This window comes from Miniopterus schreibersii, assembly GCF_964146895.1.
Source record: "Miniopterus schreibersii genome assembly, chromosome: 4".
NCBI lineage: Eukaryota > Metazoa > Chordata > Mammalia > Chiroptera > Miniopteridae > Miniopterus > Miniopterus schreibersii.
The window spans coordinates 17167602-17308706 of NC_138105.1; the positions used below are offsets into that span (position 1 = coordinate 17167602).

Genomic DNA, 141105 nt, shown 5'->3' on the forward strand with positions numbered 1-141105 from the left:
GAGCAGTGTCTGCTAGTACTTGTGAAACCAATACCTCAGGCCATGTGGGAGCTGCACTAACATCCTGTTGTCTAACTGGGTCAGAGTCTGGGCTTCTGCTGAAACCCTCCCTGGTTCCCCATGAGCCGCAGACTCAGATCCAAGCTCCTCAGAGTGGCATTTAGGGCCTTCCACAACCTGGCCCCTTTCTGACTGTCACACTTGAACCAGCACAGCATTTCCATATAGGTTCCTTGGGACATTCCTTCTGTTACATGAAGCACCAGGCAGGGTTCTGGGTGGAAACCACAGAAACCAACTCTGGCTAACTTAAACAGAAAAGGAATTTGTTGGCTAGAGATTGGGGAGCTTACAAAATTGATGGGAAGGCTAGAGGTTTGGAAAAGGGACAGGGTGGTAAATAAACTAGCCCAGGGGAAGGATAGGGAAGCTGTTGGCTCAGGCTGTTGTAAGTGCCAGGGATACAGCAGTGAACAAATTTCTTCCTTCCTGAAGCTTAAACAAGGAAGGGGGACAGGGAGTGTCTAGACGGGGGTGGGAGTTGCAGTGTTGGATACGGTGGCAGGGAAGGTCTGAGAAAAATTTGAGTAAAGGCCTAAAGAGGTGAGAGGTAGCCATGCAGATGCCTGAAGCAAGAGCACTGCTGGCAAAGGGAATGTGCCAAGGCCCTGAGGTAGAATTGCTTCGAGCCGGGTAAGTAACGAAGAGAGAGCGAGCCAGGGGCCAGGTTCTGTAGAGCCTTTATTGGACTGGTTATTATTCATAGTGAAATGAGAAGTCATTGGTGGGTTGTAGAGTGATCTGATTTGGGTGGGGCTCTTAATCTTTTTATCTTAAAACATTTCAAATATTCAGAAAAGCTGAAAGAATAGTACTATACTATTTACCTCGAATCACCAGTTATTAACATTTTGTCATATTTGCCTTCATCTCCTCTGGCTCATGTTCTGTCTCTACACACACACACACAATTTTTTTTTCTGTATTACTTGAAAGTAAGTTTTAGACGTCCTGACACTTTACCGCTTAAGTCTTTTACCACCTATCTCCTCAGTTAAGGGCATTATATAACCTTAACTTATATAACCACAATACCATTATATCTAAGAAAATGAAAAATCAGTCCACAATATCGTCTAATAAACAGACTATATTAAAAATATTTTCCCTACCCGGCCAGCGTGGCTCAGCAGCTGAGCATCGACCTAGGATCCAGGAGATCGTAGTTCGATTCCCAGTCAGGGCACATGCCTGGGCCGATCCCCAGTCAAGGCTTGCAGGAGGCAGCTGATCAACTACTCTCATCATTGATGTTTCCCTCTCTCCTACCTTTCTCTCTCTGAAATCAACAAAAATACATTTAAAAATATTTTTTTTCCCTAATTCCCACATTTACCTTTCATAACTTAAAAAAATTAACCCAGTGTCTAATCAGGCTTCATGTTGATCTTTAGTCTTTTAGTCTATAGCGGTCCTCCTGCCTTTTTTATGTGTTTTGTGACTGACTTTTTATTTTAATATGTTTTATTGATTTCAGAGAGAGGAAGGGAGAAAGAGAGGTAGAAAAATCAATGATGAGAGGGTCATTGATCAGCTGCCTCCTGCACGCCCCCTACTGGGGATTCCCCTATCGGGAATGGAACTGCGATCTCCTGGATCATAGGTTGATGCTCAACCACTGAGCCTCGCCAGCCGGGCTGGCTGGTTCTTTAATTAAAGACTCAACCTGAGAGTTTGTGCTCCTCAGAGAAGTCTTCCGTGAACCCACAGGCTGGCCTGTGCTTACCCGTCACAGCTGACATCACTGCTTCTTGCCCCCACTCCGAGACAGTGAGCTGTTCCAGGGTGGCTGCTATGCCTCTCGTTCCTCTGTGCCCCCATCACCAGCCCTTCTGCCTCGGCACATAGTAGTTGCTCAGGGCGTGTCATGTTAGTGATTAAGTCTGATGTTCCCTCAAGTAATAATCACAGTCATTTCAATCATCAGAATGCTGCACAATGGGGATTTAGCAATGGACAAAATAGACACAGCTGCGACCCTCTGGAGCTTACAGTCTAGTGGGGAAATAGGCAGTCAACAAGCATGACAGGATGGCAGCATTTGGGTAGGACTTCAGATCTGACTTCTTTGAACAGCCATGACCCTGACTCACTCCCGGGCGCCCTCTGGGCTTCCAGGAGCAGGGCCGGGGAGGGGACACGATCGAAGGGTGTTCTGGCCTCTCTTGTAGGGAGCACCCCACTTTGCTGCTACAAGAAGCTAATTGAGTACTATAAGAATGGAGACCTGTCCTTCAAATACGTGAAGACCTTCAACATGGATGAGTATGTGGGTGAGTCTTTTCCTTTCAATCTTTATCTGATTCCAGAAGAGTCTGTACTCCCCCCCACACACACACACAGGCTCCGCCCTGGAGAGGAATTCGGATGTGTCTGGAAACTAGTGACGTCTGGTGATAGGCTCAGTTACTGATACCTCTGTCTTCCAGGCCTTGGTTCACTCAGCTATAACATGGGGCTAATAAAACTCACCTCATAGGTTGTAAGCATTAAATAATATAACAGATGTGGAAGCCTCTTGTTTAGAGCAAGCACTTAGTATTCGAGTCATTTCTCCTTTGCCTCCTCCCCAACTCTATTTCCTATCTTTTTAGAACAAATGTTTGGAAATGGGATGGTGGTTGGGGTGTGTCCCTGTGTCTGTGTCTGGACATTCTCTGCAGTGTTCATCCCCTAGCCTTCCTTTCTGCCAGTACATTGGGAGGGGAGCTGAGACTGGTGTCCTTTCCACTGCTGAAAAGCTACACCTTGGTCTTGTCACCTCCTTCCACGCCCCATCCCGTAATTTTTAAAGGCTTCACTTTAAACATTTAAAAAAAAATTGTAGCAAAATACACATACATAAAATGTACCGCACTGACCATTTTTATATGCATTCAGTAGCGTTAAGCATAGTCACGTTGTTGTGAGACCAATCTCCACAACTCTTCATTTTGCGAAACTGAAACTCTATACCCATCAAACACCAACTCCTCACTTCCCACTCCCCCGACCCCTGGCTATCACCATTTTACTTTCTCTGAATTTGACTACTCCAGGTACCTGATATAACTGAATCATACAGTATTTTGTCTTTTTGTGACTGGCTTACTTCATTGAACATAATGTCCTTGAGGTTCATCCATGCTGTAGCATGTGTCAGAATTTCCTTCCTTTTTAAGGCTCACTTAAATATTCACTTTAAACATTCTTTTTCTTCTTGGCTGAAAAACATCTCTTTTGGGAAGCCCTGAGATAATTCTCTCTAACCACCTGGTGTTCAGGTTGAGGTTCAGGCTGAGCAGGTATAATGAGGTGAATGGTGGGGTTTGGAGGCACGGGGGGAGGGGTGTGCTTGCTTCCTTTCCCAGGTGGGCCTAGCCTCACCCCCAGGTGCCTAGGCCACCTGCAGAAGCCCAGAGGAACCCTGGCCTCCAGCCTATGTTCATTCCCTTATGAAAGGTCAACATGAGATTCCTCAGGCCTCTGGTGTGTAGCTACTCTGGGACATCAGCTCAGCCTGTCCCGAGGGGGTGAGGGTCAGAGGGCTGGTGCCCAAGGTTCCCTGATTGGCATTCCCCTGAGAGCATCTCTTAGGGCCTGGGGGTATCCTGGCATCCTCCTCGGAAGAGTCTGGCTCAGCCTGGGCATGACTGAGTGTGGCCATGGCCTCTCAGGTCTTCCTCGGGACCACCCAGAGAGCTACCACTCCTTCATGTGGAACAACTTCTTCAAGCACACCGACATCCACCCGGAAAACACCCACATTCTGGACGGGAACGCAGCTGACCTGCAGGCTGAGTGTGACGCCTTTGAAGAGAAGATCAAGGCTGCGGGCGGGATTGAGCTGTTTGTCGGAGGTGAGCGTGACACTGCAGGAGTCTAGGCCAGACCCAGCGTGGTTAGAACACATGCCTGTCTCAAACAGCTTCTTCTCTGTGCTAGTGATGGTGGGAGCCACTGTTGCTCTGAGGAGGCAGGGAAGGCAGAGTGGGGCCCCTCCCCCCTGCCTTGGTTGTGCAGCTCTGTAGCTGTGTGACGTTGGATATCTCCCCTTCCTGCACTTCAATGCCTTGTCCGAAAATTAAGAGGTTTGAATTTGGGCTCTGAGACTCTATTTCCCAATCTTAAAGTTTTGTAGCTCAGTCAAGTAAAATCACAGGCTCATGGAGTTCCAGAAGATTCCACACTCAGCCCCTGCACGCTATAGATAGCCAAGTAAACTCCAGGAAAGTTTTGTGATTTTCCCAAGATTAACTGGCCAGAGTAGTGGAGACAAGGCAGGAGCCTAGGGGCTCCTCTTGGATTTGTGCCCTCGTTCCTACCCTGGGCTGCCCTCTTACATTCCCACGTGTTGCCAGCTCTGGAGTCAGCCACAGGGGTGTGAAGTTGGACTGCCTTTTACTGTTCTAGATTTAACTTTACCAAGATGGGGAGGAAGAAGCCAGGAGTGCTTGTGATCTGAGACTGCATAAACTTGGCAGCCCCTGTCCAGGCCCCGTGTTTTATTCACTGCCACTCTATCCTGGTAGCAGAACCCCTGACTATTGGCAGGGGAGAGAGAGGGGTTACACTTCGATGAACTGGGGAGGCAGAAGCTATTTGGAATACCCCTTACTTAGTTTTTTGAGGATGGTAATAAGTTAACAATGACTGTGTATGCTCCAGAAAGAAATGGGCAGGAGGGGGGAGAGGGGAATATCATATACTTAGCGTACCTGCCCAGGGGTGAATGAGAAGAAACATGGTTTTCAAGGAGTTTTGCAGACCCCAGGTGGGGAAGGAGAGAGTACCCACCCTTGCAGCCTTGGGTCCCTGGCACTGATGGGGCTGCCCTCGCTGTCTCCCCTGGGCAGGCATCGGCCCCGATGGACACATTGCCTTCAATGAGCCGGGCTCAAGTCTGGTGTCCAGGACCCGTGTGAAGACGCTGGCCATGGACACCATCCTGGCCAATGCTAGGTTCTTCGATGGAGATCTGACCAAGGTGCCCACCATGGCCCTGACAGTGGGTGTGGGCACTGTCATGGATGCTAGAGAGGTAAGGGTGCAAGGGCACAGGCCTTCAATGGGGGGGTTGGACTAGTCTTTTTGTTAAAAAATTTTAATTGTCACAGGTACCGCCTGAATACATTTGTATTAAAAATGAAGACATTATAAGTGAGGGTAAAATCCCACTGACCCTATGACTTCCTCCCCCTCTTCGGAGGGAACCCTTGTTCCAAGTGTGAGGTGACTCCTTTGAGCACCGACTGCCCAGGAGACCCCAGGACCCAGGCCTCTGCATGTGTACCTCTTTCGAGCTCCTCACAGGCAGAGGAGCCCAGCACCACTAATGTCTGAATGTGAACTTGCACCTGCCCAGGTACTAAGAGGAACCCTCTGGTTCCTGCAGTTGAGGGGGGCCACTGTTTGAAGGGAGCTTCTGTAACTCCAAGATGTTCATGGTCATAGCCTGTGTTCAGGGATTCCTAAATGTGGAAAAGTGTGATTGAAAATACATGTCCTAAACGGAATTTAGTTTTTCCCTAGAAAGTTGGGTAACATTTGAATTTTTTGTGGTTCCAATTTCCTACTGCCTTTCACTAGAATTTTAGAAACATTTTTTCTTCCTGGGGTATATTTAGTGGGAAGCAGCTACAGACATTTTAGCTTTCAGCTTCTTTGCTGGAGTCTGTAAACAAACATCTGAGTCTAAAGTGACTTTTGTGCAATGCGCAATGGCGCCAGATTTCTGTTGGGCAGCCTGAAATCAGTGCCTAGAGCAGCCACTCCACTGTTCTCAGCCCTAATCTGAGAAAGAGCCTGGGCTGGATGCCAGGAAATTCTCTTCTATAGATCTGGGGTCCTGAACAAAGAGTCATCTTCTCTCCATGCCTCTGTTTTCTCACCTTTTAAGAAAGGAACAGTGCCCGGCCTGGCGTGGCTCAGCGGTTGAGCATCAACCTGGGATCCAGGCGATCGGGGTTCAATTCCCGGTCAGGGCACATGCCCAGGTTGTGGGCTTGATCAATGACTCTCTCTCATCATTGATGTTTCTATCTCTCTCTCCCTCTCCTTTCCTTTCTCTGAAATCAATAAAGATATATTTAAAAAAAAAAAAAAAGGAATAGTAAACCCTGTTCACAACTCCGTGGTGCAAGTGAATTACAGTGAAAGGAAATCCATGGAGCCGTGTTCCTTACGATCACTGTCCAGCACTTGGTATTTTAACTGTTGAAGGAAGTCTGTGCCTTGGCTTTATTTAAACACAAATCATTACCCCAAGTCACATTAGTAGGTCTAATACTCGGAAATGAAAATGAGCAGATTAAGGGGCAGCCTTGTTGGGATTCAGCTTTACCATGCAGATGACTCAGCGTTGCTTCCAAGGTCTCCTGGCAGATTGGGACCCATCTTTTTGCTCATGATTGTGAAAACCCACCCAGCCTAGGACCTTCTAGAACCCAGTATGAGAACTGTTGGGCTAAGAGGCGGGCCTTTGTATGGCCTATCTGTGCACAGGGCGCTTGCACAGTCCCCATCAAAGGTGCCAGGAGGCACTATGGAGTGATGGGTGGTCTAGAACATGCACTTAGGGTCAGAAACGCCCTGGGGCGGGTTACTTAACCCTGGCCCCCAACCCCAGCCCATTTCGTCATAGAACATGGGGGTAGTGATGCTCCCTACTCAGGGAACGTGGGACAGCGCAAGGGGCGCGGAGCAGTGTGTTGCACGCTGAGGACTTGTGGTGGGATATGGAACAGCAGTCCTTACGGCTGTTTGGGGCGGCCTGGACTTGCGGTTTCGCTGTGCCTCCCCCTGTCATGGGCTTGTTCTCTGGTCCCCAGGTGATGATCCTCATCACAGGTGCTCACAAGGCATTTGCTCTGTACAAAGCCATAGAGGAGGGAGTGAACCACATGTGGACCGTGTCTGCCTTCCAGCAGCACCCCCGCACCGTGTTTGTGTGCGATGAGGACGCCACCCTGGAGCTGAAAGTGAAGACCGTGAAGTATTTCAAAGGTGAGGGAGGCGTGGGTCTGGGAGCCGGTGGCCGAGTTCAGGATATGCCAGGAGTGGGAAGTGGGTCCAGCTTTCATGCTCTGGACATTTTAATCATCAACTCTGCTTTTAATAAAAATCAAACCCTGTCTCAGAATACAGTCATTTCTCTTCCATCCACACCTGTGAGGGTCCATTTCTGGAGACCTGTTTGCTCTGAGGCGGAGGGAAGAAAATGAAAAATTGTAGTCCAAGGGCTATGTGGTGATCTTGGCAGGACTGTTGAGCAAACGGTTCTGAGGCTCTTTTGTTATTAAATCTACCTGAAAAGGACACACTGCTTTAAGCAAATTTGTGTGAAAAATCCTCATGTACTGAGCAAATTGGGAATTTGTTCTTTGCTGAAAAGATTAACTCTTTAATGGCCAACTCTCCTAGAGATTGCATTTACAAAAGTCCTGTGGATTCCTGCGTTCTTCGGGAATAACAAATTGTTTTCCTATTCTTGGGGTGTTTTATCAGTTGGAGCCACAGAGACACATGAATATCAGTTCTAGGACAAACCTTGAGGGCTCTTGGACATTACTGTGGACAGTTGTGGAACTCTGCCTCTACCTGCATTAAGTACCTTTTGTTTTTATTTTTATTTTTTGTAGGTTTAATGCTTGTTCATAACAAGTTGGTGGACCCCTTATACAGTATGAAAGAGAAAGAAACAGAGAGAAGCCAGTCTTCTAAGAAGCCGTACAGTGATTAACCTGTGCTGACCCTAGTGTCAAGTACCTCATTGGGACAGGCCAATCTTTCTGGAAATTGTCTGGAGAACAGAATTGTATTTTTTTAATCCAGTATGATTACTCCAGATGAACAGGTGAACTTACTGTTCCTGGCTCTGCAGCATGGAGCCTAGTCGTGGAGTTTAGCTATAGGAGAAATGACTTGTTTGTAACTTAATCAGGAAAAAAAACACTCCGTAATTTTGATGTCTGCTCCACAGATGAGGGGTTTTGGCGCTTTGTTCTGCCTCTGACACTGTTCACATGTATAGCACACTCCAGTCAGGATTTCTATCATTATGTGCAGATTCTCAGTGGGGGAAAGAGGGGCTGTTGTACTGGACAGAGCCTCTTTGGAGAGGCTTGAGAGCCCCTCTTGAGCAGGCCTGCCCCTTATTTGAGAATCACTGTTCCAGATTAAGGGACAAACTCTCAATATGTAAAATCAGCATTAGGAGGCAGTCCCTCTGGTCAGTAACAAGTGCCATGGAAAGAAACCTGCTCCTTACTTTCTTTCCTCCTTTCCCTCTCTCTTTTTTTCTCTCTCTCAGTTGGCCTCTCCATGAACTCTGAGGACTCCTTGGGGAGGATTTGGGAGGGGAGGCTGAAGAGAAGGCTTTGCTGATAAGCTCAGAACCTCAAAGGGCCCAGCAATGTCAAACTCCTCTCCCTCAGGGACCTTCCAGTACCGGCAGGAAGGCAGAAGCCCTTTTCCCACCAGTGCCCTGTGTTTTGTTCCAAGGTCTCACTGGCTCCCCCTTTACATACTTATTAATACGCAGAAGGTCCACTGGGGCAACCAACACTGGCAAAATTTCAATGTGTTCAGCCAAGGTGACAGGGGCTGGGGTAAGCAGCTCAATTATGAGTTTAGTCACAACACCAGTGACATGTTCTCCTGCTTCCCTTAGGAGCTGAGTGCCAAGACTACATACAAATGCTTCTAAAGCCGCCTTTCCCCACCTAAAATACCCTGGCCTTCTCACCCTCTTGGGTTCATGTGGTGAGCTCTGATGTTTCCAGAACATCGGGAAATAGAACCCTTCTGTCCCTGTACCCTTCACCCTGTTCACAAGACGAGTCTATTGCTCTGCCTGCCTTTTACTCTCTTAAGCCTCCTGCTCCCTCTTTGTGCCTGCTTCAAGCTGCTGCCACCTCTATTTCTGATGAAGATCTTTCTGTGCTGTGCTGGGTACCAGCAATTTGTCCAACTTTTATACATGGTTGTGCTGTTATAGGTCAGTGGGCTTGCTTACAATGTGATGTTTTCTATTAAATCCAATATTTTCAAATTTGTCATTTGTGGACTTCACCCCCAATCCCCTAAAAGGTCAGAAGATGGTCTGGGTTCATACATATTTTGGGAATGGCTGGTGAACAAAGCTTTACACTCCTCATACAGCTCTGCAGGAAGTCACAATCATAGCAACTGGATCTTTTGCATTTACTCGGGGGAAAAGAAAATATTTCATAAAACTGAAGCACCTGTGTGGAAAATGGCAGGAATGAATAGTAGAACAATAAATTGTCATGTTCTAACTGTATTTGGGATCCAAACAAGGATATAGCTGTTAAAAAGAACAAGGCAGATCTGTGAACAGGAGGGATACAAAAACTGCATGGTATGGAAAATAGGTTTAGTTTTGTTTTTTAAAGTTAAAAATCAATAATAATGGAACATCTTGGGTCAGTATAACCAACTGAAGTACAAGTAGAAGTTGGAAGAAGGGTTTAATTTTTTACCAGTTATATTGACATATAATTTATGTGCCCATAAATTCACCTATTTTAAATATAAATGCAATGATTTTTATTAAGTTTCTGCATGGAGTTGTGCAGGTTCTCACCACAATCAATTTCTGTCATCCCCAAAAGCTCCCTACTCCTGTCCCATGCCAGGTGACCACTAGTGGGCTTTGTCTACAGGTTTACCTTTTCTGGATGTTTCACATAAATGGAATCATACAGCATGACATCTTTTGGGTCTGGCTTTCACTGAACATGTTTTTGAGGTTCCTGTAACATGCAGCAGTAATCCATTCCTTTTTATTGCTGAAGAGTACTCCATTATATGAGTATGTCCTCTTGTTTATCCAGTAAAAAGGGGTTAATTTTTAAGTAGGTATGTTACAGAAAAAAATTATATTAGAATGAAAGGAAAAAGGACTGTGATGATTGCCAAACTTAAGACATCTGTATGAACTCAGGACCTTACAAAGAGCTGTATTTCCCAGGCCTGTGTTTCCCTGGTGGCTCAACAGCAGTGTCATCTGCTTCAACCAGTTCTTGCGTGGATCCTGGGCCAGGCTGGGCCTCTGACACTATGCAGGGCTTCTTGGACAGAAGCTAATTTCATGGGTTTGAGCAGGGATCATAGTGGGCCTGGAATATCTTGTTGCCAGAAAGCAAAGGTGCTTCTAAAAACGAGGCAGTATTAAGAGGACAAAGCAGCCTGTTAAACAGGGCTCCCAATGACCAGGTTGTGACGATTTGATCAATGAAGAAATATTAAATATAGTTAAGAAAAAGTTGAGTCTGAAACCCCAAGTCTGATCCTCAAAACGGAAAAATATGAAGTATACTTGCAGAGTTGTATTTCAGGAAGAGGGGATAGAATATGTGTAAAGTTCTAAGTGGCAGCATGTTGACATAAATGTGTCACCTCTTCTAGAGATGGACACAGGAGCCTGTCCCACTCTTCCCCCCAGATATATCTATGGCTTACTCCCTAACTTCCTCAGATCTCTGTTCAAATGTTATTTATCAGAGAGATCTTCCCTGTCCAACAAAAAGTAGCAATCTTGATTCCCTCTCCCCCCTGCTCTGTTTTCTCAAATCTTTACCACTTGTAGTGATTTTGTTTCCCACTAAATGTAAACTTCATGAAAGCAGACTCTAAATACTGCTCTATCCTGTCCCTATCAGTGCTTTAATTTCTAGAAGGCACACATTATTTGCTGTAAGCCTGACAGTTACCCCCATGAGTAGTGATCATATACAATAACCAGGAGAAACAATAGCATATTATATGATAATAGATTAGCCAATTGGCCTACTGAGATCTAACTTTGCAAATTTGATGCCTTTCCTGGAAACCGTAACCCTTACTGTGAGGAGATGCATACGTTTCCAATGAGATATTGTGAAAGAATGCTGAGTTATGTAGTAACGGGTAAAACAGAACACAGTAATTTGGACCTCAAGGGTGCACTTAACACCAATCACACCATAGTCCATTCAGTCTTCTTGAATACTAATTCATATGGTCTCCAGCATCCAATCTCTCTTCCCCCAGCTTTTTTCGCAGCTGATGAGCTTGAAAGTAGAAGTAATCAGGAAAGAACAAGCTCCCACCATACCTGCCAGCCCTGCCCTCATACTCTGCCTTCTTCCTGTTACTTGCTTCTTGGCCAGTCCCTCCACCGACACACTAGATCCCATCTTCTCTTGCCTCCTTGAAGGCTCTGCTCCAGCAAGACTCTCCTCCCTCCCGCAGCATCAAATCGTTCTTTCCTGGATCACTCCTATGAGCATACAAAATAAACTTTAAAAACAAAACTATCCTGTTTGCTCCCTCCTGTAACAGCCTCATTCTCTGACCCCTTTTATTGCAAAATTTCTAGAGTTACCAATATTCTGGCTCTCAGCTTTTAAAAAAATTTGAGAAACACTCAAATTTGTTGGCCCACTTATTTATGCATTCACTGGTTGCTTCTTGTGTATCCTGACCTGGGATCAAATCTGAAACCTTGGCATATCAGGATGCTCTAACCAACTGAGCCGGTTGACCAGGGCTGGCTCTAATCTTTTCCCTCCTGTTCTGTCTACCTGGTATTCCCAATATGCATATGCTACACGTTTTGTAATTGTCTCACAGTTCTCGAATATTCTGTAACAACCCCCGCTCCACCCCCCGTCCATTCCTTTTAAAATTTCAGTTTGGGATATTTTATGGACATTTCTTCAGGCTCACTGATTCTTAGTTGTGTTCAGTCTACTGATGAGTCCATCAAAGGCATTCATTCTATTACAATGGGTTGCGGGGTTTTTTTAGCATTTCTTTATGATTCTTAGAGTTTCCATCTTTTGCTTACGTTACTCATCTGGATTTTGCATGTTGGGGTTTTTCCATCAGAGACCTTAGCATATATTTTTTAAATTATGTTTTTATTGATTTCAGAGAGAGGAAGGGAGGGAGGGAAACATCAAGAGATTCATTGATCAGCTGCCTCCTGCACGCCCCCTACTGGGGATGGAGCCTCCAACCCAGGCATGTGCCCTTACTGGGAATTGATGCCCAACCACTGAGCCAAGCCGGCCATCCCTTAGCATATTAATCATAGAAAAATTACCTGTCTGATAACTTAAAATCTCTGCCATATCTGAGTCTGGTTCTGATGCTTGCTTTGACTCTTCAGACTTTTTCCCCTGCCTCTTAGCATCCTTGTAATTTTTTATTGAAAGCTGGACATGACCTACTGGGTGACAGGAACTGAGGTAAACAGGCCTTTAGTGTAAGGCTTTATGTTGATCTGCTAGCAGCTAAACCATGTTTAATGTTTGCTGGAGGCATCAGAGGCTTCAGTTTCCTTCAGTGTCCTTGTTTTTGTCTCCACCGTTGTCTTCAGGTTTCCCTAGAAATTTCTTCTTCAAACAGTCTGTTTTACATATGTCTTAAGAGCTGTAATCCACTGTTACAATCCTGGAGCCCTACTGGTGGTATGGTATTAGGGAGAAGCGGCATTCAATAATCATGATTAAATCTGTTTTGGGGGTTTTGTTTTTGTTTTTAGTGGGCTGGAGTCCCTGGGCTGAGGCTTTGAAAGTCTCTTGGCTTTTTCTTTTATTCTCCCCCTCCTGTGAGCCAGGAAGGCTAGAGGGGGCTCGAGCCATCCAACTGCCCTTCCCTTAGGTCAGAGAAGGCTCAGGCAAAGTACTTTTCCCCGAGGGTAGCCTTCTGCCATAGAAACAAACCTTTAAGGGTATTTCAAAATGGATACAGGAGGATTTTTCTGCCATTTTTACAGTGAGAGCCTGGGGGAACCTCTGGAGGTAAAATGCATTAAAGTGTGGGGGCCCCAGGAATTTTTAACTCTCCAGCTAGTGCATACTCAGCCTCTAGCAAGTCCTGGTTAATGGCTGCAGCAGCTTCAGCTTTAAGTGAGCTGATCTGTATTTTCTGCATTTTCCAATCTCTAGTTTTCATGGTGGTTTGCCATGTGACCTTGGTTCTCTGATGGATCTACAAAAAGTTGATTTTGTTTGTTCAGCTTTTTTCTTGTTGTAAGGATGCCCCCATTGTTTCTCAAACACTCCAGGTTTTCACATCCCCTCCACTGAAAGAGTACTTGTCAAAGTCACCAATGACCTCTGCTTTGATTGCTCAGTCAATTCTTAGAGCTCCTATTATTTGACCTATTTGCAGAACCTGATAGAGCAGACCACTCCTTCCTTCAAACTGGACGTGGCTTCCAGGATATCACACTCTACTGATTTTCCTACCTTACTGTGCACTCTGTCTCTGCTGGTTCCTCCTCATTGCCCTGACCTCTTAGCATGTGGAGTGCCCCAAAACTCAGTCTCTGGACCTCTTCTAAACAACTCACTCCCCTAGTAATTCCATCTAGTCTCATGGCTTTAAATACCACCTGTATGTTGACTTCCACATTTACATCTCCATCCTGAGTCTCTCCCCTTGAACTACAGGATACAATATCCAACTGCCTACCTAACATCTCCATTGAGATAACTACAAGGCATCTCAGACTCATCTGTCCACAGCTGAATTCCTGCTCTTCACCTGCAAACCTATGCTACCTACAGGTCTCTCCATCTCAACTACTCAGACAAAAGGACCTAGAAATCAACTCTGATGCCTCACTTTCTCATGTTATACATCAATCTATCAGCAAGTCCTATTTATTTTACTTTTAAGGCAAGTACACAATCTGACCACTTCTCAAGATTCCAAGTGCTGGCACACTTTTCCAAGCCACCTGTACTTCTCACCTGAGTTACTACAGTAGTCTCCTACCTGGTCTGTTTCACCTCTTGCTCACCCCACTCCCCTAAAATATAAGTCAGACCGTATCACACATCTGCTGAAAGCCCTCCAAAGGCTCCCATCTCAAAGTAGATGCCAAATTTCACACAACACCCCAGGCAGTCTGCACCACCACCCACTCCCCCATCCCACCTCTTACTATTCTCCCTTCCTTGGTCTGCTTCAGCTCTTACAATCATACTGCTTCTGAAACCCTCTAACATGCTCCTACCCCAAGGGCCTCTGGCCTTCCAGTTCCCCCTGCCTAGACTCTCCTCTCTCAGGTGTCCACAGGGTTCATTCCCATGCTGCCGAACTTTTGTTCAAGTGCTATCTGATGAAGTTTTCTCCACTCTTTAACATTACAATACCACTCTGCCTCCCCTAACTCTCTATACCAGGGGTGGGGAACCCTTTTTCTGCCAAGGGCCATTTGAATATAACATCACTCTCAGGCCATACAAAATTATCAACTTAAAAATTAGCCTGCTATATTTGGTCAAATATTTAATTAAATCACCCCTAATATGATGGCTGGAACTGCTTCTCTTTGGTGAGGCCTTGGCAGGGCCAGACCAAATGATTTCATGGGCTTTATACAGCCTGTAGGCCGGACATTCCCCACCCCTGATCTACACCCTCTCCCAACTTCTCTCCAGAGTGCTTGTCTTCTGATGAACCATGTAATTTGCTTAGTGTCTGTGTCCTTCCAACAGAATTTAAGTTCCACAAGGGCAGAGAGAGTTATGTCTGTTTTATTCACTGCCACATTCTCAGTACCTAGATAAATAGTCCGGCTCATTGTGAAGTGCTCAGTAAATACTTGTTAAATTAGACAATACATTCTATACTATGAAACACAATAGGTTGCAAGAGAAGGAATGGGATTGAAAGTAAAACAATCACTTTTAAAATTTATATGCATTTATGTTGTATTAATATTAGTTTTGTTTGTTGACTCAATGAAGGAAAAAGAAAAAGCACCAAGCAAGGAAAAGAAGTAACTGTGCTGACTTTGTACTTAGCAACTTTGGTATCAGAATCTCACCAAGTTTTCAATGTGCACAATCTTCTCCAAAGCATCCTCTAGCTCAGAATACAGGAAACCTTAGAATTGGGAAGACTAGACTCTGGGTGCTGAAAGTTGATAATTATCATAAAATTTGGTAAGAACATCTTCAAAGCCAACTTTCTGACTACAAACCCTCAGGCTGGTACGCTGGCCGACTTTTTAATTGAGCCAAAGCTCAGGGAGCAGACTATTCGGCTACTCTTACCAGAGGGCACCACAATGTCATAATTTCTCCATCCTACTTAGGGGCTTCAGCTATAACTTATTTTCTTCAGTGGCTGCAGACAAGTGCTACTATCAGGAGTGACACCTTCCTACATAACAACTGGATGTCAGCTGTGGTTCAAGTACAGTTTTAGGTGGCCTTACAGTTTTTGGTAATACTCCTGTTCCTGCCTTGCTGCTATCATTAGATGCGATTCTACCCACCAATGTGTATAACAGACTATAATGAAACACAGTAAGGAAAATTAAAATCCCAGACATAAAACTACTTCTGTAGTCTTAACCATTTACTGAACTTTTATAACATGGGAACTGCTGCCACCTGCTGCTGGTGCTGATGGCAAAGTTACTACTTGGGATCTCCAAAATTTCAGCCAATAATTGTAAAATTCCCTTCCAAAGCAGGGAGCCACACGAATGGCTTTATGATTATCATATCTGATTAACTCTAATTCTCTTAACAACAACAAAAAAGTAAGTATATTAATATCTAATGTAAACTAGAACTCTCTACAACTAAAAAATGACCTTGCTATAGGTCTGGGAATACGGCTGCCAAGTCTTCTCTCTACTATTCTTCTCAACAGGAAGGGATATGTATTTTAAGTATATTTACTTTAAGTTAAAAAAATTACTTAAAAAAAATAAATGGGGATTCATCCTAGGCCCTAAAGCCACATGGATACCCTGCCCTAATTTCCTTTTTTGAGACACCACTGAGACTATCAAGGTGATGTTCTCCCTCATTGCAGTAGATCTAATAAACTTCGCTTTGTTGGAGAGAAACAAGATGGCGCGTAGGTAACAGCTGTACCCGCCGCCTCCTGCAACCACAGCAAAATCACAACTAAAATACAGAACCACCAGCACTCAGAGCCTCCTGAGATCCAGCTGAACAGAAGCCCCACAACCAGGGAACTGAAGAAGCACCGAGACCGGGAGGAGGGGCAGAGACGTGGGTGGATCGGGGCTGAATCGCAGAGACGCCGCCGCGGGCCCACACCCGGTGCCACAGGGTAAACCCGGGAGGGAATCTCAGCGGTGGAGGTTTCCTGGAGAGAGGGGTCCCAGCCCCCCAGCAGGCCCCCAGCCCAGGGCTCCAGGGCCGGGAAGAGACGGCCCCACAACTCCGGGCTGTGAAACCAGCGGGGACTGTGGCTGAGGGTTGCGGAGGCTGCGGGAGCCCCAGCAGCTCCTCTAAAGGGCCCGGCACGGACTCACTCGGACGCTCCCTCTGAGCCCAGCGCCGGGCGGCAGCCTGAAAGGACCCGGGACACTCGGGGAGGAACTAACCTGCCTGAGATCCGGGCGAGAGCTGGAGGGGCAGCTTCCTCCCAGGCAGAAGGGCTGGCGGAGGCCTTGGCTCCATTGGCGAGTCCTCCCCACACAGCCGGCAGGCAGGCGCCATATTTCAATCGCCAGCACCTGACTCACACCTTTGGCCCCGCCCCGTGATTCCCGGAGGCCCTGCCCCTCCCCACCTGCAGGCTCATCCAGGCCATTTCCAGGGGCTTTTCTATGCAAGTGGCCTCTTGAACTTCATGCTTAGGACTTTCCTAAAATCTCTCAAACAAGCAGCAGTGGGCCCCATACAGCTAGATAAGCAGCCCCAGGCCTGGCACTAGCGGCAGCCTGCATTGGCTCATAGCTTGGCCTCTCCTGGACACCTCCAAGCCCAGCACAAGTAGCAGCCAACTACGGTTTGCTGTGTAGCTCATGCTGGGTGGCCCTGGGCAAGGCACAGGCAGAGGCTGACTTTACACCTCCCAGGAGGTCCCAGAGACAGTGCACCTGCTGGTCAGACGCGACCACGCTTGATTACAACCCTACCACATTCACAAATGACACACTCAAGGAGCGCACTTGGTGAACACCAAAGCTCCACTGAAGTAAATCCTGCTCCATAGGGGTGTCTCCAGCACAGCAGCTCTTTGGCTGTAGTTGCAGCTGGTCCTCACAGCCGATTGGCCTGGGGGTCAGTTCCTCCCAGTGACACCAACAGCAAGCAAGGCTCAACTACAACAGGACAGTGCACACAGCCCACACAGGGAGCACCTAGAAGGCCCAGCTCAGGTGACTGGGGAGGCTGAGCTGCTGGACCCTACAGGACACCTACTACACAAAGCCACTCTACAAATTCCAGGAGACATAGCAGCTCTGCCTAATACACAGAAACAAACACCTGAAAGCAGCCAAAATGTGGAGGCAAAGAAACATGTCACAAAGGAAAGAACAGAACAAATCTCTAGAAGAGGAACTAAATGAAATAGATCCAAGCAAGCTAACAGATACAGAGTTCAGAATTGTGTTTATAAGGATGTTTAAGCAGACTATTAGGGAAATAACTGAGAAAATCGGTAACATAATAAAGTACCAATTTGAAATGAAGGTTACAGGAACTGAAATGAAGAATAATTTACATGGAATCAACAGTAGAGTAGAGGACGCTGAGAATCAAATCAGCAATTTGGAACATGAGGAAACAAAAAACACCCAACCAGAAGAGCAAAAAGAAAAAAGATCCAGAAATATGAAAATAGTATAAGGAGCCTCTGGGACAACTTCAAGAGCCCAACATTTGTATTACTGGGGTGCCAGAAGGGGAAAAAACAGACCAAGAAATTGAAAACCTATTTGAAAAAATAATTACAGAAAACTTCCCCTGGACTTACAAGTCCAGGAAGCACAGAGGGTCCCAAACAAGAGGAACCCAAAGAGGCCCACACCAAGACACATCATAATTAAAATGCCAAAGGTTAAAGACAGAGAATCTTAAAAGCAGCAAGAGAAAAGCAGTTAGTTACCTACAAGGGAGCACCCATACGACTGTCAGCTGATTTCTCAACAGAAACTTTGCAAGCCAGAAGGGAGTGGCAAGAAATATTCAAAGTTATAAAAAACATGGAACTACAACCAAGATTGCTTTACCCAGCAAAGCTATCATTTAGAATTGAAGGTCAAATAAAGTGCTTCACAGATAAGAAATAGCTAAAGGAGTTCATCACCACCAGACCAGCACTACAGGAAAAGTTGAAGGGTCTTCTTTAAGAAGAAGCTAATGAACAAAAGAATCTGACAAACTAAATAGATCCAGAGACATTGATGCATGCAACAGACGATCATATTTCTGAGTAAAGAGAGAAGGGGGGTGGAGGGTGGGAAGAGATTAACCAAAGAAGTTATATGCATATATGTTTAACCCATGGACACAGTTAATAATGGGGTGAAGGCCTGGGGAGGGGGTGGGAGCGAAGAGGAGGGGGTCGATTGGGGGGAAAAAATGGGACACCTGTAATACTCTCAACAATAAAGATAAAACAACAACAAAAAAAATAAAAAAAAATAAATGGGACAAGATGGATCTCAGTTCACAAAGGCAGGCCCGTTAGTTCAATCACAAGCTTAAAATGTCACAAAATCTCTATTTTGACTTAAAAAGTCATTTAGTAACTTATTTTCATCTACCAGTTCTAGATCCAAACCTTTTACATAAAATCAAGAGAGCACGGCCTCTTCAAACTAGTTTTGGGCAGGATGAACTGGCCATCTGCAAAGTGAACTCTCTCACCAAAAGGACCCATGAGGTTCATGTCAATTTATGGAAAATCTCAGTCCACTTGTAAAACTGGCCTTCATGAAATTAAGTTAGGTACAACACTCTCTGTTCATGTACTTTCTTGATATACCAACCTTTAACAAGATCATTTATTTCTAGGACATTATTCAAAAATAAGACTACAAGTCCTTGGTGACAAAAGACATATCAGCAACTCTGTTCTAATTATAAGACAATTTTTAAATTATTTTTATTTTTAAGATTAAGCATCCTCATTGACAATTCAGAAACAGTCACTGCTGACTCTTTGGATACACACAAATAAAATAATTAAAAGTGATTCCCCAATTTTCAGTGACAAGGTAGGAAGAAAAAAACATTTTCACAGCTGCAGCTGAAATATGCCCTTTTTCAAAAAAATCTTATTTTGCTACCAAACCACTCACTAAACCAAAAGGAAAGACAATTTTTCAAAAAGCCAATAAACCCAGAAATAGGGATCTAAGGAAGCCAAAATCCCCAAAACAGTGCTGTTGCAAAAAAGGTGGGAAACCAAATTCCCAAAGCACATTAGAGAAGAATTATAAAAAGAACTTAGAAAGTGAGGATTGAACTAGAGTAGTGTGGAGTTCAAAAAGCACATAATTAAAGAAAGCTTAGCTTGTTCAGCCTGGGAATATATTAGGCTTTCTCCTATTCCAGCAGAGGAAATAAAACTATGAGCTGATGGAGTTGATATTAAAATTGTCCTTACCAACAGAAGGCTGGGTGAGCGTAAAGGGAGAGAATGCAGGATGAAAGGCATTGTTTTGAATCTAGGCTCTACTGCTCAGGACAGCTGAACAGGGCTGAAGTTTTTCTGAGCCACTGTCATTAAATAACAGATCTGGCTCAAAACCAGTGAACTATGTGCCGCTGACAAATATCAGGTGATCCACATTGTTTGTGGTATTAAAAAATATTCTTAAAATTCTAAATTTTTATTCTGAAAAGCAGTAGACCAAAATGAAACTGGGCCATCCAGTCAGTTATAAAGGGCTCCCTCCAAAAAGAACTTAGCAGAAATTTAGGTTGGAAGGAATGTAACATGGAGTAAGTGAGATCAGGCTCTCGGTACAACTGTAATAAGGCTTCTAACCACCGGTTGATCGTAAGGAGTCGTACTGAGGGGACTCCCACAGAATGTCTTAGAGGGATGCTTCTCAGAGATAAAAAGATTGAGAAGTTGAACTCTTGACCCCTCTCCTTACCTAAAGCTTGGGGAAGAAAATAAATATTTAAATTTTTAATTATTCAGAGCTTTGGGAACATAATATTTAATACTCTCTAGTTTTCATTTTCTGAACCTTTGGCTTACAATTTCCTCAATTATGTTACACTGAAAAACCTATGAACATGCCTTAAGTCAGTAGTGCCACATGAAAATATAAACCTGGCTCTTCCTTATCTTCTACACTGGAAGAGTGAATGGATAGTAACCCTAAATATCCTGCAAAGTTACTTTTTAACTCAACAAAAGATCAGGGTAAACCACTTCACTTCCACATCTTGAGCAGTAGGCATTAACTAGTCTTCAATCTGATCTTCCCAAATATCTCCATTAACATCCACAGCATGGAACAACCTGGAAGCATATAAGGTACAATGTTATAAACTTGGAAGAAACTATAATTCCATTCCTTCTCCCCAAAATACTTTCTTTTTTTTGTTTTTAATCCTCAACCAAGAATATTTTTTCCATTGCTTTTCAGAGAGTATGTGGGAGGAGACATGGATGTGAGACAGACACATTGACTGGTTGCCTCTGGTATGAGCCCTAACCAAGGCCAGGGACTGAGCCTGCAACCAAGGTGTGTGCTTTTGGCTGGAACTGAACCCAGGATGCTTCAGTCCGAGGAGTGATGCTCTAACCACTGAGCCAAAACAGTCAGGGCTCAAAAACACTTTCTGTACTTTTCTGATAACATCTTTCTCTTTTCCTCTTCTTTAATCTTCCACTGATGAGGACTGAAATATGGGTCCCTCTGAACAAGCTGCCTTAAAGACTACTAGACTAGCCCTTTTAGTATCCAGACAAACTCTCTAGGGACAAGATAAATAATGGAAGATGGGTATCACAAAACTGACACTCAGTGTATACAATATGTGGAATATGCCAAGGTTGGGGAAGTCAAGCAATCTAGAAGCAGTTGAACTCTTTCAGGACACTATAACTCTATTTTATGCTAATCACTCCATTTTCTCTACCTTCCTGGTCCCTGCAGTCTCCATTTGTAGAATGTTTTATAGTTGCCAACTTGTCTTTCTTCCCTTATGTTACCTAAAACTTAAGCAATTTTCAACACCAGAGTTCCAATAGTTCAGGAGCAGAGCTTGTTTCTTTAATTTCCTTTATAGCCTGATAGCACCAATGACAGTAAGTACTATACAGATGCCTATTAATAAAGATCATCTGATCAACTGATGCTGAATTTGGAGCTGGTGGAGAACAGGATATTCACATTGGGCCAAGGAATCCCCACAGATCACTTAGAAGTGTTCTTGTAAAAAATGTTAGTGTAAATCTAGTCCAACTTCAGTCTAGATCTAGCTTTCAGTTTATAGAACATAGAGAATAGAGGAGTTAAAAGACACCATGGGGAAACAAAATTCTAGAAGGTAAGATGTTATATAGGACAACTGGTCTGGACTTTTCAAAAAGTCAATGTATCCCTCAACACGTACAAAAAAAAGGTGGGCAAAACTTTTTACATTAAGAGACTGAAGAGACAGAACCAAATAAAATGACTGAACTCGATTAGATCCAATAAAACAACTTTAAAAGATATCTTTAGGGATAACTGGGAGGTTTTAAATGTTTATTAGATGATAATATGAAATTGTCATTAAACTTTTTTTAGAGAGAGGGAGAAAGAGAAACATCGATGTGAGAGCGAAACATCAACCAGTTGCCTCCCGCACACCCCCTACCGGGGATCAGGCCTGCAGCTGTGCTTGAATAAAATATATATATATATATATATATATATATATATATATATATATTTTTTTTTCTTCCCTTCAATCCTTACCCAAGGATATTTTTGCCATTGATTTTTTTAAACAGAGTGGAGGGGAGAGAGAGAAACATTGATTGGTTGCCTCTGGGTCGAGCCCCAACCTGGGCTGGTGATTGAGCCTGCAACCAAGGTATGTGTCCCTAACTGGAATCGAACCCGAGACCCTTCATTCTGCAAGTCACTGATCTAACCCCTGAGCAAACTGGCTAGGGCTCAACTTTTCTGTTTGAAATTTTTCACTATAGCCCAGCCAGGTGTGCCTCAGCAGTTGAGCATCGACCTAGGATCCCAGAGATCCAGGTCAGGGCACATGCCCAGGTTGTGGGCTCCATCCCCAGCTGGGGGTGTGCAGGAGGCAGCCGATCAATGACTCTCTCATCATTGATGTTTCTATCTCTCTCTCCCTCTCCCTTCCTCTCTCTGAAATCAATAAAGATATATTTTAAAAAAGAAAAGAAAAGAAAATTTTCACTATAAAAAGTTGAGAAGGATAAAAAAGGGGAAATTTCCAGATAGTGTATTTTCATCATACAACTCATTTTCAAGAAAATTATATGAAAATTCAGATATGTGGGAAAATGTGTAAGATAATTCTCTAGTAAGTCAAACACTGGATCTGTGGTCTGCAAATCAAGTACCAAAAACTGCTGCTGAGCCCAGGGAATTCTGGGTGTACGTACCGGTTAAAACACGGGGAAGCTGGATCAGTGAAATGTTTATAAGGGTTTGCTCTAGAGAGCGAGCCCATGCAAATCCAGCAGAAGTACTGCATACAGCCCGTACATGTCATCTTGTTACAGCCATCTAATTTCTGGTGAGAAAGACACAAAGAGAAAAATATCACGGCTGTAAAAGCAAAAGAGAAATGCACATGCCAAAAAGATTCAGGACAGCATGCTCCTAGTCCCTTCTCTCAAACTGGGCTGAACTATGCAGTAACACAGTGATAGCTATTTACCGCCTACTCTTTTGCATTACAAGTGAAACAGGAAATATTTAGCAGGTATTCCTACAACTAGATACTTAGCAAGTTCTCTTTTGATAAACTCAGGATACAAACCAAATATGTACTATATTGTATGTGGAACATGTAGTTGGATTAATATTAAAGTGTTTGGATTTAACATGTATGATTTTAAACTTTTTACATAAATCTAAGAAAACATTTGGTATCAAGTTCTCCACTCTATCATAGGGCTGAGACATGTCAGAAGTGGTTAAATTGGTTAGGCAGAATGTCAGTTTCCTTAATGGAATAATAAGGAGAAAACCACCAGGTTCGGCTCAGATATACAGGAGTTCCCCCTTATCTGCAGTTTTGTTACCCACGGTCAACCATGGTCCAAAAATACAGGGTGGGGCAAAAGTAGGTTTACAGTTGTGAGTACATAAAACACAGTTTATCCTTGTATTATTTATTAATTATTGTATTATTTTCCATATAAACAACTGTAAATAAAACCTCTTTTTGCCTCACCCTGCATTATATGAAAAATTCCAGAAATAAAAAATTCATAAGCTTTAAATTGTGCACCATTCTGAGTAGAGAAATGAAATCTTGCACCGCCCCAACAAGGGCGTGAATCTTCCCTTCCCATAAGCCTGTTTTCATATCACGGCACTTGTATTCAAGTAACTCCTATAATGGCCTAACGCTATGCCACAATGCCTATATTAGTCAAGTCACCTCATTTTGTATCATCTCACATCATTTTAAGAAGAGTGAGTACAGTATATTTTGATGGAAAGAGACCACATTCACATAACTTTTATTATAGTATATAATTATTCTATTTTGTTACATAGCATACATAGTATTCAGTACTATTCTCAGGCATCTGCTGGGGGTCTTGGAACATATCACTCATAGATAAGGGAGGATTACTGTAATGGACTGAAACAGTAGAATCAGATACAAAGATATATTTCGATTTTAAAACATACTAAGATTTTTGTCAAAAAGGCAATAGATTTATCTATTTTGGCTCAGATTCGTGGGAAAATGTCTCCATTTCCTAAGCATATACTCGTTAAACAGGTGTGTTAAATTCCAGGATAAATAGTTCTGAGGAGAAGTCAGGCATGATCTTTTTTTTAATGACAAAGATGAATTAGGGTTTATTGTGGATCTAGTATGGCCTCCTCATAACCCATTCAATTTTAAGAGGGCATATAATGTGAGAACAATTGTCACTGTATGAAAGCACTTTGAAAAGGGACGTCTACATACAAGGTTGATAACAATATATATATTTTTTGTTGATCCTCACCCAAGGATATTTTTTCCATTGATTTTTTCTTTTTCTGAGAGGGTGGGAGGGGGCGGGGCAGGAGGGGAGGACATCAATGTGTGAGACACACATTGCTTGGTTGCCTCCTGCATGAGCCCTGACCGGCCGGGGATGGAATCTGCAACCCAGATACATGCCCTTGACGGGAAATCGAACCCAAGACCCTTCGGTGAATTTGCATTGTCCCAGTAAGAAGGTTTAGTAAGTACCAAAATATGTTTTCTTAATTAGTCATAAAATTAATAGTATTCTTGAGACAATGGTAATATGCCTGCAAGTCTGTTTACCTCTATGGGAGTCCCACAACATGGGCAGCTCTTTGAGTTCTTTTCTAGCCACTCTTTACTTTCCATTTCTTCCAGTGCCTTCTGAATCACCCTCTTACCATACCTCTGTTCCATAAATCTTTTAGTGGCCTCATCTGCTTGCAGGTACTCATTCTGTAAGTCTATTAATTTCTCTAGAAAGTGAAATGGAAAATTAACTTTTATACAACTTTGCAATGCTGATGAAAAACTATTAAAAATGGCCTTAGCCTTTGACTACTCAATAATGCTATCCCTGGGACTTTATCATACGGAAATAATCCAAAGTAAAGTTATATGCATGGAAGTGCTCATAACAATGACAAACAAATTAAATGTCCAAGGGAATAATTATGTGTGAAAGAGCCATTTATGACATAATATTCAGTTATTAAAAACTTATCATTAGGATGGCTACAGCTCAATTAAAATGCTCATTATAGAATCCAGAAAAAAGCATATTTAGGTTATAACTAGGTAAATGTTAGACATGCACAAATGACAAAAAGGAATCCTCCAACTAGAAAAGTTGGACTTGCTAAAGGTGGTAGAATAATAGGTTATCTTTTTCCTTTGATTTTTAATGTATTAACGTTGATATATTTGTGCAACTAGTAGTATACAGTTAAAGACTGACTTATCTAGGTGCCTCGTTGCGCAGTAGTTAGCGCGTCAGTCTCATAAAGACTGACTTATCTAAAAAACACAGAGGTTGAAACAGACACTGATTTTCCACTAAGTCAGCATCATTCACCACTTGATAATAACAAGGCCTACCAAATAAACAAAGTGCCTTTGACTTAAGAGCAAAGACTAACTGTCGGTATGTTAAAAATAAGTCAGTGAATAAAATCTGCCACCCACAGCTACTGAAAAAGTCCCTCCTGCCAACTTTCCCCCTTGACATTCTTCAACCTGGTTTCTGTTGTTTTATCACTTAAACAAATAGCCATTCCCAAAGGCTTTACTCATAGACGAAGGCTTTAGTTACAATCCTATTATCTTAATTTTCCAACACAGGGACCAATTAAAGATTCTCAACAACGTTGTAGTTATTTATTAGTTTACTTTCCTCATATTTAGAGCACCATCTCCCTTTTATGCAGTGGCCATCCTCTGGTACAGAATGCTACCGCACTCTTCCTTCACCTGTGAACCCTGCCTCTGCACTGTGCATTCCCACGCTCCATCACCTCTGCTCAGGTGTAGGAAACATGTATCTTTTTATCCTGTCATTTTTATGCCTCTAATAATTAGAAACAGTTTTGTGTTCCTAGACATCTTAAGGACAAAGATTATTGCTCTAATGTTCTCAAAATAATAAACTTGCTAGTGTTTCATATACTTTATGTGGTAATATCTAGCATGTATGTAAATATGATAGAGAGAGAATGACATGCCAAATTTTGCTCAAGCCCCCAAGCCTACCTTCGATTTCTTCCTCAAATGCTGTGAAACATGTGAAATGTACTTTAGCCTCTCAATGCTAAGGTTACAGAAATCTAAGAAATGGCTTATAATCCCGCTGTGGTGAGTGTTCCGTCCCATCTGCCCGGACCCACTACAAGACTATGCTCTAGGGCCTGGAAGAATCTATTCATCCTCCTCCCAGGGTACTTGCTTGGAGATAACAACGCTAACAGTACCAACTAGTACCTAAATAACAATGGCTTTAACAGTTACCATTCTGCATCTCACGTGTATTAGCCCACTGTTCTCAAATTATCTATGGTGAAGACTAGTTTTTCTCCCCACCTCTGACCAATACTTTTGAAAAGTATAATCAAATGAATTATTAGAAAAATAAAAGTAAAAAGACAAAAAATATAAGCCTTAATTTTTATTAGACTTGACTGAGGAAAATTACTGTGACACTGCTATAGAAGTTTCGAATCCTGACTCTCAATTTCTCTATTTACCTTCCCACAGGCCAGTATAACAACTCTGAGAAGCACTACAACAGAGCATCTCTTCCTTACAGCAACCCTAAGAGTGGCTATTATCATCATGCCTGTTAGTCTGAGAAAAACTAAGTCACCAGAGTACAGTTAAACCGCTGTCAGGGGCCTGGTTTCTCAATTCTTATCTAGATCAGGAATGGCAAACAGGTTCCACACCCTGTGCCTACTTCAACAGAGGGTGGCTTTCTGAAGTGCTGTGTTGAGGAAGGTTCTGAGGCCTCCCTGAGATCAATGAGAAAGCACTTGATGAATGATCAGACATATGTGCCATGGAAACAAGAGTGACAGCTATGCATCTGCCAGCCAGGATTAATGCTATTTCATGTTCACAGATAAAAATTACCTTGTCATTGCTTCCCAGGACTGTTCTCCTCTGATATCTGCATGACTTGTTCCCTTAATTCCTTCAAGTCTTTACTCAAATCACTCTGCCAGTGAGGCTTCCCAAAGTAAAATCCCAAGCTCCTTCCTCTTCAGAGCATTTTATATCCTGTCTGATTTATTTTTTTCCTCCTTAGCACTTAGTACCATCTGATATTCTTATTTACGTTGTTTGCCCGTCTCCTCCATTAGAATGTAAGTTCCATGAGAGCATTTGGTCACTACTATATCCACAGAAGCTAGGACAGTAACTAACAGAAAAATATCTGTTGAATGAACATTTCCAAATGAAAAATTGAAGTGATAAGTTTAAGGTTTTTTTAGTGGGGGGATCGGGGACAGGGGAACTGAGTTCACACAGTTACAACTTACCTGCAGTGAGCTTACATGGAGAGACGCCATGGTAGGTCAATCTGCACAAGGTACAGAAGGCAAAATTGCAGCTGGAGCAGATGCCCATGGTGCAGCCAGGCTCCTGCATCACAGGCAACTGGCAGCATGGGCGGGGGCAATATACCACATCTGCCATCAGGTCCAAGGTGGACTGGAGAAGAAGCCGATCATAACGCGCAAATAACTCTGCTGCTACTAGCTCTTTGACCTGGAGGAAAATATTTAAAAACACACAGGTTTGATAATTTTCCAACCAGTTCTGATCCTGAGGATATTCTTAGGCTGCTGGTGCAAATCAGATGCACATAAATTAAACCACTCTCCCTCACTTCAAGATCAAACTAAGTATGGCAAGTCTGTATCCTGACTGGGATGGTGGTTACATGGATCTACACATTTGCCAAAACTAAGTAAACTGGCCTTGGCTGGGTAGCTCAGTTGGTTAGAGCACCATCCTGATACGCCAAGGTTGCAGGTTCAATCCCCGGTTAGGGGACATACAAGAATCAACAAATAAATGCATAAATAAGTGGGACAACAAATCGATGTTTCTCTCTCTCCCTTCCTTGCTCTCTAAAAATAAAATTTAATTAAAAAAAGAAACTAGGCCAAAAAAAAAAAGAAACTAAGCAAACTGTACACTTTAAGTAGGTACATTTATGCCTTAATAAATTTGATTAAAAAATAAATAAATCACACCAACCAGGCTGTCCTTATGTTAAAGTCTGTAAATGATTCAGTTAACTATTCCAAGAGATATCCCTTTCAGATCCCAACCTCACCCAAAGGCAGCTAGTGATTCTCCAAGGTCGACGGCATCCTAGTAAATATACAAAGTCACCAAAATTACTTTGCACCTTTTCAACATTCACCCCTGCCAAGAATTGCCCATTCTGAGGCCAGCAAAGGAAGCATTTATGTATGCTTAAATGGTAAAGTAAGACCATAGCATTCTTGATTGATACAGTGAAACAACTTGTGGGCTGGCTCCACGTGAGAATGCCCTCCTGAACCCTAGTAAGGAAATTCCTGAGATGTCTCCCTTTGTGAAAGAAAATTAGGATGCAGCTGTCAGTAAAGAGTTACCTGACCAGGAGTGGCCACCGAAGGGCACTTGGGTTCTGGGCAGTTGAGGCGTTGAACTTGGCCATCTTTGATCTGGATTTCAAAGTAGTCCTTCAGACAGGCTTTGCAGTACACATGCCTGCATTCCAAGAAGTGCATGCATTCACTACCCAGCTTCTCACAGAAACAGATATTGCACAGGAACAATTTACTATTAAAGCATTTTATCTGCTGAGCTTGATCAAAGTCCAAGATTTCCTGGATCAGACTTGACAATGATTCCACATCCTGCACAGCTCTCTCATCCACAACTTCCTCTTGGTCTACATCAGATCCAGCAGCTCCTCCAAAATCTAGCTCTGTGTTGACAGAGGCTTGAGCCGTCCTTCTCTGCACTTTTTTCTGAGAACCGATCTTGAGCTCAAAAGGAGAGACAATGTTCAGGTACCCCAGGGTCTCTTCCTTAAGAAACTGCATCCAGGCAAACAGGACCACATTGCCACGGTGTTCTTCCCACAAGTTGTCTAAGTGCTTGCAAAGAGCAGACAGCTAGGAAAAAACACATGAGGATGCTGGTGAGTTTGGAAAGACCAAGATGCCTTCAACTCCTGATTTCCCTTGAAATCTTTAAGTTCGGCTCTCACACTTCCTAAAATGATTTCATTTTACTGCTGTGATAAACTGTGCTGCAAAACAGCACTACTACTCTCATCGGAGCACTTATTAAACTACTCAGCAACCATGAGCCACCGTAGAAAACAAAGTCAGAAGCTAGAGGAAGTAGCATGAAAACAAGAGAGATGGTACGACCTCACAACACGGAGAACTAGGTTTACATATGCACCGCTGAATGGAGGACTTTCTCTGTTCTTTAACTGTTCTTGTGTTACTGCTATATACCTCATGTAGGAGAAAGAGATCCAGTTATAAAATGAGCTGTTTCTATTCCTGTGGAGTCCTGGCCCTGTAAGTACCCTGCAATAACGGTTAGAAAGAAAACAGTTTAAAGGTTTTAAAATTAATTCTATCAGCCCTATCAAAAAGTGAATTCATGTGAAAAGAATCAGTAACAGGATCCAACCTCAGAGTCCTGTTATTCAGATTTACAAGCTGGTTTTAACTGAGTAATCTGGGCTTATACCAGATCCTGGTTAATGCAGCAGGCAGACCAATATTGAGCCTGGACATGATTACAAACCTGCAACGTGGGTTGGCTGCTATAGGAAAAGTTCAAACTTTCTAAGCTAAGCAACCAAAGTTTAAACTATTTCAACTTTTCTACCTTAAAACTAGTCTGTTCTATTTAAATGACAAATATAAGAGGACTTTCCATTAGAAATGTGAAGTATTTGTAAGTAGAGCTCAGGAATTACAAGCAGCTTTTCTTTTTAGGTAAACATAAAAAAAAAAAAAAAAAAAAAAAAAAAAAAAGGCCTTCCAGATGCAAACCAAGTTTGTAGATTTAAGTAACAAGTGAACAAGGACCACATCTTCTGTTCCTTGCTGCTCACTCAGCCCTACACAGGCATGAAATTAAACCACTAATGCTCTTCCACATTTACGTGAATATGTTTGTAAGATCAACCACACTTTTTAGAAACCTGCTAAAAGCTACAAAATGGAATAAACACTAAAAGGGAAGCTTAGAGTTCTACTTGAGCCACCAAATCCAGTGAAGAAGCCATTCACCTCCCTCCTCTTCCTCTCCAGCCCCTTCTCAAAGAGGGATCTGGGATGTACATGAATGTGAGAAAGGGGCAGGCAGAAAGGGAAAAGAAAACGAGAGAGACTGTGCATGTATATAAACTGGGGAGGAATAATGGAAAATACCAGGAAACTAAACCTACTTCCCTTCTGTTTACCAAGCCCAATTCAGTGAAAGACCGGTCCACGTGCCAACTTCACTATCAACAGGTGAAATTCACAATGCCAAGGAGTTAGGGCCCAGCAACAAACAACAACTAAACCAAGAGGGAGCATAAGAGACCAGTTAAATATCATTATATACACAAAATTTTTATTTGATAGAAAATCTTACTGTAATTTTAGCTACATGTCATAAAGTAACACCTCTCCTCTCCCCACACCCTCCAAACCCAGCATTAAGTAGGTTCTATTAGGATGGAATCTGAAACTACAGCCACACACCCTATTAATCTGTCCTCGTGTTGTACTGTGTGTGTGTGTGTGTGTGTGTGTGTGTGTGTGTGTGTGTGCGCATATGCATTTATCAAGAGCTCTCTTGAGAAATGGGACTATAAATATCTAAATAATGTAGTCAACTATCAGTGATCTAAATGTCAAATATGCTTTAATACTGGGAAGTGGGCAAATAATCCACTGTATAGCATGTATTGCCTCTGGCACAGCTATTAGAATATAAGGTAATATTCCTTTTTATTCTATGTGTATTATCTTTTTTTTTTTTCAGTTTAATTTTGTTTTTAAACCTCAACTGTGAGCTCAATTTTATAAAAGCATTCTCATCTAAAGATTAGACCGTTGGGGCACGGGGAAGTGGGGGATTGAAAAAACTCATGATCAAAAAGGAAAAACTGACAAGCTGTTCCTTAAGGTCAATAACCCTGACAGCTTTTGTCTTATTATATATCAACCTATCAATCTTCATCATGACTTCTAGAAAAGTAGCTGCTATTGATCCATTATCTACCCGAGAACACTATATATTAGCTTCAAGTCATATTTATGTCTCAATCAGGAGTTAAGGTCCGCCCTGGCCAGCTTGGCTCAATGGTTAGAATGTTGGTCCATGGACTGAAGGGTCCCGGGTTCGATTCCAGCCAAAGGCACGTACCTCGGTTGCAGGCCCCATCCCTTGCCCAGGACCCGGCGCATGAGGGAGGCAAACCAATCTGTGTGTCTCTCTCACATCAATGTTTTTCTCTCTCTCTCTCCCTTCCACTCTCTCTTAAAAGCAATGGAAAAAATATCCTCGGCTGAGGATTAAAAAAAAAAAAAAAGAGTTAAGGTTGTTGCTAGAAGAGGACATATAATCCGGAAGAAATAACGGTTCATAAGGTCTCGAGCCTTCATGAGCTAGCTATAGGAATCACACACATTTCTATTTGTGTGTAACTATATCTCAGTGAGAGACCAGTCAACAATTACTTGTTCTTATTATAAAGATCTTCAAAAATAAAAGCACCTCTTATGTTTACTTAGGACATTTGTTTATTCTCACTACATTAGATCAGTGTAGTCCTTCTAATTACAGTTAAGTCTTTCTTTAAGGAATGGATTAGAAACTAAGAAAAAAAGAGTAATTCTAACATCTAAGGAAAATGAAGAGGACCTTATAGTTTCATCACAATACAGATTAAATGGGAAAATAGCAAAACAAGAAACAATACACTTGATTAGAAACTACTCCCACTGCAACTCATAGTGATTAATCATTTTAATTACTGCCATTCCTTTCTAAAACACCAAACATTTTCAACTCATTAACATTAGGATTCATGAATGCAAGGGGGAAAATTACAAAATCAAAACCATCTGTTCTTCATGCACTGAAGTCAATCAAGATCAAGGTAGTCTTCAATTAAAGATGAATTTTTAAGATTCTAAAAATGGATAGGAGAAATTAAGTCTTGGGTCTAACCTGAGTTGGTGACAGCCATTTGCCACTAAGTGTGAATGAAGGTGGGGCAGAGGATGGATAATCTGGTGGCAGCTCAAAGTGCAGCACAAGTGGAGGCAGAAAGCAAATGGTGTATTCAAAGCCACTATTCTGGAGACACTCATTTGAATTGCCTGAACCAAAAACAAAAATTAGACAGGATCAGTTGGTCAACACTTGAGTGTCCATTACTGTTGAGCAATGCTCAAGAAAGACTTAATGCTTTTGTTAAGGGGATAAAAACCCTCCCCCAAAGCACTTTCTATTTCCTAATTTTAACTTCGTAGCCACCACCTTTAAAAAAAATCTTGTAAGCCCTTGAAAAATCTACTAAGCACCATGAAATTTATCATGAAGATACACAAGTTATTCTTGTATACACTTTTGAGTACAATTCCTAACACTAATGAGCAAGTGATACACAATGTTTTCTTTTGTTGTTGTTTTACAGATGATTAAAAACACAATCTAGAGAAAAGAATGTTTATTTCTATCAAAGAGCCATGACCTACTTAGACCAGCATGTGTCAACTACCCATGAATCATAGATGGGACAATTTGTGCCAACACAATGATCTCAGGCTTGAGGACAAGGTACAGTACACAACATCCTCACAATCAAAGTTTCATTTTAAATTATCACACTTTCTTTTCTCAGTGCCTTAATAGTAGAAACATTTGAGAAAGTGTGCATCAAAGTCTTCTGTAAATGTTTGTATCAAATAAAGCACTTTTTTGTTTGTTTTTTCTGAAGCAAAGGGTCACAGAGTAATAGCATATGTCAAATGTTTATGGTAGTTTAAATGATTCTGGAAACCAAATAATATTAACAAACACCATAGTACTTTAAAGCTTCCAAGTGTTTTCACATACATTATTTCATCTCCTCTTTTCTTATCCCTATTTAATAGCCAATGGCTCATGGCTGATAAACTTCTAGTTAGAAGGTTAGGATACATGGAATATGCAGGATAATATCCCAAATTCAATGGTCAAAAAGTGGAATCAAACTGAAAACTGTTTACCTCCCAGTTCAATTTTCACTTAAAACAGAAATATGCATTAAATTGTAATAATACCATCTATCGCCAATGTCTAGAAGCATAAGGTGATAAATTAGGTTTCAGACTCACAGACACACAGACAGACTGAAAGCTGTCAGAGGGGAGAGAGGGAGGAGGGCTGGGTGAAAAAGACGAAGGGATTAAGCAGTATAAATTGGTAGTTCCAGAACAGTTACAGAGATGTGGATTACAACATAGGAAATATATGCACCAGGCCAAATGGGTACTTGAAGCGTTGGGGGACCACTCTGTAAAGTACATGATTTTCTAACCACTTAGCTGTACACCTGAAACTAATACAGAATAATACTGAATGTAAACTGTAATCGGGGAAAAAAAGTTCAGGTTTCACTAAGAAATTGAGAATAACCTTTATTTAGAAAAATCGAAGAGAACATTATTAACTAACCGCTCACAAATATCTTGAAATTTTGTGGCAAGTCCAAATAGATTCTGGTTTCTCCACCTTGGACAGACTCTGCTTTTCTAAATTCATCTCCATCATAAATACTCGCCAGGGCCAGCAATTCATCCTCCTGAGCTTCTCGGTCTTCTGACGACATTTAATTTTCTGAGGAGCTGAAGACAATCATTCAAATCAGTTAAGAATAGAAAAGGCTGAGATGGGAAAGTCTAGTGGCAACAACAACAACAAAGTTCCTCACAAACAAGTGCAAAGGATTATTCAATATTCTCATTATTCTGGTAGACTAAAAAATGACAGGCATATCTAATATTCTAGTAGCTTTGCAATAGTAACAGTCTTTTTTTCAAAAAGAATAACAGTGGTGCTTCTAACTGCTGACTTTATCAGTTAGTATGACTGATTTGGGGGGAAAAAGCATAATTAAATAAAATTTTTTGAAAGGACAAATCACAAATTACTTTTACTTGTCCACTAAACCTAGCAACGTGCTTTGCCCACAAAAGGAGTCAAAGTATATTTGATAAACTTTTAAAAAATAAATGAATTTTTAAAATCCGTAGGAATCTCTAGGGCAGGTTTTCTCAACCTCAGCACTATTGATATTTCGGAATAAATAATTCTTTGTTGTGGGAGGCTGTCCTGTGCACATAGGATGTGTAACAGCATCCCTGGCTTCAACCCACTAGATGCCAACAGCATCCCTTTCCCTGAAGAGTTGTAACAATCAAAAATATCTTGACATAGCCAAATGTCCCCAGGGGGCAAAACTACTCCCAGTTCAGAACACCCTGTTCTAGAGAATGTGATAGGCACAGATACTATATAAGAGAGTTAGATAACGGAGGAAGCAGCAAAATAACATTAAATTTTGGAAATAATACCAGATTTTGTCAAATCAATTTTAAAATTTACCATTATTTTAGGTAACACAAATATGCTACAATTAAAGTGTGAATCAGTGCTTTTTAATCACAGTGACTAAAAGATGCACCACAATTTCATATAATTTAAATGTGAAAAAAATATGTAATGAAAATTATTTAATCAAACAAAAAATTACCATTCTGCCAATTAAAATATTGGGACTATAACTGCATTTGCAAATATGCTCCCCCTCAACCAAAAACTTTTTTAATTTAAATGTACAAAACTAAAAAGTTAGGACATGGTTTTTCACATTATAAAAGGTGACACTACAAAATTTAGACAAATTCATTTAAAATAATTCCACTTTCAAATAATAATTTTGTTCCAGCAGATGATAATGGTTCTGCTTATGCTACACGCTTATCTAAGACACAGTGACATGTTCCATTTGAGGTCAGTTAGTACCTGTTAATAACAACCAGAAGAAAAGAATATTAACACTGCAGCCTACTTCAGTTCAGTCTGGAATTCATGCAAATATCCCATTTATTCTCCAGATGGTGGAGATGAGACTGCTGAAGTTGGGTAAGAGGCCAAGATGTGGAACTCATACTAGATATACTTTAGAAATCCTGCCATCTGCAGAAAAAAACACAAAAGATGGTGTTAGCACCCTCTCCAAATTTTAATTCTGAATTTCCATCATTGCCACATAAATCAAACACATCCAAACAGAGTCAATCCTAATCTGCATCTGCATACTACTCTCCTAGAACAGCCTAAATGAGCCCTGTGGTTAAAGGGGCATTTGCAAGTCCACTGCAAAGAGAGAGGTCTTATCTGACAGTCTTCAGCCCTGGGGGGAGCTGAGAAGGACCATCAGGGTCATGAGAGAGGTCTTATCTTACAGACTTCAGCCCTGGGTGGAGCTCAGGAGGAATGTCAGGGTCATGAGAGGACAGCATACCGCATCCCTTGACAAACATCTTCTGTGGGGTTTTGTTTCTCCTTTTTTCTTCTGCTGCTTCTAGTCTTTCATTTCCTATCCACTTCCACTTTTTCCTCTCACCTGCTAATGAATTAATCCTGCCAGGGATACTCCACGTTAGGTAATTTAAGCATGACAGCAGGATGTTTAAAAGTGCTAGCACATGTTCACACACAGACAAACTTTCTTCTTTTTAGAAACTGTTTATTTTCCATCAACCTTATTTCCATTCTGTTTACGAGTTTGTGGAAGAACAGCTTAAGACCACTCAGTAGTGAACAACTACCCATTCAGTGGCCTGAGCAGTGGGGGCTGCAGACCAGTCTTCAGTAGAAAACTGCTGAATAGGCAAAGGATACCTGCACGCCTTCACACCAGTCAGTGACCTCAGGTTGAGCAGTGAACTCGGGAGCTGAGCAGTCCATTCACCCTGAAATTCCTCCGTGGTCACAGCCTTTTCAGCAGTGGCCTACTCTTCCTTTTCAAGATCTCTGTAGAAGCAGAGATCAAGCATGACCTCCCATGGGTGTTCATGGGGAATGGTGTCATGCATGCGCAGAACTTCCCAGGCCAGCATCCACCACGTGAGACGCACTGAGAGAGCTCCCTTGTTGCAAGGGATGGTAATGTCCACAGAGCGCAGAGTCTGTGTTACACAGAGTGGCTGTCAGCAGGTTAACATGACATCTCTGTGAGAGACGTGGTCAGCCCTGGGATCAGTAACCACAAGTCTTGGATCCTAGAAGGCTGCCTGGATGTGGTTAGTGAAGGTTCCAGGAGTAAAGTGCCCAGAAATAGAAGTGGGTCCAGTGGCAGCAGCAAGCTTCAGCACAGCTCGCTGGCCAGTATTCCTGGACAATACAAGGACATCAGTGGGGTTTTCAATGGCAACAATGGCACAAGCTGGCAGCAGAAGCTTCTCCCAGGTTCTCTTCAGATTTATGATGTAGTGGCCACCACTTTTCCTTTTGTAGATGTACTGTTCCATTTGGAAATCAAGGCTGGTGCTACCTAAGTGGTTTCCTGCTGTAAGGAATTTGAGAACATCTTCCTCCATTTGCAAGAAATCTAGGGCTCCCGACATCGTGCAAGTTTCCCTTTAAGTTACATGGGAACCAAGAACAACGATGTATAGGCCCCTCTCAGGGTAGAGAGGAAAGGCTAAATTCTGTTCTAAAAGCTTTTAGAGCCAGACTTCTGAGCTGGAAATGGGGGAAGAAGAGGATGGTCCACAGATGAGTTGTGGAGACTCCTACGAACACCCCAAAATTATATGCAAAAATATGAAAACCAAATTCTCAGATGTATGACTCCCAAATAAGCTAAAAATTAAATTCAGAATTAATTTACATTTATTGAGTAACTATTATGTACTGCATTAGGTCCTTTCAAATTACTTTATTTAATTGTAAACAATTTTACCAGATGTAGTAATTAAGCTTAACATAATTAAGCTTTGTTTCTTCCTAAACATTTATAAGTGGGATGAGAGATGAATTTATAGTTTCTGGTTTTAGATTAGTTTTCTCCATATTGTCTGCATATTAGAATAATCTGAGCAATTAAATCAGGTATCAGTAGCTAACCAACCTCTCCAGGCCATCTCGTGTGCAGCTAGGATTGAGATCTATTCCAAGCAGTGTCTCTCATCAACAGTTCCTCATGACCTACCCCACCAGACCCCAGCTTCTGAAACTGCCATGGGGGTCCCACTCCCTTAATTCAGGTCCCTGACCTACATTTCCCTCTGATTTTATCCACTCAGCCTTCCAGACCACCGCCAAAGCCCTTACTCCTTGCAGAAATTTCTAATTAGACATCATGCCTGTCTTTAAAACTCCAGCAAACTTTTTTACTGTAACTTTTCTATGACACTGCCACATCCCACCTTGCATTACAGTAGTTTGCACTTCCTCTCCTACCAGATTGCATAAGTTCCTTAAGGGCAAGAATCAAGTTTTAGCATCTGTGTATTGCTCTCAGCATCTGGCAGTGACTTGCATTAGACACTGAAAAAAATTAGAAGTGAACTGGAGTGAGATGCAGTGAAATGGGGGGCCAGAATCATAAGATTCAGTAACTGCTCTCTCTGCCACATCCCACTAGAAACAAGGGGTTGGGTTGGTCCTCACAATAGCAGCAAGAGCGGGGAGGTGAACAAAGGGGGGTAAAAAATGGGGATGCCCTGCCGGGCGTGGCTCAGCGGTTGAGCATCGACCTAGGATCCAGGCGATGGGGGTTCGATTCCCGGTTGGGGCACATGCCCGGGTTGCAGGCTCGATCAATGACTCTCTCATCATTGCTGTTTCTCTCTCTCTCTCTCTCTCCCTCTTCTTTCCTCTCTCTGAAATCAATGAAGATATATTTAAAAAAAAAAAAAAATGGGGACAGGAAGAGACTTTGCTTGGGGCGATGGACGCAGGATGCAGTGTGCAGATGATGTTTTATTGAGCTGTACACTTGAAATCTCTATGATTTTGTGAACCAATGTCACCCCCAATAAATTCAGTTTTTAAAAAAAGAAATCTTATGTCAATAACTAAACAAAAATAAAACCAGCAAGAACAATAACACTTGGTGAGCTCTTACCTCGTGTAAGCCCTTTAAGCGCATTCACTCCCGTTAGATTCCCACAACCCGTGAAGCAAGTCCTGCCACTGTTTCCATTACACAGATGAGAGGAAGGACATTTTAAGTCCTTTCCCGGCCCAAGGCCACACAGCTAATATATACTAAATCTGGATTCAGACCACCCTGTTTCTTCACCTGTAACACAGGAACCAGGATAAGCCCCGGCACCACCAGATAAGAAATAATTACAGTTTAACATTAGTTTTGGCAAACCGGAAACCGCTACGCGGGTGAGGGAAGCCCCTCCTCCGCCCGTTCCCCGCGGCCCGGGAAATCCCGCTCCGCCTCCCCTGCCGCACGGCGGGACTCCAGAACCGGCGCCAGCCCGGGCCCGGGATCAGCGCGCCCCCGCCGGCGCCTCCACCTCGCCAAGCAGCGGGCAGAGTCGTGGCTGTGCGACTCACCTACAGCTGGCAGCAGGCCCGAGCCTCGCTGCCTGCCCCAGCGCCTGGACACGGAGGCTCTGCGCGGCCGCGCGAGGTCCGGGAGAAGCAGGGCCTGCACCCTTCCCTCTCTGAGCGCCCCGGGGACCTTAGCCGGGCCGGACAATTTGGGGGGGGGGGGGGCTGAAGCCCTCTGAGCGGCCCCGGCCCGGCTGCCCTTCTCCGTGTCGCGCGCACGGAGCGCAGTCCCCACCGTACCTTCCGGCGGCCCCACCGCGCCGGGCCCGAAGGTTCCGCCCTCACCCCCAGGCCCCTCAAAGCCTCTGGCCCCGCAGGTCTGGAGACGCCCTGCTCAACCTGCGCACCGCCTCTTCCGTCTTAGGAGCTGTCAGCTGAGCCAGGTGGATCCGGCTGGGGCAGCCCCGGCGTGATGACGGCTCTGCGCAGGCGCCGTGGCCGCCCCGGCCCCTCGGCTGCCCCCCTCAGGCCGAAGGCGGCGCTGCAGGCGGGGCCGCCGTCGCTCCCACCACCGCCCCGCAAAAGCACTGCGCGGGTGGAGAAGTGCACGCAAACGCATACCTGGGACCCCACGCCCAGCGGGCTGCTTGCATTAGTTCGAGGATAGGGCCCGGGAATTCGATTTTTACCAATCCCAGAGGCGATCGCGAGGCAGCCGCCTATGTGGGCTGACACTCCCGTAACAATCCCAGACCTGCTCCTCCAAGGAGACGTAAGCAAGCTTCCTCTCCCTCCTCTGATCCCAACTGCCTTCTTAAAAATGCTGCCCGTCTTCCTGGCGCCTCCATGATGAAAGTATTTACTCATTGTTCATTTTATTTTATTTTTTATTTAATTTATTAGGGTGACATTGGTTAATAAAATTATATAGGTTTCAAGGGTACAATTATACATCACCTGTATACTGTATTGTGTGCTCACCACCCCATATCAAGTCTCCTTCCATCACCATTTATGCATACAAGTTCTTTGGTTAATCTCTCCCCACCCACCCACCTTCCCTCTGAGATTCCTCAGTCTGTTCCATGCTTCTATGTCACTTAATCTATTCAGTTTCTTATGTTCAGTTTCTTATGTTCTTTAGATTCCACATGTAAGTGGGATCATGTGATATTTGTCTTTCTCTGACTGGCTTATTTTGCTTAGCATAGTATTTCCCAGGTCCCTCCATGCTGTCCCAAAGGATAAAAGATCCTTTCTTTTTTACAGCTGCGTAGAATTCCGTGGTGTGAATGTCCCACAGCTTTTTTATCCACTCACCTACTGATGGGCACTTGGGCTGTTTCCAGATCTTAGCTATTATAAACTGTGCTGCTATGAACATAGGGGTGCGTAAGTTCCTTCTGATTAGTGTTTCAGGATTCTTAGGATATATTCCTAGAAGTGGGATCACTGGGTCAAAAGGCAGTTCCATATTTAATTTTTGGAGGAAATTGTTTAATAACATGCTATTTAGCCTCCATGTGTTTGAATGTTTTTTAGTGTTTTTATTGTAGTTGATTTCTCATTTCATGCCATTGTGATCCAAGCAGATGCTTGATATGATTTCAATCTCCTTGAACTTGTAGATACCTGTTTTGTGTCCTAACATGTGGTCTATCTTTGAGAATGTCCCATGTGCACTTGAGAAGAATGTGCAGCTTTGGGGTGGAATGTTCTATAAATGTCAATTAAATCCACATGATATAGTGTGTCATTTAGGGTCACTGTTTCCTTGTTGATTTTTGTCTGGAAGACCTATCCAGTGAAGTCAGTGGGGTGTTAAAGTCCCCTACTATGACTGTATTGCTGTCTATTTCTCCCTTAAAGTCCTCCAGAAGATTTTTTATGAATTTAGGTGCTCCTATATTGGGTCCATATATGTTTATCAGGGTTATATCCTCTTGTTGGATTGATCCTTTTAATATTAATGTAATAACCTTTCTTGTCTCTCTTTATGGTCTTCATTTTGAAGTTTATTTTGTTAGATATCCAGTATTGCTGCCCTAGCTCTTTTTTCACTGCCATTTGCATAAAAATTTTTTTTCCATCTCTTCACTCTCATACTGTGTGATTCTTTTGTTCAGAGGTGGGTCTCTTATAGAGAGCATATACTTGGGTTATGTTTTCTTATCCACTCAGCTACCCTGTGCCTTTTGATTGGAGCATTTAATCCATTTACATTTAAGTTTATTATTGATAGGTACCTATCTATTGCCATTTTAATTCTTTCTGCCTATGTTTCTCTCTCTACTTACTACAGCAGTCCCTTTAACATTTCTTGCAATGCTGGTTTAGTGGTGATAAACTCCTTTAGCCTTTTTTGTCTGGGAAGCTCTTTATTTCACCATCTATTTTGAATGATAACTGTGCTGGATAGAGTAGTCTTGTTTTCAGATCCTTGTTTTGCATTACCTTGAATACTTCATGCCATTCCCTTCTGGCCTGTAGAGTTTCTGATGAGAAATCAGCTGACAGCTTTATGGGAGCTCCTTTGTAGGTAACAGATTGCTTTTCTCTTGCTCCCTTTAAGATTCTCTCTTTGTCTTGAGTTTTTGTCATTTTAATTATGATGTGTCCGGGTGTTGGCCTCTTTGGGTTCTTCTTGCTTGAGACTCTCTGTGCCTCCTGAACTCGTGTGACTTTTTTCTTAACCAGGTTAGGGAAGTTTTCTGCCATTATTTCTTCAAACAAATTTTCTATCCCTTGCTTAGTCTTTTCCCCTCCTGCACTCCTATGTTGTGAATATTGTTACTTTTCATGTTGTCCCACAGCTCTCTTAAACTGTCCTCCTGTTTTTAATTGTTTTTTCTTTTTGGATCTCTGATTGAGTGATTTTTTTTCTACCCTGTCTTCTAATTAACTGATCCGATCCTCAGCTTCCTCTAATCCGCTGTTTATTCCTTCCAATGTATTCTTTATTTCTGCTATGTCATTCTTCATTTCCTTCATAGTTTGCATATCTTTTCCTCATGCTGTTGAGCATCCTTATAATCAGTATTCTGAACTCTTTATCTGATAGATTGCTTATCTCCATTTTACTTAGTTATTTTTCTGGAGACTTCTCTTGTTCTTTCATTTAGGGCTTGTTTTTTTGTCTCCCCATTTTGGCTGCCTATTTGGGTTTGTTTCTATGTATTAGGTAGATCTGCTAGGACTCTCAGTCTTTTGGAGGGTCTCTGGTGCAGGCCAATATCAGACAAACCAATGTCACACTCTGTTTGTGATTGGCCTTGAGTACCCTTTTTGGAGCTTGTTGTTCCCTCTGCTGGAGCTGGATGCATTTGGACAGGACCAAGATGCACACCAAAGTCTGCTTTTCCTAAGCCCTGGGTCCAGAAGCAGATCAGGGAAAGACTCAAGGCACCCAGAGGTCCACCTCTACCTGCGAACTGAAGGGTCCTGGGTTTGATTCTGGCCAAGGCATGTACCTCGGTTGCAGGCTTGACCCCTGGCCCCAGTCTGGGCACCAGTCTCTCTGCAAGCTGAGTCTTTTTTTTTTTTTTATCACCTGAGGATATTTTTTGCATTCCTTTTCAGAGAGAGTGGAGGGCTAGAGAGAGAGACAAACATCGATGTAAAAGAGACACATCGATTGGTTGCCTCCTGCACTCGCCCAGACCTGGGCCAAGGATCAAGCCTGCAACCGAGGTACATGCCTTGGCCGGAATCAAACCCAAGATCCTTCAGTCCGCAGGACTACACTCTAGCCATTGAGCCAAACCAGCTAAGTCTGATCTCAGTTTCTTAATAAGCCTCAGGCTGTAGACTACAGCAAGGCATAAACAACACAGGGTGGGGTGAGAGGTTTTTCCAGTGGGCAGGGCAATTGCTTTCTCCCCCAGGCAAAAGCTGCCTGGCTGGCAAAGGTTTGCCTGAGAAAGATGTCCTCGGCAGTATGGGGGAATCACCCAGCACAGGAATCCAGATGGCCACCCTCTGAACTCTCTTTCCAGAGCCTGAAACCCGGATTCTTCTCACACTGCTCCAGTCTACTCTGCCCTCTTTCTGCCAAAGCCCAAGGTGAGTGGCTGCACAGGAAACTTTGTGTGTTGGCCCTTTAAGAGGGTGCCTGCATTTCCAGCCGTATCTCCCTGGCAGAGAGAAACACGGCTGCTTTTCACAGCCAGATGTTATGTGGGCACCTTTCTCAGTTCCGGTGCTCTAGGCTGGGGAGCCCAGCTTGGAGTTTAAGCCCCAGGGTTCTCAGTGGGAACCCCCACAGCTGAGATCTTCCTCTGGACCTCCAGCTGCTGCCTGTGGGAGCCCAGCCAGCCCTCTCATGGGTCCACACTTCCTACCAGTCTCTGTGTGGTCTCCGCTTTAGGTCCTGGGCTATGAGAGTGCGCTCCAGCTCATCTTCAGTTGATTATTCAGGATGGTTTTTCTATACTTTAGTTGTAATTTCAATTTGGTCCTGGGAGAGTATCAGTGTAGCTTCCACTCAATCTACCACCAGCTTGAAATCTCTGGTTTTTTTCTCTCATTGTTCATTTTAAAACAATAATAACTATACCACATTTACCAAGCAATTAGGGTACTTCAAGCACTGCGCTAAGTGCTTTATGTACATTGTCTGTCTTCACTATAACCTTATGATTTAGGTACTATTTGTTATTCCCACTTTATAAATGAGGAAACTGAAACTTAGAGAGGTTCAAGAACTTACCAAGGGGCACATGATTATTAAGAGCCTGAGCAGGAATTAAAATTACATGTTCCCTACCTCATGCCATATACAAAAATTAACTCAAAAAGGATCAACGATGTGTATGTGAGAATTAAAACTAAGTATAAATCTCTTAGAAGAAAATGTAAGAATAAATCTTCATGAACTTGGATTAGTCAATAGTTTCTCAGAAATAACATCAAAGCAAAAGCAATAAAAGAAAAAAATAGATAAATTGTATTCATCAAAATTTAAAACTTTTATGCTTAAAAAAACACAGTAAAGAAAGTGAAAAGAACCCACAGAATAGAAGAAAATATTTGCAAACTGTATATCTGATAAAGGTCTAATATCTACAATATATAAAGAACTCTTACAATTCAACAATAAAAAGACAAATAGCTCAATTTAAAAATGGACAAAGGATCTGAATAGAAATTTCTCCAAAGAAGATGTACAAATGGTCATGAAAAGATGCTCAACATTGCTAATCATCAGGGAAATGCAAATAAAAACCACAATGAGAAACAACTTCACTTTCACTAGGATATCTATAATACAAAGATAGGTAATAAGTGTCGATGAGTATGTGGGGCAATTGGAACCCTCATACACTGCTGGTTGGAATGTAAAAAATGGTGTAGCTGCTTTGGAAAACAGTCTGATAGCTCCTCAAAAAGTTAAACATAGAGTTACAATAAGACCTTCTCCTATAGAAATATATATCCAAGAGAATTTAAAACATGTCCCCAACCCAGCCAGCATGGATCAGCAGTTGAGCATCTACCTATGATGGAGAAGATAGCAGTTCGATTCCTGGTCAGGGCATATGCCTGGGTTTCAGGCTCCATCCCCAGCAGGGGGCATGCAGGAGGCAGCCGATCAATGATTCTTTCATCATTGATGTTTCTATCTCTCATTCTCCCTTCCTCTCTCTGAGATCAATAAAGACATTAAAATATATATATATTCCCACAAAAACCTATAAACAAATGTATAATTACATTTGTATATATTTACATTTGTGTATATTTATTTGTATATAGTGTAGATAGATGTACATATAGCAGTAGTATTCACAATAGCCAAAAGGTGGAAACAACACAAATGTTCATCAATGGATAAGTGGATAAACAAATGTGGTATATCCATACGATGGAATATTATTCAGCTATAAAAAGGAAAGAAGTACTGATACATGCTACAGCCTGGATGAACCTTAAAAACATTATGCTAAGTGAAAGAAGTGAGACACAAAAGACCACATATTGTATTACTCCATTTACATATATGAGGAGTTCAGAACGGACAAGTCCTTCCAGACAGAAAGTGGATTCGTGGTTGCCAGGAGGGCATGGGAAGTGGCTGTAAATGGGGATGGAGTTTCTTTTGGAGGGTGGAAACATTGTGAAATTTGATAGTGGTGATGGTTGCACAACTTTGTGAACATACTAAAAACCACTGGATTGTATACTTTAAAAGGGTGAATATTATGTGAATTATATCTCAATTATTTAGGTACAAAGCACATCTAAGTGGAATGCTGAGATGTTGATTCCTGCCCCTGGGAACCATCATACTAATGTGCCCCTAGTAACCGAATAAGCTTCTGTGTCCTGATCATGTACTTCTACCCCTAGAAAAGCAACTTGCAGAGTTAGGTCTTTAGCCCAAGCCTACAGCATCCTAAAGATATCAATCACCACTGCCTACCATGTAGGATTGGCTTCATGGGCCTCCCCAGCTGGGTGGTCACACACACAGCCCGGTGCTCAGGAGGGCCTCAGGCTTAGGAGGGCCCTGCTCTTGGTCTAATGATCTGCTATGGCCATCTTGAAATTCTTAATAATTTTCAAACAAGAGGCTCTGCATCTTCATTTTGCATTAAGCTCCACAAATTATGTTGCTTCATCCTGTACCCAGGACAGGAGAAAAACCAAGTGGGTAAACTGCGGCACTGGAGGGGCTTACCTGGCTGCCACGGAGGGAAAACTTTTGAAATGCAAATAATCACTCTTAATTTTCCTGTACTGTAAATCTTGACTGCCACAGAACAGAAACCTAAATCCCTGTAACAAATACCAAAAGCAGAAACGCATTCTTTAAAAATGCAAAGGCAGGAAGAAGAATCTCTGAAGTCATTCATTAAGGTCATTATTCAGGTTTAGCCAAAAGAAATAAAACCAAGAGCAAATCGCATGCAGCCCTACCTCAGCGTGCTCCGAGGTGAGACCATGAATCCTATAGAGACCTCCCAGATGCAAACAGTGAGGGGGCCTAAGGACCAACTCGAGAAATTCTCACAAAGTTGGAGCAGGAGGTGAATTGTGACATCATGCTATGACCTCATGTCAGAGGTTTCAGGATGGAGGGAACAGAAGAGAGAATTTCAAAGCAGTGTTAAATTGGATGAATGTTTAAAGTGGACTAAACATTTAGAGTTCAGTTTTGAGGTCAGGATTGGATAAAGAGTTTTTAAATAAATGTTGTTCTTAGACTCCATAAATTGAGCTTTCTCTGTGTGCCTAGCCCGCCACTGTGTTAAGCACTTTGCATGCATTATCTCATTTAAACGCCCAGGATCCTATGACTAAGGTAATTTTGTCTCTCCATTTTACAGATGAGGAAATTGAGGGACTAAGGGGTCAGGTGATTTGATCCGTGCCATACAGTGGCGACATGCAGGAATAGGACCAATTCCTCATCAGCCTGACCCTCTCCTGTAGCCTATAAGAGAATTAAGTTTTCTAGTAACAAATACAGATAGAACAGAATAGTTCTGGCCTTAATAATTAAAAGGGAAGGTCCTAGGGAAGTTAGAATTGGAGCTTATGACATAGAGATAGGTGACAATGACAACACAGAGAGAGAAAGAGGCCCAACTCCATGGTCGGTCCTCAGGGATGCTAGATGATGGAGTCGAGGGCTAGGAGAGGATGGGGGGTGTGACCTGGACCAGAGGCCAAGACCCAAGGCATTGGGTAGAGAAGCAGGAGTGAGTCACAGGCTATGAGACATGAGACTATATCTCATCCATTGCTGGCATCCAATCGGCGTCCAGAGACTTTGCTGAGCTCATCCCACCTGCCCAGTAGGGACGGCCTCCTTTTCAATGGCCATCATTCACAAGCACCCCTAAAACAAGCCTCGACACCCAGAGGGGCAGCAGAGTGGAAGGGAAAACCCTGCCCCAACTCTGGGAGAGGAAAGCACAGTGGTGAGCCCCGGCCCAGTACAGAAGGGTCACTGACTTCCTGTCGTCTCCTGTCTTTGTGTATTTGCTCACCCTGTAGAATTTAAAAGTTTTACTATTATCACATGAGAGTCTGAAAAAATTGGTTTTCTTTAAAATGGGGGTTCATCCTTAAAAAGAAAGGAAGCTACTACACTAAAAGCACAATTATAAATGACTAACATGAGTAACTGAGTGCTACTCGTGTCACAGGCCCTGCTCTAAATGCTGTGTAGTGACTAAGCTAAACCTTACAGCAGCCCCATAGCATGGTCACCGTCACCAACATCCCTATTTTAAAGCTAAGGAGACTGATGACAGAGAAATTAAGCGACCTGCCACCGACACCCAGATGGTAAATTACAGAGCCAAGCTTCGAGCCCAGGCAACTGGAGTCTTGAGCACACATCTTAACCCTGCGGCTATGCTTAAATCAAGTTAATACTTTGCTCAAGGAAAGTGGTCAGTGGCATCTATAAAGAGAAATAAGCAGATCACCTGTGTGACCCGCTTCCCTGGTCAGTGCAGCTCAGACAGCCCCTCGGGTCACCCCAGGCTTACATAAAACAGGCTCCTAAAAAGGCTTGGGGTGGCTGACAGAATAGGATGTTTTCTGTGCTTCTGAAGCAAGTAAAATTTGATTTACAGTAACAGGCGCAGAATGATCATGTTTATACTCGCAACCTGGCATTTTATTATTATTCCCCCGGATAACAGTGAAGAGTTCTGTGACCCCAAGGTACCACGGCTCTGCAAGAAGGAAAGAGGGGTGCGATTTAGCAGCAGCTGCCATCACAAATCAGTGTGCGGGGGCTTCTCTCGGAGCTCCGGGCTCAACTCCCGGCTGGCACAGGCTAATAAAGGGAAGCCCTGTGAGGATTTATGTAACCAGGGAAGGCGCATTTTCCTGCCTGCGAGAGCCTTTCCGAAGCAAGGTGAGAATTAGGCTGATTAGATTCAATGTGAAGAAAGAAAACCAACCCGATGGTTAGAGGAAGGAAAAGTGGGTCAACTTCAGCTACTTCCCTTGCCAAAAAAATGACCTTATAAATAGAGAAGAGCATGCTGAATTCCACCAGATAAATGAGCGCCTGGATGACTGAGTAAGTTAATGAATGAGTGTGATCCAGGCTTCCCGCAGGGTGGTTCTTGCAGTGGGAGAACAGTTCCATCCTGGATCACCCAGAGATGCTGAAAACGGAACAAGGCCATCAACACAGCCAGCTTCTGAATATTCACGCTCACATGATGCTCCCAGTCCGTATGTTTGATTTCTGTGTTTACTGATAGATGTTCAAACTCACTGAGCAAACCGGAATTCTAAAACAAAACAAAAACCAAACCACACACAGAAAAGCAGAAAAGAAACCTGTGTGGAGAGCTTACGTTATTTCTAGATAGGACTGCCAGATTAAAAACACTTACACTAAAAAAAAAGTTTATTGTTTGTCTGATCTAAATTTAACTGGGCGCCCTGTATTTTTATTTGTTAAATCTGGAAACCTATTTCTGGGCTAATAACCCTATGAGAAGAGAGAGTGAGGACCGTATCTGGGGACCACGCCCACCCTTGGGAGTCAGAAGCAAGGAAAACCAAAGGCGGAATCAGACAAGCAGAATCTGCAAAAACCCGGGGGAAGAAGCAGGTGTACACAGAGCTTCTGCTGAGCAGTGACAGGCTCCGGGGAGTGGTGGGGACCAGGAGGGTGCTCAGCAAGAAAGCCCAAAGGCTGTAGAGTTTGGCCCTTGCAAAGTTGCTGGTGCTTCTAAGAAGCTCGAAGTCAGTGGTTCTCAACGAGTTTGGGGTGGAGATGGGGTGCATGTTGAAATGACCTATAGCATATCAGAATTGAAATCTATATGCTGGAAATAGCCCGTTTCCCCTATGCAGGTTGGGGAGAGAAACGTAATATATGTGTAACCCTTACATGGTCCAGTTTGGGGGCTGTGCTGTGGTTATTAAAGCACAAAATAAATTGTAAGTCTTTTCTTGCAAACCATAAAGGAGATCCCTAGTTTACAACAATTCATTCGAAAGGCCTTATCTTCAATCTACTTCCTTACTGTTCTCTAGTGCACCCCCCCTCCTTGATTTCCTCAACCTTCGGCCATCCCTCTTCCCATCTACTTTTTTTTTTGTTAAGTAGATCAATTAGATCTCTGTCTCCAGCAAAAAGGACCAACTTCCCCCACTCTGTCCCAAATCATCTAAAAGATGAAGCCTTTTCTAGAGGGGCAGGAAATGGAGCTGACAATTATAAACTTCTCTTTGGCTGGGAAAAGGGAAAGTATGCATTTTCTTGCCATGTCCCTGGTATTTTTAAAAACTTTCCAAATGATTCTGATATCTGGCTCCCTTTGTGTGTTAACCCTGACAGAAAGCCTTTTTATTTCTTGAAACATCCTATTTCTTGGCAAATTTCTCTTTGCAAATTGCAGTCTTCTTTCTGTACTGGACCCAGAAAGAGGTGCCGCTGTGTGGGAGTGGACATCTGTCCCTACAAAGACCACAAAGTGCCATGCCACTAGCAGGCGACCCTGAACATTCACCTGAATTTCACAGTCAAGATTCCCGCCTAGACTGCTCTAACTTCAACAGGATCTTGCAAAAAGAGAGAGAGGGAGGAAGGGAGGAAGGGAGGAAGGGAGGAAGGGAGGAAGGGAGGAAGGAAGGAAGGAAGGAAGGAAGGAAGGAAGGAAGGAAGGAAGGAAGGAAGGAAAGAAGGAAAGAAGGAAAGAAGGAAAGAAGGAAAGAAGGAAAGAAGGAAAGAAGGAAAGAAGGAAAGAAGGAAAGAAGGAAGGAAAGAAGGGGCACACTTTAGGAAGCCCTGCCTTGGTGGTGGCGACTACGGCAGCAGCTACACAGGTTCCCAAGGAGCCCCGGGGTGGGCAGCTAGCCCAGCAGGACATTTGTAGTGTGGGACATGATCTTAGCCTCCCAGCTGGCCTGTGATCCCCCAAGGGTGAAAGTCCCACTCTGCTGGTCTGACTCCTCAAGGTTCCTTAGGACTCCAGGTGTTTTGAAAAGATCCTCTGACCCCTGCCCTGCCCGCTTCAGCCTCCAACCCCTCTCTGTGGCGAAGGACTTAAGTGAACAACCCCAAGTCTGGTGGTACGCAAAGCCTCCAAGTACCAACCTCAATTCTACCCCTTAAAAAAAAAAAAGTCAGACTTGAGGGAGGCTGTGCTCAGTTGTTTCAAACCTAATTTCAAAACTCAGGGTGATGAAGGCTTTCTAGACAAACTCCAGTGGCAGCTCCATTCACCCCCAACATGTGGCTGCCAGTGATCAACTGGCCCCTGCAGCCAGAAAGGAGGAGAGAAAATGACTAAGGGGACCCCATTCCCAGAGGAAACTGCCTTTAAAAAGTCTGGGGCCTTGTTTGCTGGCTTTGGATTCTTAAAGGGTTGTCTTAGCTTCACGCCCCCAGTGTTAATAAAACAAACAAAAACAATAAAACTACCCGTGAAATCCAAATTCAAATTTTCTCATTACCCATGAGTCCAGTTTCTCGCATCCATGGTCTCAGTCAAGGCAACACGCGCACATACGCACACAGAGCATGCGTATCTATAACAATGTCCTTTTAAGAATAGAGATGTGAACACCTATAAAGTCATGAATTCCATCGTTCCTCCTGTAGGCACTGGGTCACATGAGGTTTCCCATTAAGACAAGCAACTGTGGTCTTGTGTGTTCTGTGCAGCACAAGTCAGGAGTTGTGGATGTTTGTGAACTCCGGGCGCCCACCTCTCTGTCCCTGTGCCTTTTCCTCTGCCTTTGGCCACCAGGTGGCATTCTGGAAACATTCTCAGCACCAGAGTTTTCTGCACCAAGGCTTCCCCGCTTTTTACACCCAACTGGCCTTTCTCCCTTCCTCTTCTCTATCCCCTTCCAATCCCTGTTCCAGAGTGCAGCTGGAGGGGCCCTCTGGAGGGCAACTTACCTAACCCTCTCTACCAGGTTCTTCACCCGCAGGCATGGCGTGAGGGTGCCATGAGACGAGGCAGCTCATTGAAAGGCGGGGAGCCCTGGGAAATGAGCTTCCCAAGTGAAGGGAGAAATGCAAGACTTTCTTCACCGTTTGCATGAGGCATAAAACCTGGAAAAGAATACAAGGTAAAAACATAGTCTCCTGTATCGAGAGTTTTCTCTGTACCAGGCACTGTGCCAAGCCCCTACATGCATCATCTCATTGAATCCTTACCACAAACTCATGAAGTGAGTTGCAGCCACACTCTACAGAGAAGGAAACTGAGGCCCAGAGAGGGTAAGTGACTTGTGCACCGTCTCCAAGTTGGGGAGCGTTCTGTATGTCCCCAGAGCTGTGCTGTAGGAAATGACCCCTGGCTATGGCTCACGGCTTTAGTAAGACAGTTGGGAAACTTCCAGAAGTGGATCTGGGGTAAAAGGAGAGGGTGTGGGAAAGAAACAGCAGGAGGAGAAGGAGGGGGTGGAGGTGGGGCTTAGTCTAGGGAGGTCCCTCAGCCACCCCTGTCCTAATGACCACAGGCCTCCAGGCCAACAGGCCTGATTGGAGCCACTTGTGTCCCAATAGGGTATCTCTGGTCCCAAGGACTCAGCTGCAAATACCTATCTAGGGGAAGCTGGCCCTTCATTCCCACTACTTCGAATGCTTTATAAATCCCTGGACTCAACCTCAAGGTAGGGTGTAAGCCTGGGAGAAGGCTGGGGACAGCAGACTGAGAAGCAGCAAGCCACCTCAAAGGCCACCCAAGCAAACTGCCCACCCACCTCCTTCCTGGGCCTCACCTCTGCGAGGAGGGCAACGGGAGGGAGGGCACCCTTTAAAATGTCCAGGAGGAGTGCTGAGGGGAAGCCAGGGAGTTATCATTCAGGGGATTCTGCCATAAACAGCAGTGGGGAGAGAACTGGAGGAAGGGGGGGAAAGGGAGAGGAAGGTGTGGGAGAGGGAAAAGTCCAAAACCTCCAAGACCAGGAGCTGGAGGCCGGGGGATTCCCCAGACAGGGGCTCAGGCTGGACCAGATGCAGAGAACAATGGGCGTCCAGGCGGGGAAGCAGGAAGGGAAGCGGGTAGGAGGCCACATGGTCAGGCCAGGGAGGGCCTTGCGCTTCAGGAGCCAAGGCCGTGGGCACTCTCACGGGTCCCTGTGGGCCAGTGTGAGAGCCAGAGCCAGCCACAGGTGGGAGGAGCTGTGCGGGTCATAACACCCTCTGCTAACAATGACCTCATTACCTGTGACTCGGGCCAGCGCAGGCCCTGCGTTTCATTTCATCCTCACGATTTCCTGCCGGAGGGCTACTATTCTTATGCCCATTCACACTCTGAAAGGGAGGTGGTGGAAACCCAGAGAGGCGCAGTGACTTGTCCCACGCGGCCCAGCTGGTAAACTGCAGAGTCAGGATTTGAACCCAGCCAGTTTGGCTCTGATGGCCACTCTCTTAATCACAGCTGCTTCCCATGCGACAGAAATGGGTGCTGAGGACAGAGTTAAGATTAGAGGTAGATGAGTGCAGGAGAAAGATAAGAGTGGGGAAGAAATAATAGGGAAACGCTGGGCACAAAGAGAGACGAGGCAGGGAAGAGACAGGGAGCATTACTTTGCCCAGGAGAGGCCTCAGGCCGTGGGCGGCAGGCAGGGGCTCAGGCTCTCTGCTCACTTGGCCACAGAGGGGCTTCGTTTCCCTCAGCGGCCACCTTGCTGTGTGGATGACACCTTCCCATCCGGCCTGTCCCCGGAGCCCTACGGCATCCTCCTCAGCAGCAGGCCACTGGGCTTCACGGGAAGCGCGCTCTCTTTCTCTATTTGGCATTGAAACTCACAGCCCTCCCTTTTCCTGTAGGTGGGGTTTCCATAGGAAAAAGCTGCTTCTCTGTTTCCCCAGCCTAGCAACTGTTTGGAAGTCAGATCCCCACATCCTGCTCTACTGGGTCAAGTCCTTCTTGGACTGGCTCTTGCCCATCACTGGCTGCAGTGGACCAACGGGTGCCCCTGGCAATTTACTTCATCGGTGCTGGGACCTCTTGGATCTCTTCAGATGAAGATGGCCTTGCCTGGGAATCCTGCTAGTTCCATCATCATCTAATTATGGGACAAGGCTGTGCCAGCAGGTCTGGGGGCAGAACGGGGCTAATCGAGCCCCCCCAGAAACACTGGAGGACTTCCCAGCCTTTGGAGACCTCTAGCGGTTTCTGCATCTAGCCCATTCTGGCGGTAAGCATGATGCAACTCCTGCGACTTTTGCTGGGGCTTTTGGGGCCAGGTGGCTACTTGTTCCTTTCAGGGGATTGTCAGGAGGTGACCACTCTCACTGTGAAATACCAAGTGTCAGAGGAAGTGCCGCCTGGGACGGTGATTGGGAAGCTGTCCCAGGAACTGGGCTGGGAGGAGAGACGTGGGCAAGGGGGCGCTGCCTTCCAGGTCTTGCAGCTGCCTCAGGAGCTCCCCATCCAGGTGGACTCTGAGGATGGCTTGCTTAGCACGGGAAGGCGGCTGGACCGAGAGCAGCTTTGCCGGCAGCGGGACCCCTGCCTGGTTTCCTTTGACGTGCTTGCCACAGGGGATTTGGCTCTCATCCATGTGGAGATCCAGGTGCTGGACATCAATGATCACCAGCCACAGTTTCCCAAAGGTGAGCAGGAGCTGGAAATCTCTGAGAGTGCCTCTCTGCACACCCGGATCCCCCTGGACAGAGCTCTGGACCCAGACACTGGCCCCAACACCCTGCACTCCTACTCCCTGTCTCCCAGTGAGCACTTTGCCCTGGATGTCATCGTGGGGCCTGATGAGACCAAACACGCAGAACTCGTGGTGGTGAAGGAGCTGGACCGGGAAATCCACTCGTTTTTTGATCTGGTGTTGACTGCCTATGACAGTGGGAACCCCCCCAAGTCAGGCACCAGCTTGGTCAAAGTCAACGTCCTGGACTCCAATGACAACAGCCCTGTGTTTGCTGAGAGCTCACTGGCACTGGAAATCCAAGAAGATGCTGCCCCTGGTACTCTCCTCATAAACTTGACCGCCACAGACCCTGACCAAGGCCCCAACGGGGAGGTGGAGTTCTTCTTCAGTAAGCACGTGCCTCCAGAGGTGCTGGACACCTTCAGTATTGATGCCAAAACGGGCCAGGTGATTCTGCGTCAACCCCTAGACTACGAGAAGAATCCTGCCTATGAGGTGCATGTCCAGGCAAGGGACCTGGGTCCCAATCCCATCCCAGCCCATTGCAAAGTCCTCATCAAGGTTCTGGATGTCAATGACAATGCCCCAAGCATTGACATCACATGGGCCTCCCAGCCCTCCATGGTGTCAGAAGCTCTCCCCAAGGACAGTTTCATTGCTCTCATCATGGCAAACGACTTGGACTCAGGAAACAATGGTCTGGTCCACTGTTGGCTGAGACAAGAGCTGGGCCACTTCAAGCTGAAAAGGACCAATGGCAACACGTACATGCTGCTAACCAATGCCACGCTGGACAGAGAGCAGTGGCCCAAATATACCCTCACTCTGTTCGCCCAAGACCAGGGTCCTCAGCCCTTATCAGCCGAGACACAGCTCAGCATTCAGATCAGTGATGTAAACGACAATGCACCCGTGTTTGAGAAGAGCAGGTATGAGGTCTCCACCAAGGAGAACAACCAACCCTCTCTTCACCTCATTACCATGAAAGCTCACGATGCAGACTTGGGCATTAATGGACAAATCTCATATCGAATCCAGGACTCCCCAGTTTCTCACTTGGTAGCCATTGATTCAGACACGGGAGCGGTCATTGCTCAGAGGTCACTGGACTATGAACAGATGGCCCGCTTTGAGTTCCACGTTATTGCAGAGGACAGGGGACAGCCCCAGCTCTCATCCAGCATCTCTGTATGGGTCAGCCTCCTGGACGACAACGATAATGCCCCAGAGGTGATTCATCCCCTACTCAGTGATGGAAAAGCCAGCCTCTCAGTGCTTGTAAATGCCTCCACCGGCCACCTTCTGGTGCCCATTGAGACTCCCAATGGCTTGGGTCCAGTGGGTGCTGACATAGCATCACTGGCCACCCACAGCTCCCAGCCATTCCTTTTGGTGACCATTGTAGCGCAAGACGCAGACTCAGGGGCAAATGGAGAGGTCCTTTACAGCATTCAGAGTGGGAATGAAGCCCGCCTCTTTGTTCTCAGCCCCCACCTGGGGCAGCTGTTCATCAACATCACCAATGCCAGCAGCCTCATTGGGAAAGCGTGGGAGCTAGAGATAGTGGTAGAAGACCGTGGCAGCCCCTCCTTACAGACCCAAGCCCTGTTGAGGGTCTCGTTCGTCACCAGTGTGGACCACCTGAGAGACTCAGCCCATGATCCTGGGGCCCTGAGCACATCAGTGCTGACAGTGATTTGCCTTGTTGTCCTGCTGGCCATCTTCGGGCTGATCTTGGCTCTGGTCATGTCCATCTGTCGCACGGAAAAGAAGGACAACAGGGCCTATAATTGTCGGGAGGCTGAATCCACCTACCGCCTCCAGCCCAAGAGACCCCAGAAACACATTCAGAAGGCAGACATCCACCTCGTGCCTGTGTTCAGGGGCCAGGTGGATGAGCCTGGTGAAGCGGGGCAGCCCCCCAAGGATGTGGGCAAGGAAGCAATAATGGAAGCAGGCTGGGACCCCTGCCTGCAGACCCCCTTTCACCTCACTCCGACCCTGTACAGGACCCTGCGTAATCAAGGCAACCAGGGAGCGCTGGCCGAGTGTCCAGAGGTGCTGCAGGACACGGTCAACCTCCTTTTCAATCACCCCAGGCAGAGGAACGCTTCCCGGGAGAACCTGAACCTTCCCGAGCCCCAGCCTGCACTGGGCCAGCCCCACTCGAGGCCCCCGAAGGTGGCAGGCAGCCCCACAGGGAGGCCGCCTGGAGACCAGGGCAGCGAGGAGGTCCCACTGAGCCCACCAGCTACCTCTGCAACCCTGAGGCGGCAGCGAAATCTCAATGGCAAAGTGGCCCCTGAGAAAGAGTCAGGCCCCCGGCAGATCCTGCGGAGCCTGGTCCGGCTGTCTGTGGCTGCCTTCGCGGAGAGGAATCCTGTAGAGGAGCTCACTGTGGATTCACCTCCTGTTCAGGTACCTTGCTGTGGGCAGCTCTCTCTCTGGTCACCCCTGGGTCACTACTAACAGCATCAGACTCCACCATTACCCTCACAATCCTCATATTCATTCCTTAGGCTCACAGGGCACTTTATGATGCATTGAGTGTGTTGGTTCAGGGCATAGCTCTGGTGTCAACGGAATTTAGCTGTGTGATCCTGGACAAGTTACTTACTGTCTCTGAGCCTTAGTTTTCCTATCTGTAAAACTGGAATGACTATAAAAGTATTTGCCTCACAGAGTTGTTCTGAGGATTTGATCAGTTACAGCACTTGCTCAGGGAGCCTGGCACAAGTAGATACACAGCAAAGGTAGGAATTAAGAATATAAGCTTTGGAGCAAGGCTGCCTGGGTTCAAATCCTGGCTCTACCGCTTTCTAGCTGTGAAGCATACGAAGGCTACTCAGCTTCTCTGTTGAAGACATCCATGTTAACGACACCCATCTCCTAAGTTTGCTTAAAGATAAAATGAGAGAACTCTAGATTAGTGTCCAGCACATAGACAGCTTTCAGCAAATGATTATGATGTCTTCTGCAAAGCTCTTTCCATCTCCCCCCGGGGAACCTCCCTGTGAAGCAGGCTGGCATGGGCATCATTGCCCAAGCTCAGGGGCTGCATATCATTTGCTTGAGGCCCCAGAGCTTGCCGGCTGGGTCTGCAGGATGGGGCAGTGAAAGCAACCTTGGAACTTGGGATTTAGGCAGATCTGGGCTCAAATTTCAGCATAGCCACTTAGGAGCTGGGCAACCCTGGGCAAGTCCTTTAACATCCGACCCTTTTTTTCTCATCTATAAAGTGGGGGTTGTGATGGCAAACTTACCCTGTGTCTATCTCCCAGGGTTTTGAGGATTAAATGGGATGATAAATGGCAAAGTGTCTAGAGGCCTAGGGTTTATTAGACACAAGTGGGAAGTGTTTTCAGAGATGGTGCCGATACCACACTCATATCTGCTTCTTTGGACCCCAGACAATTTTCCCTTTGTCAGGCTGCTTGTCCAAAGCACACTTCTGTTTGGCTGGGCCATCAGCTGAGGCTTCCTGTGGAGCAAGGACACGGCTTCCTTCCCCCACCCCCTCCTCAGGAAGCCACCTGGAGAGGGCCCAGCTGCTTTCTTAGGAGTCTTGCCCTGGGCTCTATGTGGCCCCAGAGGTTGCCCAGAGCCATTCATTCATTCATTCATTCATTCATTCATTCATTCATTCATCAAATGCTTACTGAATAAGTTCTTTGTGCCAAAAGCTGGTTGATAGTAAACAGAGACAGCAGAGAGCAGGCACTATGGTTGGCCCCACTGGGGTAATGGCAAGAAGGGTGCCCATTTGGGATCAACCCGAGGGTAAGAGGCAGCTCGCCTAATGCTGTCTTTCCAGCAGCACAGTGCCACAAAGGAGTCAGATCCAAGTTCAAGCTCCAGCCCTGCCACTAATTGCTGTGTAGCCCCTGTGAGCCTCAGGTTATACACCTGCAAAATGGGTGTCATGGTACCTCTTCCCTTGGGAGACTTGTAAAAACTAAATGAGATTCTATACAACTTGACAGTTACTAAGTGCTTATCATAAGATCTATTAATAAGTGACTTATATACTTTACTCATTTAATCCTACAACCACAACCACTCTCTGGCCTGGATCTCATTGTAATTCCCTTTTTACTGCTGAGGAGTAGAGGCTCAGATGCTCAAGTAGTTCCTCAAGGCGTCATAGGTGGGAACTGGGGAAAGGGCAGATTTAGGATTGGAACCTGAGTCTAACTGACTCCAGAGTCTGGGCTCTAACTGCGACGTGACCTTGAATGACAGTGCTCAGCTCAGGGGATGGCGCTCAGGGAGTGTCCCTGAACTACAGGCTGTCACTCAGGAAAAGGTGGTAGGTGCCTTAGGAGGTGGGATCTGCCCTGAGGTAGGTAATGGGACCCTGACCCTCCCGTCACATTGAAACCCCAGTCCTGACCACCTTCCCTCCCAACTCTCCTCTGCGATTGGCACTTTCTGTCTTGAACTGCCCAGAGAGGCCAGTGGGCCTTCCAGGGAGGGGTGGGGGTGGGCTCAGGAGGCAGAGGCAGTGTTTTTTAGGAGGAACACCCCAAACTCCATGCATTCATGGAGCATTTTAAACTTTCAAACCATCTAATTAATCCTGACAACCCATGAAGAAGTCTCCACCTTAGAGATGAGGAAAGATCTGCGTAGGACTAAAAACCTACTTGACATTACACAAGCTAGAAATGACCTTGAACTAGAACTCAGCCTCCCAAAACATGGTCTGTTGCCTTCTCCCTCCCAAGGCCCTGCAGGGTCTGGCCCTGACATCCCTCCCAACTTCTGCCCCATTCCCTAGCCGTCTCCTCCGACCTTTCCGTGCTCAGTGCTTCTGTCTGGAACACCCTTCACCCCTGGCCCAGACCCTCACCCTCTCTCCACTTGCCAGACTCCTACGGAGCCTCGTGGTCTCAGCAGAGGTGCCTAGCATGCAGTATGAATTCAATAAACGTTTGTAGGAAGAAGTGAATACATTTCCCCCATTTCACCCCACAACTTCCTCTTTGCTCCAAGTTGGGTGAGGGGCCCTCCTCTGCTCCCACAGACCCCCATCCTTTCTCAAGCCCATGCTACCCCCTGTAGTAAGCCCCGTGCCCTGCCTCCCCTGACCGGTTCCCTGAGAGGCTGTGAGCTCCCTCAGGGCAGACACTGGGTCTTGTTCTCACACTTATTCCCATAAGTGAGCACAGGGCCTGGCACAAACACACACCTACTAAATACTTGTTGAATGAATGAAAGCATGAATCAATGAATGATTAAATGACACCATTTTTGCCTTCCCTACAACATGGTCTTGCCTCTGGCCCACAAAAATTGGCTGCATGCTTGAATACTGCAGAAGGGGGGAAATAACTGTTTAAAATAATCCCGATCAAAGTAATAATGAATTTATGGTCAGGAAATGCCTATTTCACCTCTACCCCCACAGATTCCAACAGGAGCGGGTCACTTGGGGAGATGAGAGGGAATGAGCCCAGGGGTCCCCACTCTCTCCCTCAGACACCCAGGTCCTGAGGTGACAAAGGCAAAGCAGGGAACCTGCATGCACAGGTCCCTGCCTCTCTCGGGTTCCCCACTCACCATCCCTCATCTGATCACACAATCATCTGAAACTGGAGGAAAGACTATAAAAAGAAAGCGCCGGCATTGAGGGAAACATCCGGCGAGGAAGTGTGCTGGGTCGGAATTGTGTGGAGTCAACAGATTTTTCCTGTCTTGTAGCAAATCTCCCAGCTGCTGTCCTTGCTGCATCAGGGCCAATTCCAGCCCAAACCAAACCACCGGGGAAATAAGTACTCGGCCAAGCCCTGCGGCGGCAGGTAAGCACACGTAGTCCCCACAGGCTTCTCGAGCCCCCCTCTCCTCCCCTGTCCTCCCCCTGCAGTCTCTGTGACAGTAGGAAGGGTGGTGAGCACATCCCAGACCTGCTCCCCTGGGAGAGTGCAGCGGACAGAATCCATTCCCCCAGCCCAGGCTGCTTGGTCCTGAAGCAACTGTATTTATAGTATTTATAGGACAGAGTCACTAAGGAAATGACTTCATCCCCAAGGCTCTGATTATGTCCCCTGATTGCAAAGGTGCTGGGCTATGGACTTCCAATCTGTACCTTTCAGCTTGCTTTCTTTCCACCCTTAAACATAATCTGAAGGCCCCTGGCTAAGGACATGAATGTGTGGGTGTGTACCTTTGGGCTGTCCTAGAATTAAAGAGACCTCAAGAGGACTTCTAATCTAACTCCTTGTTACAGATGGAGAAACTGAGGCTATAACTAGTTTGATCCAACCCAGTCATGTAAACTTGAGCAAGTCAGATAAATCCCCAAGGTCTTGGTTTCTCATTTTTAAAAGGAAAGTCAGAATGCTTCCTTGTAGTGATGGGGTAAAGATTTAATGATCAAATGTATTCTAAAGCCATAGCCCAGAGCTGGGCACATAGTAGGTACACAAGCAATGCTAAGTCCTTTCCTCTTAAAGTGCCTTTGTTCAAGGTCATATAGCCAATGAGTGGCAAAGCTGGGACCAGCTCTCAGGAAACCTGACTCCTGGTTCAGTGCTCTGACTGTATCAACTTGTAACTTCTTTTTTTTTTGCAAAGATAGTGAGAGGTAGTGTAAAGCAGCGGTGAGTACTCCAGGGTCACAGCAGCCTAAATTTGAATTCTCACTTTATTACTTAATCCATGGGGACCTTGAGCAAGCTGCATAATTTTCACAAGTCTTGGTTTTCTCATTTGTAAACTGAGAACTGTAACAAGAGAACCCCTTACTATGTGAAAGGTTTAATGAAAAGGTGCACATACCCTGCAAAGCATAAGGCCTGACTCAGAGTAATTGCTCAGTAACAGGAGTTGTTGTCATTGTTACTTGCAAACTTGCCACCTCCCTGCTGATCTCTCCATGCAGCAGAAATCGCCACAGAAAAAAAAGCAGAAAAGACCCCCAGGCCTTAAAGCACCTGCAGGGATGATGAGGGGCCAGGCCTGTCCCCCATGCCAGGAAGTCCCAGGAACGGGCCTCCCCCAGGTGACAAGAAGGGTCTATGAGAGGGAGGAGCCAGGGAAGAGACTGTAGGAGTGGGGGGGGGGGGTTAGTAGATTCTGAATAGCTTTTGGGGGCTTCATTTCAGCTGTATCCTCTATCGACCTGCCCTTCTGGTCTAGGATTTGGTCTCAAATAAGGAGGAAGGAACATTCAATCACACAATCCACAAAGTATTAAGTACCTACTATGTGCCAGGCCCTGTTCTCAGCACTGGTGAGAGAGCAGGGAATGAGACAGATAAAAATCCCTGCCCTCACTGGAGCTCATACTTTGATGGAGGGATGAATGGGTAGATGGGTGGATGGGTGGATGGGTGGTTGGGTGGTTGGGTGGTTGGGTGGGTGGATGGATGGATGGATGGATGGATGGATGGATGGATGGATGGATGGATGGTGGATGACTGCACTGGCTCAACTGACATTATTAACATCCTGCTCTGTGCCAGGCAATATGAAGAAATGGGAGGGACAATAGTGAGTAACCACATGTGCCAGCACTGCGCTAAGCTCTTTACATATAACATCTCATTTGGCCCTTACCATGCCCCATGAGGTGGGTGTCACATACTCAGAGTAGGCAGGAGGGCTGGGATCAAGCAACTCAGGTTGGTCCAACTCTTAAGGTTAGACTGTGTGTATCCAGGACCTATTTAGGTGTATGAATGCTGGCACGAATAGAAGAATGTTCATGAGCTGGAATGAATGAACCTATGTGTGAACTTTCTCACTTGTGGGCTGGGTTGGTTTCCTTTGCAGAAGTCCAATCCCAGACACAGATGGCCCAGGTACCAGGGCTGGTGGCCAGGCAGAACCAGACCAGGAAGAAGGACCCTTGGACCTTGAAGAGGACCTCTCTGTGAAGCAGCTGCTAGAAGAAGAGCTGTCAAGCTTGCTGGACCCCAAAAAAGGTAGGGACTCCCCAGGGTCACCCCAACCCTCCTTCTGACTCCACACACAGTCCACTCACATGCCCATGCTTCAGAGTTCTGCTCCAGTCCACTACAGGGAAACACAACCATTCTCTTTCTGGGGAAGAACATCAGCAACATTTTACTTCTCCTGAAGCTTCAGAAGGCCTTTGTTTGTTTAAAGACCAGATTCTACTTTAATTATTCACTTTACAACTCATCATAAAAATGGTGAACGATTACTGAGTTCTTTGTGTGTGCCAGGTACAGGAAACACCTTATATACATTATCTCATTTAAGCTTCCAAACAGTCATTGGAGGTAGATACTATGAGCTCCCATTTAGAGATAAGTAAACTGAGGCTCAGAGAGGTAACAGCCTGCCCAGAGTCACCTAGCTCATTAGCAGTTGAAGGGGAGTCAGCCTGGGCCTGCCTGTCATCAAGACACGTCGCCTTACCTCCTAAACCACTCCTTTGAATTTCTTTGGTGTATTTTAAATATCCTTTTACCCTGAGAACCGAATCAACTCTTGAATGTGCTCACATTTCTAACTGAAACAAAAATAATTTTTCTGGAGAAACAATTAGTTTTGAAAATATATACAAAATAATTCAAGAACCTGCTAGCTGCCCCCTCTGCTGTGGGCACCCGGCGGCCTCCTTAGGTGACATCCATGGGCCCAGCCACCCCTAAGCTGTGGTTTTGTTTCTGTAGTTAACTCTCTGTTTCTCATCTGGACATGCCCTGTGAGCTCCATCTGGCCGCAAACATGCTGAAGGCATGGCAGGCACTTCCTTTTCCTTGGTTAAAAAAATAAGGCTACCATTTTTTTAGTGCTTTCTATGCGCTAGTCCCTGTTCTAAGTGCCTCGTAGGAAACCCTTACGAGACGGGGGCTATTCGTTATCCCCATTTCATAAAGGAAACATCTGAGGGGCAGGGGTGTTAAGTCATTTTCTTTTCCAAGGTTGTGCAGCCAATGGTTATTAACACAGGCAGTGTGACTCTAAATTAAAATGAAGTAAGATGAAATCTAATTAAAATTAAGTACATGTAAAATGAAAAATTCAGTTCCTCAGTCATACCAGGCACATTTCAAGTGCCCAATAGCCACATGTGGTTAATGGCTATCACTTTGGACAGCACATATGTAGAAAGTTTTGTAGGACTGTATTGTCTAGAATGCAGAACTGTGAGGTGCAATATAGCAGCCCCTAGCCACATGTGAAAAGGGCTAGTCTGAACCGAGATGTGATGTAAATACAAAATACACTCCAGATTTTGGACACTTAATATAAAAAAGAATTTATAATCTCAATTTTTAAAATATTGATTACGTGATAAAATGATATTAAGTATAAAAATATTTTACAAATTAATTTCACTTTTCCTTTTTATTTTTTTAATGTGGCAATTAGAAAACTTAAAATGACCTCTATAGCTCACATTCTATCCCTGTTGGGAAGCAGCACAGGGGACAGGGGTGGAGGCCTCATGAAGGGGGCAGCAGGGCTAAATAAGCCTGAGCTGCTCATAGGGCTGGACTTCGATGAGGCCATGGGGAGTATGTCTGACATTGGGATCTTGGCTGTGTCAGATAAAAGCCCCACCTGAGGATGTGACAATAATATTTTATTGGTTGCATGAGCTCACTGAATGCTCACAGCAATCCAACAAAATTAGCACTGCTATTTCACCGCTTTATGAGAGAAAAAGGGGGCTCAGAGAGGTTAAGCAATTTTCTCAAGGTCACACTGCTCATAAGCAGCAAAGCGAGGAAATCAAACCCACGTGGGCCCAGCGCCCACCTGCCACAGAGTGAACTCACCATCGCCTTTCAGCCATTCTCACCCACGCCAGTGATTTTCTGCTGAAGCTCTCTGCCCCTGCACAAGGAAAGGCCTGATTCTGTACCACCAAAGGCGTTCCAACCTTATTACCCCAGAGTCTCGGGGAACTAAGGTTTACATTTCCCAAATGTCCAGGGTTAATATTTGTTCATTCAATCAGTCGGTGAATGTTCACTAAGTCCCAGGCGTGGGCTGGACCAGTTGGGAGGTGGCCTGACCCTGCCTCACAGGCTGCACAGTCAGTCCCATGCTCACAAGGCGAGACCGAGACTCATTTATATCAATATAAACGACAATTAGCTGTATTTTGAAATAACTTTTCCGAATTACACAAACAATATTTAATGTAGAAAAATGCAGGTAAAAATAAAATAAATCACTCCTGTTGGGGGTCATTTCAGTTAACACTTTGACATAACTCCTTCCAGGCTTTTATCCTATGCACAGATTTTATTTTTTTATTTTTTATTTTTTTTCCTTTTTATTGATTTATTGGAGTAACATTGGTTAGTCAAATTATATAGGTTTCAGGTGTACAATTCTATAATACATCATCTGTATATTGTATTGTGTGTTGACCACCCCAAGTCTCCTTCCATCACCATTTATCTCCCCTTTAACCTCTACTACCTCCCCACCCCTTCCCTCTGTAATCGCCATACTGATGTCTGTCTATGAGTTATTTTTTTGTTTGTTTGTTTTCCCTTAATCCCTTCACCTTTTTCACCCAGCCCTGCAACCCCCTCCCCTCTGACAGCTGTCAATCTGTTCTCTATGAGTCTGTTTCTATTTTGTTCATCAGTTTATTTTGTTCATTAGATTCCACATATAAGTGAGATCTTATGGTACTTGTCTTTCTCTGACTGGCTTATTTCACTTAGCATAGTGCTCTCCAGGTCCCTCCATGCTGTCGCAAAGAGTAAGAGATCCTTCTTTTTTACAGCCAAGTACTATTCTATGGTGTAAATGTCCCACAGCTTTTTATCCATTCATCTGCTGATGGGCACTTGGGCTACTTCAAAATCTTGGCTATTGCAAATAATGCTGCAGTGAACATAGGGGTGCATATATTCGTTCAAATTAGTGTTTCAAGTTTCTTCAGATACATTCCCAGAAGTGGAATTGCTGGGTCATAAAGCAGTTCCATTTTTAATTTTTGAGGTACCTCCAAACTGCTTTTCACAGAGGCTGTACCTTCGGCGTTCTTTTTAAGACCAGTGTCTAAACCACAAGACATTCTTTCCTCTGCTTGTTCTCTACCATCAGGCCTGGGACTAGTTGGGGTTTTTTGTTTTTAAATATATATTTTTATTGATTTCAGAGAGAGGAAGGGAGAGGGAAAGAGAGGGAGAGAGAGATAGAAACATCAATGTTGATTGGCTGCCTCCTGCACACCCCCTGCTGGGGATCGAGCCCAAAACCCAGGCATGTGCCCTGACCGGGAACTGAACCACGATCTCCTGGATCATAGGTGGATGCTCAACTGCTGAGCCACTCCAGGCGGGTGGGACTAGTTTTTGAGACAGGAAAAGGAGAAGTGTGATGGTGGCATTGGGGATCCAGGACACAGTTTTTCACTGCCCTGTCCCTTTCCTGGGACAGTCCTTAGATAGCCAGCCCCTTTCCAGCCTGCCTCTAAGACAGGGTTTTCTGTAGATTGAGAGCACGGGGCCAGGTGGTGACCTTAGCAGGCCTGGGAATTCCAGAGGCCATACGTGGGCACCTGGAGCATCCAGGGGGAAGAGGGGCCAGCTCTTCAGGGTGGATAGGGTGGTGCAGTCACAGGGGGCTTCAAAGACACCAGACCTGGCATCAAACCTGGATTTGGTTGCCTAGTAGGTATGTGATTTAACTTCTTAGAACTTTATCATTTTCTCATCCATAAAATGGGATAATACTCTTGACTTCAAAGGTGGTGTGGAGGTCAAATGAGATAATTATGTAAATTGCTTGGCCCTGAAGTACCTACTAAGTGCTCACCAAACAGAGGCAGCACCAAGCCAGAAACTCCAGCCTTGGCTGAGAAAAGGGATTTCCCCCATTCAGTGGTGCACCTGGCTATACGGGATGGTGAAAGACACCCAGACCTGAAACACTCCACCGACCCAGGCGTTCTTTACAAACAGGCCGATTTCTAATTCTAGGCCTTCCTCCTGCCTCCTCTCTCAGCTCCTGGGCAACTTCAGTGAGCCGCCTTCCTGCCCAGCGAGCTTCCCTGTCAGGGCCTCTTCCTTCCTGTCCCCCTCTGGCTACCCCGTCTGTCCCCTGCCATTTCCCTTCCCTCCTTTGTTCAGTGCCCTGGCCCTGCCCACACCCCACCTCACCCCGCCCTGCCCTTCCGTGGGCCCAGCCCTCACTATGTTCTCTCCTCCCCCCGCAGGTCTGGCCCTGGACCAGCTAAGTGCCCCAGACTCCGCCTGGATGGCCAGGCTCTCTTTGCCCCTTGCCACCAACTACCGCGACAACGTGTTCTCCCCGGACACCGCGGCCTTGGAGGAGCCGAGGACCTTCCAGACATTCGGCAAGGGCTCGGGGCCAGAGCTGAGCCCGGCCGGCACGCGGCTGGCCAGCACCTTCCTCTCGGAGATGAGCTCGCTGCTGGAGATGCTGCTGGAGCAGCGGGCCAGCGTGCCCGTGGAGGCCGCCTCCGAGGCGCTGCGGCGGCTCTCCGTGTGCGGGAGGACCCTCAGCCTAGACCTGGCCACCAGTGGGGCCTCGGGCACGGACGTCCAGGGGGGCCCAGGTGGAAAGAAGGGGGCCGAGGGCAGGACCAGCAGTAGCAGCAGCAGCAGGGGCCTGTGGATCCGGGAACCAGGGGCCCCAGGAGATGTTAGAGAGCCCAGGCCCTGAGGATCCTTGGACATATTCTGATTTCTAAACTTGTTGAACTCTGAGCAGAGGTGGCTTGAGAACTTCAGGGTGACTGATGACACCCTACAGAGGGGGCAGGGGCCCAAGGATTAGCAGCTGGCTGACCAAAGCAGCCCCTTGCTGGGAGCTAGCTGAATTTTTTGGAGAATGGAGATAGTTTGTGGGCAAGTGTTTGCTGGCAAAACACATGCAGAGCACAGAAGGCAGGTCCTCGGCGGAAGAGATGCCAAGGAGCGTCACAAGCAAGACAGGACAGCCTTATTTCATACCGGGAGGTGGGGGCTGGATCCTGGGGTGCCAGGCGAAGACCTCTGACCTACTAATAAAGGAAAAGCAGTGGCTTGTTCCCCTGAGTACACCTCCCACGGGGAATGAGTGACAGAGTGATGGTTCTTTGCTCCCCTCCCTGTCAAGTGGGTCAGGCTGGGCCTGGACAGGAGCTGGGCCTGGACAGGAGTGTGCAGTGTCAGGTACATGATGGGCATGTGCACTCTTCACCCCACTCCTCTATTGCCGTGATATCAAATAATCTGCTTCTCAGCTGGAAAATCAGGGCTAAGAAAAGAGTGACTATTTATAGAGAGCATTTACGTGAGCCAGGCACCAGGCTTACAATAGAATTTAATTAATAATTTCTTGACAACCCTGAGAGGGAGGTGTTATTATCCCCATTCCACAGATAAGGATCTGAGCCTTGGAGGGGCTGAGTGTCTTGCCCTAGATCAAGCAGAGAGGAGAGGCAGAGCCAGGATCTGGAGCCAGGTTTGTCCAACACCAAAACTCATGCCCATGCCCTTGACCTTGACACTAGGCTGCCAGCCAAGGAAAGGATCAGGAAAGCCCCCACAGGTGAGCTTTTGCCAGTAGTGGAACTGTTTGAGCTCCCCTCCAGAAACTGCTGAAGAAAGTTCCCAAGCTGCTCAGGCCTGCATGTCTTTACACTTCCAAGCCCAGAGTAAAGGGTCCTGGATCTGACCTGCTGCAGGCCTGGGCCTCTGCAGAATCCTGTCCTTTCCCAGTGAGCAGCCCGTCACTTACAGAAGTCACCTTCCCAGAAACCACCGTTTGTAGGTAAATATTCCTGTCACAGCAGGTGTGGGCCTGTGAATTCAGGCCGAGAGGAGGGTGTGAACCGGCTCTGTGAAATGGACACTGACAGCGGCAAACCTTCCAAGGGGAGGAGGGAGTGAAGAAAGAGCAAATATTTCCCCAGGGCTCAGCCGCAATCGTTTTCCTGGAAATTTCCAAGCTGTCATTCAGCTAGCTTCTCGGTAGCCTGGGGCCCTCCTGGACACTGAGGGCAAAAAGTCCTCCTTTTGTTCTCCTGTGGAGCTCAGTACTCACTTCGCTGTCCACATAAATGGGTCCTTCATGCTCCTAACTAGGGCTACTGGAAGCCACGCATACTTAGGATCCAGCGAGGCTTCCTTATCCCACTGCTCTGTTTTACAGATGAGGAAAATGAGCCCCCAAAAGCAATGTGTTTCAGGGGCAGGGTCTCTGGGTCTCTGATCTCCTCACTCAAGGCGAGATATAAGATCCTTATAAGATCTGTGATTTTCAAGCTGTTGGGTTCCCGTCAATGAGAGGCCAGGGACATGAAGCAGGCAGGGTCTCCAGCCTGACCAGCCAGGTACCCACACAAAGCAACATATGGTGAATACTCATTGAATGAATGAGTGAATGAATGAATGAATGAACAGTGCTTCAGAGTCCCTTTTACCTATATTGGAGCTCCAGGTAAGACTCTATTAGGAAAAAAAAGGTTCCATATGTGAAAGCAAGCTTGAAAACCACAGCACTGGACAGTGCTGACCTCCCATTTACTATTGGATTTTCAGTGCAGAGCTGATGTTGGAAGGGTGGGGAAGAGAGACGGGGGGAGAAGGTGACCTGAGGAACCTTGAACCATGGCTGGCAACTGGATCATTGGATACACTGGATCACTGCCTCCTTCTATTTCAAAAGTCCTAAATCTGTAGTCCTTGGACCCCCCTGCATACTAGGCAAAACTTTGTGTACAGGCATTTTTCTAAGCAGAAGATACAAAGTTCTCATCAGATTCTCAAAGGAACAGATGACCTATAAAAGGTTGTGCAGCACTGCTCTAAGTCACGATCTAAACCTCCACAGACATGGGTAATTTTAGTTATAAGGAGTCTGAACATTTTATAGCAAGGAAATGGCAGGACAGAAAAGGCTGACTGGCCCAAAGCCACGGGGCAGGTTTGCTGCTGGGCTAGGATCTGGATCTGGGATTTAATAGATCTTTATTGATTTCAGAGAGAGGAAAGGAGAAGGGGAGAGAGAGAGAGAAACATCAATGATGAGCGAGTCATTGATCGGGTGCCTCCTACATGCCCTGACTGGGGATCGAGCCCACAACCCAGGCATGTGCCCTGACCAGGAATCGAACCCTGATCGCCCGGATTGGATCCTAGGTCGACACTCAACCGCTGAGCCACACCCAGCCGGGCTAGATCTGGGATTTAGTATGATGTTCATTCTAATGTAACAAGGGTTCTTAACCTGGGGCCCCTGGGTGGGCTTCAGGGTCTCCGAACCTGCTGAATTGCTTATAAAATTGGGAGGTGCATTTTCTTCCGTAAGGAGTCAGTGCTTTCATCAGATTTTCAGGTGGTCTGTGACCTAAATAAGGTTAAGGATCACTGCAGTCCTCTAGGTTAGTCGTCAGTTCAGCCTTCCCTGCAAAGCCTTAAGAACACATGGGCCAAGCTACGCTGAGGTGGGGGTGTAGGTACTGGGGGTTGTACTCTTGCCTGCACCATGGAACCCCCTCCTAGCACGCTAACACCAGACAGGGTATGGGGGACAGAACTGAGTGGTCTGAACAGGAAGGTCACAGAAACTTCTTGACATCAGCCAAGATGTCAAAGCTGAGACTTTGGACATGCTCAGAACGGTTTCCACCAAGATGGGCTCTGTCCCCTGGGAGACTGAGGGAGCAGGGGAGCCAGCAAGCACTCAGTTAAATGTCATCTTAATTTGGAAAGCGCAGAGGGACATTTTTTTTTTAATCAGCAGTCAGCTGTTCTCCAGCACCAGGAGTGCAATGCAGCGCTCACATGGAGCCTGGGGCAGCTCAGAGATTGACAGGCAGCCTTGTCACCCGACTTCAGCTTGGCAGCTCACTGACCCTACCTCTCCTCTGGCTGAAACAAGAGTGAGATGGCAGCCTAGCCGGCATGGCCAGTGGTCAAGAGTCAACCTATGAACCAGGAGGTCATGGTTCGACTACCAGTCAGAGCACATGCCTCGGTTGTGGGCTTGATCCCTGGTGGGAGGGGTGCAGGAGGCAGCCTATCAGTGACTCTCATCATTAATGTTTCTCTCTCTCTCCCTTCCTCCCTCTGAAATCAATAAAAATATATTTTTTTTAAAAAAGAGTGACACGGCAACCACCACCCTTGTAACACTGGAGAGAACCAAATCCCAAAACGGAGAAGACAGGAGGGGGGACGCTCAGCTGGGCACGTAGTATGTACCTAGAAAATAGGTCAGCATTTTCCAGCCCTAGTAAGTATTGGGTGCATTATAATGGGTAGGGCAAGGAGAGAAATATGATCAGAAACACTCACTCAACAAACATTTTGTATTTGATGAGCAATTACTATGCATAAAAAGTAGTACTAGGGCCTGGCCAGTGTAGCTCAATGGTTGAGCCAAGCGGTTATTGGTTCCATTCCCAGTTGTGGTGCATGCCTGGGGTTGCAGGCTCGATTCCCAGTAGGGGGAGTGCAGGAGGCAGCTGATCAATGTTTCTCTCCCATTGATGTTTCCATCCCTCTCCTTTCCTCTCTAAAATGAAAAAAACACATATTTTTTTTAAAAAGTAGCACTAGGGGGTGGGGCATATAGAATCAATCTCTTCAACAAATATTTAAAGCACCTACTAGATGCAGGGTAGGCTTGCTGTTGGGTAGAGAAGTGGCAATGCAGAGTCACTCATTCACTAAATATTTACTGAAGGATGATAAGAAACAAGATGGGGTAGGAAACAGCTGCACCCGCCGCCTCCCGCAACCACATCAAATTACAACTAAAATACAGAACCACCAGCACTCAGAGCCTCCTGAAATCTGGCTGAACAGAAGCCCTACAACCAGGGAGCTGAAGGAGCACCGAGACCGGTAGGAGGGGCGGAGACGCAGGCGGATCGGGGCTGAATCCCGCAGACGCAGCCACGGGCCCACACCCAGTGCCTCGGTTGAAACCCGGGAGGGAATCTCGGCAGTGGGGGTTTCCTGGAGCAGTGAGGGGTTCAAGCCCCACAGCAGGCCCCCAGCCCAGGGCTCCAGGGCCGGGAAGAGACGTCCCCACAACTCCGGGCTGTGAAACCAGCGGGGACTGTGGCTGAGGGTCGTGGAGGCTGCGGGAGCCCCAGTAGCTCCTCTAAAAGGGCCCGCGCACGGACTCACTCGGACAATCCCTCTGAGCCCAGCACCAGGCTGCAGCTTGAAAGGACCTGGGACACTCGGGGAGGAACTAACCTGCCTGAAATCTGGGCGAGAGGTGGAGGCACAGCTTTCTCCCCGGCAGAAGGGCTGGAAGAGGCCATTCTCCTTTGGCGAGTCCTCCCCGCACACAGCCGGCAGGCAGGCGCCATATTTGAATCGCCAGCACCTGACTCTCACCTTTGGCCCCGCCCTGTGATTCCGGGAGGCCCCGCCCCTCCCCACCTGCAGGCTCATCCAGGCCATTTCCAGTGGCTTTTCTGTGCAAGTGGCCTCTCGAGCATCATGCTTAGGCCTTTCCTAAAATCTCTCAAACAAGCAGCAGTGGGCCCCATACAGCTTGATAAGCGGCCCCGGGCCTGACACTAGGAGCAGCTGCATTGGCTCATAGCTTGGCCTCTCCTAGACACCTCCAAGCCCAGCACAAGTAGCAGCCAACTACGGTTTGCTGTGTAGCTCATGCTGGGTGGCCCTGGGCAAGGTACTGGCACAGGCTGAATTTGCACCTCCTGGGAGACCCCAGAGACAGTGCACCTGGTGGTCAGACTCGACTACGCTGGATTACGACCCTACCACAGCCACGAGTGACACACTCAAGGGGCACACTTGGTGAACACCAAAGCTCCACTGAAGTAAATCCTGCTCCACAGGGGTGTCTCCAGCACAACAGCTCTTTGGCTGTAGTTGCAGCTGGTCCTCACAGCTGATTGGCCTGGGGGTCAGTTCCTCCCAGGGACGCCAACAGTAACCAAGACCCAACTACAACAGGACAGTGCACACAGCCCACACAGCACCTAGAAGGCCCAGCTCAGGTGACTGGGGAGGCTGAGCCACTGGACCCTACAGGACACCTACTACACAAAGCCACTCACGAATTCCAGGAGACATAGCAGCTGTACCTAGAGCAATCTGCAGGGAGCCGGCTCTGTGCTCAACTCCACAAGGGAAGCATAGAAGTTTGACATAGAAACAAACACCTGGAAGCAGCCAAAATGTGAAGGCAAAGGAACATGTCACAAAGGAAAGAACAGAACAAATCTCTAGAAGAGGAACTAAATGAAATAGATCCAAGCAAGCTAACAGATACAGAGTTCAGAATTTTGTTTATAAGGATGTTTAAGCAGACTGTTAGGAAAATAACAGAAAATCGATAACATAATAAAGTACCAATTTGAAATGAAGGCTACACGAACTGAAATGAAGAATAATTTACAGGGAATCAACAGTAGAGTAGAGGATGCTGAGAATCAAATCAGCAATTTGGAACATGAGGAAACAAAAAACACCCAACCAGAAGAGCAAAAAGAAAAAAAATCCAGAAATATAAAAATAGTATAAGGAGCCTCTGGGACAACTTCAAGAGGCCCAACATTCATATTACTGGGGTGCCAGAAGGAGAGGAAAGAGACCAAGGAATTGAAAACCTATTTGAAAAAACAATCACAGAAAACTTCACCTACCTGGGGAAAGAAATCGACTTACAAGTCCAGGAAGCACAGAGGGTCCCAAACAAGAGGAACCCAAAGAGGCCCACAGCAAGACACATCATAATTAAAATGCCAAAGGTTAAAGACAAAGACAGAATCTTAAAAGCAACAAGAGAAAAGCAGTTAGTTACCTACAAGGGAGCACCCATACGACTGTCAGCTGATTTCTCAACAGAGACTTTGCAGGCCAGAAGGGAGTGGCAAGAAATATTCAAAGTGATGAAAAACATGGAACTGCAACCAAGACTGCTCTACCCAGCAAAGCTATCATTTAGAATTGAAGGTCAAATAGAGCTTCACAGATAAGAAAAAGCTAAAGAAGTTCATCACCACCAGACCAGCACTACAGGAAAAGTTGAAGGGTCTTCTTTAAGAAGAAGCTAATGAACATAAGAATCTGACAAACTAAGTAGATCCAGAGACATTGACGCATGCAACAGACAATCATTTCTGAGGAAAGAGGGAAAGGGGGTGGAGGGTGGGAAGAGATTAATCAAAGAAGTTATATGCATAACCCATGGAAACAGTTAATAACGGGGTGAAGGCCTGGGAAGGGGGTGGGAGGGAAGTGGAGGGGATCAATTGGGGGGGAAATGGGATACCTGTAATACTCTCAACAATAAAGAAATATTAAATATATATATACATATATATATATATTTACTGAACATTGCATTAATGCTGAAGATATAATGAACCAAACAGCCTTGTCCCCACTGTAGTGTCAGGGCTCCCTGAAAAGAGCATCTTGGGATAAGGAAACTGAGGCAGCAAAGTCTTGCACAAGGGTCTTGTTGCTGAGGGCACCAGGCCCTGAACCTCTGGTCACTCAGTATCCTGACCCAGGCTGGCTGTGCTGATAGGGGCCACCTCCCTGTCTCTCCCCTCACATTTCCTTTCAGGGCACTGACAATGAGTCATTAGTAGTGGAATTTTAATGGCAAAAGCACAGCAGTTCTGGGGCTCTGGATGAAGCCCATCCCTTGTGGTTGTGTAGAGACCGCAGTGACTGAACAGTCAAGGATTTCTGGTCCCTTGACAACATCTCACGACTCTCCTGTCCTTCCCTCTCCATAAGAGCTTAAAAATATCCACCTCTATGTTGGGCACCCCAAATTGAATCAGTACTTAATTTGTAATGACTGAGGGGGAGGGAGGGCCAAATCTGGCAATCACCACAGGATACCCAGTGTCCCTGGACAGTCTGAACTGCCCTTTGGCCCCAGGCATGGTCAGGAGGCAGTGGTAATCAGAGAACCCAAAATGGCAACAGGAGGGGAAGAGGCTGGTGCGTAGGCTCCACAAGAGGACCAGATGTGACATTTTACAGAGGTACCCGACAAAGGCTCATGGGCAATCTGCAGGGAGCCGGCTCTGTGCTCAACTCCACAAGGGAAGCATTGGGTTAACCAAGTTCTTTACTGCAGGATTTCTTGGAACCTTGAATATGCTGATGTGCATTGTGAATCTATAAAAGGGGATGTCTAGTGCAGCGCTTCCCAAACTAATTTGACCACAGAAACTTTTTTTTTTTTTGCAGTGAGTGAGATTAGTGCACTGCACAGCTTAAAACCCTGAGCTTTAACCAACGTGTGCACTGAGCCCCTACCTGCATAGGCCCTGTACTAAGTGCTGAGGGTACTAGAATACAAAGAAGGCAAGGCTGCTGCCCCCACATGAGGGCAGGGTGAGGCCAATGTGCAGGGCAGCCCTGGAAAAACTGCAGGAGGCAGGGGAGGCAGTGGAGCTAGAGGAAGCTTAGGACCCCAACTGTGACAGGAAAGTGTGGCAGGACCACTAGAGGTTGGGAAAAGGGGTGAGCAACAGAGAGGGTAATGTGGACCCCTCCTTCAACTCCTCCAACTCCTCCCACCTTTGAACTGGCCAAGCTAGGTGGTCTTTCCCATTTGAACAATCACTAGGGGTTCTGGTCTTCAGTCCCTCCCATACTCCTCTCAACCACATCTATGCTTACTGAAGTTGGGCTAACATCCAAAAGCCAGGGCACAGCTATTCACAAATTCAGTAATTGGAGTCATTAGCGTTGACTCAGAACTGATTTTTTCTAAGTCTCTGTCTTGGAGAAGCTTTTAAGACCCTTTAAATTGGTTAATGGAAAGTTTAGAGATGAGAACGGAGCCTCAGCTTTCAGCTCACCCTGCCCGTCTCCCTGGCTCTCCCCAACACACTCAAGGGCAGAGTGATGAGATAATCCCGTATCTGTTTTATTAAACTCCCATCCATTTCTGGCACACCCTTCACAAACAAAGATCTCAAAATCCACACTCTCTTGCTCCAAGAGTCCAGGTGCTCCATCTCCATTCACTCCCCCACGTCGGCAGGACAATAAAAATGCTTTCATGTAAAATTACAGGGTGAACAATGCAGAAGAGCCCTGGGCCAGGGGTCAGGAGGCCTGGCTCCTCTCCTGGCCTGGTGACTCACACAGCCATGTAAACACACCATCACTCGGCCTCCTAGGCCTACATGAGGACCAAGGTCCGGTCCACAGTGAAATGCCCCACCAGCCCCACAGGGTAGGAGGGGAGACACCACTGCCCTTGGTCTACAGCTGTGGAAGCAATGCAGTGAGTCAGGCTACCCACTGCTTCAAGGTGACATGGCCATGCAAAGTGACATGGCCAGAACCTGGGTCTTCAGATATTCTCCTCTTCTTTCCTGTGCTGGGGCAGGTACTTAAGGTTGTTTGGGAAGGTGGGTGGATAACTGGCCTCTTCTTTGGGACTCAAGTTGTATATCTCTTCTGAGAACCCACAGGCTCCATCTTTAGGGCTGAAGTGAAGAGTCTGAAAAAGGTCAAGCAGATACATCAGGCATTTAGGAAAGAAACTCCTTCCAAAATATACACTCATGAATCTGCTGGAGATGAACAAAAGCGAACTGCCTCAACTCCCTGAGTTTTAGCTGTTCATGGAACCTCCTCAGGACTTCTGCCACCTCTCTGGGTCCCCGCTCCCCTTTATGCAATGTCATAATGTTTTCCTTTAACTGGATTCCCTCTTCTTACTGTCTGTGAAACTACAATATGCCAGTCACATTTTTACATTATATATTAAATATACAACTACTAAAATAAAAACTATCAATTCGAGTACCACCTAAAATCCTCTTGTGAACCACCAGAGGCACATGTATCAGATGCTGGCAAAAATGTAGTCTAAGCTTGAGGAAACTATGGGGAAGGAGGTGGTGACTGATTTGCTCAAAGACGAGGACTGAGGTGAGGACCAGGGTTTCCGGAGCCTTCAGTAGTTTTTCACAGGTCACTGAATGAATCCTTTTGGTGCATAGACCAGAAATGCTTGTAATTGTATCCACTGCTCATCTGTGAGGCCACCAACTGGGGGCAAAGGTCAAAGTAATTTATTAGCCATGCACTTGAAGTTGCTTAAGAACCTGGAAATTCCACTGGAATTTTCATCCTGGAAAGGGATACTGACACCTGTTTTTATTGCCATCCAACTTACTCCCTGCCCTTCCCCCAAGCACCAGTAAGAGGTACCAGTGACTGTGTTTGATCTCACCTTAGCCAAAACCCAGTCTGACGAGACTCCTTTCCAAGGGGTAGGGGTCTTGGGGGACAGCCCTGCTGGGGTCTCTGGAGCTGGATCCGAGATAGCCACTTCTGCAGAGGAGGCCAAGGCTCCCTGTGCTCCAGGCATGTGGGAGGCGTGAGGCTCCTGACAGCAGGGTGTTCAGGCTGCAGAGGGAGGGGCTGGAGAAGGACTTCAATCCTGTGACTGCCAGGTCCTTGCGTTCCAGGGCTTCGAGGAGAGGTGAGAGCTTATTCTTGGATTCCTACTTTGGAGCAAGGACTTCTTAAAGACTTGGTTCCCCCTGGCACTGTTAACCCACGCCAGCCCAAGTGACTCCTGGGTGAACAGGGCTCTCAGAGCCCTAGAAGGGTAATTCAGGGCACCGAGGCAGCCTCAGGACATCGTCTCTCCCTGGAAAACCACCAGAGCAGCTACCATTTGCTTAATACCTACTGTGTGCCAGGCTGTGCTAAGTGGGTAAGCCCTTTAGAGTCATCTCATTTAACCCTTACAGCCACTGGATGAGTAGAGTACTACTTGGACCTTCACATTCAGAGGCAAAGAAACAAGGTGCGGCCCAAGGACATGGAGTCCAAGTTCTGTGACGCACCGGGCTTAAAACAGGTTTGTCTGCCTGGAAAATCTGTGCTCCTACCCACCACTGGCGCAAGAAATGGCAAGGAGACCAAGAGCTATTGCCACCCCCTTCTCCGTCACCAGTACTGAGCTCAGGGGAGGAATCCTGTGGGCTCTGACTTGTGTCTGTACCTGCTGTCTCCATGGAAAAGAGGGTCCGCAACCTCTCCTGCGCAGGCTCATTCCCCAGAGCCGCAGACTGCTGGTAACACCTCACAGCCTCTCCCATATTCCTCTGCACTCCAAGGCCCCTCTCATAGCAAATTCCCAAGTGGAATCTGCTCTGTGAGTCCTAAAGGAAAAAATGAGATACACGTGCAGGACTGAAAACCTGAAATGCTAAGGCAGGAGGAAGGCAGAGCAGTCAGGCATGCTGGGTCTTCATCCACGCAGGTCGAGGCCGAGTGTGGACCCTCCCAGTGCCACGGGATCTCAACCGTGAAAAGCCAAAGGTCCTGAGCCCACCTGACACAATGGAGCCAAGGGTCCCTCCACCCAGGGAGTCCAGGGAGCAGTGTATAAGCTTCTTTCTCTAAGGCTAGTGCCAAAAGCATGCAAAGTGAAGTCTGCAGGAAGCACTCGGCCCAGCTAAGGGAAACCTGAGTCAGGCTCCTACGTTATCCTGAAAGAGCCAGGAGCAAGGGTGGGGCTCGGCTTCCCAAATGCCTTCCTGAATTTACCAAGAGGGCTGCACAGCATACATTACAGAGGAAGTATTTCTCCTCTTTTGAAAGGTTAAAAGGATGGCCCCTCTCTGCCCAAGGCTTGAGATCCTTTCTCTACTCACTGAGAACTATGACCTCGGAGAGGCAGTGTCAGGTCAGGTTAGAAGCCCAGTCTGCACAGCCAGCCTGCCCACTTCCAGCCTTGGCTCCACCACTTACCAGCTGTGCAACCTCTGGCATGTTAGCCCACTTCTCTGTGCCTCAGTTTCCTCATCTATAAAGTGGGCATAATAATGGCACCTGCCTTATTACATTGTCATGAGGATGAAATGTGTTAATATATGAAAAGTACTTCGATGACTGTTATTTTCATACCTTGAGTTGCCCTCATCATTAATCTCTCCCTCTCTACTGGAATTTTTTCATTATATTCAATCTTCCAACTTAAAAACAAAACACTTGGTTGATTCCCAATGGTCCAATTTCTCTTCTACAGTTAAATTTCTGGAAGGAGTTTCTATAACATGCTGACCAAAGTCTATGCAATAAGTGTATAAATGTGGTGGACTCATGGCTATAGACTGGCTTAGAAAGCAGCACTGGATTATTTATAAGGTCAAAACACCCACCCTGCACAAACCTAGAAAGACAAAATTCCTAGTGGGGTGAATAAGTGTGAGGCCTTTGCACCAACACAGGGTTAGCTGACAGCCCTTCGCGCATTTCTCCTTGTAGCATGCTGGGTGACTAAAGCGGGCAGGTGCCCTGCGTGTCCAGCACAGGGATATGAAGCCCACTCAGCCCAGTGAAGGCTCTGGCTCTTTCAAGGGAAGACAGGCACAGATGACAGTACTGGTTGGTGACACCAGTCCCTTCTGACAGCTACTACAGATACTTTGGGCAACACAGTGAAAAAGGGCAAGTATGCTGATGACAAAGAGTCCATGTGGAGGCAACCAGTCCATGTGTCTCTCTCACATCAATGTTTCTCTCTCTCTATCCCTCCCTTCTCCCTCTCTCTGAAAATCAATGGAAAAAATATCCTTGGGCGCAGCCGGCACAGCTCAGTGGTTGAGCATCGACCTACGAACCAAAGTCATGGTTCGATTCCTGGTCAGGGCACATGCCCAGGTTTCAGGTTCGATCCCCAGCAGGGGGATTGCAGGAGGCAGCCAATCAATGACTCTTACCATTGATGTTTATACCTCTTTTCCTCTCCCTTTCTTTGAAATAAATTTTATATATATATATATTATATTTTAAAGAAAGAAACAACAAAGCATTAACAACAAAGAAACACACTGGTCAAATACACTTAAGGAGTACAGCAAACCACAGAAGCCTTCTCAGTGATTCACAGTGACCAAAAGCTCAGATTTCCTGCACTAAAGATACCTGTTTAATTCAGTATTTCCCCAACCCAAATTCCCACGTATTACTTACGAACATCCCATGAAACGAGTGCTCTGTGGAGCAAACTCTGGGTGATGCTGCCTGATGCCGATGCCCCTGGTTCACAGACAGCTAGACACCACCCCCAGCACCTGCTCGGGGTCTTTACTCCACGTCTTCTGAGTTCCCTAGACTATCACACGTGTAACGATGCACCTTTTGTGTGTACAACTGACAAAGTGTTTTCATACCTGTTATCTTAGTCAGATTCTGATCCTCACAACACCACTGTGAAGTAGTAGACAGGCAGGCACTATTATCCCAACTTTAGAGATTAGGGAACAGGTTTGTATCAACAGGCGACTGGCCCAATAGTATGCTGGTTAACATTTAACACCTGGCTCTCCAGGGGAAAAGCCCTGCTCTATAGCATTTAGCAAGTTCTATGGTGCACAGTTGATTTTACACCACCAACAGCTCTCCCGCGCTGGTTGGAGCCAGCTCTATCTAGCACACCACTAGGCCTGTGCAAAGGTCACACGATAAGTCAGTGAGAGGCTTGAAGCCAACCCAATACTCCTATCAAAAGGTTCCCCTAAGCACAAGAGAACTCAGTACCAGTTCCAAAGTCCCTTCCTTTATCAGATTCGATCCGAAACATGCCAGATTACTGGAGATGTCATACCCCATTGTTGGCAGCAAGCCAAAGATATTTCACAGCTCTCTGCTCATCCAGGTACGGCTCCTTGGTAAAAAGCACCCCAAGGAAAGCTTGGGCCTGTGGTCAAGAAGGCAAAACATATTTTGGTGACTGCCAGGTCCCACATGTCCCAAGTGCTCAGGAGAGACCCCACCCATAGCACACACCTCTCTCAAGCCTGAGTCTGCAGCTTGCTTGAGCATGGACACTGCCCTCTGCTGCTCAGGGTCCCTCGAGGAGCCTGGGTCTTGTAGCAGGCACCTGGCATAGCGGTACTGAGCCAGGCAGTGGCCCTGGCTGGCAGCCAGCTGGTAACAAAGGACTGCCTGGGGCAAAGAGAGAAACACAGTTACTGTAAGCCTGCTTTTGCTTTGAGTGAAAGTTTTAAACATTATTTTAATTAAATAATACATCATCATTATAGATTAGTCAGAAAACGCAGATAAGCCAAAACGTTTTAAATACAGATAAAATGAAAAGTAGAAACACAATCCCAAGAAATCCTGCCTCCTTAAGATCACTGTTAACATTTTACTGCACAGCCTTGCAAATTTCTTCATATACATGTATTTACACATGTACACATACACATTATATATATTTACACGCACACATAAATGTGTGTATATAAGGAGAGGGGGAGAATTACATTCATTATTTTCTCACCTATTTTTTCATATAATACACCATGAATGTCTTTCCCTGCCAATATAGATCTAGCACGTTTTTGTTTTGTTTTTTAATATGTCTTTATTGATCTGAGAGGGAGAGGGAGAGAGAGAAACATCAATGATGAGCATCATTAATTGGCTGCCTCCTGCATGCCCCCTACTGGGGATTGAGCCTGCAATACGGGCATGTGCCCTGACCAGGAATCGAACCACGATCTCCTGGATCATAGGTTGGTGCTCAACTGCTGAGCCATGCCAGCTGGACTAGCATGTTATTTTTAAGGCCCACATAGATGTTATTAAACCAATTCTCTATTGAGGAAACTTCTGGTTGCTTCCCTTTTCTTTACCATCATATACAATTTCAAGAAATACATTCTTGTATATAACATCTTTATGTACTTATCCTACTTTTTTAGAATCAATTAACACACCAAAGTAACTTTCTGGGCCTTGAGGATACAGCTGCAAAGAAGGAAGACAAGGGCCCTGGACTGCCTGAGTTTGAAGTCTAAATTCCCAGAAGTTAGAGCTTTTTTAAAAAAATATATTTTTACTGATTTCAGAGAGTAGAAGGCAGAGGGAGAGAGAGCAACATCAGTGAGAGTCATTGATGGGCTGCCTCCTGCACACCCCCTGCTGGGGATCGAGCCCAAAACATGGGCATGTTTCCTGACCAGGAATCAAACTGCAACCTTCTGGATCACAGGTCAGTGCTCAACTGCTGAGCCATGCCAGCCAGGCTAGAAGTTAAGAGCTTTTTAAAAGTGTTTATCTCGCCCGGCTGGGCGTGGCTCAGCGGTTGAGCATCGACCTGGAATCCAGGTGATCGGGGTTCGATTCCCGGTCAGGGCACATGCCCGGGTTGAGGGCTCGATCAATGACTCTGTCATCATTGATGTTTCTATCTCTCTCTCCCTCTCCTTTCCTCTCTCAGAAATCAATAAAGCTATATTAAAAAAAAAAAAAAAAAAAAATGTTTATCTCACAGCTAGGAGAGAGACCAGACTTCCCCCATGCCCTGCCCACTGCTCATTTCTGGAGGTCACTCTGGGCCTTGAGGAACAGGGGATGGGTCTGGGGCAGGAGAGGAGGTGCGGTACCTTGCTAAGGTCCCTGGGGGTGCCTCTGCCATATTCGTGGCACAAGCCCTCGTTGTACTGTGCTTTGCTGTAGCCACGCTGTGCAGCTTTCTGGAAGTAGGAAAAGGCCACCGTGTGGTTCCCATTCCTCATGTTCTCTGTTCCTGTAAGAAAGCACAGGGCATAGACACTCACAGTTCCTCTGGGAACTTCCCCACATCCTCGGCCAGGTACCCACAGGCTTCTTCCTTTTTTTTATGCTGGACATTTGCATATATTTCATCCTCTGAACATTTCACTGGTTTGCCACACACATCAGTGGGTTCTGCCCTCGTCTACACCATCCTCTTGGTAATAGCATCCCGATTTCCCTTTGGGAACAGCCCTCCCCACAGTGCTGTCAATCATTGTGCCTCCTCTCTTCCCAACCAATGAGAACCTGCCTCAGGAATCTGACCCTTGATCTCCTTGTGACCGGTGAGGGGAAAAAACAGCTTTTGCAGGTTTATTCTGAATATAGTACTTTGAAGACACCATCAGTTATTGCCCTCTGGGTCCCCAGAGCTTCCCTGATTCCTGTCTTTTTTGAGGCTTGGCAGGTCAGCAGGTCTCAACAGATTCCTTCTGTGTTTGAGTTAGCCAGAGTGGATTTAGGCTGTTTGTAACCAACACAGCCTGACACAGCTGATATTGTTAATATTGCTTTATGAAGACACTGTGAGAGATAATTTAAGAGCAAAGACCTGAACTCAGGTGTGTCCAAAACCTCCAAACAAAAAGAAAAACAGGAGAGAAAATGGGCACAGCCAATTCTCAGCTCTCACCCTTGCTCAAGCTGTGCTTCCTGCCTGGGATATCTTTCTTGCCTCCACCATCAGGCCTTCACATCCTGTTTCTTCTCTAGAACCTACAGACCACACTCAGGCTTGAAACCCTTTTTTGGCACTTACTTAATATACAAGCCTTTTTCTCCAAACTAAACTGTTTCAAGAGGAGCCCTGTCTCCTCAATTAGAAAGTAAAATCCTGGAGGCAGATGCAGAAAAAGAATGTAGAAGAAATAACTTCGCATAGGGTGAAAGCTCTATACAAATGCAAAATATGATTATGGCTTATGCTCCTTTTGTGTTCTGTCACAGTGCTTAGCAGTTGCTGAATAAATGAATATATGAATGAAGGGATAAGCAAGAAAATTCTCAGAAGAGACTGTCTGCCCATCAAAATCACAAAAAGCTAATGAAGCAGAAGCCAGGTTGCATTCAACCAGCAGTGAATTGAAGATGCTTCCCTGCTGCCTGAAAACTCTCAGTCTAGGATTCAGAGCCCTCTTGTCCTTGAAAAGACTTGAGAGGGCAGAGGATCCCACCCTGTCCCCAATCCCCACACTGGCTCTATCAACACATCCTGACCCATCTACGCTTCTCAGTCTCCTCTGTCTCTAACCTAGACCAAACCACCATCCCATTTTGCTTAGTCATCAGTAACAGTCTCCTGTTCCCCCTCTGGCATCCCTACAATCCACATCTATCTACACAAGAGCCAGAGAGATCTTTGGAAAAAGTACATCAGATAATGTGACTGCCCCTCTTCCTGCTCCAGTGTAAAACACTCTAATGGCTTCCTGTTTCGGTTAGAAAATCCACACTGTGCCATGACTCAGAAAAGCTCACTTGATCTGGCCCCTGCCTGATTCTCTGAATTCACTCTCCCTGTGATCTCTAAGTTCCAGACACACTTACCTTCCTTTTGTTCCTCTGAAAAGCAAAATGGATCCTGCCTCAGGAACTTTGTACTTGCTGTTGCTTCTACTTGAAAAGCTCTTTCTCCAGATAGAAACAAGACTAGCTTGTTTTTGTTAATTAGGTCTCAGCTCAAGGATCTTCCCATCAGTGAGGGGCTTCCAAATCAAAAGTTGTTCCTTGCCCAAATCATGAATACATCCCCACATTTAATTTTCTCTATAACATTTATTGCCATCTGAAATTCTATTTGCCAACTTATTGTTTTCCTCTCCCCCAACTCCCATAGTAGTTCCATGAGTAAAGACTTTGTCTTGTGAAACACTATATCCCCAACACCTAGACCAGGGCTAAGCAAAAAGAGAATGCTCAATAAATTTGTTCTGAATGAATCCTAGCCTCTCAACTGCCTGCCCACTAGACTCCAACAGACACTGCTCAGAGTCTGGGTCTCCACACTAGAAGGCCTGAAGCTTAAGTCTCTGTGAAAACCCGGACAAATGGTGGAGAGGCATCTGGAGTCTCCGTGGCTAAGAACTTCCTATTCATGCACTTGAGGGCTTACTCTGAACTGCAGGAGCCTGCTCTTGCCTATGTGTGGCAGAGAGTGCAAGGTGTCCTCCAAGATTTATTTTCTCCTTCTTACATAGTAGTAGATTTTTCAGGTAGACACATGGTCATTTAGCTAAAAACTACATTTTCCAGTCTCCTTTGCGACTAGTGGTGACCATAGGCCCACGTTTTGGACAATGATTTGTGCAACTTCTTGGTGATGTCCTTAAAGGGAAGGAGTGGCTCTTTTGCTTTCCCACCTTTCCTCTTCCAGTTGGTTAGAATATGGATATGAGGGCAGGAGTTAGAATAGCCAAACAGGACCTCAAGATAGGAGCCAGTTTTAAGAATGGCAGAGAGGTTTGAATGCGAATGGATCCCTGACACCACTGTGCCACCATGCCAGATTTGGTCTACCTACTTGGGAGAAAATAAACTCTCCCTGGTTTAAACCACTCCCTACCCTGACTCTATTTGACCTTCTCCATACCCTTTCCATTCTCCCATCTGCCTGCTTTGAGGCAAGGTCCACCTAGTTACCCAGGAAGTTGAAAGCGATGGAGACACTGAGCTGGAAGAGCTGCTGAATGGAAGTCACAGCCTCCTCGAGGGAAAGCGTTTTTGATTTATCTTGTTCCTGGGGAAGAAATATGAAGATTCACCATGAAAAGGTTCACTGGGGTTGCCACTGCCCGGGGCAGTGTTAAAAAGATCCAGGTGGTCAAATCTGGACAATACCTGTTTTTCACCAGTGGGGTGGGGCTGGGCTGGTTTTGCCTGGGAGCTGAAGCTACTGCTGGTGTGCAGGAAGCCAATATCACTGGAATCTGCAGGGGAATGGCCGCCACCCAGCCAGGGCAAAGGAGAAAGTTATTTCTCCTCTTCTCCCACTTTCCCAGTCGCCCAGCCCCTCCATCAAGCACCACTGCCAGGAATCACAATAATTCTGAACTACCCCAGGAAGCATAGGGCCTCACAAGAATGACAAACCCCTTACCTGGCACATACAGCAAGAAATGTTCGTCTGTCCAACTCCCCACCATCCCCCCGCCTTCTGCTGATTCTAGGAGGTGGGCACATACCTTCCTCAGAGGGATCTTGAACACCAGCTGCTCTCAAGGAGCCACGTGAGGAGAAGCTCTCAGGCTGAGTGGAGGGTTCTTCCTGGCCCAGCCTGGGTTCCGTGAAGGCAGTGTGCCTGGGAGTTGGGCTGTCGGGTCTGGGGAGAATATGCCTCCGTAGTGCTGGAAAGAGCCAGCGACAGCAGTCACATGAGGAGGGGATCAGTACAGCCTACTTGGGCTTGACTGAGTCCTCCCTGAAGTTTTGGGGACCAAAGGAAGAATTTGGGAACTCCTATGACACCTCCTCCTCCATTTCCTTCACTGGCTTCCCTCTGCATGGGTTTAGAGGAGCTCCATTTATGCCGATCTCCTGCCCTAAGCACAGGTCACTCTTCTGCTTGAATTCTTCCAGTGGCAGGGAGGCATCTACTTTATTTACTCTGCGTTGTAGCCCTAGCACCTAACACTCTGTTTGACAGGAATACTGATAATGATTATATAATAAGAACAAGAACTTAAACTAATACTTACTGAGCACTTACTATGTACTAGGCATATACATCCTTGACATACATTAATTCATTTAGTCTTCCCAAGATACCTATAGAATGGGGTTCATTATTACCCTATTTTATAGATGAAGAAACTGAAGCACAGGGAAGTTTAAAGTGACTTGTCCAGGGACACAAGACTAGTATACAGCAGCTCTGGGACTTGAACTCCAACAGTCTGACTCCAGAGCCTTAACCAATTGGCTTATTGCCTCTGCACCGTGGCACATAACAGCTACTCAATAAAGATTCATTTATTAATGAATAACTGAGCAGAGAATGACCTAATTGGCTGAGAAGTACGCAGGAAGCCACACCCAGTATCTGAAGTATCCTGGACCCTGTGGGGCTCCCTCCATGGAAGGTGATGGGAGGATACTGAAGGGTAGATGTGGCCCACACCCAGGGGTGGATGGAACTTCCTCACATTCCCCTTCCTCTGACTTCAGATAGGAAAGGCAAGGAGCTGCTGATGGCTCTTTTCCTGAGGTGTGTCCAGAGATGCTTCCTGGCCCAGAGAAACTCCCAGGCCAGCCCTCCTGTCCCCGGGACTGAGAACTCACAGGAGCATGGATGCCACAAGGGAGATGAGAGGAAACAGTCCAGGGGACTGCGCCAAGAGCCACGCTCTGCTTGCCGAGGTCCTGCTGGCAGCGATGCCTGGAAGTGGATCTGCCTTGCCAGCTGCAACGCCAGCACAGCCAGGGTACCCTGGGAAAGACAGCACATCAGGGACACAGTTTTCCACCAGTCAGCTCCTACAGTCCCAGCCTTCGGCTCAAACATCACTTCAAGAAGCCTTTCCTGACTCCTGGTGAGGGCAGCTCCTCCACTCCATACTCTCACAGCACCCACATTTCCCCTCTGGAACCCCGATCATACTGGTACTTAGGCAATCATCTCTGCAATTATTTTGCTAAGGTCTGACTCTCCTGTTAGTCTTAAAGCACCACAAGGGCAGGAACCATGTCTGTTTTCCTCACCAATGCATCACCGGCACTAAGTACAGTGCTAAGATATACATGCTAAATAAATGCATGAGCGAGTTACTGAATAAACAAAGTGTAAGCAGGCAAAAAGATAACGTGGGAAGTTGAGGCTTTGTCACAAATGCAGCGACAGGTCAGAGTTCCCCACCAGGCTCACTCTTTCTCTAACCTGGCCCAGCTCCTCCCTTCCCCCCGTCCCAACCAAGCCACCCCTTCACACACACATTCACAGGTACAGGCTTGTTGGTGTCTCTTCTTCAACAGGTCTGCAGAAGACCTAAGCTAGCTCCTAGCCCAATGACTGCTTGGTTTTCCCTGTCCCTTCCTGTATATAGAAAGAGACACCCAAATATTTACTGTTGCAACAGGCACTGGGTACAGTGACAAACAAGAGAGTTTCTGCCCTGGTAGAGTTTATTATCTTCATTAAGGGAGAAAGACAAAAATCCAAGTACACAGGGAAATAGATATAATAACTACAAATTATGCTAAATTCCAAAAGGAAAATCAGGGTTTACGTGGAGTGTAAGAGGAGGCCTGACAAGATAGGGATGCCACCTGGGGTGATGTGTGAGCTGAGGCCAGAAGGAAGAAAAGATGCTGGCATTGTCAGTAACAGGGACATGTACCCAGGGCACAGGGGACAGCTTATGCTCAGGCCCTTTCACACAGGCCGTAGTGACGGAGCTGAGGGATGGCATCAGGACCCCTGGGATCCAGGTCGTTTCCCAAAGGACTCTCTGTGGGATTGCCTTAGGGTTTGGATCTTTGATAAAATGGGAAAATGCTCCCTTCTCCAAGGCTATGCCTCTAGTCCACAGCTACCCAGAAAGAAGTGCCCTTGTCATGGAGACACTCCAGGCACAGCTCTGCTAATGACACCCATTTACAGATGAGACAACCGACTCAGAGAGATCAAGTCACTTGCCCAAAGTACACAGCATAGAAGTGATACGGATGAGATGTGACAGACCCAAGAGTGATATGTGTGCCAACTACATTCTGATGACCTGTAAGCACAACTTGGAAGACAAAGATTCTGCCCCTATTAGATTGAGCATCTGACTTTACAGATCAAATTCAACAAACATTTACTGACCAACTATAATGGGCCAAAATCTGTACTAGGTGCTTTTATAAGCCATACTAGGTGCAGCAACCAACCAAGCTATAGAGAGCATGGTAGGTAAGAGTATAAGCTCCAGAGTAAAATCTGGCTCCTCCACTTAAAAGATGTGTAACCTTAAACATGTTACCTGAAGTTTCAGAGCCTAAGTTTCCTCATCTATAAAATGGAGACATTTCCCTTACAAGATTTTGCAAGGATTAAAGAAGATGTTGCACATATAATACTTTACATTAACAAGTAAGATATTAGCTATTTAGCACTATTTATTATAAGCTCCATGACGGCAAAAATCATATCTACCTTGTTCTCTGCTACTTCCCCTAGTGCCTACCAAAAATGCATGGCTCAGAGAGGTGTTAATAAATGTTTACTGAATAAGAGGAGGAATAAATACAAGGAGGGTAGGGGATGGGGAGTAGCTCTACCTCCCTAACTATGCTCCAATGCCACAGGTTACTCAAAATTTGAGTATGGGTACAATGATGCCCTAGCTCCTGTTTCTAGGCTCTACTTCCATGCAGGATCATTCTCATCCACACTGAAGGTAAAGGACAGGACTGAGGAAGCCTTACCCACGATATGGCATCCCACAAGGTGTTTGGGGAGACACGGCTAGACATCCACTGGAAGGCATCCTTCCATCCATGGGACCTTGGGCCCCTGCTTGTGCCTGGACCTGGGCCATGGGGGCCTGACCTAGATGATGTAATAGAGGCCATTACGTTCTGTCCCAGGTAGGGGGAGAGGGAGGCCAGGTGAGGAGACTGGTGACAGAATGGCAGTATCTCACCTGTCAAAGCTTGGTGCAGAGACCAGCAGGGTCGAGGAGGTAGTCTGAGACCCATCTGGGCTGGTGGACTTGGGGGTCACCCCCCGGAGGCCAGGTCCTAGCACACGGGGAAAAGCTGGCAGAGCAACAAAAATCAGTCACCTTAACATAAACAAGACTGAGGCAATGGCGGTCCCACCTCTGACACTTGACAGTGCCCCACCCCAGGAATCTCTAGCATCTGCCCCTGCAGAGGTTCTTAAAGGACACACGTGGGAATCATTTGTCTAGTACAGATTCCAGCGTGCCACCCCAGAACCCATAAACCACATCGTTCGGAGTAGAGCATCTACATTTTGATTAAAGCTCCCCAGGCTATTCTGATGTTCTCGTAGGGCTCACAACCACTGTTCTAAAATGACCAGGCATTCAGACACAAACTCTCGCTCAATATTTGGAGCAATTTGTCTCTAAATCTCTGCCTACTCTATTGGCCTCTACCCCTTTCATTGGCTCCCCCCACGTTTCAACAGGCACACACATCTCCAGGCGCTAAGGCTTGGTAAACTCTACCCTCTTCCCACTAGCCCCGCCCACACCTCCCATTCCAGCAGCCGCCTTCCGGTGCGCAGCCCCGCCTCTCCTCAGCTCTAACCCCGCCCCCTGCTGCTTTGGCGGGCCTCCCCCGCCCCCTCCGCCACTTCCAAGTTTTAGCTGCCTCAAGACGCGCGGCTCCAACGCCCCTCACTTCGGCTTAGGAGTCCCGGGAGGCGCCACATGTCGTCACCAACACCCTAGAGGCTCGCAACCGAAAGAGCGCGGCCCAGCCGCGGGGTAGCGGCGCCAGCGGCCGCTGCGGCGCCCTCCGCGACGCCGAACCCCACGAAGCTCTCGGCCAGCCAATTACAAAGGAGCCCGGCCGGAAGGACGGGGCTCAGCGAGAGGAAGTGGGGGTGTGGGCGTGTCCCGGGCTGGCGGGAGGTGAACTGCGGCAAGGACCGGGCGCGTGGCCTGCGGCCCGCACAAGAGTGGGCGGGGCTCGCGGAGGCACCGCAGGTGGCCAAGCCGAACCGCTTGAGAAGCGGGGCTAGAGCGGCCTTGCAGGCACCGTGGAGACGCGAAAGGGGGACAGCCTTCCGCAGGCCCCGGTGCTGGAGGAGGCGGGAGTAACGGGACCCACTGTGCGAAGAGCCTTAGGATCCCGCAAAGGAAGCCGCAGCCCGCGCTTCCGGCGCAAGGCCCTGTGCTAGGGGAGGGGCCGGGCCGACTGGTAGGCCGCGAAGAGCTGCTCGGGCGGGGTTCTGATGCCGGGGTTCCAGCTCTGGCTCGGCTTTTGTTGCACTGTGTAGCCTCGGGCCAGCCCCCTCCACTGTCTGGGCCTCAGTCTGCTCTGGAGAAGGTCAGATAGAGTGATCTCGACTGGTCCTAACTGGTGTGACAGAAACAACTTGAGTTTCTGCTTTTCAAATAAAGGGGAGAAACCCTTTCCCCCACCTCACCTCCTGTACAAACACCTGCCTGTTCATTTGAGCCCTCATCTTGAGACCCAGCGAATGCCATGGATGTGTTCTGCTGGGAATAGAATTATTCCTCTCATCGCACTTGAATCCATAAAATAAAGGAGCTCAAATTCAAAGATAAGGTTTTAGATTTCCTACTCCCTTCCCCCAGGTACCTGACTCCTGGGTAAGTGGAAGTCTCCACCCGGGGTAAAAGAATGCTGGGGGGTACCTACTTTTAGACACAGGCAATTAATACAACCAGACAGATGTATTCATTTGTTCAATTTTTGAGCCATATGTCAGCCACCACCCTAGACTCTGTGAAGGCAGAGTAAAGAGCATCTGTGGCCTCCAGTAGCACGTGGTCCAGTGTTTTAAGAGTGGCCTCTGGAATTCCACAAATGATTTGAATCCCAGCTTTCTTACCTCCTAGCTTTGTGTTCTTGAGCAGTTTACTTAACCACTTTAAGCGTCAGTTCCTTCATCTATAAAATAGGAAAAATAATATCTCATGGAATTACGTGAGGTTTAAATAAAATAGTACATTAAAAATGTTTAGCAGAGTTCCTGGCACATAGTAAGAGCCTAGTAAGTGTAAGTTGCTATTAATTGTAGGAGGGGAGGGGAGTAGGCAAAAGAAATAGATATGTTCCAATAGAAGCATGAGCCCTGGGTTATGGGCGACCATGGAAAGACTCAGAAAAGTAGTTGCATCTGAGCTAGACCTTTAAATATGAGTAAGAGTTTGCCAGGTGGAGAAAGGAGAACAGCATTGCAAGCAGAAGAAACTGAATAAATACAGACCCAGAAGTGTGACTGTTAGGGAACTATTCAGGAAACATCCTTGCTTTGGGACTTGGGGGCAACTACTTTTCACATACCTTGTGTTGCTGCTGCAAAATAAAATCAGCATACTGTTCCTCCCGGGACTTCTGCACTCTTTTTCCACTCAGCCTGTCTGTAGTTCATTTCATTCCTCAAGGTCCAGCCACATCCAGTGCTTCAGTGACAACTCCCCAACTCCTGGAGCCCTCACTGCTCTCCCCTTTTCCCAAGTTCTGTAGCACTTAATTTCTTACCACACTATTTAGCAGTAATTATATGTTGTCCTGTTACTTAATTACCTCATTTGTGTAAGTCTAGTCTCTCCAGTTCTCTCCCTCGGGGCAGGGATGGCATTTTCCCATTTTGCATCCCACATTGGGCTTGACATAAACTGTCCACAGAAGATGTTCAAACATTGCCTGTTGATTTAACTCGACGCCTTGTGCTGCTATGATTATAGATACAGAGCACCGGGCCTCAATCATGGGATTTATTGATTCTAGCGGAGAGGTATTCATTCCACATACAAACATTGAGGCCCCTTCGTGTTTGAAGCTAGTTGAAAATTTTTGAAGAAGATAAGGTGTCTGTTCCCACATATAAAATAGCCTGATGATGCCTCTTGTCCCTAGAAGCCTGAGAACACTACTGACAGTCACATGTGGGAGGGTAGATGGCGAGGGCAGCTGGCGGCCTCACTGCGCACCAGGTCACCTAGTGAGTGCAGCCCAGGGGAGCACCAAGGACAGGCAACGTTGCTCCCGTGCCTTTAGTTTTGCCTGAACTTCCAGGCCCAAGCCACTGACCATTCCCTTCTCCTAAAGATTGCTCTGTGTTGTTGGCTTGTGACCCAAAGTCAATTTGACTCAATCCCTTTACAAAGGTAAGTGAACCTACCACCCAGATGTCCACGTAACCAGCGTTTGTTGATACCATTGTGTACCCACCACAGTGCTGGTTCTAGACGTTTGTTTTTGCCTTTGTTTTGGTAGACATTCTTAATTTGCATGAATCCAATATATGAGAGTTTATTCTGTGCTGGAGAGTGTCCTGAGTATATAACAATATTTTAAAAATGAGCGTGGTCCCTGCCTTCACAGAAAATAGTCTAGCGGGGCAAACGAACTCAGTAGACAATTAAAATAGAGAACAGTGTTTTAGTTATTGCAGCGTAACAAACTCTCCAAAATTTAGTAGCTTTAAACAGTTATTATCTCTCACAGTTCTGTGAATTGACTGGACTCAGCTGGGCAATTCTGCTAGTCTCACTTGGGGTCTCTCATGAGACTGCTATCAGATGGCAGCTGAGGCTGGAGTCATGAAGCCTCCACTGGGACATTGGGAGGGCTGAGCCACTTTGCCATGCTCCACACGGCCCCTCCAGCTGGGTAGCTGAACTTCCTAAACAGTGGCCCAGAACTTCTAAAACTACAAAGTGGAAGCTGCTGGGCTTCTTAAGGCTTAGGCCCGGAACCCACAGTTTCACTTTGGATTCTGGGTTAGAGCAGTTCACAGAATCAGCCCACAGCACTGTGGGAGGGGGAGACACAAGGGCTTGAATAGTGGTTAAGAGCTCTTTGGAGATTAGCAAGTGCTTTAGCGGGAAAAGTATAGGATGTTATGGAAACACCTAGGAGAGGCTCATAACCTAGGTATGTGAGTCCTTGGAAGACTTCCTGGAGGCAGCGGCATCTAAACTGATGAACCTGAATAATGAGGACTCGAAACTTGCCAGATGAGGAAGGGGAAGAGAAAACACAATTCTGGCAGGGGAGACAGCTGGTGCAAGTTCCCAGGGAGGTAAATAACGCACAATTTTAGATCAATGTGGTTGTCGAAGGGGTGGTAGTGGTATAGGATAGTGACAGCCCTTTAGTCCAGAGAGGTAAATGGGCCTAGGTCATAAAGTCTTGTAAGCCCTTCAAGATGCCTGGACTCTGTCCTGAGGGTATAGGACATCAAGAAGTGAAGCAGGGTGGTGATCAGGCTGGAGGGACCCTAAAAAGGATATTGGCTGCTGAGTGGGTGATGGATTGAAGGGATCAAGCTCTTATTTTCACCGTGTCCCTTCTAGCCAGTGACCTCACCATCACTGAGAAGGCTGTCATCACCTCAGCACTGCTATCAGTTGTTTTTGCTTTTTATTAGTAGGACTTTTTATCATAAAAAAAATGCAACCTCACCCAGCCCGAGTGACTCAGTTGTTTGAGCGTAGTCCCATGCACCAAAAGGTTGGCAGTTCGATTCCTGGTCAGGGCACATATCTGGATTGCGGGTTAGATCCCCAGTCGGGGAGCATATGGAAGGCAACTAATAAGTGTTTCTCACATCAATGTTTCTCTCTCTCGCTCTCCTTTCCTCTCTAAGAATGTCCTTGGGTGAGGATTTTTAAAAATGCAAACTCCTTTGTACAAGTTTTTTTTTTAATCCTAACCCGAGGATATTTTTCCATTGATTTTTAGAGAGAGTTAAAGGGGGGGGGACAACAATGTGAGAGAAACACATCAATTGGTTGCCTCCTGCACACACCCTGACCGGGTCAGGGATTGAGCCTGCAACCGAGGTACATGCCCTTGACCAGGAATCGAACCCGTGACCCTTTGGTCCAAGGGCCGATGCTTTAACCACTGAGCAAAACTGGCCAGGGCAAGTTTTTTGTTTTTTAACTTTAAAATGAACATGTCATAGAAAGCCTGCTACCCAGTAGGATCTGCATATGTGGTTGGGCAAGTGGTCAAACAATTCATACCTAAGTGTGAAGTGACTTGAGAGCAGGGAGCATGCCAGGCTCAGTGGCTTTTACCCCTCAGTTAAGTAATGGTTGGTTAAGAGAGTACCTACTCTAATAAAAAGTCAAATCAAATAGGACTCCAAGGCTTATAACAAAACAGAGCACACCCCTGCCACGTGCAGCTTCTACTCCCTAGTGCCACTCCCCAGGGGCAACCATTTTCAACTCTTTGAAGTCTCAGGAAGCGGCACAGAGGAGCACAGGTTCTAGAATTGGCTTGTCTGGCATCCAGCAAAGCCCTCCCACTTACCAGCTGGGTAACCTCAGTCAAGTGAATTGCATCTCTTACCTCGGTTTCATCATCTGGAAGATGGGAATGAGAATGGTGCCCTTCTCATGAGATAACACATAAACTGCCTGGTATGTGGTCACTACATGGCGATAACGAAGAAGGATCTAACTTGCGAGCAGCTGCGAGGACAGCTGTGGACTTCTAGTTGCACGCTATACAAATAAATATAAGGCACTGAGTATGAGTAGAGGCCATGACAAGGACAGAGACTCATTTGCAGAGGTCTCGCTCTTCCCTTTGTTCTGAGGCCAAAGTCTGTGTGCTCTCAGTCCCATTCCCTTCCTGTCTCTTCCAGAATCTTGCCTGTTTGTCCTGTGTAATGATCCTGACCCTCATGCCAAAGCACACACGTCTCTACTAGTTTTTTCTTTCTGTAAAATATACACAGGCCTTTCCTATCTTGGCGGGGGGGGGGGGGTGTCTTTTATTCAACCCTCCTGCCTTTTTCAACTACCATCCTATTTCTTTCTATGGCCACATTTCTTAAGTAACACACATACTGCTCCCCCCATTCCTTCACAACTCTGTCGCTTTTGGCTTTATCTCCCAGCTTCCATGACTGTCCTTCTGACAGGGCTGTCACTAGGGTCATCAAGACCACCTCATTGACCACCATGGGCCTTTGTGCAGTCAGTCTCCAGAGCACTTGACTCGGCTGACCGCCTACCCCTTAAATCTCCCGCCTCATGCAAACCGCCTCATCACCGCACTTCCTAATTTCCACCACTTGTACCATTTCCCCGAGCTACTCAGGAAAGAAACCTTGAACTCAGGGTTGGCTCAGCTCCCTTCTCTGCCCTCTCCCACGCTAGTTTTGATTCTCATTGCAAATATTAGAAACTCATTGAAGTTAGCTCTTTAGAAAAGTTTTAGCAGGATACAGAGGAGTTGGGGGGACATCTCATGGACCCCAAAGGCAGGGTGCAGCTGGAACCCAGGAAAGACCAGGACTGTAGACTCAGGAGCCAGCGAAGTGAGTCCACTCTCTAGCTTCCTTTCTGGGTTTCTTGAGATCTGCACAGACACCCCAAAGGTGTCAGACACTCCCACACCCAGCTAGTCACCAGGTCCTATAGAAATCGCCATCCTTTCATCAGTCCCTTGAATCTGTCCCCTCTCCAGCTTCCCTTGCAAGGTGTCTCCCATATTTACCCCTTGATTGTTCTGTTTCTGTCATTATGAAAATGAAGGTCTTATGGCTTCAATTAAATTTAATTTTAAATCCTAGCTCTAGAAACCATCTTACTATATATACCCCTGAGAGACCTAGCCTTTCCCCTGGATAATCAGCAGCCCCTGAGGCAGCAGAAGACAGTAGCCTGGATGATGGTCATGGCCTTGGGACCTCTGGCAGACTAAAGATGACATTTTGACCTAAGTTATATTTCAGTTCCTGAGCCCAAAGGTGGCATGGTCCTTGGCTACTTTCCCATGAAACCAGAACAGACCTCAGAGCTGTCCTGAAGACCTGAAGAAATGATTCATTACCCTTACCTCACCTCTGACCTGTCAGCCCCCAGCATGACACCGAACTCCTAGCCCACCGTGTCTTGTGAGTTTGCCCTGTACAGTCTGTAACCTACACACCACCAGGGAGTTCAGGCTTTTGAGCATTAGCTCCCCATGCTCCTGGATGGCACCATTCATCAATAAAATAGCCAGTCTTTTTCCACTGCCATTCTTAGTGCCCAGTGCCTGGCTCTGTCTAGTGGTGGACAAACTCTCTCTGTTCTGTACCAGTTGCTTCTTCTGACTCCTGACCCTGAGTGTGAGCATTGTCCACGTCTCAGTTCTCTGTTAAGTGCTTTTTTCTTGAACTACCTTCTGGGTTGACCCTTAAATAAGAGTAGAGTGGTTAAGAGCTTGGACTTGGGAGTCTTAATGACCTGAGTTTGAATCTCCCACTGCTTCCTACTTATGTGAACTTGGGAAAGTTACTTGAATTTGTTGAGCCTCAATTCCTCATCTGTGAAAAGGGGATAATAATGGTTCCTTCCTGACAGGGTTGATGTGAGGGTCCCCTGAGCAGACACATGCAGAGTGCTTAGTTAGCACAGTGCTTGGCACACAGAAAGGGCTCGATAAGTGGTGACAGTTATTAGCTTGCCCTTGTTCCCTTACTTGGGTTCTAGCCTTACATCACCAGCTATACTTTTCCGTTAGATGTCCTGCTCTGACCTCAGCTCCACCTGTCAGAATTCTCCAGGTACCACTGGAAGATGCAGCTTTCTGAGAGCTGGAGGGTGGGATGACCTGAAAAAGAGGGGTGGTCGCATCGAATCCTTGAAGGAACCCCCATCTAATTTCAGCCAGGCCTCAGCAGAGAAGACTCAGAAGAGTACCCCTGCAAGCCTCCAAACCTTTTGCTGGCTGAGTCCTGGAATCGGGGAGAGCAGGCTAGGCTGCCTTTAAGAGAACAAATGAACGATATGAATCTAACCTTTAGAAAAAAGCCCCAGGGGTGGTGAGAGGAGATGTAGCAGGATCAGTGGAGCTTTGAGGTGGGTGTAAAAAGTGAGCGCAGCACCCTCAGGGCGCTGAGCCCGGCTTAGGCTGGGGCCTCCCTCCAGCCTGGGGATTTGGCAGCGCAGAAGCCAGAGGCACTCCTGTTTTTAGCTGAGCTGTTGCCGGTCTCCTTTGCTGCCCTGTGAACATTCCTCATTAAGCTCAATGCAGGGAGCAGCTTTCACCTGGCCCTTGGCCCTGTGTTCGTTCCTGTCTTCACCTCCGCTTCTGGGTGGCAGCGTTCCCACCGGCAGGGATGTGGGAAGCGGCAATGCCCCGCTCTCACTGGTGCAGAGTGGGGCTTGTGGGCAGGGAGGGTGGCCCCGCAGCCGTTTGCTAGGAGGCAGAGTGGCCAAGGAGTTAAGAGCTCTGGCTCCGAAGTAGAATGTGCCCTGTTCGAATGTCACTTCTGCCATTACTGTCTTTGTGACCCTTGGCAGGTGGCTTAAGCTCTTTATGCCTCGTCTGTACACTAGGAATGAAACAGGCCTAATAGTAGTGAGGTTCCATACCGCACTGCAGGTAAAGCATGCAGCTTAGCCCACCCATAGCACCTAGAGCCAAGGGCCCTGTCCTTGTAGGAACAGCCATCCCCATTCCCCACACACACCCCAACTGCTATCTACACCCCACCTGTGTTGTCCTCTCTTTACATGTCTGTCTCTGCCCTTGGACTATAAACTCCATTAAGTCAGAGATAGAATTGTATGGCTCTGTGTCCTTGGTGCCCAACATGGGACCTGGTGCGTAGATGAGCTTAATAAATACATGTTTACTGCTGGAAGAAACTGGTGAAATAATATAGAAGACTCACGATTCCTCTGGCCTCAGGGTCCCACCATCCACTCTGGGTCATTCACCACAAGTAGAAGGCCTAGGCCAGTCACTGTCCTGGGGCCTGGGGATACTATAGTGAATACAATAAGGTGGACTTTTGGCCTCAGGGAGTGAACTGTCCAGGGGGTGATGGATGTTAAACACACAACATCTATACATCTCAACTAGGAGCATTGCTAACAAGGAGAATCCCAGGCTGCTATGAGAACACAAACAGATTACATTTGAGGGAAGGAAGAATCAGGGAGAGTTTCCTGGATGACATGACAAGTAAATTGAGGCCCAAAGAAAAAGCAGGCTGGGTTGAAGTGGAGGGTGGGAAAGAGCCTTCCAGGCAGAGGAAGCAACACATGCAAAAGTCCTGAGGCGGAAGGGAACTAGGCTGCTGGGTGGAAGACAAGGTTATGCTGCTGGTGTGCAGTGGAGGGGCGTCAGTGGCCTCTCCAAGGCCACAGAATTGGGATCGTGGGTTATGCAAAGCCTTGTAGGCTATGGTAATTTGAGCCTTGATCCTAATGACGATAGCTAACATTTATTCAATTTTATGTATGTGTGCACTGTGCTAAGTACTTTACATGTGTTTTATCATTTACTTTTCACAATTCCCCTAAGAGGCTGGTGCTATTCCCACTGTACAAATAATGAAAGTCTGGCTCAGGAAACTTAACTTGCTCAAGGTCAAATGGTTGGCCGTGGCAGAACCTGGTTTGAACCCAGACATCCGATCCAGAGCCTGTCCAATTAGCCCCTGTGTGGCCCAGCCTAAGAGCTAAGTGCGGGCTTTGATCTGAGCTGCAAGTTCTTCATGGCCTAGGTTCCCCTTTCACCGCATATCCCAGATCCTTCTCCCCTGAATTGGGGGAACCCACGCGGAGGTCCGCTCTGGCCAGAGGAGCTCCCTAGCGGCGGGCCCAACTGCAGGCGGTGCGGGCTCGGACGGAATCGCCCCCGGCAGGCCCCCGCCCACGTGACGGGCGCGGGCGCGGGCGCGGAGCTGCGGGGCGGCCGCAGTGCGGTGGGCGCGGGGGTCTGCGCGCTCGCGCCGGCGCGGCAGCTGGGAGATCCGGAGGTGACGGACCCCGCAGAGCCGGGGGGCGGGAGGCAGGGAGCCCGCGGCGTCCGGCAGGGGGCTCTCTCCGCCCGCGCTCCCGGGGCCAGCGCCGCAGCCCCGCCGCCCGGATCACGTTCCCTCCAGCCTTGAGGGGGAAAACAGCGTTCATTTCTGATTAAAAATGACTATTTTTTTAAAAAAATGGGTTTAATTCTTTATTTCTTTCTGTCCTCTCCCAGGGCCAGCGAGAGGCAGAAAGCGACACCGAGAATCCATTCCAAACGAGCAGCCAAGGGGAGACGCGGCGGCTCCCAGATGTTGATGTTTTGTTTTTTGACATAAATCTTTGCGCTCATATGGGAGTTTTCATTGATTCATGTTCCCATCTGCTGAGTTTCCTTTTATTTATTTAATACGGCTTTTTGGGGAAATCTGACTCGGAAGCTCTGGAGGAGCATAAACTGTGCAGCCGCAGCGCACCCTGCCCCCCCAACCCTGGCTGCTGGGGGAAGGGAGCCAGCGGCGCGCCGCAGAGGAGGCTGCTGGGGTCCCCGTCGAGGGGCGGAGGCAGGCGCCCCGGACCCCCTGCCACGGGCCTGCCCGAGGCTGCAAACCCGAGAAAGACACAGCGGGAGTCTAGTCACATTAAGTCTCAGCTCCTTTTTCTTCCTGCCCACTCACACTATGTATTCCCTTCACACTCGAACACACTCTCTGGGCTTAACAGTTTGGAAACCAGGAAACATCTAACAGTGGATGTCAGCGTGAAACGAGTTAGAGGATCTGCTCCTCCCCGAACTCATCCCACATGCCCTCCCCCTCCTAGTGAATCTTAGTCATTGAGAGCTTCAACTCCAGTCAGGTGGCCTTAGTTTGAATCCCTACTCTACTTGCAAGTTAACTTCTAGGAGCCTCAGATTTCTCATCTGTAAAATGGGGATAATTATTTCTTTCTCAGATAATACAGGTACATTTCACACATGAGGAAACTGAGACTGAGAGTAGCTAAGACAGAGCCAGGACACACTCCTGGGTCTTTCTGATACTTATCCTATCTCACCTCCCACCCCCTTGCCCAGCGGCTCATCCATGTTTCCCAGGATATGCCATATGCCTGGCAGAAAGGGGGTGCCCTCTTTTCCATGAAGTTAGGGTTCGGAATGTCTGACCAATATCCATTCAAGCTTGGAACATACTCCCAGGTTTGGAAGGGACCTAGAGGTCATCTCATCTAGTCTCCTACCTCTCCTTGCAGGGTTCCCTGACAGGTTCAGAGAACTCATCTCCTTACAGGGCAGCCGCTTCTATCTGAGGTTGCTTCTAGCTATTAAGAGACCCAGAGACCACGGAATGGGACCATTTGAATGCCAAGAAACCATGATTTCCCCAGACCAAGACCCTTAAGACCTACCATTGCTAAGGCCCAAGGCTGTATCTTCAGTCCTGAGTAGAATGAGGGGAGTCCTCAAAGTGGGAGGTTATTCCATCACACCCTCCTTTGTGAAGCATGTACTGAATGCACATTCCTTCCCTATGTGTATCCCATCCAGCCCAAGCTGCACTGGGTAGGACTCTCCTTGCAGGGCAGGATAGGGGTGCATATCTGGGACTCTGATTTGGTTCTAAGCTCATCCTGCAGGTACACATGCCCTTAACCCTTCATTTATGTGTGCTGTTTTCTGAAACTCCCATGTGTGGTAAACAATGATGCCTAGGCATGTCCTCAGTGCCTTATAGGAAGTAAGCCCTCAAAATATGTTTATTGAAAAGAATCAGACAGTATGTGAGGGCACTTCTGTTCACTTTGCCTGACAATCACCTAGAATGAAACCATTGCCTTCTTAAACTAAAGCCTATTCATTAGCCACATGATTTGTCCTTGAGATTGCAATGAGGTAGAAAGGAAGGGGGAAATTATTTGAAGCAAGCCCTGGAATACTAGAAGGGGGGAGGCAATACACTGTAGCGAGATGGATAATTACCCACCAAGATCCAACCTCAGCTTCTTCCATGGTAGCAGAATTGAGCTGGTGACTAAGTAAAGAAAAGATGTGGACCACTTCAGGGCCAAGTTCACAGAACCTTACACATATAGAAACCCTGACACACGCTTCCCCTTTTTCACCAGCTGGATCTCAAACATGGCAACAATATGGCCTTAACCATGCACCCCATGACAGGCCCTAGAGTAACCTTGATTTCTTGATGACTATGTGGAACAGAACAGCCTGCTGATCTGAAACACTGTCTTCAGACCATTATGTGAGAGAGAAATAAACATTCACATTTTTTAAGCTACTGAGTTATGACTGGCTTTCTAGCTATAGCAGTTGAGTGTACTTAAATTAAAACAGAGTGTAGGTAGTGAGCTGGTTAAGAGCCTGGGCTTCAAAGTCAGATTGACTTGGTGTACACCCCAGCTCCCCACTTAGAGCTGGTGACCCCAGGCTAGGGATGAACATTCTTGAGCCTCAGTTTCCTCATCAGTAAAATGAGAGGGAGAAATATGACACTTATCACCACCACTTTGAAAAGCAACTTTTGGGCTTGTCCATTAAAGCCGAAGATACCCATAGCTTATAATGCAGCAATTCTATTACAAATTATATATCCTAGAGAATTATAGGCATGTACACCAGACCTAATGTGCAAGAATGTTTGTGATGCCCAAAAAGGGCATCTATTTTGAATGGAAATATACATTCTGGTATTTCAACCAATGGAGTGTATACCAATAAACATCAATTAACTTTAGATACATGAAACAGCATAAATGAATTCCACAAGGATTCATGCTAAAAAAAATCTCAAAAGAATATTTATTGTGTTATTTCATTTATATATAGTTAAAATAGACAAAACTAAACTATATGATTTAGGAATGTATGCATGGGTAATAAAACTATAAAGAAAAGCAAGGTAAAGTTTATCACAGATATATGTAATAATAATATGTAATATATTAATGCTATAGGAACAAGTATGTGTTTTAGACATCTTCTGTATACCTGTTATATTCCACAACTAAGTTTATAAAATATCATTTACCTGGTAGTATTGTGTGAGAACGGAATGGGTAATGCGTACAAAGCACTAAGCTCCATTGTCTGGTGTATAGTATGTGTTCAATGGAAGTGACTTTTTTCATGTTGAGGGAAAGATTTGGGGCCTTGGAGGAGGCCACATGATAAAAATTAAGAAAATGATAAAATCAGGAAAAGGCCCTATTTTTTCCTTTGAACCACTTTAGCTTCCCACTTTTATGGTATCCTGTGTGAAAGGGTAAATGGGGGGCGGGGGGAGAGACTGATTTAGGATTGACAGTCATAAGCCTAGTGCAGAGTTGGAAAGCTTCACTCTTTCCCTCAGAGAAGACACAGAGGGGAGGGTGCCCGGATGAGAGGGGTAAGAGCAGTCAGACAATTACGTCTGTCCAGGCCCCACATGAAAGGCCCAGGCATGAGGCTTCAGCTTGGCTGCGTCATGCTTCCTGCAGTGTAGATGAGGCCTTAGAAGTCAGCCCAGGTGACAGTAGGATGGCCCAGGCCCAGCTCAGTGACAGTGAGGGAAGTCATTCTGCTGACTCTGCTCTAAGGCACAGTGGAAACAGCCAAGATTAAGAGCAGTCACCCAGCCAAATGGCGTTGGGATCAGCTAGGCGGCCAGAAAACCTGGCCCGAGTCTTCTAGCTAGGAGATGCCAGCAGAGGGGTGTACCTCTGGATGCCATGTGTGAGGGTCTCCGAACTGAGATTGCTGTGCCCAGGCTTGACCAGGAGCTTCCTAGATGTGCCTCCCTAAGGAGAGCCCAGTTTAGGGTCCTGGGGAAGCCTCCTTTCCCAGCCAGAGTGTGCTGATTTCCACACTGGGGCCTGATCCACTTCGCCACGTGGTGGAAGTCATGAGAGAAGGGAGGCTAAACTCTGAACCCACCACCTGGACTATAAGACTAGAGGCTCCATAGGATTTTCCCCCTTTACTCTGCCCCCTTCCAGTAAATCCAGTTCAGTAATTCCACTCATCCCCTATCTGCTGAGGACACATAATGTCCAGGCATTTTTCTAAATGCTGGGGATATGATGTATGAAGAACACCTGGGCCCTGTCCTCAAGGAGTTTACAGTCTAGGGGAAAAGCGCAGATAAAGAATTTCAGTTGTGAGGTATGTTACAAAAGGAGAGGCTCAGGAATCTATGGGAGAAGCTCATCAGGAGGTTTAACACCGGTTAGTGATGTTTCTCAAGATATGGTCCCTGGACCACCTCAGGTGAAAGGCATCTGAGGTACTTGTAGAAAATTCAGATTCCTGGGCCTCGTGTCAGATGTACTGTCAAAGGCTCTGAAGGTGGGGCCAGGAATCTGCTATTTTTAAAAAAATTGAAGTAAAATTTACATAACATATAATTAGCCATTTTAAAGTGTACACTTCGGTGGCATTTAGGATATTTACAATGTTGTGTGATCATCACTTCTATCTAGTTCCAAGAGATTTTCAGCACCCCGAAAGGAAACCACATACCCATCAAGCAGTCACTCCCATGCCCACTCCCCCATCTCTTGGTAACCACTAACCTGCCTTCTCTATGGATTTACCTAGCCTAGACATTTCATGTGAATGACGGCAAATATGATCTTTTGTGTCTGCCTTCTTTTACTTAACATAACGTTTTTGAGGTTCATTCATATATGTTGGAGCATATATCAGTGCTTCAGTTCTTTTCACTGATGGATAATATTCCATTATATGTATGTACCACATTTTTTTTTACCTATTTATTCATCGATCAACAGAGATGTGGGTTGTTTTCACCTTTGGGCCATTGTTAATATTGCTACTATGAATATTCAAATATTCATGTGCAAGTATTTGTTTGAGACCCTGTTCTCAGTTCTCTTGGATATATTTCTAGGAGTGGAATTGCTGGCTCACAAGGGAATTTTGTTTCTCTTTTTAAGGAGCTACCAAACTGTGCAGCGGCTGCACCATTTCACATGCTGACCAGGAAGGTATAAGGGCTCCAAGGTTGCTACATTTTTGCCAACACTTGTTATTTTTCTTTTTAAAAAATTTTATTATAGCCACTCTAGTGGGTATAAAGTGGTATCTCATAGTAGTTCTGATTTGCATTTTCCTAATGACTAATGATGTTGGGCATCTTTTCATGTACTTATTGGCTATTTGCATCTCTTTTTTGGAGACATGTCTATCCAAGTCCTTTGCCTATTTTAAATGGGGTTGTTTTCTGTCATTGAGTTATATATTCTGGACACCAGAACAGTATTGGATATACAATTTGCAAGGAAAGGAAGGAAGGAAGGAAGGAAGGAAGGAAGGAAGGAAGGAAGGAAGGAAGGAAGGAAGGAAGGAAGGAGGGGAAAGGAAGGAAGGAAGGAAGGAAGGAAGGAAGGAAGGAAGGAAGGAAGGAAGGAAGGAAGGAAGAAAGAAAGGTATTTTTCACTTTCTTGATGGTGTCCTTTGATACAGAAGTTTTTAATTTTGTGAACTCCAATTTATCAATTTTTTCGTTTGTTTTTTTGTGCTTTTAGTGTGCCATATTAAGAAACTATAGCAAAACCCAAGGTCATGAAGATTTACCCTGATGTTTTTTTCTAAGAGATGTATAGTTTTATCCCTTACATTTAGGTCTTTGATCCACATTCATTTTTGAATACAGTGTGAGGTAGGGATTCAATTTTCTTCTCCCCGTCCCCTTTCCCCTTCCCCCTCCCCCTCTTCTTCTCCTCCTCCTACATGTATACATCCAGTCGTCCCATGCTATTTGTCAAAGAGTATTCTGTTCCCATTGAATGGTCTCAGCATCCTTGTTGAAAATCAATTGACCATAGATATATGAGTTTATTTCTGCATTCCCAGTTCTATTCCATTGATCTACGTGTCTATCCTTATGCCGGTATCACACTATTTTGATTACTGTAGATTTGAAATAAGTTTTGAAATCAGGAAATGTGAGTCTTCCAACTTCGCTACTATTTTTCAAGATTGTTTTGGCTAGTCAGGGTCCCTTATAATTCCATATGGATTTTAGGATCAGCTTTTTAATTTCTGCACTGTCAAAAGCTTAGAAGGTGGGGCCCAGAAATCTTCTGTTTAAAAATATTTTTAAAAATTGTGGTAAAACACATGTAACACAAAATGTATCATCTTAACCATTTTAACTGTACAGTTCAATAGTGTTAAGTATATTTACACTGTTGTATAACCAATATCCAGAATTTTTTATCTTGCAAAACTGAAACCCTACACGCATTAAATAATAACTCCATATTTTCCCTCCCCTAACCCCTGGCACCCACTATTCTACTTTCAGTCTGTATGAATTTGACTATTCTAGATACTTCATTTGAAATATAGTGTTGGAGGAGAGCCTTACAGATAGCCTGGACTGACAGAAAGACGAACAAGTGGGTCCTAGAGCAAATTAAGCCTGAAACATCGCCAGAGGCAAAAATGACAAAAACTGAAGCTGTCCTACTTCAGACACATCCTGAGAAGGCAGCGTTCTTTGGCAAAGACAGTCATGCTGGGGGAAATAGAAGGCGGCAGGAAGAGAGGAAGACCAAATATGAGATGGACGGACTGACTCCATGAGTCTGCAGGAGCTGAGCGGGGCTGTTGAGGGCAGGACATTGCGGACACCACTTATTCATGGGATTGCCAGGAGCTGGAGCTGGCTCAATGGCATGTCGTACACACAGACGCCTCATATAGTATTTGCTGTTTTGTGACTTGCTTATTTCACTTAGCATAATGTCTTCAAGGTTCACCCATGTTGTAGCACATTTCAGAATTTTCTTTTCTTTTAAAGCTGAGTAATATTCTATGGTATGTATATATCATACTTCGTTTAGTCATTCATCCGTCAGTGAAGATTTGAGTTGCTTCCATCTTTTGGCTGTTGTGAATAGTGCTTCTGTGAACATGAACATACAGTATCTCTTTGAGACCCTGTTTTCAATTCTTTTGGGTGGACACCCAGAAATTGAATTGCTGGATCATATGGTAATTCTATTTTTACTTTTTTGAGAAACCACCATACTATTTACCAAAGTGGCCGTTTTCCATTCCCACCAAACAGTGCACAAGGGCTTCCTCCACATCCTTGCCAACACTTGTTATTTTCTGGGTGTGTTTTTTTAATAGTATGAACTGATAACTCATTATGATTTTGATTTTCATAGGAATCTGCTTTTTAAAAACAAACTTTTATTTTGGAATAATCTTAGATTTGCAGAAAAGTTACAAAGATAGTACAGACGGTTCCTGTATATCTCTCATTCATTTTCAGTTTCCCCTAAGGTTATCACCTTACACTGCTATGGTACTTTGTAAAAACTGGAAATCTGCTTTGTAATAAACACACACACACACACACACACACACAATGACTCTTAGGTGCAGAGTCTGAGAGCCACTGATCTAGGAGTCAGGAAAGTCCTTGGGAAATACAATTCAGCTGTTACCTGAAAGGTGAGTATAAGTGAGTAAAGGGAACAGGGTGTGATCCAGGCAAAGGGGGCAAATTGTGCCAAAACATGGGAATAATATAGAACTTGGAGCATTTGAGGACAATCAAAATGGCCATAATAGTAATTTATTGACACTCACCATATGCCAAACACTGATAAGCACTTTAGAATATTATTTTATTTAATTTTTATAACAACTCTTATAAAGTAGGAAATGTTATCCTCCGTTTTACAGATGAGGTGACCGAGACTTTCAAGTAACTTGTCCAAGGCCACTCAACTATAAAATGGCAAAACGGATTTCAACTCAGATCTCTCTTTTCCAATTCCTTTTCTCCCACCAGGGCTCTGGTCAAGTTTAACCATCTGCTTGCAGCAAGGAGCAAAGCATTAAGTATGCCCCTGCCTCTCCCTCTCTTTGCCCCTCTCTTTCTCAGGCCCCCATCTGTCAGGGCTCAGAGAGCCTTCCCATTCCAAAGCTGCTCCTTACTGTTCTTCCTTCTCATTGAGTTGATGGTTGCATAAGTACCTGAATAGAAATAAGTAGCATTAACCGCAGCTTGCATTTATATACTTCTTTGTGTGTTTATTTGTTTAATGTCTCTCTCCCACCCTACAGCCAACCCATGTAGGTAAGGATCCAGACTGTTTGGCTCACCTAGTACCAGTAGATGCTTACCAAGCATTTATTGAATAAGTAAATATAAGAACTCAATACACATTTTTTTGGCTGTTGAATGAGTGATTTTTATTTTTGAGACCAAAGAAAATCAAAAGGGTTATCAGATGTCATTTAAGACATTAACCATGGGTTCCCTCTCTCTCTAGAAAAAAAAGCCTCAGCCTCACTCCTCCAACTGTCAAACCCCATAGAAAGCACCGGTGGTTTTGATCCCTAGGAAAGAAATACAAAAGAGAACTTGGTCCCACCTAAGAAACATATCCTTCACTGTTGGGAAGTTCAAATCCTGAGATGGGGGTGGCAAGTCTCTACTCAAGGATATTATCAAGAAGAAAATAGAACACCATTCCAATAGCCTCGGACAGCCAGCTGCAAGGAGGGAAGGGGACAGGGGCCTCCCCAGCCCTTTGCTCACTCCGGGAGTTTGCTTTTCAGCATAGCACCAGAGAGCTAGCAAAATGACCAGGCTGCAGGTGAAGCATAATTGCTCCTTATGTCCCCTGGCTCCCCCAGTGTTAAATTAGCTTTATGTCAATACCACACTGGCAGCTGGGATGAATTATTGAGGCTCACTCACTGCAATGGGCCCAGGTTCTACTTGCTTTATGGAATGAAGTAGAATATGAGCATATTATTTCTGTTTGCCTTGTTGCAGTCAGTACATTTTCAGTCTGTTGTTAATATGAAGGGACTCAGCCCTGACTAGCAGGTAACACCAGCCTCTGCTTCTCATGAGACCAGCAGAGACAGGCATAGTGGGAGGAAAAGAGCACACAAACAGGTGTGCTGGCCCCAAACTCACAGGGCTCTTAGTTATCACAATTTCCACTGTGGTCCCCAAACACCAATTCATATACACATAAGCACATGCAGTCAATATTCACACACATACATCTCCTTGCATACATTCAAAGTTTCAATAAAGGTACTCTCACCAGGGGCCCAGGAACAAAAATATGGAGGCTGCCAACATTTTAAATAATAATTTTCTAAAAGACTATGCAAATTTTAAAGCTTTTCCTCTTCCCTCTCCTTCAATGCCAATGCTTCCCTAGCAGGCCTGGCTAGTTTGTCCCCCACACCTGGCAGACATAAATGATCTGGGATGTCCAAGGTCAAAGGTAAGAAATCCAACTGCTGGGGGCTCCTATGTGCATATGAGGGTGCAGCTTTCCTTCTCTGCTCTCCCCCAACTCCCCCGTGAGATAGCATATCTGTGGATTTAAAGATACGTTTCAGCTGCTTGGCCCCAATATAAAAATTATTAGTTACAGCTCTGCATTTATCTCTACACACCTGCACTGACATTCACAGTCACAAACATGCACTTAGACTCCTACACACACACACACACACACACACACACTCACTATAAACACAGAGACAAGCCTCCTGGCCACATGGTTGGGTTTGGATGCTGCTGAGAAGGCTTCCTGATCCTATTAGTTGGGTCACACGCCTCTCAAAAATCCCACCATTAAATAGTTATGCCTTTGGGAGTCCCCAGTTAAGAATCAAACACCTCTGGTCAAGGCAACACACCATAAAGTTGTCATCTAACATTTTGGCAGAAGCTCGCTCTACCCAGGGCTCCTCCCCTCCTGGCTGGCTGACTCCTACTCATGCTTCTGGCCTGCTCTCGCCTTCTCTGCCTCTCCTTTCCCCCCGAGATTAATCAGGGAGGTTAAGTAACCCCACTATTCACTCTCATTACTGTCTGTTATTTTCCGTGGGTGCACCTATTATAACTGTAATTAAGTGATTGTTTGCCCGATTTTATATGTATAGTTCGTGGTTCCTGTAGACGGAGCACTTCAGTTGGTTAGGGGCTGCCTTTCTCTCTGCTCTTCACTGTATCTCCAGTGCCTAGCATAGTGCCTGGTACATAGCAGATACCCAATAAAATTTAAATGAAGCTGGAAGGTTTGGGGAAAAGAGCAAAGAAGGAAAGAAAGGGGCACAAAATGTCAGAGCAGATGGCTCCAAACTCTTTTGATTTGGGCCTCTGAAGATCACCAGTCTCTCCCTTCCTCACCCACCAGAGTAACATCATGTCCCCCTTCCTGGGCAATACCCGATGGAACCACAGAGAGTCAGTACTAGGACTGAAGGGGACAGAGACTCCTCAGCTGGAGAGAACAGGCCCGGCTCCCCACTTTTCCACAGTGTGACTAAGAGCTCCTATTTCTGGAGCAGGCCTTGCATGAGGCACCCCCTTTTCCAGATATTTACTGGTAAAATGGAAGATGTTTGTTGCTGAGAACATACGGTATCAATAATAATAACAAAAATACTATCAGCTATAAGGTTACTATATTCCAGGCATGTGGCTAAACATTTTGTACATATTTATATATAATTATTTCAATGAATTCTCCAACCATCTTGTGAGGTAAGTACACATTACTCCCATTTTACAAATGGGGAACAAGTTCAAAGATATTGACCCAAGGTCACACAACTAAAAAGCAGCTGATCCAGGACAGGACTCTTGAGGCCACATGTTTATCCACCAGGATATACTACCTTTCATTTTAAGCCCATGAGGAGATGTCAGCCCGCCCCTCATCCTTAGACTTTACTACTCACTCAGCAGATATAAACTGATATCATTTGTGGACTGGGGATTTATTTGGGATCTTAGAAGCTGCCACTATTTCCTTGTCCTAGAAGCACCTTGATTCCTGGAGTCAGAGAAGAGGAAAGATGCCAAAACATTTGGAATTACAGGAAGAAGCAGATACAGGCAACTAGAAGGTGCCAGTTCTTCGATGTTCCCAGCAAAACACTCTTGGGCTCAGGACCTCCTGCTTGGGAGATAGGCCCATGTTAATCTTCCCTCTGTGCTTCTCTACTCCCCATGGTGATCCTGGGGGCTCATCACTGGTCTTGAGGCAAGTGACAAGTGAGCCACATAAGGCCACAGAAACCAAAACCAATCAGTGTGAGGAAGAAACTGCCACCAAGCATGGGCCCTCTTTTTTTGGGACTGCACTAAGGGCCCTGAATTATTGTGTACAACCCCTCCCAGGAAGCGAGAACTGTCTTGGACATTGGGTCGTGGTCTCTCCTTTGCCTCCCTCTCTCCCCAGTGCACTGACTTCAGCTTTGTTCTTCCAATGACTAGCAGAGCCTGAACTCTATAGCTCCAAATTAGGTCTGGGATCACTTTAAGACTATTAAGGTCCCAGATCTCATGTGGATGAAATTTGGTCTGTCACAGGCACTTTCTGGTTCATCCTTTCAACCTGCATTGCTCCTGGTGTTACCTCCTCTGATCTGTGAACTCTTAAATGGGCAGGGTCTAAATTAGTGTTGAATGCGGTCAATTGACATGCGTCCTCCATTCTTACTTCCTTCTACTATGTTACAGAGACTAGAAGGCTGAAGTACATTTCTCTGAGTCCTTTATAATTAAGTGTACTTGTGTGACTAGAAGGCAGAAAGGAGGAAGAGGCTTTCTTCCTGCTATTTTTGGCTTCCTGCTGGCAAACTGGATCCTGGAGACATGGGGTTCTCCTGTAAGAGCCACTCCAGCTTCCTGGTCTCTTCTTCCTAATTCCTAAAAGGCAAATCTCTGGCATTGTGTTCTTTAATTCAGTGGTTCCAATGGTGGCCTTTTGAGTCCCCATCTTTCTGATCATGGCCTAAGTATTAGTTCTCCTACTGATATTAGTTCTCTTGGTACAATTTCTAGGAGTCCATTGCACAAGTCTTTTTAATGTTTTTGTAAACACTTAATTCCCTATATTAAAATCCCTTCAGTTAAAAATACCTACTGTAGGTTCTGTTTTCTGCATTGAAACAAGCCCTCAAAGAGTTGTGAAAAGATTTCTTCCAGAAAATGGAAAAAAAAAAAAAAGCAATACATATATGCATAGCCCCTGGACAACAGTGTGGTGATGGCCAGAGGGAAGGGGGAGGAGGCTGGGTGAAGGTGGGTAAAGGGGGAGGAAATGGGGACATCTGTAATAGTGTCAACAATAATTTTTTAAAAAAATCCTTACCCGAGGATATTTTTTCCATTGCTTTTCAGAGAGAGTGGAAGGGGGAGAGAGAGAGAGAGATAGAGAGATATATATATAGAGAGAGAGAGAGAAAGAGAGAGAGAGAGAAACATCAATGTGAGAGAGACACATTGATTGGTTGCCCCCTGCACGTGTCCTGACCAGGACTGGGGAACAAACCTGCAAAAAAGGTATGTTCTCTCAACCAAAACTGAACCCGGGACCCTTCAGTCTGCACGCCGACGCTCTAACCACTGAGCAAAACTGGCTAGGGCAACAATAAATTTTTAAAAATAAGTGAAATAAATTCTCATGATATAAATAAATAAATAAATAAATAAATAAATAAATAAATAAATAAATGCAAGAATAGTGCAAGGTAGGAAGCTAGTGAGCAGAGACAAAAATACCTTATCATAAACCAGCTTCTCTTACTGACAGTCAGCAGACTTTCCCTTTCAAGGTCTAACAAAGATAGAGGCAGGGCAGAGCAGGTAGGTAGTTAGGCAAAGAAACAGACTTATAGTTCAAGGGGCGTATGATTTATACATTGGGGTCAGACGGGCAAATAAGCACATGGTTCAGATGTGAGGGGTTCAGAAGCTGGCTACAGATCCACCATGGAATGTGAATTACTGTGTGTGACCTTTAGACAAATGCACACACACAGACACATGCACGCACACACACCGAGACTCAGGATTCTCTCTTCTAGTTTGAAAATTCAACCCCTTTATTTACTAGGATGGCCCCAAATGGGATGAAGAATGATACAGGAGGTAGAAGATGCATGTGTGTTAGGAGGATAAGAACCAGGGTGAAATGCTAAGGCCGCAGTGAAGGAAGGAAGAGCGGAGTGGGAGCAACGAAGAAGCGGGTGGGAGGGTGTAATGGCGGGATCTTGAACTGAAAGGGGGGGAGGAGGCGAATGAAGAGGTGTTTGAGGGCAGATAAGCGAGAAAACCAACCTCCTCGCTCCTGGGAAACAATCTCTACTACACGGTGCCTGGGAAATAGCAGGTATTACATATACATTTACTGAACTGAAGAACAAGGGGGGGGGGGCAGGATCGGAGAGGATGGAGTTTGTGGGTACTAATATCCACTAACATTTGCCAAGTTCTACCAGGAGCCAGGCGCTCTGCTAAGCACTTTCCATGAATTATCACTGCAAATCCACGCAAGCCACTCTAGAGGCAATTATTAAATTATCCCCATTTAATAGATGAAGAAACTGAGTCTCAGTTAGTTTAAGTACTCATCCAAGGCCACACAGGTAGTAAGTGGCAGAGTTAGGATCTGAATTCTGACTTGTCTGACTTCAAAACCAGGGTTTCTCATCACTATATTATATGTATTCCCCTCTGAGTTAAGGGTAGGTCCAAACCCCCACCACACCCCCATACACAAAAGTTTAGAGGGGACCTCAGGGACATGGTCCCAAACCTGGCTTATCAGAGAGGAAAAGGCAAGCGGAGGAGGGATGGGAGCAAGGGGCTGGGGCCAGGCCAGGCCCCCTGTCTGGGGAGGGACCATATTAAAGCCTCATCTTCAACAACACAAAGAAAAACAATTTGAAACTTAATCATCTCCCAGAATTATGATCCCTTCCCACAGCAGGGAGCACATTAGCAGAGCTGAGAAATGATAATTCAGCAGCCCCCCAACCCAGCAGGGAGGGAAGGAGAGGAGGCTGGAGGGGAGAGGGAGGGAAACAGAAACAGAGGCGCGGAGAGATGGGGGAAGGGATGTGCCAGGGCCTGACCTCTCAGGGTTCTTTCTTCCTCCGAGTTTGAAACCGAATTCCAAGCGAGTGGCCTCCGGGCACTTGACCCTTCAATTCTGCTCAGATAGGGCAGGGGTCAGTTGCTCCTGGGGTTAGTTCTCAGCATGGAGGGATCCCCGGTGCGGAGCTGCGCTCGTGCCCACCCAGGCCGTGTGATCTGTGGCCTTAGCCGGGGTGGAGGCCCCCGAGCCCCCTGGGCTGGCCCTGAACACCCTCTGGTCCGATGGCGCCTAGGCGACCCAGCCGCCCGTCAGGACCCGAGGTGCTGGACAGCTCCCAGCCCCGGAAAAGCTGCTCGGGAGTTGGCGCGAGGGGTGGGGCGCGGCCGCCGCTGCGCCGGGCAGTCCCCACCCTCGGGAGACGCGCGGAGGCTGCTGGGAGCCAGCGAGGCAAAGGGCTCGGGGTCGCGAAGGGGTCCCGATGCAGATCTGGTGGGGACCTGGAGATTGGGGCCCTGGGGGCAACTTCTCCAGACGCATTCCTTCCCTCTGAGTCGAGACCCCCCACTGCCCCCCCCCCGGGGACAATGGCGCCTTCAGCCCCCGGAGATGAATGGAGCCTTTGAGAGCCGCACGCCACGGGGTCAGCGGCGGCCACGGGGTCCCCGCTGCCCAGCCTCCAGAGCACGCTTGAGGGAGGAAGGCACCCTATGGTCCCTGTCTTAGAGACTCGTGGCTTTCAGGAAAGAGATTCATCCCGATCAGGCAGGTCCTGGTAAAACGGGATTGGGGGGGACGGGGACCCCACCTCTCTGCACCTGGAGAGAAAACAGTTGTGTGGCTCTTCCTCAGGAGGCAGCACAGCAAGGTGCATGGGGACAGGATCTAGGAAACTTCTGCTACCTCTTCTCCCCCTCCCCAAATCAAGGTCCCACCTTCCCTTTGGTGGGGCAGCTTCCCCCCTTCTTTCAGTGCCCGTGTCCCTACTTCTGGGTCTTCCCTGAGGTCTGGTCTCTCCTCCCTGCTCCGGTCTCCCTTCCCCTTCCCGCAATGCACAGACTACCCGGTTTCTATAGAAACAGGCCCAGGAAGGCTCTGCCAGGAGGCCAAGGCCAGTACTGCTCTTGAGGGGGAGGGGGAAGAGGAATGGAAAGTGAGGAGCAGGCTGAGTTCCCGCTATTCCCAGATGGGGAGGAAACTTGTTGAGAGTGAGACGTTCCCTGTTAGGGGTGGGGAGTCTCAGGCATCAGGAAGAGGGGCCAGAGATGTAATTGAATGATGTGATTGAGGCGGACTTGAGGGGCTCCTTGCTTTTCCTCCGGTTCTCCCCGCTCCAGACATCTAGACAAGCTCCCTCAGAGGGAAATTAATGGGTGAGTCAGGGACACAAGCAGTACCAAGAGCTCTGCCCTTGCTATTCACGCGAGGGTCCATCATTTTACCCTTCCTGGGGGACACGCCCACTTGAAAAAAGGAGGCCCCCAGGAAACTGGACGGCCCCAGGAAATAGGAGAAGAAACTGAAGTGGGTGTGGGGGTTCAGGGCTGCTCAGGAATGTGCCCTAGGCAACTGGAGCTAGAGGAGGCCAGAAGCTTAGGAGTGGCGTCCCTCCCCAGCACCTCCAGTGAGGAGCTGGGGGTGGGCCTGGAGGCTGCAGCTGCCTCCCTTCTGTCCATCCGGTCAGGATTTGATTATGGAAAGAAAAAAGTAGAGGTGGCCAAGTAGGGGGTGGGAGCTGAGAAATCTGAAGCCTAAAAAAGGAGGGGCCAGGAGAGGGGTAGGTGGGTGGGTGTGGCTAGGGCAGGTAGTGAGCTTCATAGAGGCTTGACTCTCAGCTCCTGGGAAGTGAGTCCCAGCCCTCACACTCTCCCAAGGCTCCCACCTCAGGCAAGGCTTCCTCTTGGGCAGGGACCATTGGAAGTCTCTGAGTCCTGGAAGAATATTGTGGGGTCCCTTGGGAAGGAGCCTTCCAGGTTATCAGAAGGTTCAGCAAAGCTTCCCTGGGAAGAGGGGGTAGTGAAAGGCGTCCCTTGGGAACCTAGGATTTCCTGGACCTGAGCCATTGGCTCTCCCCTGACTATAGCCCCCAGCACAGCCGTTTTGGTGTTTGCTTATTTTGGTTATTTTTTGATCAGATATTTTGGCACTGTGCACACTGTCTCCTGTTGCCATGGCAGCCGTGACAGGGGCTGAGACACCGTGAGAAAAATACCAAAATTAATGAGTGAGCGAAAGTGCAGCCTAGAGAAAAACAAGGTTAAAAAAAGAGTTAAAACAGTAATGAAAACAGGCTTCCCAGCTCCAGAGCAGAGCAGCTGCTGGTCTCCCCAGAGCGGCAGCCCCCGCTCAGACCTCAAGGCAGAATTCACTTGCCTTCCCCCACCCAGTCAGCCACAGACGCAGCAACAGCCACTCGGAATGTCCCAAGCACAACAGTAGATCAGTTCCAACAGCAGATCAGCTCCCATCTCAGGTAACATCCTGCCTCCCAGAACAGCATCCCAGGGAACAGCTTCTCATCTCCTAGGCAACATAGTCTGGGCTTTGGCCCCTACACAACAGTGGTCCAGCTATATTACCAGGAAATGGCCTCCCAGCTACACTCGAACTTCAGGGATATGGCTGCAGGCATAACAGCATCCCAGCTAGAGTCCTGCCCACAGTAACAACCCAGCCACAAGCCTGGGCAACAGCATCTTAGCTATAGCCAATCCCTGTACGCTGTCATCACAGCTATGGCTTCAGGACCAATAGCATCCCAGCTACAGTGTAATACACAACAGTAGCTTGCTCTTATCCCAGGTAACAGCCTTCCTCCCAAGAACAGACTCCTAGCAACAGCCTCTCATCTCCTAGGACCTAGGCAATGGATCCAGTTACATTGCCACCTACATCATATTAGCAGAGAACAGGTTCTCGACTATCACCAGTCTCAGGTGTGCCAGCCTCACACCTATAGCTTCAGGCCCAATGGAATTTCAGTTGCAGCCCTCTCCTCAACATGCACACACAAACACACACACACAGCTTGGCAAGAGCCTCTCTGGTAACCTGATTATTCTGACTGTAACCTAGGCACAGTATCACAGCATCACTACAGTGGTCCAACTGCAATCAGAGGCAACAGCCTTTCTGTTACAATGCCAGGCCTTACAGCATCCTAGTCCTCTTAGCTACATCCCAGGCACACACGTCACAGCAAGAGCCTTAGGCCACAAACATCCCAACCACTCCCACACTTAGCATCCCCAAGGCTTCAATTCCAGGCCACAATTTCAGCTGGAATCTCAGGCACCATCAGTTTCAGGAGCCCCCCCCTCCAATTCTCTACTTGCCAACCCTGTTCCCCTCCCAGTATGGTATGAGGCCAGGAGACCGGCTTCTCTCCTCTTCAAATGCCGCCTCCAAGTCTCTGTCCTTTGCCAGACCCCCTTCCTGGGGAAGTCAGCTCTGATCCCCAAATGTACAATACAGGCTCAGGTGCCCCACAGAGCCCAGCTTGGGTAGGAGGGGATGGGGGCAGGGAGAACAGTGAGCACACCTTGGTTTGCCCTGTCCCAGTTCTGCTCCTGCAACTTGGTGCAGGATTTAGGCTTGATGGTGGTGAGGCAAGGGGGACGGAGGAGAACATCTGGGAGATTAGCATTTCCTGCCCAGCTCTGCGGCTGCCTATCTTGCTCAGCCCTGAGCAAAGGAGGAGAACAGAGGAGCCTTTGAATGGCTCCCAGCAAGCAGACCAGGGAGGGCTTGCTGCAGTGGGCAGCAGGCACATGCTGGGGGCAGGGAGGCTGGGGCAGCTCCTCTGTGGAAGATTTCTTCTCTCTGGGCCACTGATTCCTTCCTTGGAGCTGTGCTCAGTGATGGGGAGAGTATGAGCTTCGCAGGGTAAAGAGAGAAGCCACTTACAGGACAGATCCTCCTTTCACTAGCTCACCCCATCTCTCATCCAGAGCCCCTGATCTGGGCCACTGGGGCTGAGGGTAGGGGGGGACTAGATTAGGGCCCAGGCCAGAAAGGGAGTCCAGTTGAGGGGAGCTGCTCTGGGAGAGATCTTGGGCAGTCCTTGCTTGCCTCCTTAGCTGGCCAGAGCTCCCACCCGTACCCTGAAGAGTGTTCCACAGAGAGGCCAGGTATAAGAATGGGAGAAGCAGAGGAAAGAAACAAGGAATAGAAGAGTGGTATGGGTGGGAAAATGGGGGAGGGCAAGCGGGGGGGAGTTCGAGGCTGTGGCAAATAGAGGCCCAGCAACCAGTCATCCCATAACAGGTCTTTCCACACCCAGCGCCAGGCCTTGCCAGGAACAGCCTTCCTCGTTCTTCTGACCTAGAACGCCTTGCGTGTGCGTCTAGGTGGCGAAAGGCGGGAGGTCATATCGAACTGGGGCACTAGGGAGCCTGCGGTACCAAACCCTGAAAGAAGGGAGTTCCCAAGCTGCTCCGAGACCTCTAGATGGCGCCAGAGAGCCAGAGCTGGGCGAGGGAAACAAGAGTATCCAAATGTGTAAGACACTGCGTGTGACACTGTGTGTGACTCGGTGAGTGTGAGTGTGACAGGGAACGTGCGGCACTGCGAGGGCATGTGACACTGCGCGGCCTCGCGGGGCAGGGACGCGTGTGACTCTGTGTGAATGTGTGTATGTCACTAGTAAATGTGTGGGACCACAGCTCCCTGCCACCCTGAGGGCAGGTGATTGGGGGACCCTCAAAAAGCCCCACTCGGGCGCGTCGCCTCGTTCTCACATTTGCATATCTCCCCCTTTCTCATTCTAGAGGAGGCCCTGGGTCCCATTACCCTCCACCTCCACAGCCCCACCTCCACGGTTAGCGGCGGCCACCGAGGCTGACCGCTCTGCGGCTTCGGCCAGAGGGGGAGGGGTGGACTTGCCCCGAGCGCAGTGGGAAGGGAGGGCCACTGGGGGTGATCTGGGGGTCCTGGCGGGAACAGGATGGATCTGGAGGTGCAGATGGCCCTGGAAGAAGGCACTAGGGGAGACACTTCCTCTGCCTCGACTTCCCGGGGGACAGGATAGGGACAGGTGCTGGAGTGAGGTTAGGAAGGGAATTCGGGAGGGGTCCCAGATGGGGGCTCGGGTAGGATAAGTGTAAAGTGAAAAGCCAGGGAGGGGGACGGCCTGTGTATCCGGGCCCCGGCTAGTAGGAAGATAGCAAAGGGGGATCCTGGCTTTGGGGAGCGGCGCTCGGGGTCCCCTCCCAGTGGGACCAGAGCGGTCCGGAGCTCCACCTCCCGGCCGGGGTGGGGGGGACGGGGAGGCGGGCGGGAGGCGGGCGGGCGAGCCTGGAGGGGGAGGAGGGAGGGGGCGGGACGGCTGTGCGCTCTGCTGGCTGCTGGCTCCGCTGCTGCCGCCGCCGCCGCTGCCGCCTCACACTCGGGGAGCGGGAGCGCGGCGCGGACGCGGAGCCGCCGGGGCTGCTGCGCCCACAGCCCGCCGGAGCCGGAGCCGGAGCGGGAGCCGGAGCCGGAGCCGGAGCCTGAACCGCAGCGCCAGCTCGAGCCGTGCGGAGCCGCAGCCCGGGCCGGGGCCGGTGGTGGCTCATGGACTGCAAGGCCCGCTGCCGGCGCTGCCCCGAGGCGGGTAAGGATCCGGCGGCGGCCGCGGTGGCGGTGGCTCCCGGCCCGGAGCGGCCATGGTCGGCGGGAGCTGCGGGAGGGGCGCTCACCCGAGCTGAGGCCAAGGGGGCCCTGCCGGTCCTCAGCGTGCAGGGACAGAGGTGGGAGAGGCTGGGAGCTCGGGGTGGGGATTGCGGCCGGGGCACCCTGGCCTCCAGGGTCCGCGGCGAGAAGCCGAGCGGGGAGAGGGGGTTCAGAACCGGACCCCAGCTTCGGCGTCCCGCACCCATGCTCGCTTGGAGCCGCGGGAATAGGAGACTCTAGGAGCGCGCGGGATGGAGATGGTTTGGGGGAACGCAGCCCTCAGTTTGCGGGGGCTCCCCGAGGACGAAACAGCAAGGACCCTCATTCACGACGCACACACACACTTGTTGGGCAGCCAGCGCTGCTCGCTCAGGCACTTCCAGCTCCCCGCGGGCACCCTGAGGACCAGACCGCGGACATATGTACACGCAGACGTACATCCGTTCATACGTGCGCACAGACACCCGCCCGCACACCCGCGCCCGCTGGGCACCGGCGCCGGCTCGGAAACCGCCTCAGTGCCGGCGAGTTCAGCCGCGGGGACACGCAGCCCGTGACCATACGGAGCGGCGGAAAACAGCCGGTGTGACATTCGGACACAAACACAATCCTGTGCCCTCGTGTAAGAGTCTCACGGCCGCGGTTCTCCAGATGAACACGCAAAACCTGGCTTCGCACACGCACACACACATATTCCTTTAAGGAGCACACCCTAACACACATTACGTTACCGCCCCCTCGGCCAGGCACAGGTACACATCACAGGTCGGCTTGCACCCCTCGACTGCACCCACATAAACGCACACCCCGGCGTCTCGGCGCACGCCTGGAGGGCACACACCCCGGCGCGGTCAGGCACCTGCAGCGGCGCCTCACGGTCACAAACACGAAACCCACAGTTTCACACGTCTTATCTGTGGGTGTCTCACACACCTCGCACCGACAGTGTCACATTACACCGTGCAGCGTACACACACACACACACACACACACACACACACACACACACACACACACACACACACACACACACTCTGTCCCTCTCCTTCGGAGGCCGGATTCCGTCCGGGGAAGCCGGGGCCACCCTGCGAGCCCCCAAGGCCCCTTCTCCGTAATCACATTGTTGTTGTAAATATCCGCCCAGCGGGAACCCGGAGGCCGGCGGGGCCGACTTCCCCCCGGCGCCTCCCCACCCCCACTCGGGGCAGGGCCGGCGGGGTGTTCCCGGAACCAGCTGGACCTGGCTGGCCGCGCCATCCCGCCTTCCCGGGGCTCCGGAGCCCTGGGCCCATTCGCAGAGGGCTCGAGCCTGGCGAGGTGCCTGCGACCCTCCCTGGGCCGCGTAGCCGCGTTCCCGGAGCCACCTGGGTCCCCAGCACACCTGTTCCCCTCTCGCACCTGGGCGCCGCCTCCGCCGGCTCCGGGCCGCAGGCCCGAGTCCCGTGCGCCTTGCAAGGCCCCGGGGCCAGAAGGGAGATCGCGGCGCGGGCAGGAGCAAAATTGGTAGGTGAGATGAACCCGCACCCCCTTCCCCCCAGCTGTCCTCGCCAGCCCAGACTTCTGGCCTCAGTTTCCCCAGGAGTGGTCGGCGACTGTTCCTGCTAGCAGGAAATAGTCGGGGCGGCGTTGAGGTCTTTGAGGATTGCACGCGGGGGCAAAGACCCCTTTTCCGCCCGCCGTGAGAGGGTCGTTTTGTGAGAACGTCCCCTCCGGGCCTGGCTCGCGGCTTTGTGATTCCGGCGCCAGATCCCTCCCGCCCCCTCCCGGAGCCCGCTGCGTGGCTCCGGCAGACGCGGGCTTGCGGGGGACCCGAGGCCGGAGATGCGGAGGGGCGATTCCCCGCGGCGGCCCCTGGGGCGGGGGGCGCAAGGGGCCCTTTGGCCATGGCGCGTTCTCACCGCGCGGTGCCTCCAACTCGCCTGGAGCTCCCCGAGGCCCGGCGCCGCCGGGGTGGGGGTGGAGCCGCCCGATCCCGAGGATGGTGGAGGAACTGTCGCCATCACCCCCTCTCCCCCACTCTCAACACTCCTGTGTTGGCTGGAAGGAGACGCCCCGCGCCCTGGGTGTGTGCGGGGAGCGCCGGCTGACCACCGCGGTGCAGGCAGAGGGTGCCCTGGCCCGCAGAGTCCAGGACGTGGTGCCGGGAGACTCAGGGAGCTTTCCATTACCTGCTCTGGGCCAACCCTAGCCTTACTGCCAGGAAAGAGGGCACCCAGCAGGTGTTTGTGACAGCCCAGAGGCCTGGGTGTGTGTCAGGGGAGGGGCAGGGTGTTACTTTCTTGACGTGGTATCTGGAAAGATTGAAATTTCTAATTACAACTAGACCAGGGCATGGGGTGGAACTGATGGGAGAGGGGTGAGAAAGACCTCCAGAGATGCCGGGGACAGTGTGGCAGGGGAGCAGGTCTGGCTTTCCTGCTTCCCCGCACCCAATCCCCGATTCCAAACGGGATCGGCTGAAAAAGGGGTGTCATGTTGGTCTGGCGTCCTCTTGGCAGAGGAGCTGCTGCTGTAGCTGCTCAGATAGAGGGAGTGAGCTAACTGCTGGGAAGAGTGGGATGGAAGGGCCAGAAGAGGGCCTGCAAGGGTGGGGGTGTGGCTGAGTGGGAATCAAGGCTGGGGGAGAGGAAATGGAGGAGGCCCTTCTGCTGCAGGGTGAGGGCTGCCCCTGCCACGAGCAAGGATAGTCGGTGCTGCAGGGAGATTCTTTCAGCAATGTGTGGAGCACCTGTCTGCCAGGGCCCATGGTGGTTGGTGAGCATGCAGTACAGTAGTAATATACATACCACCCTTGTCTTCATAGGTCTTCCCAACTGGCAGGGGATTGATTTGTCTATTTATTGAACCAATGAGTACCTACTATATGCCTGATGCTGGGAATAAAGTGCTCTAGTCAGTGATAAGAACATATGCACACATGCATGTTTATGTATCCGTTATAATGTAATAGACCTTGATGCATCAGCCCTTACTCATTAATTCCTCTCAAATAACTTCAAGAGGCAGGATGTATTATTTCCATTTCACAGTGTGGGAATGGGTTCAGAAAGGTGAAGTCACTTGGCCAAGGTCACACAGCTAGGAAGTGGTGGAGCAATGGTTTGAACCCTGACACTCTGGTTGAAGAATGCAGGTGCCTGGAAGCCCTGCAAAAGTTAATAGAAGGTTGTGGAAGAGAAGGGAGAGGAGCTGAGGGTTGGCTGGCACTTGTTCACTGTGGGAGGCCTCTGAACAGCTCCACCCCACACAGCCCTGCTTACTTACCCTCCTCGCCCAGACATTCACTTAGTCCCTTGATGTCTTGTGCTCCGTGTTGGTGCCTGTTGTGTAACAGTGCAGGGGTGGGGACTGCAGGATCCAGGGCTGACCTGGTCACTGGGATATTGATAGCTACCTCTGTGTTTCCTCTGTGGCCTCAGCATTCAGCAGGAAGTGGACCCTGATCCCGAGGTGGCTGGAAATGACGTTTCCAGGTGAACCCTCACCTCTGCTCTCCTCCCTTCCCAGATGTTGACACAGATACTGTTTTTCTTTGACCTTCCCTGGACTCTGCTTCATCTCATTGTATTCTTTAGACCTAAGAAGGACGAGTCAGTATCCCTGCTGAGGATCTGGTTTCTCAGGGTCCTGGCTGCCCATGTCACTGGGCCGAGGTGGGACAACCCTGCCAGGAAGGCAGCCAGGGCTTGGGGAGGGGCAGATAAGGCACTAACCGTTTCAAAGGCTGCCGTTGGGTTCTAATGACTCCCAATAACTAACCACTGGGCCAAAGTTCAGGGATGGTGGGAGCAGGGGTAAGGAAGGGCTGCCTCACTGCTGTTCGTGGCTGCTCTGAATCTCCCTACATCCCTAGGGTCCCTGAAGCAGCCTGGGAGGCCTGGGGTTCTTCAGGCCTTGAACCCTAGGCTCTCTCTTTCTGTTTCCCTCCTTGCCTGGCAGATTTGGCAGCCCAGGGATGGGGTGTGTGTGTGTGTTGGGGTGGGGGTACATAGCAAACATATTCTAGCCTGGTGGGTGATTTCTGTTGACTTCCCCTCCCCCATCCACCTTTCCCTCAGTCTCTGAGATAGGAAGAGGCATCGTCTTTCTCAAACCCTGACTTCCACTTTCTACTTCTGTGACTACTTCTCAATTCTAAGACAATTAATCATTCTTTTTGAGCCTCAATTTTATCATCTGTGCTGTGGGGAGCTGTGTGGGGAGCTGTGTGGGGAGGGTTGGGAGGATTAGATGAAATAATATATGTAAATGCAGTAAAATATCAGGGAGGGTTAACTGGGTCCTGGTGATGACAGGCAAGACGAGGATAAAAGCGGTGATGACAGAGTTCGCACTACTGAACTCCTAGGATTTAGTGTATCTCAAAGTTGATTCCAGAAGTTCAGGGCCATTGCTTTCTGCTGCAGGGAGATTTCTCCAGGTCCTTTTTCTGGAATCAGAATTCCTAAGGGTGGGGCCAGAAAAATCCTCATTTTAAAGGACCTCTCCAGGTGCTTCAAGGGCCTAAACCCTCTTCAACTCTAGCCTCTACTCTGGGTACCCTCCCCAACCCCATCCCCCCCATATTCTTTGTAAGTCTCAGGAACTCCCCTGCTCCCCCCCTACCTTCCTTGCCTTAGATATTCCTTTGTGGTTCTCTTTCCAGCTCAAAAGTTGAATACCATGATCCCTTCCTGGCTCCTCTGCTGATTGGCAAGGGATCTTTTAAGAGTGAGAGAGAGAATTGTACTGCTGGGAGGCCAGAGGGGTTAGACCCCCAGGTTGTGACCTTGAGATGGGGAAGGAAACCCAAGCTACAAATCAAAGTCACCCTAACTCTGCCAAACCATGGACCTCTGAATTTGTAGCTAAAATTTGTGAGCATTCATTTTTCTTGGAAAAATCTGAAGCATAGATTCATAACATTCATAAAGGTGGAATGTGACCCAAAAAGTGTAAGAATCCTTGATCTGAAGAGCGTGAGTGGAGGCAACGAATCACTGCCTTATTTCTCCTCTTTGTCACGTTTAGGGTAATTCCCTTGTAACCCCAACCCTGTCAAGACTTATGCATGGAATTGGTGTGCACAGTGATCCCGTTGTGTGTGCACTGTGGGGGTGGGAGTGGGGGTGGGGTGGGAGTGGGGGTGAGGCAGAATAAGGTGCCCAGAGGGGAATGAGGTTCTTTGGAGACAGGTGTGTTTGGGTTTGGGCATGGTGGTCAGATAAGCCCTGTGTCTGGTCCATGAAGGTAAAGGGAAAATGGGTGGAGAGTAAATCCAAATGGAACATCATATAAATTCTTTTTTTTACATTGTATAACAGTTTGTTTGATAATTTTCTGTCTCTTCCAGAATGGAAGCCTAGGGAGGGCAGGGAAATTCCTCCTTCTTTTGAAGACATTAAGATTGTCGTTGGGAACAAGCACACACTAATCTGATAATGATCTCACATACTTTAAGCACATTCTGAGAAGTGACCAGGGAGGGGCTGGGCTTTGGGTAGGCCATGGCGAGGAAGTGAAGTGTTTAACTTGTGTAAGGAATCTGTATGTTCAGTGAGCATTTGCTGAGAGTCTACTATGGACATAACCAGAGAAAAATTAAATTTGACCCCAGCAGGTTCTCAGTAGGGGAACTGGGCAAGAAAACTATCAAGGACCACACCAAAAGTGCCAGGACAAGTTAAGCCTGGGAGCTAAAATAATCAGTCATTCAGGAGCCCTTACTGAGTGCCTACTGTATTCCCATTCAAGGTGGGATCTTGAGGCTTTAGGAGTAAACAAAGCAGAGGCTCTCCTGCTCTCTTCTCAGTCTTGTAGGAAAGACAAACAATACAGTTTATTTCCCAAACAACTACGTAACTACAATTGTGCTTTTAGGGGCACTTGTTGTTGTTTTTGTTTTTCTTAAAAATATATCTTTATTGATTTCAGAGAGAGGAAGGGAGAGGGAGGGAGATAGAAACATGAATGATGAGAGAGTCATTGATCGGCTGCCTCCTGCATGCCCCCGACTGGGGCTCGAGCCGGCAACCCAGGCATGTGCCCTGACTGGGAATCAAACCACGATCTCCTGGATCCTAAGTCAGTGCTCAACCTCTGAGCCATGCCTGGCTGGACTAGGGGGCATTTGTTGAATGCTCACTGTTACTAGGCATTTAGCCCACATGATTTCAAACTCCCTAGGAAATAGGTAGTGTGATTCCCATTTTATAGATCAGGAAACTGAGGCTCTAAATCATTTTCTCCAGCTCATGTAGTCAGGAAGTGAGCAGCTGGGGTTTGCCTGAGACTGTTCAATGTCACAGTCCCTGCTCTTCTCCACCCTGCTGCTGCCTTACATGTGCCAAATGGGTACAACCACACAAAACTGACAAGTGGCCACTGAGTTAGAACCACTGACGGATCCATGACAGCAGATTGCATCTGTCCTGTTTGCTGCTGTGTCCCAGTACCCAGGACAAGGCTTGGCACATTGTAAGTGCAGCTAGAGAGTACTCAGATTTGTGAAGGAGCATGGGTGGGACCTGGAGAGTGAATGCAGGGAGACCTGTCCCTTCCTTCAGGATGTTTGGTGTTTGCCTGGAGAGGTGGAGGACTCAGGAATAGGTGCACAATACTGCCCCGATCCCTTAGCAATGAATCACTGCTGTGGTGTCCCAGGTAGCAGTGATTCATTGCTGAGGGATTGGGGCAGACAATAAGCAGCTGTGAGTTGGAGGCAGGAGAGGCCATTGTGGGGTGGAGAAACCTGGGGAGGATTCCTGGTGCACCAAAGCCTGCCTTCAGTGGGGTGAGTGTGGTCTGTCATAGAGCCTGGGATAGGATTTCCAAATGTGGGGCAGGTATTCCGGGTGCAAGTGGGGAAAAGAGATTGAACCTGAGCCCTTTGCTGAAAATGCTGGGCCAAAGACTTTGGATTTGACTAGAGGGGCTGGCCTTGGTTTTGTTGGAGAGGAGAAGAGAGTCAAGACTGTAACAGTGGCTGGCAGGTCTGGCTGGGGTCTGCAGATGCCTCAAGCTGGGGGGAGATAGGCTGAAGAAATGGGTCATTGTGGTGGGGGTGCCGCTTGCAGTTGGCTAAGGAATACAGGACTGATTGGAAGGATTTGGGGGTGAGCAGGGAGAGATGGGACTGGCCCTGTTAAGGTGGGGAGGGGCCAGGTGTGAAATAGAGACCAGATGTTTGCCAGGACCGGGATCAAATAAAGCCAGATGTTCTTATTGAGAGACTGAGAGCAGGGGAGGGGGGTGTGATCAGGGAAAGGCTGGTGGTGTCATTGGCACCTCTGTCCCAGTTAGACCTGCTGGGCTCCCTGTCGCTAAGGACAGGCCAGGGCAGCTTCCAGTTCCAATTCCAGGGCTAGTCAGTTCAAACCACAGCCCTGACCCCAATCTTGACCTTTACTATCTTCCAGACATCTGTGGCGTCTTCCCTCCCACCCCCCCAGCGGCAGGCAGACAGGGAAGGGGAGGAACCCTGGGAACTGTATGTGTACCCACGCGTGGGTACTCAGGGGCCTGTGTGTCTTGGGGAGGCAGTTTGGGGAGGGCTAACACTTACTCCTCAGCTCTTAACTGTTTTCAGGCCTTGATTGGTGCCCAGTTCAAGTTGGCCCTTCATGGGAGTGGGTGATTTTTGTCAGACATGGATTTGAGATGACATACCTCATACACATACACTGACTTGGCATCTCGGGAGAGAAACGAGATGTCATCCCCTCCAGCCAATGAGTGGCCCTCAGTGTGGGCAGTAATGATCCAGGGTCTGGGGAGTAAGGGGTGCCTGTGTGTCTCTTACTGTGTTGGGGGGGGGGCTTGAGGCCTCACCCTTCCACTAGCCGTCTCTCTCTATCTCAGTATCAGGGTAATTACCATGGGTGACTAAGGCAGGATGCTGGTGAGAAGGCGGTGTTGGGCAAAGCACTGAGTAGAGAGCAGGGCGGGAAGGAGGGAGAGTCAGGTGGGTCAGGGCGTTCCATGGGCGGGAACTGCTCTAGACCTGTTCCAGGTCCCTTACCGGCTCCTCCAGCTGGGGCAGACACCACTGCTACACCCAGCTGTGGTGTGGGTGAGACTCAGGGTTCTGGGGTCTGGAATCAGGGTTCTGTGCTGAGCTGAGCTCTCCTTATTGGAGAGTAGTGTGTAGGTGGGAGAGGGAGAGGGAGGGGCTGGCTCTGGCCAGCCGGCAGGGCCAAATTCCTCCTCTTAGCTGACTGCCTGTTTTGCCTCTTCCCCTTGCAGCCCTCCTGATTCTGGAGCCTGCCAGGATGGGGCCCCTGAGGCCCAGCCCAGGCCCTGGGGGGCAACGGTTGCCGATGCCCCTCTTGCTGCTGGCACTGCTGCTACTCCTGCTGGCTCCATCCCCAGGCCACGCCACCCAGGTGGTGTACAAGGTGCCGGAAGAACAGCCACCCAACACCCTCATTGGGAGCCTCGCAGCTGACTACGGTTTTCCAGACGTGGGCCACCTGTACAAACTAGAGGTAGGCGCCCCGTACCTGCGGGTGGATGGCAAGACAGGTGACATATTCACCACCGAGACCTCCATCGACCGCGAGGGGCTCCGTGAATGCCAAAACCAGCTCCCTGGTGAGCCCTGCATCCTGGAGTTCGAGGTGTCTATCACGGACCTCATGCAGAATGGCAGTCCCCGGCTGCTCGAGGGCCAGATAGAAGTACAGGACATCAATGACAACACACCCAACTTCGCCTTACCGGTCATCCCGCTGCCCATCCCTGAGAACACCAACATTGGCTCACTCTTCCCCATCCCAGTGGCTTCAGACCGTGATGCTGGCCCCAATGGTGTGGCGTCCTATGAGCTGCAGGCCGGACCTGAGGCCCAGGAGCTATTTGGACTGCAGGTGGCAGAGGACCAGGACGGGAAACAGCCACAGCTCATCGTGATGGGCAACCTGGACCGGGAGCGCTGGGACTCCTATGACCTCACCATCAAGGTGCAGGATGGTGGCAGCCCCCCACGGGCCAGCAGTGCCCTGCTGCGTGTCACTGTGCTTGACACCAATGACAACGCCCCCAAATTTGAGCGACCGTCCTACGAGGCTGAGCTGTCCGAGAACAGCCCAATAGGCCACTCGGTCATCCAGGTGAGAGTCTCCTTTACCTCACTATCAGGGTGACCCACCTTTAGAAATGGGAGCCCACCCTAAGCTGGTGAGAATTCCCTTCACTTAGGGGGAAAACCGCCAGGATATTGTGGCAAGACCTCTGGGCCCCAGCCCCAGCCCCAGCCGGGTGAGACCTTCCCACAAGCCCCACCCCACCCTAGCAGGTGATATTACTTTCCTCTATCAAGCTACTTCAGTTGACAGTGACATAGCATGTGACTGGTAATTCCCCCATTCCCAAGGCAGATTCAACTTTGAGAAATCTCTGAGAAGTAAAACCCCCTCCCAAGTCAATTGATCCCCCCCACCCCGGCATGTGAGCCGAGCTGGAACAAGGGAGTCACCTTTTATCCAAGTAGAATCTCCCCAGAGAGGAGAGTATCTTCCCAACCGGGGCCCTTTGGATGTGAGATTTTGCTAAAGCTGGAGGACAGAGCTTTACTTGGTCCCCCTCCTTGACAGATGAGATCATTTTAGCCAGGCGTGTCCACAGAATTCTAGAAAACTACTCGGATGTGTTTATGCCAGCTTCCCCCACTAGGCACGGGCGCCCATGGATATGGGGTGCTTGGCACAGCGGGGGGTTTGGTTGCCTCTGCTGACGTTCTCAGCACCCCTCTCCATGGGAACTGCCCCAGGGGCTGGGCAGCTTGGTAGAGCCCAGGCCTGGGAGAGAGCAGAGAAAGCGTCCCTGCAGACAGGTGGGCGTATCTCCCACTGTCATCTCAGCCCTGGCCTCCTGCCAGCCCCAGCTCTTTTCTCCTTCCCCATGGGCTGAAGCTGTCTGTCTTTGATGTGAGGGAGCTGAGGAGGGCTTGGCATGCCTTGGACACCGTTACCCGTCCTAGGAAAGCCTTCATCCTATGTCCTCAACCTGAAGTGGGGCACAGGGAGGAGTCTCCACCCTTTTTTTAGAGGCTGGTGGACTGGAACCTATAGAAGAGAGACTGAGAAAGAAAAGGGAGACAGACAGTCGGGGATGATGAATAATAATAGCCTAGGTGCCAGGACTGCTCTAAACACATTATGTGTATTATATCATTTAATCCCCACAGTACAAGGTAAGCATTACCCCCATTTTACAGATGGGAAACAGTTCGTAGAGATTAGGAAACTTGCCTGATATCATCCAGCCTATATTTTCAGATCCCACCTTGGCCATGTCCAACAGTCTGGCTTCATAGCCTATGTGTGTGTAGCAGCTAACACCCCTCCCAGTGGGTGACGCAGCAGAGTGGGGCAGAGACAAGCCGAGAGGTAGACAGGGCAGCAGAGAGAGGGTGGGAAAGAACCAACAGTGGGAAAGAGAGACCAAAGTCGAGTCCTAGACGGACAAAGGGAGGTAAAATGTCAAGAGAGGCAGATAAGAAGCCAGGTGACCAATTAGAGACTGGGTGACAGTGGGAATGATAATGAAAATGTCGGGGACAGATAGAAAGATGGGGGTGTGTGGATTGAGGGGTGAGGAGAAACTGTTTGGATTTCAGAGAGGTGAGAGTTTGGCTCACAGGGGTGAGCAGAGACCAGGGTAGCTGGGAATCCATGCCCAGGGGTCTCCACTGTCGAAAAAGTCCTGGGAGGAAGGAGAAGAGACTAGCAGTGGCTTGAGGGCCCATTAGTTGCAGTGCCCAGCCCTGTGTTAGCCCTGATTTTCAGAGATGGACAGATAGGAGGCTGGATGGATGGACTAAAAGAGGGATCAGTGCTATTTAGGGAGCACTTGCCATGTGCCAGGCAGTGTTGGCCACTTGCACATATTATTGTGTTTAATTCTCACCACATCCCCGTAAAATTGGTTCTATTGTTATCCCCATTTTATACATTTGTAGACTGAGGCTTGGGGAGATTAAATAATTGGCCCAAGGTCACATAGTTGGGAAGTGGTAGAGCTCAGATTTGAACCTAGAACCTTTCTAATCTGCTCCCCAGAGCTCTGCCAAGTTGTGTCTGTCCCCTACTCCCCCACCCCACCTGTCATCACATTCTGTAGTACCTACCTCATGGCCGTTTCAACCAGGTTCCTGTTGCCCCCATGTTTGTATAGAGTGTGCGTCAGTGTTGGCATGGGAGGGCGTGCCCGATGCAAAGGGACAGACGGTTCATTGTTTGATGCTGGGAGCCCAGCCTGCTGCCAGCAGGCTCTGTGGCCTGCACCAACCCCTCCCTCCTGGCTGCAGGCTCTGCTGGATTCCTCAAGTTGGTGCCCAGCCAGCACCAGCCCAGTGGGAGGGGAAGAAGCTGCTGAAACAGGTTTCCCTGGTTTGACAGAACAGTGGCCTGGCCAGCTCCCTCTGACCCATATACCTACCTGGATGCATTCAAAAGAAATCCCCCCACCTGTGTCCTCCAGGTGGACATGTGAGTCTCCACTCATGTGCGCAAACACATATACCTTCCACAGTCACACGTAATCACGTGTATATATGTATGCATGCATATCATAGAGCATATGTCATCCACATGCACCGTCTCTACTGCTCACACCTTTCCAGCTCTGCAGAAGGGTTGAAGGCCAGTTTAATCGGATGGAAGGGCTGTACTGGCTGGACAGTTGGGTCCTCCTTCCCGTATTTGGGCAGATCAGTGTGGCAATGATAAGTAGAACTTAACTCTACCCTCTCTAGTAGTTGCTGTAGCACTGTGGAGCAGTTGCAGGCTGCGTCTGTGCTCTGTAGGAACTAGATCAGGAGTATGTGCGAGAGCGTCCGCACTGGGAAAAGGGCAGCACACCCGCTGCTTTTGGGAGGGGTGCCGTGTTAGATCAGTCATGTCTGCGTGCTCGTTTGAAAGGCAGCGCATGCATCTTCCCCCCTCCACAGTTGCTTTTCAGAGAGAGTGGAAAGGGCAGAGAAAGAGAGAGAGAAGCATCGATGTGAGAGAGAGACATCGATTAGTTGCCTCCCGCAAGCACCCCAACCTGGGCTGGGGATCAAGCCTGCAACTGAGGTACATGCCCTTGGCCAGAATTGAACCCGGGACCCTTCAGTCCGCAGGCTGACGCTCTAACCACTGAGCCAAAGCAGCTCGGGCAGTGAGTGCACCTTAATTTGCTATTCTGACTAACCCATCCCTGTTTTCCTTGGTTTTCTCCCCTGCTTTGTAGGTGAAGGCCAATGACTCAGACCAAGGTGCCAACGCAGAGATCGACTACATGTTCCACCAGGCACCCGAAGTTGTGAGGCGTCTTTTGCGACTGGACAGGAACACTGGACTTATCACTGTGCAGGGCCCCGTGGACCGTGAGGACCTAAGTACCCTGCGTTTCTCAGTGCTTGCCAAGGACCGAGGCACCAACCCCAAGAGCGCCCGTGCCCAGGTGGTGGTGACTGTGAAGGACATGAACGACAACGCTCCCACCATTGAGATCCGGGGCATAGGACTGGTGACCCATCAAGATGGGATGGCTAACATCTCAGAGGACGTGGCAGAGGAGACAGCTGTGGCCCTGGTGCAGGTATCTGACCGAGATGAGGGAGAGAATGCAGCTGTCACCTGTGTGGTAGCAGGTGACGTGCCCTTCCAGCTACGTCAGGCCAGTGAGACGGGAAGTGACAGCAAGAAGAAGTACTTCCTGCAGACCACCACCCCCCTCGACTACGAGAAAGTCAAAGACTACACCATTGAGATTGTGGCTGTGGACTCTGGCAACCCCCCCCTCTCTAGCACCAACTCCCTCAAGGTGCAAGTGGTGGATGTCAATGACAATGCACCTGTCTTCACCCAGAGCGTCACAGAGGTCTCCTTCCCGGAAAACAACAAGCCAGGTGAAGTGGTGGCTGAGGTCACTGCCAGTGACGCCGACTCGGGCTCCAATGCTGAGCTGGTTTACTCCCTGGAGCCCGAGCCGGCTGCCAAGGGCCTCTTCACCATTTCACCTGAGACTGGAGAGATCCGGGTAAAGACATCCCTTGATCGGGAACAGCGGGAAAACTACGAGTTGAAGGTGGTGGCAGCCGACCGGGGCAGCCCCAGCCTCCAGGGCACAGCCACCGTCCTCGTCAACGTGCTGGACTGCAATGACAATGACCCCAAGTTTATGCTGAGTGGCTATAACTTCTCGGTGATGGAGAACATGCCAGCACTGAGTCCGGTAGGCATGGTGACTGTCATTGATGGGGACAAGGGGGAGAATGCCCGAGTGCAGCTCACAGTGGAGCAGGACAACGGTGACTTTGTTATCCAGAACGGGACAGGCACCATCCTCTCCAGCCTGAGCTTTGATCGGGAGCAGCAAAGCACCTACACCTTCCAGCTGAAGGCGGTGGATGGCGGCGTCCCACCTCGCTCAGCTTACGTTGGCGTCACTATCAATGTGCTGGATGAGAATGACAACGCGCCCTTTATCACCGCCCCTTCCAACACCTCCCACCGGCTACTGACCCCTCAGACACGTCTTGGCGAGACGGTCAGCCAGGTGACAGCTGAGGACATTGACTCTGGTATCAATGCTGAGCTGACCTATAGCATTGCCGGTGGCAACCCTTACGGACTGTTCCAGATTGGGTCACATTCGGGCGCCATCACCCTGGAGAAGGAGATTGAGCGGCGCCACCATGGGCTGCACCGTCTGGTGGTGAAGGTCAGTGACCGTGGCAAGCCCCCACGCTATGGCACAGCCCTGGTCCACCTTTATGTCAATGAGACCCTGTCCAACCGCACGCTGCTAGAAACCCTGTTGGGCCACAGCCTGGATACGCCACTGGACATCGACATTGCTGGGGATCCAGAATATGAGCGCTCCAAGCAGCGCGGCAACATCCTCTTTGGCGTGGTGGCTGGCGTGGTGGCTGTGGCCTTGCTCATCGCCCTGGCGGTGCTCGTGCGCTACTGCCGGCAGCGGGAGGCCAAGAGTGGCTACCAGGCTGGTAAGAAGGAGACCAAGGACCTGTATGCCCCCAAGCCCAGCGGCAAAGCCTCCAAGGGAAACAAAAGCAAGGGCAAGAAGAGCAAGTCCCCGAAGCCTGTGAAGCCAGTGGAAGATGAGGACGAGGCTGGGCTGCAGAAGTCCCTCAAGTTCAACCTGATGAGCGATGCCCCTGGGGACAGCCCCCGCATCCACCTGCCCCTCAACTACCCACCAGGCAGCCCTGACCTGGGCCGCCACTACCGCTCTAACTCCCCACTGCCTTCTATCCAGCTGCAGCCCCAGTCACCCTCAGCATCCAAGAAGCACCAAGTGGTGCAGGACCTGCCGCCTGCAAACACATTCGTGGGCACTGGGGACACCACGTCCACAGGCTCTGAGCAGTACTCCGACTACAGCTACCGCACCAATCCCCCCAAATACCCCAGCAAGCAGGTAGGCCAGCCCTTGCAGCTCAGCACACCCCGGCCCCCACCCCACCCCTACCACGGGGCCATCTGGACTGAGGTGTGGGAGTGACAGAACAGGTGTGTTGGGCGTATGTGCTCACTGGCCCATGGGGGTGCTGGCCCAAGCCAGCGGTGGGAGGTAGGACCAAAGATCTGGGGATGCTGGGGTCCTGGTTGCCTCACCCAGACATGGAAGGTTAGGCAGTGAAAATGGAGGGATGGTGTGATCTCCTCCTGTCCCCTCCCCACTGGGAGAGGCCTGTGACTTGTGAAATCCCTGGACACTGGACCAGCTGCTGGGTCTTGCAGGTGGGGGCTGATGGGCAGGTGAGCAGGTGTTTGGAGGCAGAAGGGGAGAGGGAAGTGGAAAAGTCTACTCCAAACCTGGGTCTCCATCTGAGACCAGCCATGGTGCTTCTCTAAAGGGAAATGGGAGTCCTGGGCCTGGTGGGTAACTGGGTGGGGACTCTGTCGGGGGGGGCCTCCCCATTTGTGCCTTCTATGTGTACTGTGTGTCACCCTCTTCCCCACCCCAGGTTCCTTGGGCCGGGCCCCAGTTTCCCGGCCCCGATCCCAAACACTTATCTTTGACAATAAAGTTCTCTATTTTTGGAGTTTTGGTTTCTTATTTTCCTGGAACTGAGAGAAGGATTGAGAGAGACTGGAAACAGCCCTTTGCTCTTAGGTCCTGACCCAATTTTCCCATCCCTTCTTTCTGCCCCTTCCCACATCCTAGAGCTGCTCCTCCACTCCAACCCTATCTTAATTTACCGTCTTCCTATCTACCCCATGTCCATGTCCATGTCCTGGGGAAAGTGCCCTTCCAGGTAGCCTTCAACCTGTCCCTTTACCCCACGCTTGTGAGGCCTTCTCCTTAGGAATGACACTTCACCAAGAGAGGGCAGGTGGGGATGCACCCAGGTCCTTAGTGCTTGGCCTTGCCAATCTGCCCAGGTTGGGCAGTCTCGGACAGGACTCAGACCAGAGCACCTGGCGGGGGTGGAGTGCAGCCTGCCTGTCTCAGGCGAAGGCAGATAACCTCTTGATTATAGCAGCCACCTCCCCTCAGGTCAAGATCTTCCCAAGTCCCTTTCCCAGCCTCTTTATCCCAATACCACTCAACACCCAGCAATTTAGCTGGCCCTGCCCTGTGTGTCCCCGCCATGATCACCATCTTGGGCTGCCCGCAGGGAGGGCCCAGAGAAAGGGGAGGGAATCCTTAAGTCCTTTGAATTGACCTGCACTGTATCTCCACTTTTAAGGTGTTCCCTGCTGACTGGGCAGAGGCATCCCAGTCCTGCCGGCTCCCTTCCCTTCCTTCAGCTCCTTGCTCTGGCCACCTGGGTTGCTGGCTCTCACTCTCTCTCTCTCCATCTCTCACTTCTTGCTCTCTTGGGTATTCCTGAGCTGTGCCTTAGGGGGAGGGAGGCTAAAGTCTGGGTGAGGGACCTCAGGTCCTGGGTGAGTCTCTGAGGCCAGAGGCAGCCTGTCTCCACGGCAACTGAAGAGGCTTGAGACAGTCTCAGGAGGTCCAAGGCGCCAGTTCTCTATTTTGATTCCATCCACAAACTCACCTATGTCCTAGGGGGTAGCCCCAAAGTAAAAACTCCTGGGGGCTTTGGAGGAGCGGGGCGTGGGGATGTGAAATCTAGTTTTATCTCATTTCTCCCGGACAAATTAGCATCTCTTGGGTGACCTCCAGCAACTCCTGACCAGTCATTCTTTCTCTTTTGTTCCTACCTTGCTGCTATCAGCTCTTCCTTCTGTTCCTTTAGCTCCTTCATCCCATTTCTTTCCCAGAGTCTGAGGGGTTGTCCCTGACTTGGCTTCAGTCCAAACCGTGGGTGGAGCTACATTGCAAACCTCCCAACATTCAGACTCAACCAAACTGCAACACCATTGTCATCACCAAAACACAAAGGCTGAGTTCCTGCTGTGTGCTCAGATGGCACTAGACCCCGAGGCTAAGTGGTCGCATTTGTGCAAGATGTACTAGTGAGATGAGGCAATTGAGAATCAAGCGTCGAGTGAGAAGTGCCAAAGTACAACTTTTCCCAACTTGTCCCAAGACTACTTCTGCTACTACTTGCTTCCTTTTTTTTTTTTTTAGTTTTTACTAGGTGCAATGTACCACGCTAAGCACTTTATGTGAATTAGCTCATTCAGTGCTCGTAACTCTTGGTGACGTAAGTCATTATAATGCTCATTTTACAGAAGTGATAACTAGTTAGTGATGAAGTCAGAATTCAAGCACAAAGCATCATGAAATCCAACTTCCAGAGTCTGCTGTTAACCATTACGCGATAAAAAAGGGCTTCTATGATCAAGTTAGTTTTGGCAGTAAGAACTGCACAATCACATCCTATTAAAGGCTCTGCGAAGCCTGCAAGAAAGGGGGGACCTGTTAAACTCTATAACTCTGGGTTTTCCAAATTCATTTGACCACAGTGCCCTCTCCCTTTCTTTGAGGAGCACAGTGCGGGAAGACCTGCGTAGGACATGGAGCGGGCTCATGGAAGGAGAATGTGAAACTCAATAAGTAGGAGTTGGGCAGGAGGTTTCACCCTGTGAGCCAGTCCTGAGTCAGGAGTGAGTGTGACCAAGTTGGGGACAGGGAGAGGGCAAAAAGGGGAGTGAGTATTCTGGCTGGAGCAGAGGGTGTAGGAGAGAGCTGAGGGATGAAACTGGAAGAACTAGAGGTTGTAGAGGACACGGGTGCCTTGCCAAAAGTTTCTTAAGAGGAAATGGGAGCCACAGAGAGCTCATGAGTTTTGGATGAACTGAGTTTTACAAAGTTCACCGGAGTGTGTGGTGGACTTAAAGGGAGTAGGAGGGAAGGTACAGGATTGGAAGTCTATGGTCTGAGCTAAGATGGTGGCAGTGGGGATGATGGATGGATGCATTTGGCTGGACTTAAGGAGAAAAGACCCATAGGACTCAAGGGATGATTAAATATGGGGTAGGGGTGGGGAACAAGGGGACAGCTATCAGGATCCCAAGTAGATAGACATCATCCTCTCAGTCTGGGTGACCAGATAGTGATGAGATCATTGCCCATGCGGAAGCTGATTGAAGAAAAAGAATTTGGTTTCAGACATATCTGAAGGGACAGTACAGACGGCCAACTGGAAATATCCAGCAAGTGTACAGAACTTCAGGGCTAGAGTTTGAGAGAGTTTTTGGATATAGGCTTTTTAGGATTTAATAGTAGAGAATTAAAGGAAACATTTGGTGTTGAGGATGAACCAACCCTCCATTTTACAGAAAAGAATCAGAAAAAAAGCTACCAGGTGATGTGCAGGACTGAAGCCTTAGATTACCAGGTGCGGGTTCTGCAGAGAGGGAGGAAAGGGAAGCGCCTGACAAGCAGACTGCCCAGTGCTTCCCAGACCCCTCCTGGAGCTTGTCCACTCCAACTCCAGGTGGACGATGCTCCTGTATGACCCCTCAGCCCCAAATGACCAGGTCAATTTTGGGGACCTTGTTGTCTTGTCATCACCCAGATCCTTCAGTGTTTTGAATCACAACATGGATCCCAAGAAGGGTGGCCTCTTCCTGAAGACGGTGTGGGAGCCAAGAATGGGAAGGCAGTTCTGGGCTGCCTTCCCATCAGCTCCAGAGCTCCTTGTCCTGACAGCCTCCCCCACCCCAGCTGCCTGGAATGGGATGGAGATTATGTGGGGTATCCGGAGGATGGGTCTGCAATCCCGGAACCACCTGTTCTGGCCGTCTTGAAAACCTATTGTGGGTTTTAGAGGAAAGACAAAGCACTGAAAAAGTCTTAGAGGATCGGAGGGAGCCTGGAAACTCATGGGCAAGGCCCTGGGCCTGGGCGGCTCCCACCGCTGCCCTCCAGGGGCCCTGGCTCTGTGCCCTCCACAACTCTTAATTTCTGGTTGGCAGGAAAACTGGTGGCGGTCCTAGGTGGGTGTTTGGGTGACTGTCTGGTTGTGCCAAGTGCCAAGCTGAGGTTGCCAGGTTCCTGGGGTGATCGTTAACCTGTGGCAGGCAGATAAGACTGCCGGCTGGGAGCAGCCTGTCACAGTTTCCACTCCCCCCACCGCAGTCCAAGCTTCTAAGTCTGGCTCCACCAAGCCCACAGCCCTTCCCAGAAACTCCTTCCTGTTTCCTAGAAGGAGTCTATTTGAGGACAGCCTTCCTAACCTCCTGATGGATGCCAAACCCCTCCCCCAATGCCCAGGTCCTCCTGGGCCCTGCCCTCTACTGTTAATACTGTTTCCTAATCTGGAGAGTGAGGGAGTTTCCATTGTCCTGCTTTCCCACCCCCCAAGGTGCCCTGGTTTGCTATCTGGCTCCCTTTCCTTCCCCTCCCACCTTTTTCCACTCCCAGGCCTCTCTGGAGGGGAATGAAGTGGGGACAGGGGGGCTGAGTGGGAGCGGACTCAGCAGGGAGTCCTGAGGCTGCCTACAGCATTACAAACCAGGCCAAGGAACAGGATCAGAAAGAGGTTGGCAACTCATTTCGATGGAGGCAATGGGAAGTTACAGAGCAATGAGACAGGTGAGGAGCTGGAGTTCGGGGGGTGCTGTTTGGAAAGTAGGGGACTGTTGTGGTATTGGTGAGCTGTTTTGGAATTAGGAGTCTGTACTGCTTTTAGGGAGCTGTACTAGAAATTGGAGGCTTGCTAGTGTGTAAAAGCTATGCTTGAACCACGGGACTTGGCTGGTATTGTGCTATTCTGGTGTTGGCTGTTCTGGAATTAAGGGAGGCTGTGCCAGTACTGGGAGGCTATGCTGTAACAGGTGGTTGTACTGGATTAGGCTTACTGTGGTGGCCTGGGGGCTATATTGACACTGGGGCCTATGCTGTGTTGGGACTTTCAGTATGTGGTCTTGGCTGTACTGGGAGCCGTCTTAGAATTAAGGGGAAATCCTCAATTAGGGGGTGTGCCTTCTGGGGGCTGTGCTGTGCTGGGGGGCTAGGCCTCTTCTTGGTTGCTGCTGAGGGGGGCTGGAAGGTCTGGGGATGGCTGAGGCTGGGGCCAGGTGTGGTGGTGGGTCCCATAGGGCAGCCTGGCTGGCCAACAGTGACAAGTTCTCTCCCTGCAGTTACCTCACCGCCGAGTTACCTTCTCCGCCACCAGCCAGGCCCAGGAGCTGCAGGACCCGTCCCAGCACAGCTACTATGACAGTGGCCTGGAGGAGTCTGAGACGCCATCCAGCAAGTCATCCTCAGGGCCCCGACTTGGTCCCCTGGCTCTTCCTGAGGATCACTATGAGCGTACCACCCCTGATGGCAGCATAGGAGAGATGGAGCACCCCGAGAACGGTGAGGGTTATCAGCATGGTCGGGGCACCCCAGGAACAAACAGAAGCTAGAAATGGCAATGAGACCTTAGAAATATCCTCCATTTATTGAGCTAATTGTATGCTCAGCAGTAATCACTGTGCTGAGTGCTTTCAGGTCTATGTTTCTTTAATCTTCACAGCCGCTCTCTGACCTGAGAACTTTATTGTGCCCACTTTACAGTGGAGGAAACTGAGGCTCAGAGAGGGTGAGTCACTTACCCACAACTATACATAGGAAGTGAGCACTGGGAGGGGTTCAAACCCAGGCTTCTTTCGCTCCAAAGGCCTTGCATTCAGCACTACATTATCCTGCCTCCCTGGGGACAGGACCCCTGGGAATGGTGGCCGGAGGGCTCAGGTAGTGGACATGGAACCTTGAGGGGACCTTGAGGTAAAGAGGGTCCCATAACAGGGTCAGAGGGCCTTGAGGAAAGGGAGGGTACCCTGGATGCTTTGAGGATCTCAGAGAAGGGTATCTTTATCCCCTTGGGGGAAGGAACAGGGTTTGACTGAGGAAAGGGAGTGGGGAGGTCTGGGAAGGGAAAGGCTTGTCTGGGAGGGAAGGATTGCAGGGTGGTGGCACAAGGGAGGTCCTGGCGGGAGCAGAGGTCAGTGTGGGACTATGTGGTGGGTATGCTTGAGAATGTGGTGTAGTGTGTGTGTGTGTGTGTGTGTGTGTGTGTGTGAAGGCATCCACAGCAGCCTATGGAGGGGCAGAGTGAATAAGCCTCCCCTTGGGATGGAAAGACTCTCTAGCTTGGAGGTGTCCCTGGGTCTCCCCCCTCCCTCAGTCCAAACTCTCCCAGCACCCCCGAAAAGATAAAAAGGTCCTCTCCTACCCCTGAGGCACTGGGCCCTGCCTAAGCTCCCAGGCCCAGGTCTCTGAGTGCCCGCCCCCGCCCTGCCCCTCCAGGCTCTGTCTCATGCCCGTCTCGTCCTTTTTGTGCCCGCGCAGAGCCGGCTGGTCGGAGCAGGCCCTGAGGCAGAGTGCCAGGTATGTGGGAGCTACTCTGGGGTCTGGGGGACTTGGCCCAGCACCCAGCCCCACCCACCCAAGGCCCGTGCTCTGCTCCGTGCCACTGGGGGTCCCCCAACTCTGCCCTGAGCTGAAGAGCCTTGGTGCCCTGAGGGTTAACAACAGAGCTATCCCCTCCTCACCTTGCACTGGCTGGAGGCCAAGCCGAGGTGGGTGGTGTCAGGGGAGCCCCTGCCTCAGGCAGTGCTGCTCAGTCACATCCCCTGAGGTGGGGTCACCACCTGATACTGTCCCTGAGTGAAGGCCTGTGACAGGAAGTGCTCATGGCTTAGCCGTTCCCATGGAGACCCTGCTGCCCAGCAACCACACCGGCTACTGCTGATGTCAGGCAGCCAACTCCTGTTCCCGTGGGTGTTCTGGGCAGGGAGCCGGGGCAAGGCCAGGGGTGGTGGTTGGTGTATGGGGCTGGAGTGAGGTGGGGAGGGGCTGCATGAGTGTGCTTGTGGGTGTGTGAGTGTGTGCTTCTATGTGAATTCCCCGCACAGAAGCTTGTCCCCTCCCCATGGCTTTAAAGCCTGGCCTTGCTCTGGGGTGGGGTGGGGTGTGGTTCCAGGACAGCTGGGAACCTGGTGAGGCTTGAGGGCCTTCAAAGCGAAAGTATGTGCCCCCCTTTGTCTGAGGATAGAGATGCCCAGTGTAGATGTGTGTGCCTGTGCTGATCTGAGGGCAGGTGTGTGGGTGTTTGTGTATGAGGGGGGGGTGGGGGGAGAGAGAGAGAGTCCTTAAGTGAGGAAGGGGGCACCTGCCCCATCGGAGGGTAGATTTGGGTGTCTAAGCATGTCTGGAGGTAGATGGCGGAGTTTGTAGATGAGCTGTGTGTTCATGCACCTGTCTGAGGGCAGGTTTGGTGGGTGTGTGCGAGCAGAGCTGGAGGATGGGTGAGGGCAGAAGGAATGTGTTTATTTAAGGAGAGATTGTGTGTGAGAGAGCGAGAGCATGTGGTGGATGCGGGGGGGCTGTCCATTTGAAGGCGTGTGTGCCTCAGCTCAGTGGGCAGGAAGGGGTGTGTGCCCCTGTTCTGAGGTGTCAGTGGGAGGCCATGGAGCAGAGCTTTGCAGGGCGCACTACCTGATGACCGTCCTTGCTGTCTCCTGTAGACCTGCGCCCTTTGCCTGATGTCGCGATGACGGGCACATGTACCCGGGAGTGCAGCGAGTTTGGTCACTCCGACACGTGCTGGATGCCTGGCCAGTCATCTCCCAGCCGCCGGACCAAGAGCAGCGCCCTCAAACTCTCCACCTTCGTGCCTTACCAGGACCGAGGAGGGCAGGAGCCTGCGGGCGCCGGCAGCCCCAGCCCCCCGGAAGACCGGAACACCAAAACGGCCCCCGTGCGCCTCCTGCCCTCCTACAGTGCCTTCTCCCACAGTAGCCATGATTCCTGCAAGGACTCGGCCACCTTGGAGGAAATCCCCCTGACCCAGACCTCGGACTTCCCACCCGCAGCCACACCGGCATCTGCCCAGACGGCCAAGCGCGAGATCTACCTGTGAGCCCCCTTCTGGCCCATGGCCAACCCCTTGTCCAGCCGCCGGCGAGCTCCCAGACGGGCCCAGTCCAGGGCCCACTCCTGACCCCTCCAGCGTGGAATTCCTGGCCAGGGCCCCAAGTGGGGGGGGAGTACTGGCCTCATGACCACGCTGGCCTTTGTCCCATGCAGGGTCCAGGTCCTCTCCCCTCACTTCAGCCCCCAGCCCCCAGGGAGCCCCTTCTTCCCCTTTATGGGGCTTCCCCATCTGATGCCCAAGAGAGCTCCTCTGCGGTGACTAGGCTCCCATCCCTTGACTTCCAGGGAGCACCCCCTCACTTTGGGCAGATGGTGGAATCAAGGGTGGGCAACACACTTTTAAGTCATTGTTTCCCGCATGGCCGACCAAGGCGGGGATAGGATGCCCCCATTCCAGCACTGAAGCAGGGCTGAACTGGGGAGCCCCCTCTCCCTGGGAACTCCCAGAGGAAACTCCTGACCACCAGGGGCTCCCGGAAGGGCTTTTGTTACCAAAGGTGGGGTAGGGATGGGGGTGGGAGTGGGGCGGAGGCCTTGTCTTCCTGTACTGCTCCTGGGCTGACCTGCCCACCACATGCCCATGCGTGTCCCACCTGGGCCCCCCCTTCCCTGCTGGTCATGCAGTGTCTGTATATAAGGACCTTGGAATGATGTCCCCATTTCTGCCTGATTTGCAACTTTTCTTGTTGATGTTGTGTTGTCTTGGGGGACCCCTCTGGGGGGGGACCTGCCCTGTGTCCCCTACTCCCTGCCACAGTGCCCCCCACCCCAGGCCTCTATTGTTCCATGTTGTAAATACCCCTGGGCCATGGTGGGATGGGGGTGCAGGCCAGGGAAACAACTAGTGGGTGGGGGTGGGGATGGGGGTAACATTTGCCTATCAGCAGAGCTGGGCTTTTATTTAATTTTTTTTTAAAAAAAATACAAATCTCTATTTTTTTGGAACTGTTGCGCTGTGCCCTGGGGGGAGATCCCCGCTCAGGCTGGCTCTCCCACATCCCAATGAGCATCACAGAGGGGCCCTGAGACTGTGGGGGGCAGCTAGACAGGGGTGGGATGACTGTGCCTCTGGCCTGGTTGGGTGAGTTGGGAGCAGGAAGGTTTGCTCAAGGGGTAGCTGATTGCTGCCCCCAATAGGGGGACCTGTACCCTGCTTCCTCCCTGCCCCCCACCCCCCAGCCCCTGCCATGACTGACCTGTCAGCCTGTAAAACCACCATTGCCTTGATCTCGGGGTGGGAAGGGCTGCCTCAGGGCACCCTGGGCTCCTGGCCCCCTTCTTCCAGTTGGGCTTCCCTTTCCCAGGGTCAGGGGTCCCGTGGGGGAGTGGGTAGGGAGATTGGGGGGCAGAGAAGCCCAGTCAGCCATGATGAGGTGGGATTCCTTTCTTCACCTCAGGGGGCCAGGGTGTGAGGGGCATCCTGTAGAGCCCCCATCTCCCACTGTGGCCATCTCAAAGCCTCAGTCCCTCTTCCTTCCAGAAACCCCCACTGCCTTGGCCCATACCTCTCCAGCGCCCCAGGGGCCCAGGCTGGGAGGCTGGAGACTCAGGGTATGGCCCTTGCTTGACTTAGTCTAAGCTTGGGGGGCGGCCCAAGGGTGGGAGGGGTGGGTACAGGCTGCTGGGTTGTCTGGTGCCTTTGGGAGCTGTGTTGCTGGGGTCTTGACTCCTGTAACCCCAGAGACCCCGCCTCCACCCCAAAAAGGCGAGGGAGCTGAAGAATCACCCTATACTCTGCTCCTTGCCCCTAACTTGGCTTGGAGTAACAGTGCTGGGAAGGAGAGCATTGTTAGGCTGGTGGCCCTAGCATACACAGCCCTTCTGTGGAGGGCAGGGGGTAGAGTGGGCTGGGGTGGCAGCATCCAGGTCTAGGGGTTGGCCAAAGGCTCCTTTCCCTGGGGGAGGCCCAGGAAGTGGGCTGGGGCTTATTAAAGAGACAGCCCCTCCCCCCTGCACAAACGGGGCAGGTGCAATAGTGATGGAGTTGGTAACATGGGGTGCCTGGCTGGTGGGGCAGTGGCCTCCTGGGTCCTAGAGGTCAGGATTCTGGCAAGAAGATTGTATGAGGCCCATTTGCTTGGTGGGGAGGGTGGTCCAGACAGGAGGCATTCCTGGGGTCAGTGGACTCCCCAAGAAGCCCCTGGTAGCCTGGGCATCCTGCTCTGGTCTTGGAGACCCCTGAGCACTGGGCAGAAGGGCAGAGAAGCATTTTGCACAATGGAGAAGCCAGAAGGAAGGGGTGGCCCAGTTGGCTGGGAGGGCTGAGAAGCACAGAGAAGGAGCCCTTCCACAGGCGAAGGCAGAGCCCTGAGCCCCCTGGTTGGGGTTGGGGCCCGCTGAGTCTGTCACCACCTGGGCACTTGAGAGGTGAAACCAAAGGTGGGCAGGGGATGGGTGACAGCACTGGGGACCTCTCCTGTTGGTCCTAGGTCTGTGAAGCCCTTCCCCAATGCCTTGTGTCGCGTACAGTTTTATGTACAAATAGGCGACATTTGGCCAGAGGAGACCCCTCAAACCCAGTGTGACCCAGTCAGTGTCTTCCTAGAGGGGACCTAGTTGGCCCCCACCCCCCTACTTCAGAGCACGTCTCTTGGTAGGGGGAGGGTATATGGGGACATATTTCTCTCCTGGGGTCCCTGAAGTGTATCTCAC

At 48.2% G+C, this 141105-nt stretch overlaps 5 protein-coding genes and 1 pseudogene across 22 annotated transcripts in view; 3 read left to right on the forward strand and 3 right to left on the reverse strand.

Moving 5' to 3' along the window:
• Positions 1-9093, forward strand: part of GNPDA1 (glucosamine-6-phosphate deaminase 1) — an 11442-nt gene extending 2349 nt beyond the window's left edge. For all 4 annotated transcript variants that reach the window (XM_081134889.1, XM_081134888.1, XM_081134890.1 and 1 more), the window contains exons 3-7: positions 2232-2333; positions 3717-3899; positions 4896-5080; positions 6870-7044; positions 7680-9093. In XM_081134889.1, coding sequence (XP_080991015.1) covers positions 2232-2333; positions 3717-3899; positions 4896-5080; positions 6870-7044; positions 7680-7780 — 746 coding nt within the window. In that variant the 3' untranslated portion in view covers positions 7781-9093. The remainder of the gene's footprint in view (positions 1-2231; positions 2334-3716; positions 3900-4895; positions 5081-6869; positions 7045-7679) is intronic.
• A 9712-nt stretch (positions 9094-18805) lies between these two features.
• Positions 18806-38619, reverse strand: RNF14 (ring finger protein 14). 12 transcript variants are annotated; one of them, XM_081134873.1, is made up of 10 exons: positions 38172-38530; positions 37726-37902; positions 34614-34787; positions 33264-33433; positions 31773-31924; positions 28172-28699; positions 27065-27293; positions 24333-24505; positions 22435-22565; positions 18917-20319 (listed from the first exon to the last, which is right to left on the reverse strand). In XM_081134873.1, exons 4-10 carry the CDS (start codon positions 33415-33417, stop codon positions 20262-20264), a joined length of 1425 nt encoding a protein of 474 aa, XP_080990999.1. In that variant the 5' UTR covers positions 33418-33433; positions 34614-34787; positions 37726-37902; positions 38172-38530; the 3' UTR covers positions 18917-20261. The 12 variants fall into 12 exon arrangements, with proteins under 12 accessions (XP_080990994.1, XP_080990998.1, XP_080991003.1 ...); XM_081134874.1 differs by having other exon boundaries at positions 38409-38528; XM_081134868.1 differs by lacking the exon at positions 37726-37902 and having other exon boundaries at positions 18806-20319; positions 38172-38540.
• LOC308555992 (small ribosomal subunit protein uS2 pseudogene) lies at positions 35395-37182 on the reverse strand (annotated as a pseudogene). Its single transcript has one exon. The product of its transcript is annotated as a small ribosomal subunit protein uS2 pseudogene (transcript).
• Positions 38620-52167: 13548 nt separating the features above from the next.
• Positions 52168-65735, forward strand: PCDH12 (protocadherin 12). The gene is made up of 4 exons (XM_081134796.1): positions 52168-55133; positions 58419-58516; positions 60492-60643; positions 64876-65735. The coding sequence occupies exons 1-4, from the start codon at positions 52254-52256 to the stop codon at positions 65343-65345; spliced, it is 3600 nt and encodes a 1199-aa protein (XP_080990922.1). The 5' UTR covers positions 52168-52253; the 3' UTR covers positions 65346-65735.
• Positions 65736-73529: 7794 nt separating this feature from the next.
• On the reverse strand, positions 73530-87736 carry DELE1 (DAP3 binding cell death enhancer 1). 2 transcript variants are annotated; one of them, XM_081134854.1, is made up of 13 exons: positions 87572-87736; positions 86845-86959; positions 86627-86750; positions 84500-84647; positions 83404-83565; positions 83060-83148; positions 82862-82958; positions 80053-80195; positions 78446-78604; positions 78264-78356; positions 75654-75813; positions 74874-75113; positions 73530-74135 (listed from the first exon to the last, which is right to left on the reverse strand). In XM_081134854.1, the coding sequence occupies exons 1-12, from the start codon at positions 87600-87602 to the stop codon at positions 74875-74877; spliced, it is 1560 nt and encodes a 519-aa protein (XP_080990980.1). In that variant the 5' UTR covers positions 87603-87736; the 3' UTR covers positions 73530-74135; position 74874. The 2 variants fall into 2 exon arrangements, 1 of the variants encoding a protein (XP_080990980.1); XR_013998656.1 differs by having other exon boundaries at positions 73531-74135; positions 74874-75147.
• Positions 87737-115917: 28181 nt separating this feature from the next.
• PCDH1 (protocadherin 1) lies at positions 115918-139105 on the forward strand. 2 transcript variants are annotated; one of them, XM_081134797.1, is made up of 6 exons: positions 115982-116119; positions 124402-125267; positions 128392-130587; positions 135672-135891; positions 136867-136905; positions 138045-138118. In XM_081134797.1, the coding sequence occupies exons 1-5, from the start codon at positions 116080-116082 to the stop codon at positions 136890-136892; spliced, it is 3348 nt and encodes a 1115-aa protein (XP_080990923.1). In that variant the 5' UTR covers positions 115982-116079; the 3' UTR covers positions 136893-136905; positions 138045-138118. The 2 variants fall into 2 exon arrangements, with proteins under 2 accessions (XP_080990924.1, XP_080990923.1); XM_081134798.1 differs by lacking the exon at positions 136867-136905 and having other exon boundaries at positions 115918-116119; positions 138045-139105.
• The last annotated feature ends 2000 nt before the right edge of the window (positions 139106-141105 follow it).

What these genes read in the sequence shown, in the direction of transcription:
- PCDH12 (XM_081134796.1), top strand. Translation starts at nt 52,254, where the DNA reads ATGATGCAACTCCTGCGACTTTTGCTGGGGCTTTTGGGGCCAGGTGGC. An exon ending in TGGATTCACCTCCTGTTCAG is followed by an intron (nt 55,134 to 58,418) that starts GTACCTTGCTGT and finishes CCTGTCTTGTAG; the next exon opens with CAAATCTCCCAGCTGCTGTC. An exon ending in GCCAAGCCCTGCGGCGGCAG is followed by an intron (nt 58,517 to 60,491) that starts GTAAGCACACGT and finishes TTTCCTTTGCAG; the next exon opens with AAGTCCAATCCCAGACACAG.
- RNF14 (XM_081134868.1), bottom strand. Translation starts at nt 33,417, where the DNA reads ATGTCGTCAGAAGACCGAGAAGCTCAGGAGGATGAATTGCTGGCCCTG. An exon ending in AATGGCTGTCACCAACTCAG is followed by an intron (nt 28,700 to 31,772) that starts GTTAGACCCAAG and finishes GTTTTTTCCTAG; the next exon opens with CTGTCTGCTCTTTGCAAGCA. An exon ending in TCCATGTAAGCTCACTGCAG is followed by an intron (nt 24,506 to 27,064) that starts GTAAGTTGTAAC and finishes TTCACTTTCTAG; the next exon opens with AGAAATTAATAGACTTACAG.
- DELE1 (XM_081134854.1), bottom strand. Translation starts at nt 87,602, where the DNA reads ATGTGGCGCCTCCCGGGACTCCTAAGCCGAA. An exon ending in TCAAGATCCCTCTGAGGAAG is followed by an intron (nt 83,149 to 83,403) that starts GTATGTGCCCAC and finishes ATTCCCCTGCAG; the next exon opens with ATTCCAGTGATATTGGCTTC. An exon ending in ACCCCACTGGTGAAAAACAG is followed by an intron (nt 82,959 to 83,059) that starts GTATTGTCCAGA and finishes TTTCTTCCCCAG; the next exon opens with GAACAAGATAAATCAAAAAC.
- PCDH1 (XM_081134798.1), top strand. Translation starts at nt 116,080, where the DNA reads ATGGACTGCAAGGCCCGCTGCCGGCGCTGCCCCGAGGCGG. An exon ending in CCGGCGCTGCCCCGAGGCGG is followed by an intron (nt 116,120 to 124,401) that starts GTAAGGATCCGG and finishes TTCCCCTTGCAG; the next exon opens with CCCTCCTGATTCTGGAGCCT. An exon ending in GATGGAGCACCCCGAGAACG is followed by an intron (nt 135,892 to 138,044) that starts GTGAGGGTTATC and finishes TGTCTCCTGTAG; the next exon opens with ACCTGCGCCCTTTGCCTGAT.